Source organism: Mustelus asterias, chromosome 16 (assembly GCF_964213995.1).
Source record: "Mustelus asterias chromosome 16, sMusAst1.hap1.1, whole genome shotgun sequence".
NCBI classification, from domain to species: Eukaryota; Metazoa; Chordata; class Chondrichthyes; order Carcharhiniformes; family Triakidae; genus Mustelus; species Mustelus asterias.
The window spans coordinates 27,348,455-27,492,633 of NC_135816.1; the positions used below are offsets into that span (position 1 = coordinate 27,348,455).

General features: G+C 43.4%; 1 protein-coding gene across 1 annotated transcript; it reads left to right on the forward strand.

The window, feature by feature from the left end:
• Nucleotides 1–14,381: 14,381 nt before the first annotated feature.
• atp10b (ATPase phospholipid transporting 10B) lies at nt 14,382–119,621 on the forward strand. The gene is given in 23 exon segments (XM_078231726.1): nt 14,382–14,656; nt 18,208–18,402; nt 29,420–29,624; nt 29,961–30,046; nt 37,001–37,104; nt 43,589–43,720; nt 46,635–46,762; nt 48,835–49,128; nt 64,712–64,897; nt 67,865–68,465; nt 74,564–74,658; nt 75,797–75,923; nt 83,814–83,998; nt 102,101–102,404; nt 104,536–104,612; nt 105,357–105,482; nt 106,565–106,765; nt 109,982–110,062; nt 110,151–110,255; nt 112,162–112,349; nt 116,946–117,186; nt 117,189–117,224; nt 119,562–119,621. Coding segments are annotated over 23 exon segments (4,032 nt in total).
• Nucleotides 119,622–144,179: the final 24,558 nt, after the last annotated feature.

Here is a 144,179-nt window from a genome sequence, read left to right on the forward strand (position 1 = left end):
CTATCTCTCTCTCTCTCTCTCTCTTTCCCTCCTTTTCTCTCTCATTTAGAGAAAATACAAGCAGAACTGCTTAAAGTTCATAAATTAGAAGCCTGAAAAATAGCTGGGAAATGGAAATAACACATCCTTCTGAGGTTGAGATTACGACAGATTGTAGGAAGATACGACAGATTTACTCTGCATCTAATTCTTAATGTACAATAGAGGGACATATGCTCTATACCTATTCCATTTTAAAAAGTGTTGTATGAATGTAAGTTGTGTTAATGTGTGAGAAATGCTTAATGCTGACACTTATTTATTGATCAAAATATACAAGTAATCCATTGCCTCACTGATACCCCTTTTATTGAGTACATTTAGCCTTTAGGCGTTACTCCATTGTTCAAAAAAAGAATGCAAGGATAAGCCTAGCAACCATAGAGCTGTCAATTTAACCTTGGTGGTGGGGAAGCTTTTAGAAATGATAGCTAACAGTCACTTCAGCAAATGCAGGCTAATCAAGGAAAACCAGCATAGATTTGTCAAAGGAAAAGTGTTTAACACAAAAGGTCAAGCAAGTTAGTTGAGGTACAAAAGAGGGTGGATAAGGGTAATGCGATCGATATGGTGCACCTGGATTTGCAAAGGCATTTGATAAATTGCCACATAATGGGCTTGTGAGCAAATTGGAGCTCATCGATATAAAATTGGCAGAGTATTGGTGAACAGTTTTTTTTGGACTGGAGGAAGATTAAGAGTCTGGTTCTCCAGAGATCTGTGCTAGAACCACTGTTTTGCATCATAAATGTTAATGACTTCAGCTTGCAAGGCACAATTTTTAATTTTGTAGATGACATGAAACTTGGAAGTATTGTGAAGTGAGGGGGTCAGTATTAACCTTTCAAAGGGCAAAAACAGGATGGCAAAATGGGTGAATAAATGGCAGATGAAATTTAATGCAGAGAAGTGTGAAGTGATTCATCTTGGTATGAAAAATGAGGAAAGGCAATATCAAATAAATCGTACAATTCAAGGGCAATGGTACCAGGGGGCAAATGTGCACAAATCATTGAAAGTAACAGGGTAAATAGTGTGATAAAGTATACAGCAACCTGTATATTATTGATAGAGACATAGAGTACAAAAGCAAGGAAAATTATGATAAACATGTACAAAACTGATTTAGCCTTAACTGTGTATTGTGTCCAGTTCTGGGCACCACATTTTAGGAAGGAGAGGACAGCACTAGGGAAGATAAAGAAAAGATTCACAAGAATTATGCCAGGGATGAAGAACTTCACTTCTTTCAAAGAAGGGATTGAGGAAGCTGGGGCTGTTCTCCTTGGCAAAGGTTAAGAGGAGATTAGATAGAGGTATTCAAAATTACAAGAGCTCCAAACAGAGTTGATGTGGAAAAACTGTTCCCATTGTTGGAAGGATTGAGAACCAGAGGACACTGATTTAAGGTAAATGGTGACATGAAGAAAAAACTTAGGTTGTGGTCTGAAGTGCACTGCCTGAGCGTGCGGTGCAGGCAGATTCAGTCAGTCAGAGAACTGGGTAATTTTCCTGAACAGAGAAAATTTGCAGGCAAAAGGTGGGGGAAAGGGGACCAGATGAGGTGTTCTTGCAGTTAGCCAGCACAGATATAATGGGCAGAATGGCCTCCTTCTGCGTGATGACAATTCTCTGACACTATATCAAAGGATCCTGCGAAGGATTAGAAGGAAGATAAATATGAAGCATGTGCAACTATTATTAAAGATTTGAGTCATTGGAAAAGTTGCGCAGCTCTGAAAGGAAGCAAATATTTCGATCTGATTCAGGCAACAAATCCTTCATCTTTTATGGCATGTGAATGTCACTGGCAAGACCAACACTTGTTGCCCATCTCTAATTACCCTTGAGAAGGCAATGCTGCAACGCCGCCTTGAACTTCCACAGTCCATGTGGTGCATGTACACCTGCAATGCTGTTAGGGAGAGAGTCCTAGGTTTTTTGACCCAGCGATACACCCTAGCTATGGCTGTAACACTACATTCTGCACTTTCTCCTTTCCTTCTCTATGAATGGTATGCTTTGTCTCGTATAGTACACAAGAAACAATACTTTTCACTGTATACTGTTACGTGTGACAATAATAAATCAAATCAAACATTAACACAACTTACAATTATATAGCACTTTTTAAAGTGGAATAGCTGCAGAGCATATGTCTCTTTATTGTGCTACATTAGAGATTCAAGTCCAGATGGTGTGCAGCTTGGAGGAGAACGTTCAGATGGTGTGCTCCCCTCTGAGTTTCCCTTGTAGAAGTCGCCAGTTGAGGTGGTTTGACTTGTTGCAATGCACTTCTGCCACTGTGCATCAAGGTAGAGGGACTGATGTTTAAGGTGGTGGATCGGATGCTGATCAAGCAGGCTACTTTATCTTGGATGGTGTCGATCTCATTGAGTATTGGTGGAGCTGCACTCAACCAGGCAATGGAAGTTATTCCATCAGCCTCCTGACTTGTGTCTTGTAGATGGTAGACAGTCTCTGGGGAGTCAGGTGTTTAATTACTCATCACAGAATTCCCAGCCTCTGACTTGGTCTACTAATGACAGTATGAATATAACTGTTCTAGTTAAGTTTCTGGTCAATGGAGACCCCCCAGCAAATTGATGGGGGATTCAATGCTGTAGACGCCCTTGGTTCTATTCACAAGCATCAAGATTGATTTGATGAAAACAATTAGGTCATCCAGAAACTGCTGCAGGAGAACTGCTTCTGCAGAATTCACCTCGCTATGCAAACACTATGCCTACCAAGACATCCACAGGACTGTCCAATGCAACTCGGGAGAGATGCAAGACAGTTGGATGAATCAAAAATCAGATGAACTTGAGTCATATGCAGACCACAGACCGGAAGAGATTCTATGAGCTCTAAAATCTGACTACGGAACCTAGTCTACTGGTTCTTCACCAATCCTCAATGCTGATGAGTCAATACTATTCACAGAAAAGGCACAAAAGATGGGCAGGGCACTTGAACTACATCCTCAATCAGTGTTCACCCATCAATTAAGAAGCAATCAACAGCTGCCGCAGGTTTCCATCAGTTCCTCTCTTGATGACCCTTCCACGCTGGTAGAAGTGATGAATTCAATCAAAATCCTGTCTAGCATCCAAAGCTGCAGAAACTAAAGCAATCCCAGCTGAGCTCTGCAAGGATGACAATCAGTGCCTGACCACTAAATTATTCAGTCATTCTGGGAGCATCCTGCAAGAATACAAAGATGCCTCCATTGTCCACCTGTCTAAGCAGAAAGGAACTCTCCAATCTTGTGACAAATGTAGAGAAATCGCACTCCTCTCCATCATTGGCAAAATCTTCACCAAAATCCTTCTGGACTGCTTATTGCAACATCTCAACCAGGACCTTCTGCCAGGCAATCAGCGCCATTTCAGAAGAAGTGGAGGAACCACAAGTATGGCATTTGCAGTTGGACAGCTCCAGGAGAAATGCTGAGAGCAGAACATAGACCTCACCAACACATTTGTTGTCCTGACCAAGACCTTCTACGCAGGGCCATTGGAAGGAAATGGAGAAATGCGGCTGCCCTGGGAAATCTATCACAATGGTTTGACAGTTTCATGATGGCAGCCTTGCGCGTGTTCTGGATGATTAGTGAGTCTTCTGTCCCATTCTCAGTCACTAATGGAGTTGAACAGGACTACGTGCTAGTGTCAACCATCATATGCATGTTTTTTTTTTCTACCGTGGTCTCTGCTGCCTTCCAAGATGGTGACGCTGGCATCAAAATCAGATATCGTATGCATGGGAAGCTGTTCAATCTGAATGACTCTAGGAGAAGATTAAGATCTCCAAGGGATATGCTTCATAATTTCCTGCTTATTGAGGACTGGACAGTAGCTGCCAGCTCGGAGTTGGACATGCAAGGAACTTGTTCTCCAATGCATGCTTCAGATTTGTGCTTATGATCAGCATGAAAATCAGAATGATGTACTGGTCTGCTCCAGGAAAGTCCTGTCTCAAGCCCAAATTTTCAGCCCATGATCAGAACCTGTCAGTAGTGGATAAGTTCATTTTACCTTGGCAGTACTCTCTCTCTCTCTCTCTCTCTCTCGCTGTCTGTATTGTTGATGAGACAAGTGTAATCTTTGGCAAACTTCAAACATCAGTCTGGAAATGAAAGAGGAGTGAGTCTCCTTACTGAACTGAAAGTCTGCAGAACAATAGTCCTGCCCACTCTGCTCTATGCATGTGAGACTTGGACTGTGTATGAGTGTCATGCCAAGAAGCTCAGCTACTTTCACTGGAACTACCTCTGGAATTGTTTAAAGATAAGGTGGTTGGATAGATTACCAGATGCTGCTCACCCAAGCTGGTAGGCCAAGATTCCATACCATACTGAAACGGTCACAGCTGAGTTGGGCTGGTTATGTAGCCTGAATGCCTGACATTCGCATACCAAAGTGAACCTTATATGGAGATCTTGAGTTTGGTGTACACACTCATGGCTGTCAAAACAACTGCCATAAGGACACTCTGAAGGAGTTTTGATATTGACTTTGTGTCCTCGAGGGAAAAACTGCTCCAGGATTGCTGCACCCAGGACAGTCTCCTCAGAAAGCAAACACCTATTAGAAGCGGAGGGAAAATGCAAAGAGAAGAAACCTGAGCCAATGACCCATCCAAAACTCAATTGTCTTCAGTTCTGTCCTACTTTCAGCAGAGCCTTCTGGGCCCTGATCGGCCTCAGCAGTGACCTACGTGCCCATGAGAATCCTATCAAACACACCAGATCATGAACATGGTCATCTTTGCTTCAAGGATAAACAAATGAAGTGACCTGGTTAGCAGTTCTTGGGCCCTGTGCTTATAAAATGCATCAATGACCTGAAATTCAATGGAAAATATAAGCTTGCCAAATATTAATATTAATTGAGAATTGAAACAGATTGTGACTAAAGCTTAGTAGGATTTAGCCATTATGCGAGTGGCAAATAGCCACCAGTCTAATGTAATATCACTGATGTACATTACTGCACAATGATTTTCTAAAAAATTGGGCAAGAGTGGAAATGAGTTGTCATAAGAGATGTGTCTTGTCTTTACACCGCAACTGTTGTGTTATTTCATATCCGTATTGCTTCACACCACAACAAGGTTGACTATAAACACGATAAGTTGGAGAAGAGAAGCTAAAATATCTTGAGGTTGGACAATGTTGATTAGTTTAATTGGTTAATTTGTTTAGCTAAAATGCAAAGGTTGTAAATAGATAATAAGATCAGCATTTAGTAAGTTTAAGAATCGGATATGTACGAGTGGACAAATATTACGATTTCGAAAAACTAATATTGTAATGTTTTTTAAAAAAATCAATGTTCTCATGTTAGTTCTCATGCCCTGTTCCATATTGAGCTGGCAAAATATGTCAGCTATGATCATGATGTGAAAGGAAGAAAATCTATCTGAGGCTTAATTTTCAATCCAGAGTTGGGAAATTGGTGACCAGCCCCATATTGCATCTGCATCGTCAAATGTAAATGCCCTAATTGAGGTGGCATCATGCTCAGCACTCAATTAGTGGTGCCAAGCATTACCAGGAGGTGCGAGCAAAAGCAGGTGGCAGTCATGAGGAAAGCCTGGGGCTGCCTGGGTCAATGTAGACAAAAGTTACCAAAAGGCCAACTGGAATGTCATGGGCATGATCCGGAGCAAGACTGGTCAGGTCCCAAAGATTTACAACATTAGAAACTCCCTTGAAAACATGCCTGCAATGAACCTGACAGCTTTGCATTAACGGGCACCAGACTGTTGGCGTTCAGCAATCCACAAACTGAAATCACCACCTTATCCTTCCTGGCCCATTAATCAGCTCCTCAAAGACATTATCAGACCATTAATTGGAGAAAAGTAAATCCCAAAACCCCACCCTCACACCCCCCAAAATTTGAAAATTCCAGCACATACTGGAGGCAATCTGGGAGCTTTATTCTCGAAGTGTTCCCATTCCTGTTCTGTCCCCCATGGACGATTGAAAACTCTGGCCTTAGACGGAAGGTGGCATGGTGGCACAGTGGTTAGCACTGCTGTCTCACAGCACCAGGAACCTGGGTTCGATTCCTGGCTTGGGTCACTCTCTGTGCGGAGTCTGCACATTCTCCCTGTGTCTGCATGTGTTTCCTCCGGGTGCTCCGGTTTCCTCCCACTGTCCAAAAGACATGCTGATTAGGTGCATTGGACATGCTAAATTCTCCTTCGGTGTACCCGAACAGGCACTGGAGTGTGGCGACTCCGAGATTTTCACAGCAACTTCATTGCAATGTTAATGTAAGCCTACTTGTGACACTAATAAATAAACTTTAAAAAAAAGGCCTGTTTTCAGTTAAAAACTGACAAGTTAACTACTTAGGCCATGAAACACCATGTGCAAAGACTGAAACACTGATATACAAACATTTTCCTTAACAATGTTTAGTATACTGAAGTGTTGAATAGAATACATATTAAAACTCTACCTCTTTTCTTAAAATAAAGGTACCTCTCAGGATGAGTTTTTTTTTTCGTTGCTTTTCTCAAAATATAATTAGACGAGGAATAATTGCAACATAACTCTTCAGCTAAATTAAACTGAATTTCCTCCGAGTGCAGCAATAATAAAAAAAATCACTTCAGATTAAGCATTTCAAGTGAAATGTGTTAGCAGAGCACCTTTAGCGCAGGGAGAAAATTATTACAATACATTTATTGGAGCTCTGATTGATGAAATGATTAATGTGGACAGATGTGTTTTCTTTCAAACACTTGCACTTCTCTTGAAAAGGTCAAGTTAATTTATGCAGAATCTCGAGCTCTATTCTTCATTAGTGAATATCACATTCATTATCGGTGCTGCGTACATTTACCCTCCTTACAGTTAATCTTCCAACAGTACTGGTGCTGAATAAATCCCATTTTTGTAGTGACTTCAGAAGATGATACCTGGGAGATTATGTTTTGTTGTGTTTGAGACAAGTGTGTTATTGGGGTAAGGATCAGAAACCCCATGGTATATTGCAAAGTCAGACGAGACACCAGCAATTTAATATTTTGGCATTAATGTGAGGATATGGAGTTTTAATCCAGGCACACTTCTGCTGACATGCTGGGAAGCTTTTATCAAGATAAATCTTATTTAACAACACAGCTTAACTATAACAAATGCATTAGCTTAACATTTAACAATTTAAGAACACTTTAAACACGACAAGATACAATTCTTAACCTATCCCTATGTGTTCCAATTCAAGCAATATTCTTCTTATAGACTTAAACCCCGTCTTCACAATTACTTAGCAAAACACAGGCTTATGTGCTTGTACTTAGGTTGCCAGCCCAAGAGCTCCCAGACATCCTTCGGAGAAAGGGAGAAAACATATCTTGCTTCTTTCAGAAAAATGCAGGAACTGCTTCTTATTCAAAAAAAAAGAGAGAAACTAAGTTTTCCCCTGCAAGCTTAGCTCCTCGCATTAAACACATGATTCTGTCTCTGTCATCAACCTAATCAAAACTTTACTCTGAAACCCCAGGGAAAAAAAAATCAAGTAAACACAAATGCATTGGACAGGATTTTACACCCTCGCTCATCCTGAAACCATATAATCCTGCCCAACATCGACAGACCTTCCCATGCTCCGCCATTCGCCTGCTCCGATTCCCGTAGTGAGCGGGTCGGTAAATTTCCGGCCATTAATTCTGGTTAGACAAACGCACCATGAGCTAAAATGAGCTATTATTCTGTAATCTCAGCATGGAGCTGCATTTTTTTTCAAACAAATTGACTCTTTGCAACAAAACACTGCCTATTACAAAAAGGATGATATAAATATGTTTTTTAAAGGTACATTTCGTCATACCTCCCCCCTTAAAAAAAAAGAACCAACAATATGAAAAGATGGTTTCATTTTTCAAAACCTCTATTTTTCACACTATTAGTAGTCTATAAGATATATATATTATCATACATTTATTACATCTAAGCATGCAAACATAACAGTAATATAGTCCAGTTTAGTCCTCCTCTTCCAATATTGAACATTTCACTTCTTTCATTAAAATCGTGATAAAACATCTGCAATCATGCTCTCTTCCTACCTTTCTCGACACACTGCTGTTTTTTAGCTGCTTCCTCTTTCTTTTCAGAGGCCGCCTTCTGTTTTTTGACCCTGCTTTAATTCAAAGTCCGAGCATGATTTCATTGTCATGGTTATAAATTAGTCCTCAGAGAGCTGGCCAAGATCTGAAGGGTAAAACTTTACACTGAATGCAAACTGGCACCAACCACTTTGATTTGCTTTTTAATTTCCTTTACTGAGTCCAATCAGTTCTATTAATTTTCAGAGTCCTGAAATGTCAAACCGAAGTAATCTTTTCAGAAGGTTGAGTTGTTCACAACTTTGTCAAAGAGAACCTATCCTTTTGCAAGCTTTCTCAACTTCACCTGTGAGTTCAGGTACATTCAGAAGGGTCACTTTATCTCTGTCCCCTTTCTTGTTAACTGGCCTTAGTTTTTCTCTTAGGTCGCCCAACTTTACCTTCTGTTGTGAAATGGTAAGCTCAAATTATTTCCAGAGTCTCCAATTGCATCTACTTCTGTTCCAATGTAGATTATTAATTATTTTGTTGGTTCTGAATCTTCAACATCATTTTATGCATTTTCTTTGGCAAAGACATATAGCTGATTAGTTTCTTCGGTGTAAGGATTTGTTGTAATTATAGTTTTAGCGATCATTGTAGCAGTTTTGTTGTGAAAATCATCATCATTTAGTCAAACAATAGCTGTGAAACAGGACTGTTTCTCTGGGTATCCATGTCTGTGCAAACTGTATAGATACCTACTGCTTGCTGAAGTCCAGGTCTGAGGTGTTCAAGTCAGGCGACACTGACCTATACAAGAAAGCCAGATACATTCGAAGGAGATCCATTAAAGATGCCAAAAGACAATACCGGATCAAGCTAGAGTCCCAGACAAGCCACACCAACCCCCGCTGACTATGGCAAGGTCTGCAAGACATAACAGGCTACAAGATGAAGGCATGTAAAATCACCGGCTTCAATGCACTCCTCCCTGATGAGCTCAATTCTACGCCTATCTTGAGCAAGTCAGTGAGAGCATGCCCTCCACCCTGGAAACCCGAGATGAATCTGTATTTGGGGTCACCATTGCAGGTGTCAGAGCAGCTTTCTTAAAGATCAACTGACAGAAAGCAACTGGCCCCTGGATAGGGTACCCGGATGTGTACACAGCTCCTGCGTGGATCAGCTGGTGGGGGTATTCACAGACATCTTCAACTTCTCTTTACAACAATCTGAGGTCCCTATCTGCTTCAAGAAGACAACCATCATCCCAGTACCGAAGAAAAGCCAAGCAGCGTGCCTTAATGACTATCGGCCAGTGGCTCTGACAGCCATCATTATGAAGTTCTTCAAAAGGTTAGTCATGACATGAATCAATTCCAGCCTCCCGGACTACCTGGATCCATTACAGTTTGCCTACCACCACAACAGGTCGACAGCAGACGCCATTTCCCTGGCCCTGCACTCAACCCTGGAACACCTAGATAAGAAGGACACCCATGTCAGACTCCTATTTATTGACTACAGCTCAGCCTTCATTATTCCCGCAAAACTCATCTCCAAACTCCGTGGCGTGGGCCTCGGCACCTCCCTCTGCGACTGGATCCTGAACTTCCTAACTCGCAGACCACAATCAGTAAGGATAGGCAACAACACCTCCTCCACGATCATCCTCAACAGCGGTGCCCCACAAGGCTGTGTTCTCAGCCCCCTACTATACGCCTTATACACCTATAACTGTGTGACCAAATTCCACTCCAATTCGATTTTCAAGTTTGCTGACGACACCACCGCAGTGGGTCGGATCTCAAACAATGATGAGACAGTGTACAGGAATGAGATAGAGAATCTAGTGAACTGGTGCAGCAACAATAATCTCTCCCTCAATGTCAACAAAACAAAGGTGATTGTCATCGACTTCAGGAAGTGTAAAGGAGAACATGCCCCTGTCTACATCAATGGGGATGAAATAGAAAGGGTTGAGAGCTTCAAGTTTTTAGGTATCCAGATCACCAACAACCTTTCCTGGTCCCCCCCATGCCGACACTATAGTTAAGAAAGCCCACCAACGCCTTTACTTTCTCAGAAGACTAAGGAAATTTGGCATGTCAGCTACGACTCTCTCCAATTTTTACAGATGCACCATAGAAAGCATTCGTTCTGGTTGTATCACAGCTTGGTATGGCTCCTGCTCTGCCCAAGACTGCAAGGAACTACAAAAGGTCGTGAATGTAGCCCAATCCATCACGCAAACCAGCCTCCCATCCATTGACTCTGTCTACACTTCCTGCTGCCTCGACAAAGCAGCCAGCACAATTAAGGACCCCACGCACCCCGGACATTCTATCTCCCACCTTCTTCCTTTGGAAAAAAGATACAAAAGTCTGAGGTCAGGTGCCAACTGACTCGAGAACAGCTTCTTCCCTGCTGCTGTCAGACTTTTGAATGGACTTACCTTGCATTAAGTTGATCTTTCTACACCCTAGCTATGACTGTAACACTACATTCTGCACTCTCGTTTCTTTCTCTATGAATAGTATGTTTTGTCTGTGCAGCGCGCAAAAAACAATACTTTTCACTGTATGTTAATACATGTGACAATAATAAATCAAATTAAAAGATTCATTATCCCAGCAGTTCACTCAGAATGATATTGTTTCATCAAACAGTCTTACTTCAGATCATTATCCTTTTCTTCTGTCTGCAGTAGTAAAATGCTTCTGCTCCTCAATTTCTGACATGAGATCATGTAGGCCGGCTGATTTGATCTATATTATTCCACTCATAGATGGCAAGCTGTTGTTGACGCTCCTGCATTTTATTCTCCGATAATTTCAACAACTCGGGATCAGGTTCCAAATCAGTCACTTTTCTTGCAATTGGCTCTGATACTATTCACTTTCCTTATTCACATCATTGTCCAGTAACTAGTTCTCCTTTTCCACCTTCTTCAGTTTAATATTGCACTGATTTGCCTCCATTCATGTCTTCTTTAACTGAGATTTGTAACTATCCACCAGCCCTTCATAATGTTTGACTGAGACTTTTGGCTGCTGCATCTCAGACTAACATTAACTTCTCCTTCTTAATCTGTGCCAACTTTAGTGGGTTAAGTCTATATGGATATTGCTGATTTGGAACATCATTTCCTACATCTACATCATGCACAATCACTTCAGTACTTCCAGTTTGTTCCCACATATTGCTCTTTCAGTTCATTTTGATTTTCCTCCAGAAGGTATCTCAATAATTTGTCCCATTTTCTGATTACTTCCTCAATGTCCAATCTAATTTGAGGAGTGTCAAATTCAGAATCATCTGGATTGGTGTCCTATCCATAACTTCCCTGAATAACTTTGAGGTAAAATTTGATCTTTGATCTGATTGGATTTCTGTGGGTGGTCGTATCTGGTTTTTAAAAAAAAAGTCATTCCTCTTTAATCGTTTTAGCTGTAATATTACAGAATGGAATGGCCTTGGAAAATCTAGTAGACACATCCATTATGTCCAAGAAATACTGATTCCCACTTTTCATTTTAGGGAGGGGTCCCATGCAATCAATTAGGACCTTTGTAAAACATTCTTCAAATTAGCAGGCAACACAAAGTTGGCTTCGGTTGGCCTGCATCAGAAGGAAAGAGTGTATGATAATTCCAAATTACGATCCCCATAACCATTTTTGGGGACAGGTTGACTTTTAGCCACCATCCCAGTGGCGTTACTATTAGAACTACCTTACTGGTACAGAGTTTGGGGAACAGCAACAGCAGCTTTTTGTAGATGTACTGTAATTGACACTGAGTGCAAACCACAGAAACTGACCAATTCCTAATCATAGAATCCCTACAGTGCAGAAGGAGGCCATTTGGCCCACCGAGCCTGCACCAACAATAATCCCACCCAAGCCATTTTCCTGTAATCCCACATATATACCCTGCTAACCCCCCTGACACTAGGGGGTAATTTAGCATGACCAATCAACCTAACCCGTGCATCTTTGGACTGTGGGAGGAAACTGGAGCACCTGAAGGAAACCCACACAGACACGGGGAGTACATGCAAACTCCACACACAGTGACCCGAGTCCGGAATTGAACCCGGGTCCCTGGAGCTCTGAGGCAGCAGTGCTAACCACTGGGCCACCATGCCACTCACAATCATTAGGCCTTATCATTAGTCCTTGCCTAGAGAGGCACAAAAAGTCAATTTTTAAAAAATTCCTTTTTCATGGTTCTATTTGTAGATTCTTTGTGCAAGATCACAGTGTACTCTGTCCCATATCTAAATATTTAATTCTCCCTTCAATACAACTGTGCCCAAGCTATAGTGAAATGCTTGCAGGTAATGCATTTTTCAGCAGGTTACAATTCTGTAATTTTTGATATTGAGAAGAGTAGACTCTTAGATTATCACAACAGCCAATTACCAATCTTATTGAAAAACCTCAAGTTATTCATGCCTGCAAAGAGAAATTATCTTCACATCGTTAGTCAGAAAACAGTATTCAACACTTACTAGATTCTGAGGATTCAATTCAGGCTTGAAAATTGAATTTACTTCATTCTGATGTGAGCCTCTCTTGGTTCCATTCCACAGGCATTCATTTAATATATTTACATAAATTGAAACCTTTCACTGTGTTCTCCAATTACTTTTTATGTTAGTTGTTTAAAGGGGAACTGCAGACCAATTTTTGTTTTGCATCATGTCACCTTGCTTTCAAATAGGAAACCATGAGTCGGGTAAATAAATGTTCGTGATGAATAAATAGGGACTGTGATATGAAGACAGATCCTTTGTTTCCTGGACTATGCTTAGTTTGGACATTCCAAGTTTTCCTGCCTGATTTAAGTCCTGTCAAAAAAGTTACCATTGTCTCCGAAAGACTGAATGTCATGGAGAATGCCGCAAATAATGAAGAAAAGAGGGGTGATGATGAAAGAAGTGCTGATAAAGTTGCAGTATTGTTGCTACACCTGACCTCAGCATCTGTGAGTTGAAAAAAAAAGTAATCAGATGTGGGGCGGCACGGTAGCACAGTGGTTAGCACTGCTGCCTCGCAGCGCCAGAGACGCGGGATCAATTCCATCCTCGGGTCACTATCTGTGTGGAGTTTGCACCAGGTTTCCTCCGGGTGCTCCGGTTTCCTCCCACAGTCCAAAGATGTGCGTGTTAGGTTGATTGGCCATGCTAAATTGACCTGAGTGTCAGGGGGATTAGCAGGATAAACGAAGGTTATGGGAATAGGGCCGAGGTGGGATTGTGGTCGGTACAGACTCGATGGGCCGAATGACCTCCTTCTGCACTGTCGGGATTCTAAGATTCCAGTTCCTGTTCTCGATTCCCACCCATGAGTCTCTTCTGCAATTGTCTGTCCAGACTTCAACTGAGAATAAGGTTCAATCTCTCTTGTAATCACTTATTTCAAATTGCTTTTTGCGGCTCAGATGTGAATGGTTACTCTGGTCAGGTGACTGAATAACCTCATGATGTTGGCAAAGTGTTTTTTTAAATAAACTTATCTGTCCATGATCCCGAAGGGCATTGATCTTGGGCCAGTGTAAACTGCGTTCTAAACAGACACAGTCCCATCAGTGATCATTTTCAGTCTCACTCCAGGAAGCCACAAAGAATATAAAATGTCTCACTTTTGTCAAAATGCTCTCTGAAGTTAGATTACGATAGGGAGAAATTGATTCTGCATTGAATCCTGAGCTTAGAATTCTTCAGTACAAAACATGAAATCGGAAAAGCAAGAGAAGTATTATTATCAGTAATGGTTTTTCCAGTCACATCCACCCTGGGACCGAACATTCCTGCCCGAAGTCAATGGACCTTTCAGTGGCCCATCATATTTTCTGTCCCACCCGTGACAATTTCCATGGTGGATGCGACTGGAAAATTGACCCCTTCCATCTTGATTTAAGAGGCCTTGTATAAATACACTTCAAAAATAATAGTGGAATTGCCTTGAATACAACTTGAAGTACTGTATATTAAAATATGTTGGGCCTGCCCGCAGCTCCACTAGCACGTAATTGTATCAAGAATTGATTGCATTAACTGAAGTATTTTTGCAACTATAATCAGTTTAATAATCTGACTGTTCTTCAATCCGTGGCTATTATCGGTTACTGGACTCGCGTGTCAGTTATTGCCAAACTTATGTTGATTACCCGATGTATGGTTTTTGTTTTAACAAAAGGTTATGGTTCAACGTCCAATATTAGACCATACAACTGAAGATGGAAAGGAGATCCCGATGAATAATGGCACACTCTATAGAATGGATGCGATTCCGCTTCCAGCGGCAACGGACCGGTGGTACCTCTGAAACAACACCACTGTTATCATCTTCATCACTGAATTCCCCAGCCAAGGAGAAACCTGCTTCAAACAACCAAAGAATTATTTTTCCAAACAATGGAAAGCTTGCCAAAGACTCAGAAAGGTTAATGAAAGACTATGTCAGCAACAAAATAAGAACTACAAAATATACCTTCATCAACTTTCTTCCCAAAAACATTTTTGAACAGTTTTACAGGTAAGGTTTTAAAGTTTATTTATTAGTGTCACAAGTAGGCTTACATTAACACTGCAATGAAGTTACTGTGAAAATCCCCCCAGTCGCCACACTCCGGCGCCTGTTCGGATACACTGAGGGGGAATTTAGTGTGGCCAATGCACCCAAGCAGCACGTCTTTCAGACTGTGGGAGGAAACCGGAGCACCCAGAGGAAATCCACACAGACATGGGGAGAAAGTGCAGACGCCACACAGACAGTGACCCAAGCCGGGAATCAAACCTGCGTCCCTGGCACTGTGAGGCAACAGTGCTAACCATTGTGCCACTGTACTGCAGTAAGCACCATACCTTAGTTACTTTGGCATTTTTCGTGCAAACCCATGCTTCTGTAAGGAGTATTTAATTGGTTAAAATTCCATGGTTATGTTTTTTTGAATATTTAATTATGTTAAATAGCTTATTTTGGTGCATTACCCAGCTTGGCACCCACTCTGTCCTGTCTTGTCCAGCTTGGCATCTGCTTTCCTTGGCTGCCCCTCACTCCATCTGTTACTTGTGAATTCTTAGTTTTGATTCTGTCAGTGTAAAGAGTTTAGTTTTCAGTACTGGATGCTATTGGACAAACAATTCAAATAAACTGGGATTTCTGTTACCTAATATTCAAATTTGAAAAGGCCGGACAGAATTGAAATGAATTTTAAATGTATTTAACTCCAAGATATACATCTAATCGTGACATTGAACTTTAGTAGAACAAACCCCTCAGCATCACTTTTTACTATTCAAAGTACCAGCAGATCAAATTCTTTCATTGGATCAATATTTGATTAGAATTCTGATGAAAGGTCATTGACCTGAAATGCTAGCTCTGCTTTTCTCTCTCCACAGAGGCTGCCTGACCTACTGAGCAATTACAGCGTTTGCTATTTTTATTTCAGATTTGCAACATGCAGGTTATTTTGCTTTCGTTTTAGATCAAGTTCTTTGCCATCTGTGTGTCAGGGCGGCACAGTGGTTAGCGTTGCTGCCTCACAGCTCCAGGGGCCTGGGTTCGATTCCCGGCTTGGGTCACTGTCTGTGTGGAGTTTGCACTTTCTCCCCGTGTCTGCATGGGTTTCCTCCGGGTGCCCTGGTTTCCTCCCACACTCCAAAGATGTGCGGGTTAGGTTGATTAGCCATGCTAAATTGCCCCCGAGTGTCTCGGGATGCGTTGGTTAGAGGGGTTCGCGGGGTAAACATGTGGGGTGATGGGGATAGGGCCTGGGTGGGATTGTTGTCGGTGCAGACTCGATGGGCCAAATGGCCGCCTTCTGCACTGTAGGGATTCTATGATCTACTTATTGTTTGGAAAGGGATTTCTGATGGTGACGTATATATTTCAAATTATGCTGTTCCCCCAAACTTAAAGTCACAGATATCATGGAGTAGGGTTTCAAATACAAGCATAAAACTCGAGGCGGGCAATTTTATGCCTGTGTTTGTCATCAGTGAGAATGGCGATGTGGATACAAAATCTCACCTGAGTCAGGAAACGAGATTCCAAGGGATCTTGTTTCTGATTTTCCCCAGGCCTCACTGGCAATATAGTACTTTGTGATGGAAACCTCATTTAAATATATTTGAATGAATTTACATATTATTAAAGGGCCTACACGTCAGATGGTTCCCCCTCACTGAATAGTCAAACTTTGCTGAAGTGATGTCACATTGGCAAGCTTAACAACAACTTTACAAAGATGGGAAACAGTCGAGGGGTTCCCGCTAGGGGTGCCAAGGGTAGCCTCTGTGGGTAAGAGGGGGAGTTCATGTGATATGTGTGCGCGTGCGGGGGGGAGGTGGTTGATGGTTGGAGAACTACGAGGCCTCTGAAGTGAGGGGGATTGCTTGGCAGTGATGGTGGAGCAGCACTGAAGGGGGAACCTTGCAGGGACAGGGTGTAGAGGTGGGGGAAACTTGGGGGGTGGTGGAGGGAAAGGTCCCCGATAATTGTATGGTGCGGAGGCAGAGACAGCCCCAATGATTTTGTGGTGGGGGGAAGAGAGCTTCCAATACCTTCATGGTGGGTGGGTGGGGGGGTTGGGGTGTAATATCAGACCTCGCCCTGCCAGATGGACAGCATAAAACACACTCCCTAAATTATTTTTGTCAGAGTGGCTAAAGATTTGGCGGTCTGGAGGCAGGGGAAATTCTCCTGACCTACCAGCTGCCAGTGAGAATTGCAATAGTCCAGAGAATAGGGCATTGGGCAAAAAGCAGGGCTCCAAACCCATCGCGATGCACTCAGCCAGCATCTGATCACTGTGCAAACCCACTAATTGTAATACAGTTTGTGGTGGTGTATAGTTTTGTCTACAGGATCGGTCTAAGGGGCCACATGTGATGCCCAGTGCGAACAGTAACCAGCCCAATTATAGTATAACACTTATTAAAGACAATTTATTACAATAAAGAAAAGATACATTTGCACGAACAGGACTATAATAATCTAGGACAGTTATGTACAAGACTACTAAACACACCACACAGTTTAAGTAGGAATTAACTTTCTGGTCCAAAGCATGCTTACAAGATCTGATCTCTTTCAGGACTTCCCTCTTCTCAAACAGCATCCAATTCAATAAATCTATAAGTTGAGGCCAGCTTATAGTTGTTACCCTGTATACAACTGAGTAGTTATTCTGGGGAATGTCTCTTCTTGGTTCAGCAAAGATATGGGTTTTAACTGCCTCCTCAAGGGTACTCTGCACACTTATTTCTGGTCTGTTAACCAGCACCGGCTTACAGGCTGTTAGCTGAACTCTGTGCCTCTGCTTAGATGGATACTACCTCCTGCTTCACAAAATGGTTGCCAATTATATCATTGTTTCCCTCAGTATATTTGGCTGTCCTCTTCTGTTAGCGTAACAAGGATCAGTGCTATTATAGAGCATGGTGATGCTGCTGAAGAAGCGATGATTGTATCCGGGTGGCGGCTCTCTATCCCGATGTTTTATTTATATTGTATCTGAATGGTACCATTATCTAACCCAAAAGTATTTCCTATGAGCAGGGTGATATATTTCTTGTCGGTCTGCCTATAACTGCTAAGCTCGCTATTGGGATTGTGGAATACCTTTTGAAATGCTGGTGGCTTTGTACCTGCTGGCACATTGATCACAGGAAGCATGTGAGGGAAGCAAACCCATGAGGAATGAAAGTTGGATGCAGTGTGCCATGAGCTGTCTATTCTCTATAAATCCATTTTTGGCTATAGTTAACCAATTTCACCACCCGTCCTCTTTCCCTCCCTCCCTCCTTTGGTTCCTCAGACCTATGTTCAATATTCATGGGGAAGGATAGAGGGCGACAGGAGAGACGATACTGATGTAAATACCAAGGCAGAAGTATATGTAGTAAAAATCTGAGGAAGACTTATCCCTGTACAGGACATTCATTTGCTTATCTTTTTGTTGTCTCTCATTGATTGATTGGAAAAAAAGGTTACCTGCTTTCTCAGACATGTTGTGCAAAGATCCCCAATAAGGATGAAGCATAAAGATTTTTTTTCCCCCCTCTTCTTTTGCATCCTAGGTTTGCCAATATTTACTTCCTGCTGCTGGCCCTTCTGAACTGGGTCCCATCCATTGGAGTTTTCCATAAAGAGATAACCATGTTGCCCTTGATTATTGTGATGTCCATCACTGCTATTAAAGATGGAGTTGAAGACTACAAGCGATACAGATTTGACAAAAGAGTAAATCAAGCCAAGACACAGGTGTTTGATTGGTACGTCATTTGTGAATAAATGCAAGAGAAGTATCCGGTTCAGGCGAGGGTGTTTACATGACATAATCTGTTGGCACTTTGCACTACACATTGAAAAATGGTAGCATGTGATTTAATGGCTGGCTGTTATTTGAGAGAAAGGAGAAGCTGATTACCTCCAATAGAAAGGAGGAGGCTCCAAGATAATGAGACATGCCTGTGCCAGTCTGGAGTATCTAATATAAAATAGCCCAAGAGCAACATCGAGGTCTAGGGTAAACATTTCCCTAAATTTAAAAATTGAACATACAAACGTATATGTACTTGGAACAGGCCACTTGGCCCTTCAAGCCTGCTCTGCCATTCCATAAGTCATGGCTAATGTGATTGTAATATCAACTTCACATTCCCGCCTACCACCGCACCCCCCCCCCCCCCCCGCCCCCGGATAATCTTTCACCCCCTTACCAGTCAAGAATCTGTCTACTTCGGCCTTAAAAATATTCAAAGGCTCCGCTGCCCTTTGAGGAAGAGATTTGCAAAGACTCATGGTTTTTTGAATGAAAAAAAATCTTCAACTCTGTCTTGAGTGACACTGTTTAGTTTTCAACATTGGGCCTTAGTTCTAGATTCTCCCACAGGGAAACTAATAATTTCCAAATCCACCTGTCAGGTGCAAATGCAAATTGATGCTGCCATCGTGACTATAGCATGTGACTTCTATCAAACAAGAAATAAAGTTGTAAATCACATTTTTCAAAACAAAGTAGCCAATCTAACTTGCAGCATGAACAGCAAACACTGACCTGAACCAATGCAACTCTCTTCACAATATTTAATCAGATAATGTGTACTAAATTCACATGAATTCAGCTTATTAGAATGATAATATGTTGCGCCTTAATCCTGTCTTAATGAAACATAGTAGCCTCTGATTTACTGACAGCATCACCACTGGTAATCCACTGGGCATTGTCACCTGGGGGTGAAATTGGTCGATGCCAGTGAAAATAAAGCAGCCTCTTCTTTTTTTTTTCCATTTGATTTATTATTGTCACATGGATAGCATCTGCTTCATTGATGAAGAGAGAGGCAGAGTATTCATTTAACACCTTAGCCATGGTTTCTGCTGGTTTCTCTATTCTTGAGCTGGCTATAAAGTGATTTTCTAACTTTTAAACTGTAATAGTCTTTAGGAATACTGAGCCAGGCTAATGAAACATTTGACCATGTAGGTTGTGAAAAGATAGACAGCTATTTTTGATTTGATTTATTATTGTCACGTGTGTTTACATACAGTGAAAAGTATTGTTTCTTGCGCGCTATACAGACAAAACATTACCGTTCATAAAGAAGGAAAGGAGAGAGTGCAGAATGTACTGTTACAGTCATAGCTAGGGTGTAGAGAAAGATCAACTTAACGCAAGGCAAGTCCATTCAAAAGTCTGACAGCAGCAGGGAAGAAGCTGTTCTTGAGTCAGTTGGTATGTGACTTCTTCTACACTGTCAGTTTTTATTTTCCGTTGACTTGGAAAATATTGTCAAGGTTTTTAATTTCAAATCAAGTGACAGAGAGCCGAGGGAACAAACCTCCAGGAAAAATTCAAACCACAGTCTTGTGATGTTCAGCCGATGGAAGATCGGGCGAGATGAAATATCAGTCACCAGTTTGCGCTGCTTACAAAAACCAATTACCACCGCCCCCCCCCCCCCCGCAGCTTTGTGGGCCTGCACACATTCCTGAGCTATAAACAAAATGTATTCCTGATCCAGGTTTCATCCCAATGGCAACAAATCAGGAAGCAGCTACTAATCTACAGAACCTTACCAGAACAATTAGTCTCTAATTAATCTCGGGAAATGCCTATTTGGCCCACTTTCCGATAGGAACTAGTTTTAAAAGGACAGGCCAGGTTAAGCATAACTCCATTTTATCAGCTGCTTCTCACAAACATGTTTGAGATTCCAGATTAACAGTGAGTAATATGACAGCAAACCAGCTATTTTTATACAAAAGCATGTTAATCTAAATATATTTCCATTGGTTGAAATTTTATAACAAAACGGCCCATAATTCAGCACAAACCATATTATTTGGCAGTTGCACTCGGGCAGCACATGAGGATGGCTGATAGGGGAATTAAACTATCATACTGGGCGGCACGGTGGTTAGCACTGGGACCCAGGTTCGATTCCCAGCTTGGGTCACTGTCTGTGTGGTGAGTTTACACATTCTCCCCGTGTCTGCGTGGGTTTCCTCCGTGTGCTCCGGCACAGTTCAAAGATGTGTGGGTTAGGTGGATTGGCCATGGTAAATTGCACCTTAATGTCAGGGGGACTAGCTAGCTAAATGCATGGGGTTATGGGGTTACGGCCTGGGTGGGATTGTTGTCGGTGCAGGCTCGCTGGGTCGAATGGCCTCCTCCTGCACTGTAGGGATTCTATGAGTCTACCGATCAAGTGCAGCAGGTGTTTGCATCCGAGGCTGAAGTGCATAGCTGGGGCAGAGTAAAAGACCTGTGTGTGACCCCTGTAGACTCCCTGACCTGAGTCTGTTTGGCATCATTTGAGATCAGTTCTTTTATAAATTCTACTCTTGAGCATTGACGTTCCTCTTTCAACTCATTCTGAAGAACATGAAATCTTGAAAGAAATTTTAATTTTAAGATCTAAGTTGGAGAGGCTGCTGATGAGATATTTACAACCTTGTCTGTTGAAACAAATGAGTCTACCATGATAAGGATATTGATATGTTTAGTTCTTTTAAGTTTATTTATTGGTGTCACAAGTAAGCTTACGTTAACAGTACAATTAGGTTACTGTGAAAATCCCCTACTCGCCATACTCTGGCACCTGTTCGGGTACACTGAGGGAAAATTTAAGATGGCCAATTCACCCAACCAGCGTGTCCTTTGGACTGTGGGAGGAAACTGGAGCACCCGGACATGGGGAGAACATGCAGACTCCGCACAGACAGTGACCCAAGCCAGAAATCAAACCCAGGTCTCTGGTGCTGTGAGGCAGCAGTGCCACCCTTAATTTATAGGCTTCTTGGGGATCAGGGAAAAAAAGAAATGTATCTTCTATTAATAATATTTGAAACACAGCAAATTGAAAGAAAGCAATTGGCTTCAGATGACGTGTAAAGAATGTTTGCAAATGAAGTATTGACGTGGAACAATATTAGCTTTGGAATATACAAGGGGATAATTTTTAGAACAGCATTGTGTTTAGTTAGCAAGCTTATTGCAGTGAATGATGAATCGGCAGATTTGTTATGGCCTGACTCTCTGGTATGCAAAGGTGTGTGTGTATGCATTTTATCAGGTGCTACGTGTACATTATTGGCGCCTTCAGGAGTCTGAGATTCATTTTCCAGAATTCTTTTCTCTCTTCCTTTTTAGCCTACGACCTGTTTTAATCTCTCTCCCAGGGCTGTTAGTGGGTTCGGATGCATGGGAGTCAGATTGCTTAGTTGCAACAAAGCTGAATGGGACAGATTCAATGGGCCAGCTGATTTTTGTCTACCTTTTTTTCATGTTCGTATGCCACTGAATTGATTTTTAATGAATGTTATGTTGCGGAAATCATGAATACAAAAAATATTTCCTTAAATCACTAAAAGGAGACCAAGAAATATCACAAAAGCATCTCCTGTCCATCCTGTTTGTTCTTCATCCATCCTTCTGTTATGCCCCTAAATTTAAATTCATATAATTAAACTGATAGGATGTAGCAATAAATACCTTGTGCTATTTTACAATGTTTGGAACAACTTTCCTTTCTCTGGCACCTAAGCATTGCCTGCCTTGTTCACCATTCCAGGACCTTTAGCTACTCATCTGGAATTTGGTCTCCTCCTCCATTTTTGCAATAACTGAGAGGCATTTCACCATTGGAAAATCCAGGCTGGTGTGCAGTCCAACAAAATTGATTTTGTAGGAGTTTTGTTTGAACGCTTGTTTCAAGAAGGACATGGGGAGGACTGTTTGTTCGATGGTCCTCCCTCTGAAACTAGAGGGTGCAGCAGAGGCGAGACTGATGGAATTTCTGTGCCACTGTCATGTGTCACAAATACACAGTCCAAGTCTCACTGCAATACAGGAACATGGTGACAACAACTGCTTTATGTACTCAGCTGCTGGTTAACTCCGAGGTCATTTATTTCAGAAGAGTGCATAATCAATCCTAGGGTCTCGCTGGCAACATAGGTTGGACACCATCTCAAAAGCATCGGGTCTCATCATGGTGAGGCGAGCATTTACTTGATCCTCATCTCATATTTTGTTCACTTGCAGCCAAACCTGTAACTGTTGGTCATAATTACAGCAGTCCTCTTTGTTAGGGTTGAATTTGCCACTTCTTCCCAAATTAACCTTCAGTGCCATTTTTCAATGACATTGTGAAGACTCATTGACCGGAATTTTCCCGTCCTGTCTGCCACGGGGGGGATTGGTGATGGTGGAACAATGCAAAGGTCTGTTGACCTCGGGCGGGATTTTCCAGTTTTGGGGCGAGCATGGTCGGAAAACCCTACCCATTGCGTGCCTCAATTCGATGTGCACACAAATCTTTTCTGAGAATAACCAGAGTGCATTTGCAGATGAGGGGAACATTGAATGTTGTATATTTGGATTTCATAAACTGTTTGGGCATCGCATACAAGATATATTTGAAAGTTGAGGCAGATGATAAGGAAATGTAGTTGCTTGGAGACAAGAATGTCGAGGTGACAGGAATCAAACAGGAATATATTTAGTTCTTAATTGGCTAGGCGTGCTATGTGATCGCTATGGATCTTTGCTGGCTGGGACTTTTTTGTTTTCCTCTTGCATCAATTATTTGCATAAAGGCACAGGAGAAATAAAATTGAACTTTTCTGATACTAAAAATGGAAGCACAGTAAATTAGAGAAAGAATGCAAATTATTTCAGGAGGTCACTGGCAGATCAGCACACTCAGCAGAGAAATGTGAAACATTGGAGATGAATTTGCACAGCAATTTTTAAGCATAATTGGAGCATATATTCAAGGGAACTAATATCTTACGCTGCCTTCTTATCTCAAAATTAATCCTTTCGTTCCCTCTTCCCACAAATGATTATGTGCTTGTAGCCTCCTCCTGCAATTCTACCCCCATTGAGTCCAAATTAACATCATTTCAAGCTATAACAATGATGGTCAGGGATGCTAAAGCTCCTGTTTTTAATTCTGAAAACCCAAGGTAAGTTAGAACAAGAATTAGAAGATACTGCAGTTGTCTGAATTGGCTGAGTGAGGAGGAAGTGCAAAGTTTCTAGTCCTGAATAGTGAATGAGCAAATTTCTTTCTTTGCCATTCCGCCTGGATAGACTTTAACTTGCTTCCTGTCGCTTCTGATAAGTGTGAGATCACAGGAACGGTGGCACATTGGTTAGCACTGCTGCCTCACAGCGCCAGGGGCCTGGGTTCAACTCAGGCCTCCGGTGACTGTCTGTGTGGAGTTTGCACATTCTCCCTGTGTGGATTTCCTCCAGGTGCTCCGGTTTCCTTCCACACTTCAAAGATGTGTGGGTTAGATTGATTGGCCATGCTAAATTGCCACTTAGTGTCAGGGAGATTAGCAGGGTAAATACATGGGGTTACGGAGATGGGGCCTGGGTGAAGTTGTTGTCGCTGCAGGCTCGATGGGCTGAATGATCTGCTTCTGCACTGTGCAGATCCCATGATTCTAGGAAGGTGTTTATCCACTCCATCAACAGTGAGGGTTTTTTGGGAGGATATTCTTGTACTTTTATTATTAGGGACGGGGAAAAGGAGGAGGAGCAACGGCATAAATTGGAACAAGGAAGCATTTAGAAGGATGGAACCTACCAGTTTCTTGTCCATTCCACAGCCCTCCAAGGATATCAATGCACAACATGTCTTATGGTGATTCTGAGTACAATTCATCGGAGAGGCAATAGGGTTTCTCTGCCATTTGCTGCATCTGCCTGCTCTGTGCTCTCTTTGCCGAATAAGATGAGGTCCACACTGTGGCAGTGGTTCATTCCAGGCAGTCACAATGATCTCCTATTATTATTTGGGGTGCAAGTGTTGAAATGCATTTGACGAGTGACTGGAGCACTTTGTGGGAAAATCATCACAGTTGTCTTCAGAGCTAGGAAGCAGCAACATCGAGTCATTCAGTATTATAGAGTGGCTGGTTTTCCAGGATGCAGTCGATGATACCCATGTTCCTGTATGATCTCTTAGAGAAAACTCCTCGAGCCACCTCAACAATGCCAATAAAGGAATATGTTGCAAGTTATCCAAATTCACAACTTGCCCCTTTTGTTACGTCTTCAGGGAAGAAAATCATGTCAACTCATAGGTGACAAATACTGTCCTGATATAATCTATTGAACATAGAACATAGAACATAGAAAGCCACAGCACAAACAGGCCCTTCGGCCCACAAGTTGCGCCGATCATATCCCTACCTCTAGGCCTATCTATAGCCCTCAATCCCATTAAATCCCATGTACTCATCCAGAAGTCTCTTAAAAGACCCCAACGAGTTTGCCTCCACCACCACCGACGTCAGCCGATTCCACTCACCCACCACCCTCTGAGTGAAAAACTTACCCCTGACATCTCCTCTGTACCTACCCCCCAGCACCTTAAATCTGTGTCCTCTCGTAGCAACCATTTCAGCCCTTGGAAATAGCCTCTGAGAGTCTACCCTATCCAGACCTCTCAACATCTTGTAAACCTCTATCAGGTCACCTCTCATCCTTCGTCTCTCCAGGGAGAAGAGACCAAGCTCCCTCAACCTATCCTCATAAGGCATGCCCCCCAATCCAGGCAACATCCTTGTAAATCTCCTCTGCACCCTTTCAATGGCTTCAACACTATTGATTGGCCTGAAGTGCGGCAGACAAATTCTACAATGAAACATTTACCCACTCAAGTGTGGTCAATGAGACACCATTGGAATCTTAAAGGCTGATTCTGCTGCATATACTGGTCATGCAGGGTTCTGCACTATGCTGTAAATTGTGTGTCATATGTAGTCTGCTTTGAACATCTAGGAAAAGGTCAATTTCACAAATGTTTAAATTTGATGATTCCCCAGTGACTGTCCCTCAACTGAGAGTGAGAAGAACAGTTATAGGAAGTTTAAATATTTACTTATGCTATTGGAGCATGTGATGCTTTTTTGCAAGGAGTAATTGAGAAGGCACTGTGACATCTTAAGAGAAAATTGGATAAATATTTGAAGCAGAAAAAAATGCAAGGGCTAAAGGGAGATATGGGAGCAGTGGAATTAAATTAGAAAGACCTGAGCAAAAAACTTACATGGACTCACTGCATTAAACTGCTGGCTTGTGTCCTGTAAGTATATATGATCCAATAATAAGGAAAAGCTGTGGAAAGGACCTGAGAGTTGACGGCCCCAAATTGAAGATCAAGCTCTCTCCCAAACTCACTGCCCAACTAACTTCCTGTGCTGGTGATCCCATTCTTTTGTTGTAAAGCTGCTAGTCCCCAAACCTCCAGAACATCTTTGGAGAGAGATATTTATTTTCTAGCAGGTCCCAGACTTCAGAGAGAGAAGAGTTGCTGCTCCTTGCACATCCAAACTGAAACTGCCTGTTTTTCCCCTCTCTTAGCTTAGCTCCTCCCATTAGCACATGCCTCCATCTCTTGTTAATCAACTTAACTTATCCCTACTCTGAAACCCCGGGGGCCAAACCAAAAAATAAACATTAACTGCATTAGTTCAGATTAAAACAACCACCCCAATATCTAGGATCAATTATTCATTTGTATTCTCAGTAGGTGAGCTGCCAGGAGCAGACAAATCGGTACCAATTGAACAGAGCGAACTCTTAAACATACCCCATATGAACCATAAATTTCTTAAAAGCACTGTATTGTCACAGCTGAAAGATACTGGGTATATAATGGATTCATTAATGAGCCTAGCCAGTCCCTCCTGCTTTCTAACATAACTGGGGAAGATTCCCTGCTGCTGGGAGACTGACATGGTCTATGGAATTTTCTCATCCTGCTTGCCATGGGAATCGTAGCGGGTGGACAGGACCATGCAAAGGTCCATTGACCTCAGGTGGGATTTTCCAGTCTTGGGAAGAACACTGCCGGAAAATCCTGCCCGGTGCCTCTTCTACGATGAAATGGGTCCGATCGCTATGATCCTTGCTGCAATAAGTTGCATTCAATCCAGCCTCCTGTTGAATTGTCATGTTCTGTTTTATTTACCAAACTAACAAATTGAAATTACAGAGCAGCAAATGTTCTCCACGAATTTGATTTGCTGCATGCCAATCATCTCTCGTCGATGGAAGGATGCCGATGAAATGTGCCTTTAGTTTCTACAGCCGGGTTGTGCAGGTTTCATCAGGCAAGAAAATAACAAAGCAATATTGACTGACTGGCAGTCAGAGCTATATTGATAACATGATGCTAGTACGGCGTACGCACTTGGGCAACGAGAGCAGTCCTGACTCAATATTAACCCATTTCTTTCAGGGACAGTCAAATTTGTCTTTTTGTCATTAGCGCAACTTCGGAATAAAGCAATGTCGAATCAGTAAAAGATAATAAAAATATAATGGGACCTTCCATCAAAACAATTTCTTGTGACTGCAAACTGACAGCATAAGTGTTGCGAATCTCTTTGCAGACTCTGGCAACGTCTTGTCAATGAAAAATAATCTTGTTCTGTTATTACCTTTCTTTCTGTTCGAATGTGACCTGTAATCAAGCTTCAGTCTTTTGTGAAATTAATTCAATTAGTTACTATTCAATTATTAAATATTGTAGGCAAATGCAGGGAATATAGACACAATTAGTGTTCTGATGAAGCATCTCTTCATAACCTTAGTTGTTCCAAAGCTTCATCGCCAGTTTAATACCTTGGAAGTGGGCTCCCTGTGTAATATATGGAAATGTGGCAGCCAACCTGTGCCCAGCAAGATCCCCCCCAAACAGGAATTAAGTAAAGACCAGGTACACTCAATTTTGTTGATGTTGTTGGAGAGATACATGTGAGCCAAAACACCTCTGCTGTCCTTTGAACAGTGCTATTTATTTTTGCTCCCACCTAAGATGCAGACCGCCTCAGTTAGATGTCTTATCCAAAAGCTGGCACCTCTGGCAGCATTGTACTTCCGTAAATCAAAGGAAAAGAGACTTTGTCACTGTGCAAAGCAAGCTGACTCAGTATCTGCCTGCTGCAGTTGGCCAATACCTCCCACTCTCAATGGCTTTAACACAGTAGCTGTGTAACTTCAGTTAAGAGCGAGATTATAGGTTATAAGGATGAAAACTTTATCAAATTCTGAACACGGATACACTGGTTCTTGTGCTGCAAGAACTGTGTGGGCTTGTGGGTTGCAGCTTATTAGGGATGAAAAGTGTATAGCTGTGGAATTCATACAGGGAGGTTTTCTTGATTACCTCAGTGTTTTGAGAAGAGGCTTACTGAGCTCTTATGTTGGAGGTTTGCCTGTAGTTAGCTGATCTCTCTCCTGGGAATGTACCCAATTGAGCTCGCTGCTCAAAAAAGAATTCTGTACACTGAATAGCTGAAACTTTCCAAAGTTCTGAAGATGTTTTCTAACATCTTTACTTCCACTGGTATTGTGATACAATTCTGTATCTCGCCCTTAGATTAACGAGTCATTCATCCAATTATTTGTGGAATCATGCTGTGTGTACATTGTGGCTGCAGTTGCTGACATTAGAAGTGGTTTTTTCTTCAAAATGAAGAAAGCTTTAGTTGTAAACATACTGTGTTTTTCTGGTTTTGTTTGAGGGAAGAATATTGATCAGCATATCAGATGACCTTCTGGTTTCCTATGAATAGTGCCATGGGAGTTTTTTACAGTATCACAAACTATGCAATACTCTTTCATTACTGCATTAAAATGTTAGCCTGTGTTGCATGCATACATTACTAGCAGGGGTAGAATCCACAATCTATTTATTCCAAGGTGCAGCTGCGACTGACTGAGCTCATCTAACATTTTGGCTGCGATTCTCCCATCCCGCTGCACTAAAACATTAGTGCGGGACCACTGCTCATGTGGCGATCTCGGCACTGACAGATTGGTGCACGCGCAGTGGTTTGCTCAGTGCTATGCTGTCGGCCTCTCCAGCAGGGATAGGCCCTGCACACAGCTTTATAATGATATACACGCTGGTGACCTCTGCAGTGCACAGAGTGTGGGAGATTCTTCTCTGAACTCCCATTGGAAAAACCAATGTGAATTATCCCAGTTTTCACGCTAATTCGACACTTAGAATCTTTTTGGGAGAATTCCAGCCCGCGTATTTTCATGGGATGTAGGTGCCTCTGGCTTTGCCAACATTTATTGACCATCCCTGATTGCCCTTGAACAGGTTCTTTGCTTTCTTTCCTAATACGGTCATTTTATGACTCTTACTCAAGGTCAGGTTAATTATTCTCATAGTTCTAGTAGAATCTAATAGTCATGGTGTTTCATTCCAAAATTTGTAAATTCTTCAAGCAATATGGTGATATCATGAAAGAGGGGAACTTTTTAATCTGAAACCTCCAGGCAGGAAACTGATTGAATTGGATCTATCAGAAACTAATGTTGGTCGTTCAATCCCTTGATTGTGCCAAATGGGCTAAATTAAAAGTAACTCCCTAGTTTATCTGTCTTCTGTTGTTCCAAGTTTTCCCTTTGTGGCCACTCCACTGGCGAGAAGGAATAAAATTCAATACATATTTTCACATTTAAGCATCAATTTGCCAATAGTTTGTCAACTCATCTAAATGTGGAATTTAAATACTCTACTTTCCAGAGGTGATCTGTGTTGTATTTGAGCATTGCATGTGGACACAACATGCATTGGTAGTCACCAGTTGTCGTCTAATGTAAAAAAACATCCTTCATCACCTCAAGTTGCATTGCGCTGTGCAAAGTTTGAGTCAGTGCAGGTAAAAAGAAAACCGTAATGCGGGGGACGAGTTATTTTGTGTTAAAGCATGCATATGACTGTCTAAATATTTTGTGTTCTCCAGGAAAGAAAAGCAGTACATTGAGAAATGCTGGAAAGATGTTCGAGTGGGTGACTTTGTACGGTTAATATGCAATGAAATTATTCCAGCTGACATGCTCCTATTGAACTCATCAGAACCCAATGGAATCTGCCACATTGAGACTTTTAATCTCGATGGAGAAACGAACCTGAAGCAAAGGCTGGCGGTGAAAGGGTTTGCAAATAATGTAAGATGCGCCTTTCCTCTGTTTCATCGGTTTGTTGTTTGAAGGGCACATCAATAGGAGCATTTTGTGTGACATTGCTAGGAAGTGTCTAATGCTTGCATTTACAAATATGGGATTACAACATTCACTGTGTGGCAACATTACTTGTGGTACTAAAATCTCTTCAGTTAAAAACACCTTGGCGGAAATGTAAGTTGATTTCCACTCTTTCCAACAGTGTAATTTAGAAATGGATCTATTGCTTTACCTTTATACCATGTTGTTGCTGTTAGTGCATTGTGACTTTTTTCAGAAATTTGTACACTACGCATGATTACCACGATAATTATTTTCCAGAATTCTGAGTTTGAACCAAAGAACTTCAACGGCACTATCATCTGTGAAAATCCCAACAATGATCTCAACAAATTTGAGGGCATTGTGTAAGTCGGAAACTTCTTTTATTGAACCAGAGTGTTTTTTTTTCTCTGGTTTATGATTTGGCTTTGTTAACACCAATTAGCAGTGCTTGATCTTTTTAAAATTTAGTATCATATAAAACTTATCAATCTAACCAGGCTTGGTCATTTTTATTTATTGATTAGTGTCACAAGTATTCTCACATTAACACCGCAATGAAGTTACTGTGAAAATCCCCTAGTCGCCACACTCCAGCGCCTGTTTGGGTACTTTAGCATGGCCAATGCACCTATCCCGCACGTCTTTGGACTGTGGGAGGAAACCGGAGCACTAGGAGGAAACCCACGTAGACACGGGGAGAACGTGCAGACTCTGCACAGACAGTGATCCAAGCCGGGAATCAAACCCGGGGTCCCTGGCGCTGTGAGGCATCAGTGCTAACCACTCTGCCCACCCATGCCAGAGCCCATGGGATCCAGGGCAATTTGGCAAATTGGATCCAAAATTGGCTTATGGCAGGCAGAGGGTGAAGGTCGAAGGTTGTTTTTGTGACTAAAAGCCTGTCTCCAGTGGTGTAACACAGAGTTCAGTGCTGGATCCCTTGCTGTTTGTAGTGTACATTAATGATCTAGATGTGAAAGTGGGAGGTATGATCAGTAAATTCACAGATGACATGAAAATTGGTGGTGTAGTAAATAGTGAGGAGAAAAGCCTTTGTCTACAGGACAACATTGACAATCTGGTCAGGTGGGTAGAACAATGGCAAATGGAACTTAACCCTGAAAAGTATGATGTGATCAATCTTGAGAGGACTAACAATGCAAGCAAATAAGCAATGAATGGTAGGACACAGGAAAGTACGGAGGACCAGAGGGATCTTGGGGTGCATATCCATAGATCCCTGAAGGCAGCAGGACTAGTAGAAAAGTTAGTTAAAAAGGTGATGCACCTCAATGAGCACCCGGAAACAAGGCTTTAGAACTGAAGGCTTTAATACATTAACAATGAAACTACTAACACAAATTCACCCGTTCAGACTGAAGGGGTCCTGCCGGAGCAGGGGGTCTTATACCCTGCCACCGGAGGCGGGACCCCACTGGAGTGTGCCATGATAACACTTAGGACAGGTAAACACCCTAACCCAACAACATAGTACAACCCCCATAACAACAACAATAACAACCCCAGTGGTGAACCAACGATGGTTCACCACATTCACCCCTCCTTTAGGAACCAAAGGTGGCGGGGTGGATGAAAACAGACAATGACAAAAAAAAATAACAGGATTCACAAGTCCAGACGGTCTGGAGGACCACACCGACGCTGCGATCTTCTCAACACCGGTTGCGAAACCGGAGCAGGTGCTTGCGGTGGCTCTCTCAAAGCAACATCTGGCTGTCCCCTCAAAGACTCCCGGGCCGGCCGGCCCTGATGAGGCGATGGTGTAGGGGATCCTGGAACGTTTGGTGGTGGTGGTGGTGGTGATGATGGTGGCGCCGATCTCCGAGTCTCAGGCAAGCTGTACATGGGAGTAAAAGTGTTATGCACTGGTCCCGGTGCTGACCGCGCCACGTCTGGGGAAGTAATGAGGAGTAGTGGATCTGTGACTGGGGGAATAGGAGCGACAGGAGTTGCTACGTCCCCTGCGGGCGCCAGGTCTCTAATGGAGACAGTGTCCTCTCGCCCGTCAGGATATGCCACATAGGCATACTGAGGGTTGGCGTGGAGGAGTTGGACCGGTTCGACCAAGGGGTCGGACTTGCGAGCCCTCACATGGCGCCGCAGAAGGATGGGTCCTGGGTACGTCAACCAGGCTGGCAATGAGGTCCCCGAGGACGACTTCCGAGGGAATGAGAACATCCTCTCGTGGGGAGTAGCATTGGTTGCCGTACACAGGAGGGAGCGGATAGAATGGAGCGCAGTTGGAAGGACCTCCTGCCACCGGGAGACTGGAAGGCCCTTGGATTTCAGTGCCAGTAGGACAGCCTTCCAGACTGTAGCATTCTCCCTTTCCACCTGTCCGTTACCCCTAGGGTTGTAGCTCGTGGTTCTACTAGAGGCAATCCCGAATGAGAGCAGGAATTGCCTCAAGTCGTTGCTCATGAACGACGAGCCCCTGTCGCTATGAATATAGCAGGGGTACCCGAACAGGGTAAAAAGCTCACTGAATGCCTTGATGACGGTGGCAGTCGACGTGTCCGCACAGGGGAAAACAAACGGAAACCGGGAAAATTCGTCTATTATGTTAAGAAAATAGACATTCCGATCCGTTGAGGGAAGGGGGCCCTTAAAATCTACACTCAGCCTCTCAAAAGGGCGAGTGGCCTTGACCAAATGTGCCCGGTCTGGTCGATAAAAGTGTGGTTTGCATTCTGCGCAAATCCGACAACTTCTAGTAACTGACCTGACCTCCTCCACCGAGTAGGGTAGGTTGCGGGCTTTTATGAAGTGGTAGAGTCTGGTGACTCCAGGATGACACAGATCATTGTGGAGAGCCTTCAAGCGGTCCTCCTGCATGATGGCGCATGTTCCGCGCGAGAGGGCATCCGAGGGCTCATTGAGCTTCCCTGGACGATACATAATATCGTAATTATAGGTGGAGAGCTCAATTCTCCACCGCAAGATCTTATCGTTCTTGATCTTGCCCCTCTGCGTGTTACTGAACATAAACGCCACGGATCGTTGATCCGTGATCAGGGTGAACCGCTTACCTGCCAGGTAATGGCGCCAGTGTCTGACTGCCTCCACAATGGCCTGAGCCTCCTTTTCCACCGCTGAGTGCCGAATCTCTGGGCCTTGAAGGGTGCGGGAAAAAAACGCGACGGGCCTGCCTGCCTGGTTTAGTGTGGCGGCTAGGGCGAAGTCCGATGCATCACTCTCCACCTGGAAAGGGATGGATTCATCCACCGCGTGCATCGTGGCTTTCGAGATGTCGCTTTTCAAAACCTTGAAGGCCAATTGGGCCTCCGGCGTAAGTGGGAAGGTCGTGGACTTAATGAGCGGACGAGCTTTGTCCGCGTAGTTGGGGACCCACTGTGCATAATACGAAAAGAACCCGAGGCATCTCCTCAGTGCTTTCGTGCTAGCGGGCAAGGGAAGTTCAGTGAGTGGGCGCATACGGTCTGGATCAGGGCCAATGACCCCGTTTTCCACCACGTATCCGAGGATGGCTAACCTATGCGTACGGAATACGCACTTCTCCCTGTTATAGGTCAGATTCAGGCGAGATGCAGTGCGTAGAAAGTGTTGGAGATTCGTGTCGTGGTCCTGCTGGTCATGGCCGCAGATGGTGACGTTATCCAGGTACGGGAAGGTAGCCCGCAACCCGTTCTGGTCCACCATTCGGTCCATAGCACGCTGGAAGACCGAGACCCCATTGGTGACACCAAATGGAACCCTGAGGAATTGGTATAGACGACCATCCGCCTCAAAAGCCGTATATTGTCGGTCCTCTGGGCGGATGGGGAGTTGATGGTAGGCGGACTTAAGGTCTATGGTAGAAAACACTCGGTACTGCGCAATCTGATTGACCATATCAGAAATGCGCGGGAGAGGATACGCATCCAGCTGCGTGTATCTATTAATGGTCTGACTATAGTCGATGACCATCCGAGGTTTGTTCCCGCTTTTGACTACCACGACCTGCGCTCTCCACGGACTAGCACTGGCCTGTATGATCCCTTCCTTGAGGAGCCGCTGAACCTCAGATCTAATAAAGATCCGGTCCTCAGCGCTGTAACGCCTACTTTTAGTAGCGATGGGCTTGCAGCCAGGTACCAGATTTTTAAAAAGGGATGGTGTCGTGATCTTCAGGGTGGATAGATTGCACGCGGGGCGCTTTGGGCAATTTGGAGGCTGCGGCTGGTTCCCTACTGCCAGTGAAGGGAGTGGCCCACCGTACTGTAGGATCACACTCCTCATGTGGGCCATAAAGTTTAGTCCGAGGAGAATTGGCGCGCAAAGGTGAGGTAGCACAAGGAGCCTGTATTGCTCGTAAACTGTGCCCTGTACCTCAAGAGTTACCATACATCGTCCTTGGATCGGTACAGACCGGGACTGTGATGCCATGGAAATTGTCTGTTTGGCAGGGAGAACCCGGAGTCCACACCTTTTAGCAGTTTCAGGGTGTATGAAACTTTCGGTGCTCCCACTGTCAAACAGACAATTCACAGTTCTGCCACTAACCTTTACCTCCATCATGGAATGTTCCAGTCTGTAATGCCTGGTCTGATCCAGAGAGATCGACGCCACCGTTGGCCCCTGGGCGTCACTGCATGCTGCCGATGTGGATGCTGAGGACCCCTGCTGGTCGCTGCTGCATGCTGCCGATGTGGATGCTGAGGACCCCTGCTGGTCGCTCCTAGTCGTCGTGGACCATGATGGCCGCCCCCATGAATCGCATGTGGCCGAGGGCTCCAAGCGCAGCGACTCCTGGTGGTCTTCCTCCTCCTCTGTCTGCCACGATGGCGCCGTCCTGAGATCGCACGTGGTCGGACCTCGTGGGTACTGCAGCGCCGAAAGAGATGGTCTCCGTTCTGGAGGGTTACAAGCTGCACTGCCGTTTTTAGGTTTGGACCTGCAGACTTTGCCGTAGTGGCCTTTTTTACCGCACTGGCTGCAGCTTGCCGTTCTTGCCGGACACTGTTGCCGTGGATGCTTGGCCCCACCGCAAAAATAGCATCGCTGGCCACCTGGAGCTGCCGCCGTCGTCGAATCGATCTGGGAGCGCGGGTTCGCGGGGCGAGGAGGGAGCAGAGCTTGCTCCAACCACGTTGACTGCACGTGGTCCTCGGGGTACAGCGCCAAGCTCTTCGACGCCGCCTCCAACCTCACGGCCATCCCCATTGCCTGGGTCAAGTTGAGTTTCCCCTTTTCTAATAATTTAAGTCTGATGTACGAGGACCCTACCCCTGCTACGAACGCGTCTCGGGCGAGGTCTTGCATGTACTGCTCGGCGGAGACATCCTTACAGTCACAACCCCTGGCAAGCTGCAGGAGTTCATTGGCGTAGTCTTCTATGGTCTCGCCCGACTGCCGACGTCGTGTAGCGAGGAGATAACGAGCGTGAATCTCGTTGGGTGGCGTAATGTACCTATTCTTTAGGAGCTCGACGGCACCCTGGTAAGTGGAAGCTGCACGAATGGCTAGGTAAATCGTGTCGCTTACCCTTGCGTGGAGGACCTGGAGTCTATCACTGTCTGTAGTGATAGCTACCGAGGCTGCCAGGTAGTCCTCGAAGCACTTCCACCAATGTTCGAACGTGTTAGCTGCACCGACCGCACGTGGGTCCAGTGTCAGACGATCCGGTTTTAGGATCTGTTCCATATTCTCAGTTAATGTATTAAATTGATGCACCTCAATGAGCACCCGGAAACAAGGCTTTAGAACTGAAGGCTTTAATACATTAACAATGAAACTACTAACACAAATTCACCCGTTCAGACTGAAGGGGTCCTGCCGGAGCAGGGGGTCTTATACCCTGCCACCGGAGGCGGGACCCCACTGGAGTGTGCCATGATAACACTTAGGACAGGTAAACACCCTAACCCAACAACATAGTACAACCCCCATAACAACAACAATAACAACCCCAGTGGTGAACCAACGATGGTTCACCACAAAAGGCATATGGGATACTCACCTTTACTCACTGGGGCATAAATTATAAGAGCAGGGAGGTTATGAAATGCTCATTAGGCCACAGTTAAGAGTACTATGTGCAGTTCTGTTTGCCACACTATAGGAAGGATGTGATTGCGCTAGAAAGGGTTCAGATTCATTAGAAAGTTGTCTGGGCTGGAGCGTTTCAGCAGTGACGAGAGGCTGGTTAGGCTGGGGTTGTTTTCTTTAGAGCAGAGAAGGCTGAGAGGGAACCTCATCGAGGTGTGCTAAACTATGAGAGACATAAATAGAGACCTTTCCCCTTAGTAGAGGGGTCAATAACCAAAAGGCATAGATTTAAGATAAGGAGCAGGAGATTTCGAGGGGATTTGAGGGAAAACTATCTCAGCCAGAGGGCGGTTGGAATCTGAAATTCACTGTCTGAATGGGTGGTAGAGGTGGAAACCCTCACAGCACTTAAGCATTTATGAGCACTTGAAATGCCATAACATACATGGTTATGGACCAAGTGCTGTAAAATTGGATTAGAATAGGTAGGTACTTGATGACCAGCCCAGACACGATGGACTGAATGGTCTTTTTCTGTGCTGGAAAGCCCTATGACTGGAGTTGTGGGTCTGAGTGCATCTTCATGCTAATTTCTAGGTTTGGTGATATTATATTTCTGAATGTTGGTTTTAACTGGTCATTGACCAGTTAATACATTATCAATAGGGAGCAATGGGATTCAGTTTTGATTCTTAAAATTCTGGATGCAGATAGTTCCTGCTTCTCACTATTCTGCTGTGAGTTCTACGATGGCGGACAACCTCTCAAAGTGGGAGAGGAAGAATGTTTGAATTCTCTTACTATGTTCTGATAATCTCATTGACAGAACTTCTGAACAGCTCATTTCAGTATGCAGTGCCTTGAGACTTATGGTTAGATAATTAAAAGAAGTCAAGAATTGTCTAAAAATATATAATGCATGAATTTGTATACATGATGTATAGTAAAATGAAATACCAGTGGAAAGTTTATTCACACTTCTAATATCTTGTGTGTTTGCGATTTTTGAGCCAGTCGTATCATTGCCACTAAGCACTTGCCCACATGAAGGATAAGGATCTTGAGGGAGAAACAACCATATCATGGGGCACTGTGGCATAAAGTCTTATTAATTTTCAACACTGTGGGCATAAGTTAGGTGAAATATTAAAAAATAATAATAGCCCAAATCCAGGAGCTGGACCTCAGCAGAACATACTTTTCAAAACTGAGTCAGATTTTCTCTTAGTAAAAGCTTTACAGTCGATCTTTTTGCTGCGTTGAGTGTTTTAAGAAGGAGAAAACATGATATTTCTTTTGCTTTGCAGGGAAAACTCTGAAAATAAGATTGGCTTCAATAAAGACAGCCTCTTACTTCGAGGCTGCACCATCCGGAACACAAAAGCTATTGTGGGAATAGTTGTATATGCAGGTATACCGTTATTTATTATAAAAGCAAAATACTACGGATGCTGGATTCTGAAACACAAACAGAAAATGCTGGAAATTCTCAGCAGGTCTGACAGCATCTGTGGGGAGAGAATAGAGCCAACGTTTTGGAGTCTAGATGACCCTTCACAGAGCTCTGACGAAGGGTCATCCAGATTCGAAACATTGGCTCCATTCTCTCCCCACAGAGGCTGTCAGACCTACTGAGATTTTCCAGCATTTCTGTTTTTATGACTTGTTGTTTATTATGAAGTTGCTCCCTTGGGCTCTTAAGCATGAGGTGGGATCACCACTTACCAAAGAGAGTTGAAGTAGACTACTGTGGCACCTTAAAGGGCCTCTTCCAGCAATGTGAATTTGAATAAATGTTGGCTGGTTCTTCTTATAAAATTGCTGAATCAAAATAGAGAGATGAAAGTGCATTCATAAAGAACAAAGAACAAAGAACAGTACAGCACAGGAAACAGACCCTTCGGCCCTCCAAGCCTGTGCCGCTCCTTGGTCCAACTAGACCAATCGTTTGTATCCCTCCATTCCCAGGCTGCTCATGTGACTATCCAGGTAAGTCTTAAACGATGTCAGCGTGCCTGCCTCCACCACCCTACTTGGCAGCGCATTCCAGGCCCCCACCACCCTCTGTGTAAAAAACGTCCCTCTGATGTCTGAGTTATACTTCGCCCCTCTCAGCTTGAGCCCGTGACCCCTCGTGATCGTCACCTCCGACCTGGGAAAAAGCTTCCCACTGTTCACCCTATCTATACCCTTCATAATCTTGTATACCTCTATTAGATCTCCCCTCATTCTCCGTCTTTCCAAGGAGAACAACCCCAGTCTACCCAATCTCTCCTCATAGCTAAGACCCTCCATACCAGGCAACATCCTGGTAAACCTTCTCTGCACTCTCTCCAATGCCTCCACGTCCTTCTGGTAGTGCGGCGACCAGAACTGGACGCAGTACTCCAAATGCGGCCTAACCAGCGTTCTATACAGCTGCATCATCAGACTCCAGCTTTTATACTCTATACCCCGTCCTATAAAGGCAAGCATACCATATGCCTTCTTCACCACCTTCTCCACCTGTGTTGCCACCTTCAAAGATTTGTGGACTTGCACACCTAGGTCCCTCTGTGTTTCTATACTCCTGATGACTCTGCCATTTATTGCATAACTCCTCCCGACATTATTTCTTCCAAAATGCATCACTTCGCATTTATCCGGATTAAATTCCATCTGCCACCTCTCCGCCCAATTTTCCAGCCTATCTATATCCTGCTGTATTGCCCGACAATGCTCTTCGCTATCCGCAATTCCAGCCATCTTTGTGTCATCCGCAAACTTGCTGATTACACCAGTTACACCTTCTTCCAAATCATTTATATATATCACAAATAGCAGAGGTCCCAGTACAGAGCCCTGCGGAACACCACTGGTCACAGACCTCCAGCCGGAAAAAGACCCTTCGACCACTACCCTCTGTCTCCTATGGCCAAGCCAGTTCTCCACCCATCGAGCCACTTCTCCTTGTATCCCATGAGCCTTAACCTTCTTAACCAACCTGCCATGTGGGACTTTGTCAAATGCCTTACTGAAATCCATATAGACGACATCCACGGCCCTTCCTTCATCAACCGTTTTTGTCACTTCCTCAAAAAACTCCACCAAATTTGTAAGGCACGACCTCCCTCTTACAAAACCATGCTGTCTGTCACTAATGAGATTGTTCCGTTCTAAATGCACATACATCCTGTCTCTAAGAATCCTCTCCAACAACTTCCCTACCACGGACGTCAAGCTCACCGGCCTATAATTTCCTGGGTTATCCCTGCTACCCTTCTTAAACAACGGGACCACATTCGCTATCCTCCAATCCTCAGGGACCTCACCCGTGTCCAAAGAAGCGACAAAGATTTCCGTCAGAGGCCCAGCAATTTCCTCTCTCGTCTCCCTGAGCAGTCGAGGATAGATGCCATCAGGCCCTGGGGCTTTGTCAGTTTTAATGTTCCCTAAAAAACCTAACACTTCCTCTCTCGTAATGGAGATTTTCTCTAACGGGTCAACACCTCCCTCCGAGACACTCCCGGTTAACACGCCCCTCTCCTTCGTGAATACCGATGCAAAGTATTCATTTAGGATCTCCCCTATTCCCTTGGGTTCTAAGCATAATTCCCCTCCTTTGTCCCTGAGAGGTCCGATTTTCTCCCTGACAACTCTCTTGTTCCTAACGTATGAATAGAATGCCTTAGGATTCTCCTTAATCCTGCCTGCCAAGAACATCTTGTGCCCTCTTTTTGCCCTTCTAACTCCCCGTTTGAGATCTTTCCTACTCTCTCTGTATTCCTCCAGAGCTCCATCTGTTTTCAGTTGCCTGGACTTAACGTACGCCTCCCTTTTCATTTTAATCAGATCCTCAATTTCCCTGGTTATCCACGGCTCTCGAATCCTACCTTTCCTATCTTTCCTTTTTACAGGCACATGCCTATCCTGCAGCCTTATCAATAGTTCCTTAAAAGACTCCCACATGCCAGACGCGGACTTACCCTCGAACACCCTCTCCCAATCAACATCCACCAATTCCTGCCTAATCCGGCTATAGTCAGCCTTCCCCCAATTTAGCACCCTGCCCGTAGGACAGCACTCATCCTTGTCCATTACTATCCTAAAGTTAACAGAGTTGTGGTCACTATTTGCCACATGTTCCCCTACCGAAACTTTGACGACCTGACCGGGCTCATTTCCCAGAACTAGGTCCAGTATAGCCCCCTCTCTAGTCGGGCTATCTACATACTGTTCCAAAGAACCTTCCAGTACGCATTTTACAAATTCCTCCCCGTCCGGTCCCCCAGCTCTAAGCACTTTCCAGTCTGTGCCAGGGAAATTAAAGTCCCCCACTACAACAACCCTATGTTTTCTGCACCTATCCAGAATCTCCTGACATATCCTTTCCTCCACTTCCCGTGGGCTGTTGGGTGGTCTGTAGTACACCCCCAGCATAGTGACTGCACCCTTCCTGTTTCTGAGTTCCACCCACAGCGACTCAGTACATGACCCCTCTAAGTTGTCTACCCTCTGCACCGCGGTAATATGCTCCTTAACTAATATCGCTACTCCCCCACCTTTTTTAGCCCCTCCTCTGTCTCGCCTAAAACACTGATACCCCGGAATATTCAGCTGCCAGTCCTGTCCTTTTAACCAAGTTTCCGTCACCGCAACCACATCCAAATTCCGCACAAGCATTAAGGCCCTAAGTTCGTCTGTTTTACCCGTTACACTCCTCGCATTGAAGCAGATGCACTCCAGACCTCCAGGCCCAGTCAGGTCCTCCTCCTCCAGAGTGCTCCTCTTCTTAGCTAGCCTTGCCCTGGCCCCCAGCTCGACCCCAGCCTCAGTATTTACTGACCTCCTGTTTTGTTCCCCACCCCCCTGCCACACTAGTTTAAATCCTGCCGAAACACTCGAGCAAAACTCCCAGCCAGGATATTTGCTCCCTTCCAGTTAAGGTGTAACCCATCCTTTCTGTACAGTTGCCATCCTGACTTGAAGATTTCCCAGTTATCTATGAATTTAAAACCCTCCCTCTTGCACCAGTCCTTTAGCCACGCGTTCAACTGTAGAATCTCCCTGTTCCGAGCCTCACTTGCACTAGGCACCGGGAGCAGTCCAGAGATTGCTACACTGGAGGTCTTACTTTTTAGCCTAGCACCCAACTCCCTGAATTTCTCTCGTATGACCCCCCTGCTCTTCCTACCTACATCATTTCCCCCAATGTGTACAATCACATCCGTTTGACTACCTTCCTTTTTAAATATGCTTCCTACCCTCTCGGAGACATCCAGTACCCCGGCACCAGGGAGGCAGACTACCATCCTGGATTCTCGTTCAGTCCCACAGAAGCGCCTGTCCGTGCCTCTAACTATTGCGTCCCCCACAACTATCGCTCTCCTAAACCCCTTCTTTCCCTTCCGGACCCCTGAGCCTGTCTCCGTGGAGGCGATCTGGTCCTCGTGGCTTACCCCTGGAGGGTCATCCCCCTCCACAGAATCCAAAACAATATACCTATTGTGGAGGGGGACAACCACAGGGGATCCCTCCACAGACTGCTCACTCCCTTCCCTTCTCCCATCTGTTGCCCATCCCTTTCTCTTATGGGAGACTGCCACTGGGGTGCTTTCTGGCACATCACCCTTCTGACTATTACCCCTCCTAACCGTGACCCACGTGTCTTCCTTCCGAGACCCTGGTGTCACTACCTGACTATAACTTTTATCTATTACTCACTCATTTTCCCTAACTAAACTGAGTTCATCGAGCCTCAGCTCCAGCTCCCTTACACGATCCTTCAGGAGATGCAGTTCCACACATCTGGCACAGATATGGACTTCCGGGAGGCAAGTTGTCTCCAGGAACTCCCACATCCCACACCGAATGCAGTATACTGGCCTCCCACTCATACCAGCCATGTCCTTTTTAGTTTTGGGGATAAAACAAAAAGGGGGTGTAACCAAAGAAAAACAAACAAACAACCTTCCTCGCCGAAGCCCTGTGAGCCAAAGCCCTTTTAGCTCTCACTCTGTCCCCTGCTCACTCCGCTGCCTGCTAACGACGCTGCCCGCTCAAAGGTGCGGCCTACTTTTAAACCCTCCAAAATCTTCCCAGGCTGCTGCTGGGCCTATTTCCTGTTTAGAAAAAAAACCTCCGATTTTTTTCACTAATTTAACTGAAAAATAATTAAATAAATTAGTGCACAAACAAGCTCCCTTACCCTCAGCCTGCTCCTGTGGAACAATGAGGCTGAAACCTCCAAGTTAAGCACTTTTAAATCATGTTGGGCTTTTTATGACCTTAAGACCTACACGATAATAATCCAGAGAGCAGGATTTCAATTCCCACCAGCTTGAGAATTTTACTTCAAAATAATCACTTTAACCTAATTCTCTGAAAGCTTGTCAGGATTGAAGATTTTTTAAAAATCTGAAAATTAAAATCATCTGCAGAAATGACCATGAAGCTAAAACATGGCTGAAAAACCCCAATTGGGAAAGAAACCTGGGCTGGAATTCTCCATCCGTTCACGCCAGTGGGATTCTCTGGTCCCACTGCAGTGAACAGCGATTTGGCTGAGCACCAGATTCTCCATCCTCGCTGGCAGTGGTGGTGAGCGTGAACGGCCGGAGGATTGCGAACCTGATTTCCTTATCCAGGCTAAGCCTAGATGTGGCTCCAATTTTACACCAACCTGGTGATATCCGTCCTCTGAAATGGACCAGCAAGCCACTGTTGTATATTACAATATTCCAGAAGGGCAATTCTCTGGCATCACCGCACCGTTCGTAGATTGCGCTGGTCCCGAAGAATAGCATGCGAGCCTAAAAATCTGTTTCGCACCCAAGCCCCACAATTTACAATTCTCCTGGCCCCATTCAAATAACACATTAAAAAGAACATTGTTAGGTATATGTTATTTGAATGGGGCCAGAGGAATCTCAAAATGTTCGGCGTGGGTGGGAAACAGATTTTAGACCTGCATGCTATTCTCCAGTTTTGAAGGGCGGCATGGTGGCACAGTGGTTAGCACTGCTGCCTCACAGCGCCAGGGACCAGGATTCAATTCCAGCCTCTAGGTCACTGTCTGTGTGGAGTCTGCACGTTCTCCCTGTGTCTGCGTGGGTTTCCTCCCACAGTCCAAAGATGTGCGGGTTAGGTTGATTGGCCATGCTAAATTGACCTTGGTGTCTGGGGATTAGTAGGGTAAATATGTGGGGTTGCGGGAGTAGAGCCTGGGTGGGTACAGACACGAGGGGCTGAATGGCCTCCTTCTGCACTGTAGGGGTTCTGTGATGAACCCTGAAGGAACGTGAATCTTTATTTAGCATATTACCTGCTATGATGGAAGACATATTTCATCTGAGGCCAGTTATAGTCAATGCAAATCTGGGGATAATGAAAAAGACCTTCAAAGACCAAGAAAATGACACAACAGTGTTTAAGTAGTTTAATGATTGACAACAATTTTAAAGCAACTTTTGGATGGAATATGCTCTTTGACTGAAACAGTAACTAGCATTAACTAAAGGTTTATAGGTTTGGACCAATCTGAAGTAACAATGGGGGGAATTCTCCATTTCCTGCCCCCCCAACTGCGTGTTTCTTGGCGGCGGGCGGGACATGGCGCGCTGTTCGCTGGTGGCGGGATTCTCTGGTCCTGCTGCTGTCAATGGGAATTCTCATTGATGTCACTGCACTTTGCTGTGAAAACCATGGGAGGGAATGCACTGCCGGCGGGGGGGACCAGAGAACCCCGCCAGCATGAATGGCCAGAGAGTCTGATACAACAGTAATCCTGATTTAACAATAATCCCTACTATAATAATATAAAATAATATCCAATGCAGCATTTCAGCTAAATTACTGTTTGACATGTACTGAAATATATGATGATTAATAGCAATTTTAATCTGTATTTTCTTCAGGTCATGAGACCAAAGCAATGCTTAACAATAATGGGCCTCGCTACAAGCGGAGTAAATTGGAGAGGAGAATGAACACTAATGTTCTATGCTGTGTGAGCCTGATGGCAGTAATGTGTTTTATAGGAGCACTGGGTAAGATGTGCAAGGGGAGCAACCTTCAACTTAATTGCTGTAGCTGGAATGATGCATATGAGAATGGTCTGTTGAGACTGAAATGGGTAGCAATTGATGGGATTAACTAATTACTATAGTAAGTGGTGATCTTTTATAATGCTCTGTGTCCTTACTCACACAAACTCTCATTCATCAGTTATTTCTGTGCTCGCGGATCTACCTTGGCTTCTAGTTAAATAACATCTTGATTTAAAAATTCTCACCCTTGTTTTCAAATCCCTCCATTGTTTTTTCTTTCAACTGTTTTGGTCATAAGTTCTAGAATCTATCCTGAAACTCCTCTGGCCCTCTACCTCTTTTCCTTCTGTAGCGTAGCCAAACATCCAGTTCAAACCGGGCAGCACGGTGGCATAGTTCTGCGCTGTAATGTTCTATGTTCTATGTTCTATAGTGGTTAGCACTTCCCAGCTCCATCTGTGCGGAGTCTGCACGTTCTCCCCGTGGCTGCGTGGGTTTCCTCCCATAGTCCAAAAATGTGCAGGTTAGGTGCATTGGCCATGCTAAATTGCACCTTAGTGTCAGGGGGACTAGCTAGGGTAAGTGTATGGGGTTATAGGGATAGGGCCTGGATGGGATTACAGTCGGTGCAGACTTGATGGGCTGAGTGGCCTCCTTCTGCATTGTAGGATTCAATGGTCAGTCTGGTTTTTAGCCAGTCTTGTCACTCTGATACTGGATGGCTTCGTATCTGGTGTTTTGATCCATAATCCATTTACCTCGGTAAAGAGCTAGGACCTGTATTCATTCTTTGCCAATTGTGCAGCAGCTTTAATGCAACTGTGGGGCACCTTAGGATGAGAGGTCATAGTCTTAGGATAAAGGGTCGCAAATTTAAAACAGAATTGAGAAGAAACTACTTCTCCCAAAGGGTTGTGAATTTGTGGAATTCATTACCCGAACGTGCAGTGGATGCTGGGACAGTGAGTAAATTTAAGGAGGAGTCAGACAGCTTTTTAATTGGTAATGGGTTGAAGGATTATGGGGAGAAGACAGGAAATTAGGGATGAGGAGCATGTCAGGCATGATCGAATGGCGGAGCAGATATAATGGGCTGACCGGCCTAATTCTGCTCCTGTATCTTATGGACTTAAAAACTCATGAACTGGGTCCAAAATTCAGGTTTCTTTTTATATTTTTCAGATACTATTTTTCACCTCTGCCGACCACCCCCCACACACTTTCCCTCATCTCTCTAATAGCTTGGATGTCCAAACGTGATGTCACTCTGTACCCAGTGTCATCCTGTGTGTAAAAACACCACCTGACACACATCACAAAGGTTTGGGTGGCTTCCAGCACTTACTGTAATCCTTTTGATGACATTTCTTAAAGTCTACCTCTCTGGCCAAACTTTTGAAAATCTTCCCTATTATCTCCTATGGCTCGCTGTGCCATTTTGCTTTATAATCCATCTACGAAATCTTTTGGTATGTTTTATTCTATGAAAGGAACTGTGTCTAATCAACTAATCTAAATTGTTCCTGTTGAAAGTGTTACAGCAAAAACTCTTGTGACTATGCATAGCTCGTAATTATAGGTTGGAATTCTCCGGCCATTCATGAGCGCAGGATTCTCTGGTCCTGCCGGTGGCGCACCCTTGCCGCAAGTTTCCCGGTGACGTGGGGGTGGCTTCAGTGGGAATTCCCATTGACAGCGGTGGTACCAGAGAATCCCGCTGTCAACGAATGGTGTGCCGCCTCCCACCACCGAGAAAAACGGTGAGGAGAGGCCAGAAAATGTTGGCCATAGTTTTAACATAATGTGGAGATGCCGCCGTTGAACTGGGGTGGGCAACTAAGAAGTCTCACAACACCAGGTTAAAGTCCAACAAGCTAATTTGGAATCATGAGCTTTCGGTGAGTCACCTGATGAAGGAGTGGTGCTCTGAAAGCTTGTAGTTCTAACATAGGTGGATTCCACAGTTGTAATTAGAATCTTGAATTAAAATGTGGGGGGATAAAAACCTGCCGTATAATTCTTGTTTTAGCATGGCAAGGCATTCTCATTAGTCTGTATCTTTTACTGTTTACATTCTTTCATTACTTTTATTGCTTTCACGCAATTGCCACACCATTGACAATGGCGAGTTTTAATGAGAAAAGCCAGTGAGGTGAATTGCGAGACCTGTAGAATTGTTTCCAGTGGGGTAGATTCCATTCCCTGTGTTTATTTCTGAAAGCAGAATGTAAAGCCGCCTCCTCCATAGGTAATCTCTCCGGATCGAGGATGACTTGCTTCCTCTCCATTTCAATGAGTTCTAAGATGGCTGATCAGTCCAATGTACGATCTACAGACCCTACCACACGCAGGGCAGGTGATATTTGAAGCATTAGCTAGATGGGCTGCTGGGAGGAAAAGCTGACTGCAACGAGTAAAGTTTACCAGTTTATCCAGGGTGACTCAGAATACTTGTTGAACAGCGCGAATTGGGCATCAGATCCTCAGGAAATAGAGTTGAGTCTTTATTTAAAGGAAATTAAACCTGACACACTGTTCCCAGTGTCAGGATGATTTATTGTGCTCACCCTGACACTGAGGGTCTGATATGAGGGTGAATGCACATCATTCACTGTACTTATCCTGACACTGAAGGAGTTTGATTTGAAGTAGCACGATGCAAGAACATCACATTGACGGTGCAAAGGCACATTGTGGGTACTTCGATGATGTAGCAACAGAGAACATTTAAAGTGAAATGGGCAATGTTTGACAGCATGTGCTGTGACTTGTTTATGTTCGTTTTTCAAAATGGTCACGCCAAACTGTGCGTATCCATTATTTTTGAGTATTGTATTCCTTTTATGGAAAAAGCTATACTTTAACCTGTCAGCATACCATTTTATTTAGGGATGTTTTTAATATTTTACCTCAGGCCACAGTATTTGGGTTGGAACCCTCACTTCATGGACTCCATTTGAATTCCCAGACAGCACTGGCAACTTAATTTCAGCCACTGTGTCTGGACTCTACATGTTTCTGACGATGATGATACTGCTGCAGGTAAATCGGATCAATTGCTGGCTGTTATTTAGCCTGAATCTGTTTAAAGTTTATTTATTTTGTGTTAAAAGTAGGCTTACATTAACCCTTCAATGAAGTTACTGTGAAAATCCTCTAGTCGTCACACCCCGGCACCAGTTCGGGTACACTGAGGGAGAATTTAGCATGACCAATGCACCTAACCAGCATGTCTTTCAGACTATGGGAGGAAACTGGAGCACCTGGAGGAAACCCACGCAGACACGGGGAGAATGTGCACACTCCACACAGACAGGAACCCAGGTCCCAGGCGCTGTGAGGCAGCAGTGCTAACCACTGTGCCGCCTGTTTATGTGCTTGACCTGTTGTTCAGGGACTTTGAACTCCCGACTATGTTCAGACAAGCTGCAGTTACTTTCTTCAGATTCGAAGTACCTGCATATTTCGCTATCTTTTTGATTGTCTTAGTTAAATATTTGTAACGTGTGGATACAACATAGAGGAATTCAAGCTATGATATAAATTAGCGGTTAATATAAACTCAAGGTTAAATTTTTAGGGACACATCAAAATACAGTGTGTGGTGGACCTCAGTTGTGCCTTTATCCTATATGGACCACCGTTGTGTGTGCTTGTCATACCTGGACACATCCCCTTCCAGTTTGGTTCCTCCCCTCGGCACCTAGTATAAAGGTGGGTGTCTCCTCCCCCCTTGTTCAGTCCAGGTTGGTTATTTGTTGGGATCTGCTCCTGATTCTGTTGTGAATAAAAGCCTACACTTGTATTGGCACATCGGTAATCTTTCGCCTTATTGATAGCGCATCACAGTGATTTATGGGCACACTATATATTGAATGACTTGAGGACCCTTGGTTTAAATACGCAAAAGCAATGCAGAGTTAGGCCCCTGGTTATACAAAATTTACCGTACTTAAGTTATCACTTTCTCAGCTCAATATCACTTCAGCTTTAATTAGCAAGTCATTCAAAAGTGCTATATTCAGCCCCACTGGTGGATGTTACGAGTTAGTGTCGTAACCAACTTCTCCCTTGTTCATCTTGAAGGCACTGTTGAAAATACGACTCTGAATTCAAATTCTGGAGACATCCCGTGTTGTGTCAGACCAGCTAGTTACTTACTGTTGCAATACAAATGTATTCATTCTGAAAATATTATGAACAAATTATTTACAGTGTATTATGTGGTGAGTAATTAAAAGCAGTATGATAAACTGTCAGGTTCATGCCTCTTGTGGAAAACATGGAACAGAAGGTTAGCCACTTGTTTGCAGCAGTGCACAAAACCCACATCAGGCATTTCACAATGAGAAAGGTGGACTAGTTATTTCAGGGCCTTGCCTTTCTTCTCCAACCTAGAACCTGGAGCTTGTGAGGCTCTAGATGACTTCTAGAACAATAGAGTATTAAATAAAAACAGAAAATGCTGGGGAAAACACAGCAGGTCTGGCAACATCTGTGGAGAAGGAAACAGAGTTAATGTTTCCAGTCTGGATGACTTTGAAGAAGATATGCTGCCAGAGAGCAAGCATCCACTTTGCTTTTATTACATATTAAATGTGGATTAGGTGCAGGTCACCAGGTTGTTACCTCAACTGCAAATTCAGGAAATCTAATGAGAAAGAAAATAGTTTATTTATTAGTGTCACAAGTAGGCTTACATTAACACTGCAATGAAGTTACTGTGAAAATTCCCTAGTTGCCACACTCCGGCACCTGTTTGGGTACACTGAGGGAGAATTTAGCATGGCCAATGCACCTAACCCGCATGTCTTTTGGACTGTGGGAGGAAACCGGAGCACCTGGAGGAAACCCACGCAAACATGGGGAAAATGTGCAGACTCCACACAGTGACCCGAGCCAGGAATCGAACCCGGGTCCCTGGTGCTGTGAGGCAGCCGTGCTAACCACTATGCCACCATGCCACCCACAAGGTACAAATGGTTGAAAGTCACCTAAAATACAAGAATCCATGACCTTCATAAATAGGGGTATCCGCATGGGAATATTTAATCAGATTTATGTCAAATCTATGTGAAAATTCTGATCTCAGTTACTTTTGCTTCTGTTGGCAGGTCTTTATCCCTATTTCTTTATATGTTTCCATTGAGTTTGTAAAGTTGGGTCAGATATTCTTCATACACAACGATGCTGAGATGTACGATGAAAGTACCAACAACCGTCTACAGTGCCGGGCGCTGAATATCACGGAGGACCTCGGTCAGATCCAGTACATCTTCTCTGATAAGACAGGAACCCTCACTGAAAACAAAATGGTCTTCCGTCGCTGCACCATGATGGGCACAGAGTTCCGACATGATGAAAGTAGTGAGGATTACACCAATATGATTATCAGCATAATCAATGAAGTAGAACGAGCTTAAAAGTACTTGTTTTTATTTAATTTAATCTCTGTTCCTCAGGAGATTAAATGGGTTGCAAATAGTTTGTGATAGAGTAGATTGCACATGATTTGCTGATATAATTTGAAATGTTAAGCTAATTATTTAATGGCTGTGCCATAACGTCTGTAGGTTCTTGACAGTAGTTCAATGTCCAGAATAATTTGCTGATTTTTTTTCCCTTCAACCAAATTCTGACATTTGATCTACCTAATACTTCATTAGAGTTTGTGGCACATTTGAGTTTACACTTTAATCAACATTGTGATACATCCAACAAACATTGTCAATTCAGTGTCAACGTTGAGCATATTGTGACAAATCTGTGCTGTTCTCCTAATGTGGAGATGCCGGCGTTGGACTGGGGTAAACACAGTAAGAAGTTTAACAACACCAGGTTAAAGTCCAACAGGTTTATTTGGTAGCAAAAGCCACACAAGCTTTCGGAGCTCTTAGCCCCTTCTTCAGGTGAGTGGGAATTCTGTTCACAAACAGAGCTTATAAAGACACAGACTCAATTTACATGAATAATGGTTGGAATGCAAATACTTACAACTAATCAAGTCTTTAAGAGACGAAACAATGTGAGTGGAGAGAGCATCAAGACAGGCTAAAAAGATGTGTATTGTCTCCAGACAAGACAGCCAGTGAAACTCTGCAGGTCCACGCAACTGTGGGAGTTACAAATAGTGTGACATGAACCCAATATCCCGGTTGAGGCCGTCCTTTTTTTAAGGTATTTTCCATCTCTTCCTTTCCTTGGTACTTCATATCTTGTAGTATGATGGACAGTTCCATTTCATTGAAACTGCCTCTCCAAGAGGCATGACAAAGAGAATCTAGGGTAGCTTTACTTTGTCTTCCCTCCTCCCCCGGCCTTCTCCAACCCAACCTCAAAAATGTGAAGAACATGGCCTTTCCTTAGCAACTCTCTATTACAGAAATCAGTAACTAAACCCAGATTTTAACTGAAATATGAAAAGGAAGTGTTGGAAAGACTCATTAAGTCTGGCAGCATCTGTAGAGGGAGAAACATATTTCAAGTCAAAAATGGCTTCTTCAGAACATTAACTGAACCTGCTTGTGGTCTGACCAGGATGTGGAGATGCCGGCGTTGGACTGGGGTAAACACAGTAAGAAGTTTAACAACAGGTTAAAGTCCAACAGGTTTATTTGGTAGCAAAAGCCACACCACGTGTGGCTTTTGCTACCAAATAAACCTGTTGGACTTTAACCTGGTGTTGTTAAACTTCTTACTGTGTTCTGACCACACAGCCATTTTGCACCCCACCCAGTTTTGTGCTCCATTACAATTGCATCAGGTGTAAAATGGAAAACTGTTCCCACCAGGTGAGTTAGTTTAAACTTGACAGAAGATGTGCATTTGTCTTTAGCTGAATATAGATAGGTCGTGTTCGTCCAAGTCCTCATTGTTAGTCAATAGAAGTTTTAAAGTGTGGATAATGAATAGCAACAGTAAGTACACTGGATTCAAATGTGGGAAATCTTTAATAAGACTTTTTAAAAATCGTAACAGCAAGGTAGTTTAGTGATCATTTCACTGGGTGAGTGATGACCTGATTTCAAATCCCATCTCAGTAAATCAAATAATCATTGCACTTTTTCGAAAAAGATTGCATAAGTAATGGTGATCATGAAACAAATGGATTGTTGTTAAAAATCATCAGGTTTACTAATGCCCTTTAGGGAAGTAAATGTGTTGGCCTTACCCAGCCTGGCCTATGTGTGACTGCAGACCCACAGCCTTGTGATTGACCCTTATCTGCCCTGTGAAATGGCGTGGAAGTCATTCCGTTTTAACTCTAGGGCAATGAGGGATTGATAATAAATGCTGATCTTGCCAGTATCCTACAAATTAACAGTAAAAATGTGAATGTGAAATCTGTCGGATTGATCCTGACCTGTCATTAATCTGAATATTATAGAGAGAAAAATAGCATGAATATTTGTTAAAAATAAAATAGGTTATTTCAAAAGAAAAATTGCTTCAGTGCTTCAGAGAAAAACGAACGAGATGGAATAGACTATTTGTTTAAGAAACACAAATTTTATATCACATGCTCAGCTTATTAGTGGTTGCTTTACAACTCCACAATAATTAGATTCCAACTCTATTTAACAAGAAACGGGTTTCACATAGGCTTTTCATGCCTTTACTTTAAGTCTAAAATGCAACATGTTAAGTACTGTTGTGGAGCATTGATCAGGGCATGATGGAGGTTGAGGAAGGAAGAACAACTAACTGCAGTGCTATAATTTTGACAAGGTTGTGTTTGAAACTAGTGTTAAAGAAAGACAAACTCTGCTCTGTGAGGAGCACATTGCCGAAACTAGAATAATTATTTCTTTTCCTACCATGGTGTACTTATTCATTTTTCTTCTGTTGTGTACAAGCTATAGAATTTTTTTTTTGTTTTTGTTTAAATTTTAAATTTCTCTGAGAATTTCTCTCCTCTCTTGCAAACTGTAACACATTTGAGGTGTAGTTCTCAAGATGACAAAGTTTGTGGGAGAGCAGGAATCTTGGATGATTTGCCTCTCTCCTAATCCAGTGAGCCTGATGCCAATTGCCGTGAACCAATGTTTTACTGGTTATGATCAACTAACCCTAAAAGACCCGGATCAAACCAGAGACCAAGGAATGAGTTTAAGACCAGTTTGCATGGTTGCTGTCATGCCAAACAGAGCATAAATCCAGCTAGCCTATAAGGGCGTTTCTTTCTTTATATTTTTAGAATTCTCCATTCAGTAGAACTAGAGGGCACAGCCTCAAAATAGAGGGGGGTCAGTTTAGGACAGAGTTGAGGAGGAACTTCTTCTCTCAGAGGGTGATGAATCTCTGGAATTCTCTGCCCACTGAAGTGGTGGAGGCTACCTCGTTGAATATGTTTAAATCACGAATAGATGGATTCCTGATCGGTAAGGGAATTAGGGGTTATAGGGATCAGGCGGGTAAGTGGAACTGATCCACTTCAGATCAGCCATGATCTTATTGAATGGCGGGGCAGGCTCGAGGGGCTAGATGGCCTACTCCTGCTCGTATTTCTTATGTTCTTATGTTAACATCTTAAATTGCTTCTCAGTGACATTGTTAAAGATTGCATCCCAAAAATGATCTGTTCAAGGTTATTGAAAATAAAAGTGATAGCTATCTGGCTTGGGAATGATGTTGATGCCATTGATGGGGATATCTAAGGATGACATTTGTTAACTCCATTAGGATTGACAGCCTGATAATTTAGGAAGTGAATGCATCAGCTGGATTATCATAAAATCATTTAAACATAGGTTGATGTAGCATCCAAGGAGACCAGCTCTTTGCTAAAACTGTCCAGTTAATCCTACTTGCCTGTTCTTTCCCGATAGCCCAGAAATTTGTTTTCCTGACAAATACTTAACTAATATTAATTTGAATTATACCACTAATTTTGCTTCCACTGCCCTTTCAGACGGTGCATTCCAGATCACTGGACCTATCAGGAGGAGAAAGAAAGATATAAGAGAGCTTTTATGAGCAGTGATTGCCAATATACTCCATGTGTTATGATTCCAGTAGAGATCAATAATTTTAAAAAGGGGATGTGAATTTCCCAGTGGCCAACACACAGAATCACAGAACAAGGTTTTGTGTTTTAACAGTCTGCACATTCTCCCCATCCCTGCATGGGTTTTCTCCGGTTTCCTCCCACAGTCCAAAAGACATGCTGGTTAGGTGCATTGGGCGTGCTAAATTTTCCCTCAGTGTATCCGATAAGGCGCCGGAGTGTGGCAACTAGGGGATTTTCATGGTAACTTCATTGCAGTGTTAATGTAAGCCCGCTTGTGACACAAATAAATAAACTTAAACTTTAAACACTTACTCTAACTAACAATCTAAAATTAACATGGATTAAACATTAATGCATTTGATGTCTACTATGTGCACTACAGAAAACTTATTCCCTCTTAACTTCTTGAGTCCAAAAAACTCAATGCCACATTTATATTTTCCATCACACACTTAGTAGAAATGTCTTATATTTAAAGTCCCCAAGCTTTAACAAGAACTCTTCTCTCTGCTCCTCCACACATATTCTTTCAGTGTTCTTTTAACTTAATCTTCTGAACATATCTTAATGGATTTCCAGTGGCAAACCACCCACTGGCAACATTTGGCCCTTTACTCCCCACAAGCTTCATTGCTTCACACAGGGAATCTATCTAGTTGTTAATTAACACAGATATAGTTATTTTGCCCTGTTTAGCATAGGAGCACCTGTTATAAGTCATCTTCCTCAAATTTCTCTCGGTGATTCTGGAAATCTGTATGCAGCAAGTACAGTTGCCTCCTCTTCTGTGTCTGGGTGTTAAAACTTGCAATTTACTTTCAATATATTTTGACCTGAACCCCTGTCTCCATAGCAACCAGGTCACATGGGCTTGTCTCTGGGCCAATTTAGTTGGAAGTCACATCCCTCTCTCCAAATTATTTCACTTTACCTTGAATTAAAAGGGAACAGTTTAAAACACAACCATCTTATAAAGTCCACTGATCATAACACGCCACTGATGTGTGATGACTTCACACTGAAGGTTCAATGATTATAGTTAAAGTTTATTTATTCGTCACAAGTAGGCTTACATTAACACTGCAATGAAGTTATTGTGAAAATCCCCTCGTCGCCAAACTCTGGCGTCTGTTTGGGTACACTGAGGGAGAACTTAGCATGGACGATGCACCTAGCCAACGCGTCTTTCAGACTGTGGGAGGAAACCAGAGCACCCAGAGGAAACTCGCACAGATTGGGGGAGAATGTGCAAACTCCGCACAGGCAGTGACCCAAACTGGGAATCAAACCCAGGTCCTTGGCACCGTGAGGCAGCAGTACTGAACACTGTGCCACCATACCGCCCCGATTGTTTCAGGAATTGCACTATGTTGATTGCTATTAGCAGATGAAAACCAAGAAATAGTACAGTGTACTGCACTGCCAAACAATATTTGTGGATTGTGATAAAAATTCATGTCCTTGAGTACAAAATGCTAGGAGCAATTCATTAGTTCTGATGTATATGTTCAATAACCCAGCTCATTGTATGCCAGTTAACCTAATAGCCCAGTAATCTATAACATTAATTTGATGGATATTCTGCAGTTGATAGCTGTGCTTGCATGTTTCTAATATGCCAATTCCAACTATTTGACATTGTGCCTAAGGCAATAAGGGTGAAATTCCACAAAGAATTGACGCCTCGCAATTTGTACAGGATTCTAGTATTTCCTAATTGGGGAAATTGATTGAATCTACTTTCTCTTTCACATTCTTTTGGTCTCCCTCCGCTGCATATTTGGTGAAAAGAAAATTAGAATCAAAATTTCATCTTTCACAGTGATACATAAAATTATTTTGTAATAATGTTTTTTAATGAAAACATATAATTCAGATCACGTAGCAATAGATTTCAATTACAGTGGAGGGTAAAATCAATTTACAGTTCTAAATACTTCTGGCTGCAACTGCCTGATAAATCCACCCACTGTGTTTCAAATCCCGGGGTTGCAATAACTACCAAGGGTGCAGCAGCAGGTTTCTCTAATTAATATAATTATCCTGGCAGCGTCTGGGAGAATTGTTATTCCAGTACTACCTACTATTCTTCAAGAGCAAAATGTAATATTTTGGCATCAAATTGTTGAGCCTCGGTGACAGCTTTCCATGTTGATATTTGGCTATCTCTGGAAAATTGATTACCATTCAATTGAACATTTCCATTGGGCGGTACAGTGGTTAGCACTGCTGCCTCACAGCGCCAGGGACCCAGGTTTGATTCCCGGCTAGGGTCACTGTCTGTGCGGAATCTGCACGTTCTCCCCTTGTCTGTGTGGGTTTCCTCCGGGTGCTCCGGTTTCCTCCCACAGTCCGAAAGACATGTTAGATAGGTGCATTGGCCATGCTAAATTCTCCTTAGTGTACCCAAATAGGCGCCGGAGTGTGGCGACTGGGAAATTTTCACAGTAACTTCATTGCAGTGTTAATGTTAGCCTACTTGTGACACTAATAAATAAACTTTAATCACATCCCCTCTCTTTTTGGGTATTAAGCACTAATGATGTGATTGCACTAGAGGGGCTACAAAGGCGATTCCTCAGGGTGTTGCTTGGGATGGAGCAATTGGACTGTAAGGAGAGAATGGATAGACTTGGATTGTTTTCTCTCGAGCAGAGAAGTATGAAGAGGGACATGATTGGGTTTATAAGATTATAACGGGTATGGGCAGGATGAATAGGAGCAAAGAACAAAGAAAATTACAGCACAGGAACAGACCCTTCGGCCCTCCAAGCCTGCATCGACCATGCTGCCTGACTTAACTAAAACCCCTGACCCTTCCGGGCACCATATCCATCTATTCCCATCCTAGTCATGTATTTGTCAAGATGCCCCTTAAAAGTCACTACCATATCCACTTCCACTACCTCCCTTGGCAACGAGTTCCGGGCACCCACCACCCTCTGTGTAAAAAATCTTCCTCGTACATCTCCTTTAAACCTTGCCCCTCGCACCTTAAAGCTGTGCCCCCCAGTAATTGACTCTTCCAACCTAGGAAAAAGCTTCTGACTATCCACTCTCTCCATGCCTCTCATAATCTTGTAGACTTCTATCAGGTCGCCCTCAACCTCTGTCGTTCCAGTGAGAACAAACCAAGTTTCTCCAATCTCTCCTCATAGCTACTGCCCTCTACACCAGGCAACATCCTGGTATATCTTTTCTGTACCCTCTCTAAAGCCTCCACATCCTTCTGGTTGTGTGGCGACCAGAATTGAACACTATATTCCAAGTGCGGCCGAACTAAGGTTCTATAAAGCTGTAACATGACTTGCCAATTTTTAAACTCAATGCCTCGGCCGATGAAGGCAAGCATGCCGTATGCCTTCTTGACTACCTTCTCCACCTGCATTGCCACTTTCAGTGACCTGTGTACCTGTACGCCCAGATCCCTTTGCCTATTAATATTCTTAAGGGTTTTGCCATTTGCTGTATATTTCCTATCTGTATTTGACCTTCCAAAATGCATTACCTCACATTTGTCCGGATTAAACTCGATCTGCCATCTCTCCGTCCAAGTCTTCAACCGATCTGTATCCTCTGATGGTCCTCATTGCTATCCGCAAATCCTCCCACCTTTGTGTCGTCCACACAAGCAGCTGTTCCCCTTGGTTGAAGGGGTCAGTCATGAAGGGGCATAGCTTTAGAGTAAGGGGCAGACGATTCAGAGGTGATCGGAAAAAAATATTATTCCTTGAGTTTTCAAACTCCCCTCCCAAATACATCTTTTAAAATCTTCTCTCACTATGATGTTTTCCCTTTGGTTTACATTCCAAAATCTAATCCAGGTTTTCCAAAAGACTCTCTTAAACAAAGCTTCTGCTTCACCTTCAACGGCGAATCCAGTCTAGGTTTTATACCACCCCCTTTAGAATTTATTTTTCTTGACTGCTGTACAACCTGTTCACAATTGCTTTAACTCTCAATTCCCAGACTCTAGGGTATTTTCACAGTAACTTCATTGCAGTCTTGATGAAAGCCTACTTGTGACACAAATAAATAAAATAAATTATTAAAATGGTGTCAAACTTTTGATTTACCTCTGAAGTCTGCTTTCCCACTTTAACTCTGGTTGCTGTAATTGTCTCTTTAACTCAGAACATTTTTCATATTCTTCCTTGAATTCTTATGAGCAGTGCCTTGGTCTCTTAGCTTCAGTCTTTCTGCCCCAATTCTTTTGTTGTCTGGACAATAACTAGTTATTTAGGAAGCCTGCCTCTTAGCCAGAAGAAAGATTGGACAGGTTGGGAATGGCAGAGTTGATAGATGCTCAGTCCCTGGTGTCCTATCTCCAACTGCCAACAAATTCAACTAAAACTAAGAACAAAAAAGCATTTTTCCTTTAAAAGTACTTCCAGTTGTCAAGCAATGCCTGCATACTTCTGCTGGCTTATTTATTGTTCATGCCATAGCCCTCTCTAAGCACAATAGAATCATAGTTGAAATTGAAACCAACCCCCGCACATACAACACCTTTGTGCAGCATGGATCTAACTCTAGGTTTTACCCTTCAGGGCACAAAAACATTAAATTAAACTCGCTTGAAACTATAACCTTTTTCTAACATTTACTTATCTGAGTATAAATCCCATAAACTACATTTATTTTCTGAACAACTCACAGAAACAAAGTAACATTAAGACACACAGTAAACAAAAAGGCATATTTTTAAAAAATAAGATTGTAACAGTTCTTATGATTATACAGGTTAAAGGATGACTCATAAATTCTTAGAGAGAGAAAATAAAATAAGAGTAAATTAGCATGAAATATTAAGTAAAGATTGTAAGAACTTTTTAAAAAATGTAAGAAAACAGATGAACAAAAATAAATGTGGTTTTTTTAATGGTTGAAGTCTGAGAAATTGTAATATTATAAGGACATCCCCACAATGGTTAATAAATACATTGTGCCTGTCCTCATAGTGGAAGATACAAAGAGCATACCAGAAATAGTGGATGAGCAATTGTCTAATGAAAATGATGAACTTAAAGCAGTTAATATTAGTAGAGAAAAATCGCTGGAGAAATTAATGGGCCAAAAAACCAACTTATCCCCTGCAGTTGATGCCCTCATTCAGGAGTTTTTAAAGAGGAGCTGGAGAGTGAGTAAATACGTTGATTTTGATCTTTCAGAATTTTCTGGATTCTCAAATGATGCTTGGAAGGTAGCAAATGGAACCTTACTCTTTAAGAAAAGAGTGAGAGACACCAATGGGAAACTAAAGGCCAGTTGGCCTGACACCATAGAATCATAGACTCCTACAGTGCAGAAGGAGGCCATTCGGCCCATCAGGTCTGCACCGACCACAATTCCACCCAGGTCTTATCCCCATAACCCCATATATTTACCCTAGCTAGTTGCCTTGACACTAAGGGGCAATTTAGCATGGCCAATGCACCTAACCCGCACATCTTTGGACTGTGGTAGGAAACCGGAGCACCCGGAGCAGACACGAGGAGAGTGGTCTGAAAAATGTATTGACGATGTGGTAACAGAATAATATCATAAGAGAAAGTCCATATGAAAATCAAATCTAGTCAAGTTTTTTTTTGAGGGTATAACTAGCTGGGTAAGTAAAACATTATCCTGATTTAGGCCATATGATCATAAGATATAGGAGCAGAATTAGGCCATTTGGCCCTTCGCATCTGCTCTGTCATTCAATCATGGCTGAGAAGTTATTCAAACCCATTCTCCTGCCTTTTCCCTGTAACCTTTGATCCCCTTAGCAATTAAGAACCGATCTATCTCTGTCTTAAATGCATTCAATGACTGGGTCTCCACATCCTTTTGTGGCAATGAATTACATAGATTCGCCACCCTTTGGCTGAAGAAATTCCTCCTCATCTTGGTTTTAACGGTTCGTCCCATGGATCCTAGTCTCTCCTACTAATGGAAACATCTTCCCCATGATTTGGGCTTTAATGAATACTCGGCTGTCTCTGCTGTAGCAATGAGATAGATCCTGAGCTTTGGGAGAATCGTTTTACAGAGCACAAGTATTAAATTCAATGCTGTAGTCCTTGTGGGTGGAAGAAGATAACTGCAATTTCTGGATTTCATGAAAGTTTACCCAAAATATAAAATGAAAACTGCCCCTTACCTCAGATGTGGTTTTTTAAAAAAAAGTTTATTTATTAGTCACAAGTAAGGCTTACATTAATGCTACAATGAAGTTACTGTGAAATTCCCCTAGTCGCCACAGTCCAGTGCCTGTTCAGCTCAACGCACCTAATCAGCCCGTCTTTCAGAATGTGGGAGGAAACCGGAGCACCCAGAGGAAACCCACGCAGACACGGGGAGAATGTGCAAACTCCACACAGACCCAATCAAACCCGGGTCCCTGGCATTGTGAAGCAGCAGTGCTAACCACTGAGCTGCCGTGTCACCTGGTTACAGCTTAGGTTGGAGTTTCCAAACATCAATCAATTTTTTGTTGCTCTTCACTCTAGAGAATTGATTTCAAAATTTTCACCAGCAATTTATAATTCCTTCATAGACATTGCCACCAGCAGCAAAGATAAGTAGTTGGTACTGCCCACACCTTCTAGTTCCACCATTTTGGGTTTGACCTCTGAGGCCACCTGTACAGGAGAATACAAAAAAGAGGAGAGATTGAGCAGACTGGGCCTGTACTCTTTGGAGTTTAGAAGGTTGAGGGGAGATCTTATAGAGACATATAAGATAATGAAGGGGCTAGACAGGGTAGAAACATCGAGATTGTTTCCACTTACAATGGAAACAAGAACTAGGGGGCATAGCCTCAAAACACGGGGGAGTCAATTTAGAACAGTGTTGAGGAGGAACTTCTTCTCCCCGAGGGTAGTGAATCTTTGGAATTCTCTGCCCAATGAAGTGGTAGAAGCTATCTCATTAAACATGTTTAAGTCACAGATAGATAGGTTTTTAGCCAATAAGGGAATTAAGGGTTATGGGGAGTGGGTGGGTAAGTGGAACTGAACCCACTATCAGATCAGCCATGATCTTATTGAATGGCGGAGCAGGCTTGAGGGGCCAGATGGCCTACTCCTGCTTCTATTTCTTATGTTCTTATTACATGCTGAATAAAATATAGAAGTGGGAGTAGTCCATTTGGTCCTACGTGTCTGCTCTGTCATTCAGTCAGACCAAACCTCAGCCACATCTTCCTGCATTATCTCCATATCCTTCGATTTCAGTGATATCCAAAAATCTGTCAGTCTTTGACTGAAATATACTCAGCAACTCGCAGCTGACTGTGGCAGAGAATTACAAAACAAGAAATTTCTCCCCATCACAGTCCTAAATGACTAACCCTGACTAAAGTACTGTGACCCCTATTTCTAAACTGTCAAGGGGAACTGTAATGACTTCAATCAGGCCATTGAAGTTGGCCTATTGGAATATGAGCTCCCTGATTTAAGGAGTCAATTGGTGGGCCAATCAGGGAGACTTTTCCTTGTATTTAACCAGGAGTGTCAGTTCCTCTGGCATTCCCGAAGATAGACTGCTGATTGATGGCACTCTGCGCACTGCTATTGGAATTGTAAATAAAGGGATTTTGGTGAAGGGACTTCTGCCTCCGAAGACTTATTGCAGGAACATCGCTATCAAGACCCTTAATTTTATATGTTTCACTGAGATCACCTTCCATATTCTGAACTCTAGGGAACATAAGCCTAGTCTACTCAATTACTCCTCGTAGAATTATCCCTTTATTCCAGGAAGCAGTCGAGTGAATCGTTGTTGTACTCCCTCTGAGGTAAGTATATTTTGTCCCTGGGGAAGGAGACAAAAACTGTGCAGTGCTCCAGGCTTGGTTTCACCAAGACCCTAAACAATTGTAACATACAAAGTTCCAGATCCATCTAAATATCAAATTATCAATGAGCTTTCATTCCTGAGTGTTTGAATGGAATTTGCCCGAATATGTAATTTAGCTCCTGATCAGACTTGCAATCATGTTTGCAATCTTGTACTACCCTTGGAATTATAATTTTCACAAACGCTCAATTTTATCACTAATTTGGGGCTTTGTTCAAGCACAAATCTTGCACGTGTGCTTTTTATCTGTTGTGTCTGATTTAATCCAGGTCCTTCAATACAAGTAGGACAAATTTGTCCGTGAGTGGACCACATTATATTGCAGAATAACTTTCATTAGGTGTTCTATAAAGTCAATGGGATGTATGAAAGCTCTCTAATCCTTTAATACAACAATTTAAGTGGAAAATGCCAAAGCACTTTACCGTGTATTGTACTTTACATCGACACCTCAGGAACATTGCTGGAATCAATGGACGCCGCAAAATGATTTAAAATTATAGCATATTGCATGGTGTAATCAAATGGAATGGTTCAAGTGGTTCATCACACAAGATGTCTGCTTCTGAAAGAATTAGCTAAAACAATTGAATGTAAATCCATGACAAAAAGCCGCCTGATCTATTACTAAATACTATTTAAGATCCTTAAAACAGATGGAGTAACTGGAGGCATAATAAAACAACTAATGCAGTTAAAGTACTTGCACCTGACAGATTAATGGAGTGAAAAATAATAGCATATATTGTGGTGGAATGATGCTCGTCTGCTCCAGAAAAGAGCGAGGTATTTTAATGTTGCTAAGATGAATAGACCCATTTCTTATTCAGGAAGATAAATGAGGCACAATCTATGGTGTTTGAAATACTGCTCTCGCCAAACAGTCTTTACAATACACCCCTTGAAAAAGGTGATTGTCATTTGTTCTTTGTTTTTTACTATCGTGAAAGCTTTTAAGAGCAGAAAAAAACCAGTGCAAGAAGCCAGTTCCTTTTTGATCTGGTCAGCATAGTCTCTGTGTCTTCTTTCTGACTACACATCTCATTACTTTTTAAACCCGTTAACACTGACTGCCTGAATTGCCTTCACTGGCAATGTCCTTGTCAAGAAAGCCAACTGAGTGAAGAAGTTTGACTTTGTTTCTCAGTTTTAACTTTTAGTTAATTCTTAACGTTTAACGATTATGGCCTTTTAAAGAGACATAAAGGCAAGATTTTATCTACCGTTCGTTCACGCCACGCTCCAGCTGCAGCGAGGTTGGAGAATTTGATGGCCAGCCAAATCTCCATTCACTGCAATGGGATAGGAAAATCCTGCCGGCATGAACGGTGATAAGATTCTGGCTGATTACTTTTTAATGCACAACTTCCAGAATTCTCATGTGTGTCTCCCCATGAAAAACAATGCATCTTTGTGATGGTATGTTTGGAGATTTCTGAGATTCATATTGTACTGTTCCCGAGACTGCCTGGATCAGAGAGGGGAGAGTTGTGATCACTTCGCAAAATTGGCTTTTGTTTGCAAGATTGTTTGCTTGATTTCTATTACCAACTGTGATATCTGTTGAACAATTTGATGCATGTTGAACATGATGGCACAATGGTTAGCATTGCTGCCTCACAGCTCCAGGGACCCGGATTCAATTCTGGCCTGGGGTCACTGTCTGTCTGTGTGGAGTTTGCACGTTCTCCCCGTGTCTGCGTGGGTTTCCTCCAGGAGCTCCAGTTTCCTCCCACAGTATAAAGATGTGCGGGATTGACTATGTTAAATTGTCTCTAGTGTCGGGGGATTAGCAGGGTAAATGTGTGGGGTTATGGGAATAGGGACTGGGTGGATTGTGGTCAGGACAGCCTCGATGGGCTGAATGGCTTCCTTCTATACTGTAAGGATTCTATGATCTGTGGATAATAGTGGTACTACTCACTCGCACCTGTAGGATTTTTAGAAATTCATTCCTGAGACGTGAGCATTTATTGCCCACCCTATGAGCTGTTGTGAAGAGCTGGGTGCAATTTTTGGAAGGCAGATAATCATCAGCCACATTGATGTGGGTCTGGGGTCACATGTAGACTGAGTAACTCTGGTAGATTTCCTTCCCTTCATAGAAATCATAGAAACCCTACAGTGCAGAAGGAGGCCATTCGGCCCATCGAGTCTGCACCGACCACAATCCCACCCAGGCCCTACCCCCACATATTTACCCGCTAATCCCTCTAACCTACGCATCTCAGGGGCAATTTTAACCTGGCCAATCAACCTAACCCGCACATCTTTGGACTGTGGGAGGAAACCGGAGCACCCAGAGGAAACCCACGCAAACACGAGGAGAATGTGCAAACTCCACACAGACAGTGACCCGAGCCGGGAATCGAACCCGGGACCCTGGAGCTGTGAAGCAGCAGTGCTAACCACTGTGCTACCGTGCCGCCCTGGGAACCAGTCAGCAATCCAATAGTTTTATTGTTGTTGAGGCTAGTGATTTATTCCAGAGTTGTTAATTACATTTACATTCCTCCAGCTACCTTGGTGGGATTTGAACTCGTGTCCCAGAAGTATTAGTCCAAGCCTCTGGATTATAAATCCAGCAGCATTACCACTTTGTGGCTGCCACCTCCTCCACTAATTTAGAAGGGGAAGCGTATGGTATAAAGTGATGCTGCTAAAGAATAGCTCTTTGTCTATTCCTTGAAAGCCACAAAATTTCCATGTTGTGCCTTGCTTAAGTTAATTAGAAACTGTGGTGTCTGGCTGCTTTAAGGTGCGAGCTTCTGAAAGGGTCACATGATGCAGGCTGACCAATCAGGAACTGATTTGGGGCTTCGCTCCAACTTGTTTGGGCTTGTCCCAGCAATTAGATCCCAGCATCATCTCTGGAAGCATTGAATCTGCATCACACTGTAAATAGTTAACAAACACCTGTAGTTTGTTCTTAATTGGCGAAGCCAAGTTACTACAAAGGCCATTTAGTACTAGCAGATTCTCATGTAAATTATTGGTTAGACTGTCATTTTTTTGAAATCCGGAAGATAAGATGACCCTTACTTTGCTGTGTTGCCTTCAAAGGGTCAATAAACACACACTACACGTTTGAGCTGTCAATAAAGCAATATGCCTGGTGGGCACTGACAGGGTGCCTGGCTGGCAGTGCCAGGGTGTCAGGCTGGCACGCTGGCACTGACATGGTCCCAGGCTGATACTGCTCAAGGCCACCGCTCACCGACCTCCTTGAGGGGGCCTCAATGGTGCACGCTGAAGGTATATATTTCCTCCCAATGTTGGACTTTCTGCCCAATCAGCAAAATTCTGCCCAATGTGTACATGTGCGCTAGTCTTGTATTCAATATTTCACTTAGCGTTGGATTGCTGTAAAAAAAAGTGGACATTTTATTTTTTTAAACTACTTCTCAGCTATGAGAAATAGGAACTAGATGGCTAAAGCTGGAATGGGCAAGCGGTGAAATGAAAATGTCAAATGGGGTGGCAAAAAATCAAACGTAACAGTTGGTAACTATGAAATGTATTCTTCTGCTCATCAGTCTCTGCTATTATGAAGTGAAAATCTTCATTAAGTCACAGTCAAAAATGTCTATTCCACCTCCTCGCTGGTAAACTCTTTCCTAGCCCTAAGACAAACTTAATAACAGAGCGGTGGAATTTTGAAATAGTTTTATATAACACGGTGCCGTGGCCTAAGAGGAGGCAGCAGCAGTTGCTGATAATGTGCATGTCACAATGATCGCAATGATTGTTAGATGTTCAGCTTGTCAGCACCTGCTGGGGTAATGGAACTGTGCCAAGATAACAGTGTCACATGTAAGAAAGCATGAGTCTGAAACTGCAGTGGAATAAAATTACGAGGGGTGCGAGCAACGTCTCTGCGAGATTTAGAGAAACAAGCTTCACTTTGAATACAAATCACTTATCCATTTTCAGTGATCAAGCCTTTGCAAATGTGCCTGATGAAAAGTCTGCAATTTTGCAGCTATATTAGAATTAAACTGAACAGCAGAGTGAAGTTCAGCGATGAAGTTATACACTCAGTCAATGAATACAGAATCTAGCCTCGGGTCCCACTGATCCAATTCATAATTAAAGGGAGATGCTGTTTACGTTTCTTTTATTTTGTGTTTGCGCCTTAGGAGAAAGATATCATTCCTGATGAAGAATTGTTGAACAGAATTCAAGATGCGGTTGTGCATATGGACTCACTGACTCGACTAGAAGCTGGCACTGGATTGGAAAGTGCATGCATCATAGATTTCTTTCTAGCTTTGACATTATGTAACACAGTTGTGGTTTCCACAGCAACACAACCAAGGCAACGAGTAAGTCGATGCTATTTTGGTTAAATTGTTAAAATTTATTCTATGGACGCACGTATACCAGGAAGAAAAAGATGGCGAGGGTCATTAGTTTCTGTGGACTGTCTTGTGAAATGAGCTGAATATTCTGTTTAAAAATTGAAGATTGGATCAATTTTAATAGTACCTGGCCCGGTACAGCATGTTCCGCATACATTGTGCCTCGGGAAGGGGCGAACGACTGGTATTGCAGTACAACGCACGTGGTACAATCACACTCCATTTTTGGTCACTTGAATGTTGTGGGACCCTGCACTTATTGTTGTAAAACTTACTGCTGCAAAAAAAAAGAGGAAAATTAAGCACTTTTTGTTTTCAACTTTTAAGCTTATTTAAGAAGATTTACTGAAGTGCATTTCAAGGACATAACAGATCTTGATTCGGATTGTATCATTAATAGTGAAAGCTTTTTCCCCCTTGCAGTTTGACGTCTGAATTCTGTCCATCACCAGTTTGTGATGTACTCTGAATTTTGTAGTAGTTTAAAACTACTATCTAAATAATTGATCATTCTGAAATATAGGGTGAGTTTTCTGATTTGCACGAATCAGGAACTTCTGTACAATGCTGCTTCCTGTCTCTGAATTTCAATGCTCACATTTCATCGCCTCAGCCGGCTGCCTGTATCGTGTGTGGTTTAATTGACAGCTGCTAAAGGTAAAAATCATGTAAGTTGAGATGACGGCTTCCTCTTTTGTATTTTTCCCAAAAATGCAATGGCCGCCTTAAAGATCTGTATAAAACGGAACATATTTTTTAAACTACCAATCTGGCCTTTGAGAACAAATTTCTTAAAGGTTAACAGCTGATTTCTGGCTGAGTATGACCTATTATTTTTAGGTGTGGAGTTTTTGTTGTGTTAAGTTTGGTGCACATTTCTTAACTTTACACCTACATTTTTCAGAGTTTATTTCACCTTTTACCACAGGCTCTCAATCTAATCCTTAACGCAGGCTATTTTTTAAGGAATTTCCCTTAGCCAAGTGAGCTACTTAATGGCCGGGATTTTCCGGCCATTCACGCCAGTGGGATTTTCTGGTCCAAATTCTCCATCCTCACTTGCAGTGACGGCGGGACGTGGACAGTTGGAGAATTCTGACCAATAGCTTCGACAGCGACGCACTGAGGCAGCTGTGCTTGCGTTAGAAGGAATTTGACTCTGGTGTAGTTAGCCAGTGAGGCAGCTCTCTAAATTCAGTCAGAGTCATTGGCTGAAATTTTACCAAAAAAATACTAAGGGGGCGATACTCCTGAATTGGGACTAAGTGTCTATGCCAGCGGGAAATCTGGAGACATTTAAAGGGTGACCAAGTTTACTGGACTCGTTTACCGGATCCCTCTTCCCCCACCCCCTCAAAATGAAATGGTGTCCGCCTCCCCCCCACTGACCAAGGGAATACCACCAGCCCTTCGCCAAAGAGGGACATCCTCCCCACATCTCCCCTCCCATCTCCCACACCACGCAGGCATGAGGGTGACCTGACCAGAAACCCCCCCCCTCCACAACTCAGGTGCCCTCCCACCCCCCCCCCCCCACTCAAGCCCCACATAGCCGCCATCCCCCTCAGAGCCCCACTCAAACCCCCTTCTGCCTCAGAACTGCCCTCCCCCACTCAGGCCCCCTTTTCCCCTTTGACCCTCCCCTTCCCACTCAGACACCCACTCAGCCTCCATTTAGGCCATACAATTTGGCAGTGCCACCAGTGCACTGCCCCTTGTCACACTGGCACTGACACTTTGGCATGGCACCTTGGGCCCTGAGGGGGCTAGAGGAGGTAAGTAGGTCCAATGGCCATCTGTTCCTTTGCTGCTGCCACCAGGCTGCAAAAGAACGGTCCCTTAAAGGCCAGAGGGGTTGGATTGGCTCAGGTTGGGGCACGGGATTGACCTCTCCATTCTCTTCTGGGAAACCGGGGCGGGGCGGGGGGGGGGTGGGTGCCTCATAGTGATTCACCATTTCAAATGTAACTCTCCCCGGCGAGGTTTCCTGAGTCTTGGAAGGCAAAAACATCCTGGATGCAGGGAGTTAGTGCCTTTCCGTTTCTCTGTTGGATCCAGCAAATCTGTCTTGCCGACCCCCACAATCTGACAGATCCCTGACCCTTCTAATCCAGGCGATGAAGCTGATGTCTTCTGGATAGGGAACCTGTCTGTGATGAAATACACAAGGGTCAAGACATCATAACATTGGGGGAAACTGCAACTTCCGGGTTTCCTGTGCATGACTAGATCCCACTCCTTTCAACTGGTTAAAAAATTAAACTGCAAGCCCCCCTTCACCACTCCCCCAACCCACCCACTTACAACTTCCTAGACAGTGGCCGGAATTTTACCGTCCCGCCCACCACGGGAATCGGAGTGCGTGAGGAGCAGACAATGGGAAGGTCCGTTGACCTCGGGCATGAGTCAGGCCGTAAAACCCCCATGAGTGTTTTCTCCAGTGGCAGAGACTAGGAAAAAGGTCACCTATCTGTAGATTTCGCTACAATATAAGCCTGAGGGCAAAATATTAAAAACAAATTCTAGTAGATTACACAGTTACGCAGGGTGGTACAGTAGTTAGCACTACTGCCTCACAGTACCAGGGACCCAAGTTCGATTCCCAGTTTGGGTTACTGTCTGTGAGGAGTCTGCGCGTTCTCCCCATGGCTGTGTGTGTTTCCTTCCGGGTGCTCCGGTTTCCTCTCTCAGTCCAAAAGACGTGCTGGTTAGGTGCACTGGCCATGCTAAATTCTCCCTCAGTGTACCCAAACAGGTGCCGGAATGTGGCGACTAGTAACTTTTCACAGTAACTTCATTGCAGTGTTAATGTAAGCCTACATGTGACATTAATAACTAAACTAAAAGTTCTCCAGATTAGAGACGGGCAGTTATATTTTGTCAAAGTTCTGTCAGAGGGCAAGTTCTGATCAATTGTTTCAATAATTCTAGGTGTTGCCTTCATCTTTATCAAAAACATCAACAAATTCCCAGGAGAAGCTACAGCACCTATTTCAGAAGCTGAAGTTGAAAGGCGCGAGTTCCGTTTCCACACCAAGCCAATCGGGCTCCGATGGACCAGACAGTTTGCACAATAAAGCATCGCCAGCCTGTAAAATTAGTCCCACTTCTTCCAGTGCTGAGAGTGTAACAGATGATGCTGACTCTGGGCCTGATCTCATCAATAATGTGTGTGGAAGTGGAGAAGTTGTGAAAGGCATTGGTAGAGAAGACCATGATATTATTGCAGAAACTGATGAAAAAACAGGCACTTTGGAGTTCTGCTGTGAGGCTGAAAGCCCAGACGAGGCGGCTCTTGTGCGTGCTGCCCGGGCTTACAATTTCACCTTGTTGTCTCGGACCCCTGACCAAGTGACTGTGGAGCTACCTCAAGGAGATCTCCTCACCTTTGAACTGTTGCACACATTAGCATTTGATTCAACAAGGAAGAGGATGTCAGTAATAGTCAAGCATCCCCTCACTGAAGAGATTATCATGTACACAAAGGGAGCAGATTCCGTTATCATGGATTTATTAGAAGAACCAGCCAAAGGTAACCGCGTTTTCCTCCTCTCTCCTCTCCTAAAATACCTTTAGTCATTCTCAGGGCATTTCTGTTGATCTCATCTGAACCAAGGTGGGCACCTAATCTTCATGTGGGCTTTCAGTGCCTTCAAGCTTTTCCTAAAATGCAGATTGTTCATTCAGTAATTACTACTTCTCTGATGTTTCCAAAAGTTTGGGGAATAGATGGTCAGCGAGTGGCGCACCTTAATCACTCACTTCCAATCGTACTGGAAATAACATTTTTTAATACATCACTTTGGTTTTCACCTCTCTTTATCACTTTCAATCTCCCAGCCCATATTTATTTTGTACAATAAGAAGTCTCACAACACCTGGTTAAAGTCCAACAGGTTTATCTGGTTTCACGAGCTTTCGGAGCACTGCTCCTTGATCAGGTGACTCACCTTGAAGAAGGAGCAGCGCTCCGAAAGTTCGTGATAACAAATAAACCTGTTGGACTTTAATCTGTATTGTGAGACTTCTTATGTGCCCACCCCAGTCCAACTCGGGCATCTCCACATCATGGCTATTTTGTACGGATTAATGAGCTGAATTCTGCCGAATTTGAGAGAAATAAAATGCGACTTCCATCTTTCAATCAGGAAAACAAAAGAATGTTGTGGGCTCTTCTTCAAAGACATCTGGCTGCAATTATATGAGATCACACAGAGTATTGTGCAGCGTTTTTGACTCCTTGCTTAAAGAAGCCTTAAAAACATCGCAATGTGGAAAATCGGAGCAGAAAGAGGCCATTCGGCCCTTCAAGCCTGCTCCACCATTCAATATTACCATGGATGATCCTCTATCTCAACGCCATACTCCCATGCTCTCCCCATATCCCTTTAAAAATTTTAAAGTCTGGAAATCTAACAATTTCCTGCTTCAATATATTCAGTGACATGGGACATGATCTTACCTGCTGCTCCCGCTGCAGCGAAGTTGGAGAATTGGCCACCAAGCTAAACCTCCATTCACTTCAATGGGATGGGAAAATCCTGCTGGCATGAACATTCTGGCCATGGTTTCCACAGGTCCACCACCCTCTGAGTGAAAGAGTTTTTCCTCATCTCAGTTCTAAATGGCCTACCCCTTTTCTAGACCCCTCAGCCAGGGGAAATGACGTCCCTGCATTCATGTAGAGATTCCCTGCAGTGCAGAAGGAGGCCATTTGGCCTATTGAGTCTGCACCGACCACGATCCCACCCACAATTCAATCTGTCCAGCAAGCATGCAGGTATAGCAGAAAGGTTGTTCCTGCTGGTGGGGTGTCCAGAACCAGGGATCATAGTCAAAGGATAGAGGGTAAACCTTTCAGGACAGAGATAAGGAGACATTTCTTCTGAGTACAGGAGTAAAATGTCTTGCTACAACTGTACAGGGCCTTGGTGAGCCCATGCCTGGAGTATTGTGTGCAGCTTTGGTTCCCAAAGAGGGAGTTACATATTCAAATTAGATCCCCTCACATTCTTCTAAATTCCAATGAATACAGGCCCAATTGACCCAATTTCTCCTCATATATGGCAATCCTGCCATGCCAGGAATCAGTCTGTTGAACTTTCACTGCACTCCCTCTTTGGCAGGACAATTTTGTTTTGATAAGGAGCCCAAAACTGCACACAATACTCCAGGCATGGGCTCACCAAGGCCCTATACAGTTGCAGTAAGACATCTTTACTCCTGTACTTTACTCTGTCTTGAAAGGTTTACCCGCTATCCTTTGACTATGATCCCTGGTTCTGGACACACCACCAGCAGGAACAACCTTTCTGCTATACCTGCATGCTTGCTTTCAGTGCCTTGGAGGTAACAAAGTTCTCCAGATTGATCCTGGGATGAGAGGATTGCCATTGTGGAGAATTTGTGTAGATTGGGCCTAATATTACCTGAAGTTTAGAAGATGAGAGGTGATCCTTTTTGAAAAGGCTTGGCAGTGTGCATGCTGACAGCCTATATGCCCTGAACACAGGGTCATCATCTCAGGATAACATATTGGCCATTTTGGACTGAGAAGAAATATATTTACTGAGTGAGTTGTAAATCCTTGGATTTCTCTCCTCAAAGGATTGTGGCTACTCAGTTGTTCAGTGTATCCATGAATGAGATTGATAGATTTTTTGAACATTAAGAGAATCAAGGGATATGGTAATAAGGCAGGAAAGCAGAGTTAAATTAGATTGGCTGTTACTTTATTAAATAGCAGAGACAACTTGAGGAGGCTCATATGGACTACTCGCACTCCTATTTTTCACAGTTTGATTGTTTAGATCGCAAAATATCAATTTTACAGATCGTAGGTAACCTCGAATGATTTGAAACTGCTAGGGTGAGCTCAAATGAAGGGTCCAATTTGTACTGAGGTCAGTATGCTATTGTAATGATGTACAACACCTTTGCAGATTTGGGCATATGCAGACTTCGAGATTTCCATTTCTTTTATGTGAAAAAGAGCTTCCTGAATGGTCTAACTCTAATTTTAAGATCATCGCTTCGAGCTTTGCATATTTTACCAGAGTAGATAGAGACAAACTATCTAATCCATTAATCATCTTAAATGCTTCAGTTAGATCATAGAAACAAGGACGAGTAGGCCATTCGGCCTTTCAAGGCTGCTCCAACATTCAGTATAATCATAGCTCATCATCCAACTCAATAGCCTGATCTTGCCTCCCCCCCCCCCCCCCCCCCCCCACCCCCAATCCCCTTTGATCCCTTTCATCTCAAGCTATATCTAACTCCTTTTTGGAAACATACCGATGTTTTGGCCTCAACTGATTTCTGTGGTAGAAAATTCCACAGGTTCACCACTCTCTCTGGGTGAATGTATATCCTCACAACTCTGGCATAAAATGTTTACCCCATATCCTTAGACTATGACCCCTCGTTCTGGACACCCCACCATCGAAAACATCCTTCCTGCATCTACCCTCTCTCTAGTCCTGTAAGAAATTTATCGGTTTCTAAACTACAGTGAACATAATCCTAACTGACTCAATCTCTCCTCATACATCAGTCCTGCCATCCCAGTCTGGTAAATGTTTGCTGCACTCCTTCTATAGCAAGAACATCCTTCCTCAGATAAGGAGACCATAACTGCACACTATTCCAGGTGTGGCCTCAGCAAGGTCCTGTAGAATTGCAGCAAGACATCCCTGCTTCCGTATCTTAGTCTTCTGCATTCAAGGAAGTACAAGCCAAGCTTATGCGACCCAGTCTCATAATTTAACTCTTTTAGCCCCAAGTATTGTTCTGGCAACAATGTACTGCATCAATTCTAAGTCCTCAAAATGAGGTCTAGCCAGAGCTCGGTACAGCTGCAGATTAGCATTCATACCTTTGCATGCCAGTTCTCTTTATATAAAGGCTAAAATTCAATCAATTTCATTTTGTACCTATCCACCAGTTTTGAGTGAATTCTTTATTTTGAGTTCAAATTCTTCTCTGCGAAGCCACAGTTTCTTGCTTCTTGTCATTTAGGAAATACTTTGATAATTTATTTTTTGGGTCCACGAGGATGAATTCCCACTTTCCCGCATTGAACCTCATTAACCACAGTTTTACGTACTCACATAATGAATCAGTATTTCTTTGATTTGATTTGATTTTGTAACTTCCTGCTCCCATCTGTTCTATTTACTATGCCACCTAACTTAGTGTCATCTCTTAAAAATACAGCTCCCTATTTTATTTCACCCAGGCCCTTCTATAAATATGTTGAAAGGTAGTGGCCCCTGTACAAATCCCTGGGGGAACTTGCCAAACCCTGCCAATTTGAATACATAGCCACTAACTCTACTCTCACTCCTATCTTCTAACCTCTTTTGTCTCCAAGCCAATAGATTATATCCAATTCTATACTCTTTCTGTTGTGTTTAGCAGTCTCTAATGTGGAATTGTTTTAATGCTTTCTGAAAGTTTATATAAGTAACACCCACAGATATTCCCTTACCTATCATATTAATAACTTCCATTGAGTTGGAACTAGGGGGAGGTGAGTTGGAACTAGGGGGAGGAAGGGGGGCTCTCGGACCCAGGGGGTGGTGAGGGGAGGGTAGTTCAGGGTTGGGGAGTCCTGTGGTGGATCAGTGATTCATCTAGAGGTGGCAGTAGGGGGAGTCGCATAGCGGTCTGGGAGGTGAGGTGAGACTTGTGGGGGACAAATTGTGTTACCCAGGAGCTAGAATTGGTTTTAATTCTGTTTAGAATCCTAGAATCCTACAATGCAGAAGGAGGCTATTCGGCCGATCGAGTCTGCACCGACCACAATCCCACCCAGCCCCTATTCGCATAAGCCCATGCATTTACCCTAGCTAATCCCCCTGACACTTACGGGGCAATTTAGCATGGCCAATCCACCTAACCCACACATCTTTGGACTGTTTCTGGATAACCAACTGCTGGAGCACAATCAGAACCATCCAAAAATTATTGCATTTTTGGGTGGTTCCTAGTTCAGGGCAATTGCCCATCGGTAGTTTGAACTTGCCAAGCAATTACCATACAATCCTTATCTGGCAACTTCCGAGAGTTGTTCCCCAGCTCATCCTTGTGGTACCCTGCCCTGGAGCTCAGAAATTCCAGCCCATAATAATTAAATAAAGCTTTTTTTCTGCCTTAAACTCCTGCTTTGTTTTGCCCTCATTTTCTTTAACATTTCTGGGTTTTTTTCTTCAGTCTGAGCCTCTCCCATCCCTCCACAAGCCCATTTGGATTTTTTCTTTAATCCTTTCTACACTTGCTGGTTTTTCTCTTTAAAGTATCATGCTATGGGTAATCATTGCAAGATATGTGAAAGGAATTGAAGGCAGGTTTTTGATGAGATCAGCCTGTACAAGACCAATGTTGCATTACAGCAACACATGAGCCAGCCCTGCTACTTGGCTCTTTGTTAGTGTAAAACCTCTGACAATAGTTTCCCACAGTCAGCGCAGAATATTCTGAAGGAGTACTGATTTCCTTTCACTTAAACTTCCAGCTTAAGGATTGAACATGGGGATAGGTGTGGAGGCAAAATGAGAAAGTAGGGAGCAACTTGACCTCGGGATACAGAAATGTGGTACATGGATTGAACTGATTGGCATTAGAGTATGTCAGTAAAGGTTATAATCAAATCTATCAAAGATTGCAGCCGAAATTCTCTAACCGTTCATGCCCCACTGCCGCTGCCAGATAGGACAGAGAACTTGGCGCCCTGCCAAATCTCTGTTCACGGCAGCACGGCCAGAGAAACCCTCTGGCGTGAAAGGCCAGAAAATCCCACCCGTCATTTTTATTAATATTTTTTAAAAGATACTTCCCGTACTAGGTTGAAAGAGTAGAGTGAAAATCTGCTCCCACAACTGCGTCTCCCCAGTTGTTCTGAGTTACTGTCTGGCTCCAGTCAAACTAGCCGGAGTTATTACTTGTTTGTGGAAGTGCTCCGTATTCTTGCTAAGTATTTTCCAAAATAGCATTTATAAAATTGAGAAATCACCATGATGGGAATCACTGGAATGAACGCAGGTTTCCACCCCTACCTAGCAGTGCAGATTGGGACTCCCATCATAAGGGAATAGAGTAAAAATAGTACATTGTGCAGTAAAAGGTTATAGCCACTTCATTATAAGAGAAAACTATTGCCCTTGAGAGATAATTAGGTATTAGAAATGTAAGTTGTTAGGAAAGTTGGGCTTACTTTCACTGAAAAAAACAGATATGATCTAATTGAAATTTTCAAGATTATGAAAGGAACAAATTGTCCACTCAAAATCTTCAAATACTAGGTAGTCGAAGTCAATGGAGTTGAGAAAAAGCATTGGGTTTGAAGAAGTTAACTTTTAGAATTTGAGGACCCTTTCCTAGCCCTGAAAATTCTTAATTGCTTTTATGACAGTCTAACCTTTCCAATTTTCTGACATTGGCCAAACATGATACTGTTCCCAGCGTTATTGCTTACGTGAACATGTTAGTCTTTTGCAAAGAGTTGAAGCATTCTCTGGGGTTGCGCTATAAAAAGGGTTTGCTTTTTCTTCTGCGACTGTGGCTTCTGTTATGAAATTTGACGTGCCTGTCTGATTTTCTTTTCCAATTTCTCTGATAACCTAGAAGATGAAAAGCGGCAAAGAAAAATAATGAACGAAACGCAAAAATATCTGGACTTGTATGCAAGTCATGGTCTGCGAACACTATGTATTGCGAAAAAGGTAAGATATGAATTCTTAAAGACCACATTTTACCATCAATGCCACATTTTAAACATATGTGTTTCTAACTTCAACATTCACTTTTTTTCTTTTACCTAGTTCAGCTTGAATCCTTTTGTATCTTATTTTGATTTGATTTATTATTGTCATATGTATTAGCATACAGTATTGTTTCTTGTGCATTATACAGACAAAGCTTACCGTACATAGAGAAGGAAAGGAGAGAGTGCAGAATGTGGTGTTAGAGTCATAGTTAGGGTGTAGAGAAGGATCAACTTAATACAAGGTAGGTCCATTTAAAAGTCTGATGGCAGCAGGGAAGAAGCTGTTCTTGAGTCGGTTGGTACGTGTCCTCGAGTTGGAGGGGAATTTTGCCACACAGCCATAGGTGTATAAGGAGTATGGTAAGGGGCTGAACAGGCACAGTGTCAATAATTTGTATTTACATAGCACCTTAATATAGAAAAAATCCCAAAGTACTCCACAGAGACACAGGCCATGAACTGAAGCTTTGTATCACTATGTGTTGGCAAGGCTCTAACATGGTTATGATTTGCCTGCAGAGTGGGAAAATCATGATTCCGAGCAATCTCCAACAATGGTTTGATAAACATTCTGCGATTGTGAACTATGCAAGTCCAATTAGCACCCGCTGTTAAACACTCCCAACTGAAAATGCATTCAACTACATGAGGGAACCACCACTATCGTTAACCACCCAACTTCTGGATGAGGTGCTTAGCTTTGCCGCTGCAGAGCTATTCAAAGTGCAGCACGATTTGGAAATGGAGCAAAGGCAGCAGAGGGGGAAATAGTGTGCAGAGGGAGGAGGAGGAAGAAGAGACATTTTGGGCGCCTTTTTGTTCAAGATGAGCTAGCCGTAAGTTTTCACCTGCTTCTAAGCAATTCATACATGATCAAAAACAGGAAAGGAAATGTCCATCATGATATCTGGTGTAACCCTGTTCAGGCATGTAACTCCGCTAACTCTTAGGAAATTCCAAATAGCAAGAATTGTTTAAAATATTCCTGAGACTTTAGGCTCTGGTTAATATTTGTACTCTGATGTGCTAGATATTTTTATAATCAAAATTCTGAATTGAAGTTTATTTTGTGTGTGTTTCTTAATTTTGTTTAGGTCTTGAGTGATGATGAATATGAAAAATGGGCTAGTTTAAGGCATGAAGCAGAGACCAGTATTAACAACAGAGAAGCATTGATTCTGGAGACTGCACTCCGATTGGAAACAAATCTAAAATTGCTGGGTAAATTCCTTGATTTTCATGAAATGCATGGATGTATAAAGCCAGTGGTTTTGTGTGACAATTAAATTTAGCCAATTTCTCAAAGCTTGGTGAACTTGTGAATGGCCTGAGTGAGATCTGAGCATGGATTCTTTGCCCTCATTTTTGGCAGGCGAGAAAGCTGGTGGGGGAAGAGAATACAATAGGAGTCTCCAAATGGCTTTTACGCCAATGGGGTTTCCCATTGTTCCTGCCCCTTGCCTTGAAAGGTCAGGAATCCCATCACCATACATAGGGTATCCTTGAATGCAGTGTCGGGACATTGTGGGGGAGGGATGACTTCTATTGGGGAAGTCCATAAGAGGTGTTCCCCATGTTTGTGGGGAGTGGGAGGGAGAGTGTTCCCTGGGGGGGGGGGGACACTGTGTCCTTGGGGGATCATTTTTTAAAAATTTATAAAGGACACCCCAAACTCTTGAAAGCCAAGGTTCTCATTCAGATCTTGTCCTGCCAGCGTGGCATCGAAAGTATCAAAAAATATGGCTGGAAAAGCTGGCAGTGGAACAGGCAGGTTGCACACCGCTTTTCCTGCCTGAAGTGATACTTGCACAGAAAATGAGATACTTCCACCCACTATCTGGCGGCACGGTAGCACAGTGGCACTGTTGCTTCACAGCTCCAGGGACCTGGGTTCGATTCCCGGCTTGGGTCACTGTCTGTGTGGAGTTTGCACATTCTCCTCGTGTCTGCGTGGGTTTCCTCCAGGTGCTCCGGTTTCCTCCCACAGTCCAAAGATGTGCGGATTAGGTTGATTGGCCATGCTAAAAATTGCCCTTAGTGTCCTGAGATGTGTAGGTTAGAGGGATTAGTGGGTAAATATGTAGGGATATGGGGGTAGGGCCTGGGTGGGTTTGTGGTCGGTGCAGACTCGATGGGCCGAATGGCCTCTTTCTGTACTGTAGGGTTTCTATGTTTCTATCTTTTATCTTTTGTAACCGAGTTGTACCAGTGACATTCCTCAGAAAACCCGATCAAATTGCAATACTAATATAGGTGTGGATGCTTCAAAAGGCATCCAGAGTGTGGCGACTAGAGGATTTTCACAGTAACTTCATTGAAGTGTTAATTTAAGCCTACTTGTGACACAAATAACTAAAAAAACGGTATGAATAAATCCACTCTGGATACATTGTAGAATAATTTTGCCAAATGCTGCCAGGGAAAGGAACAATTCCCACTGCAAATGAATAAAAAATGGATAATCTTCAGTGGAATATACTCATTCCTCCATATGGAAATACATAAACCTAACAAAACTTAACCTGAGTGTATTGGATATTATTTTGATTTTTTGCAGCACATCATAGAATTTGCTACATTCTAGATTTTCAGTGGCCCTCTAGCAGGATGCATTCCTCACTTTCAATGAACTACAATTTATTCAATACAAATGAGTTAATCTCCTCCACATTGAAGAGTCTACAGTGGCACAGTGATTAGCTCTGCTACCTCACAATGCCAGGGACCCGGGTTCAATTCCAGCCTTGGGTGACTATTTGTGTGGAGTTTGCACATTCTCCCCGTGTCTGCATGGGTTTTCTCCGGGTGCTCCAATTTCCTTCCACACTCCAAAGATGCGCAGGTTAGGTGGCCTGCCCATGCTAAATTGCCCTTTAGTGTCCAAAATATTTGCAGGTTAGATGGATTAGCCATGGAAAGTGTGTGTGTTACGGGGATAGGGCGGGGGAGAGCGCCTCAGGAAGATACTCTGTCAGGGAGTGGCTGGAATCTCGATGGGCTGAATGGCCTTTTTCTGCACTGTCGGGATTCTATGCACCTAAACGCAGATTGGGCGAACGCTTTGCGTGAAGCCTCCAATCTGTCCGCAAGCATGACTGAGGGTTGTCATCATTAATTCTCCACTAGCTCCCACTCTGAGCTTCCTGTCCTTGGCTCCAGTGGTGATCCAATGAAACTCAATCCACATTCAAGGGGCAATACGTCAACTAGGCACTCCACAGCCTTCTGGATTCGACACTGAGTTAAACATTTTTATTCCACATTTTGTTTTCATTTTCTTTGTTGGTTTTAAATTTTCTGTCTCATCTCCATCTCCTTATTTTCTTTTCCTTTTTATATACTTTCATACAGCAGCTGTTCGTGATTCTGCCATTCACGCCTCCTCTTGTCACTTTTTATTTTCTTCGTTTGTCACATTATCACTTCCTTTGGCCTCGCACCATGAAACTTCTTGTCACGTAATCTATTCTGCTTTTCACCCTATTACAGACATTCCCACTTGTTATTTTCTGCCCCAGCACCTTTCCCTGCCCCCTGCTTCTATGCTTCTTCAAACCTGCTACATCTCTTACCTTTTCCGGTTCTGACGCAGGGTGATCAATCTGAAACATTAACTCAGTGGATGGAATTTTCCCAGAAAATGACTTTAGTGTCATTTTGGGTGAGAAGACCAGTGTGATTCACATGGTCATTTTTTTTGAAGAGGACTGAGTTTCAAATCGGTTCTTAGGGAGGTGTGACGTTATCACACCAGTAAGCCCAGCTTCACAGAGATTGGGCACCGTTTTTAAAGGGTGCTTCGATTTCAAATTGAAATCTCCCTCCTCCCATGGACACCGGGGATCCCCCTCCCCTCATTGAAGGGATCTTTACCCATCCCCCCCACCCCTCCAGCAATGATCACCAGCATCAAGGCATTTGGGCTCTCCCAATGGGCCCACTTTCAATGACCTCCTCATGCCTCAGTGCCCTCAGTCTCCATCCCCTCATGCCCCAGCCCCCTTTGGCACTGCCAAGGTGCTAGTTGGCACTGCCAGGCTGGCAGTGCCAGATGGGTGATGCACAGCCATGTCCCTGATCATTGGCGGTTTCAATGGCCTCCAAGCTACGCTGGCATGGTCACCGCGCCTGGTCTCTGTTTGTGTCGACCAGTAGTGATTCTCGCTGGGCGACCACTGCACCCGAGGGTCAGAAAATCCTGGGAGCAGCGATGATCCAGCCTGGAATGGACTCAGCATAAGGTTTTGCACCGGCACAGAATGAGCTCAACCATTCATCCACGATTCTTCGGCCCCATGCCGTTCTAACGCATTCTGTGCCAGGCGCAATGCGGCCACACATTTGTGACCAGTTTCTCTCTCTCTACAGATGCCACCAGACTTGCTGAGAATTTCAGTATTTTCTGTTTGTATTACAGATTTTCAGCATGCACCCTAATTTGCTTTTGCAATCCTCCCTCTGCTTGTTCCTGACCTGAATACCTGTAAGAAGTTTAACAACACCAGGTTAAAGTCCAACAGGTTTATTTGGTAGACAGGTCAAAGAGATATGTATTGTCTCCAGACAGGACAGCCAGTGAAATTCTGCAAGTCCAGGCAAGCTGTGGGGATTACAGATAGTGCGACATGAACCCAATATCCCGGTTGAGGCCGTCCTTTGACCTGTCTTGATGCTCTCTCCACTCGCATTGTTTGTACCTTTAAGACTTGATTAGCTGTAAGTATCCGCATCCCAACCATTATTCTGTAAATTGAGTTTGTGTCTTTATATGCCCTGTTTGTGAACAGAATTCCCACTTGCCTGAAGAAGGAGCTTAAGGCTCTGAAAGCTTGTGGCTTTTGCTACCAAATAAACCTGTTGGACTTTAACCTGGTGTTGTTAAACTTCTTACTGTGTTTACCCCAGTCCAAAGCCGGCATCTCCACATCCTGAATACCTGTAGCAGACTTATTTCTGATCACTTTACGTGACAATTGTAAAGTCAGACTTTTCATTCCTCAGTTTCGCTCAACAATAGTAAAGCAGCCAAACTTCTTTAGCTGTCATCTGAAATCTGAGTTAATCAGTGATCAAATGCCATTCACGTGTGTTTTTGAATTTCATACCTTAACAAAAATTATGTGAACTGGTTTTGTTTGGGAAGTGGGAATTTATTTTACTTGTGGCGCATGATATCAGTATTAATGACTGTCAGGCTGATAAAATTTCTTCTCTGTTGAACCAACAAGGGGGCTTAGTCCAATCTCAGCTGAATATGCATCAGTTTGTCTTCGTCAGTAATAGTCATCATTGGCTGATAGATGAAATTAATGTCCTTCTCAATGAGATTAGGCTCAATCTTTATCCCCTTTATCCTCCAGAAAAAGCACTTTATCTGCTGGTAATATTATATGACCATTTTGAACCAGAAGCTGAATCTTAGGTAATCTAACTCAGATAATGAAATGGCGATAGAATAACATAGGATATGCATTCAAAAATCGTGGCATTAAACAGAATTAACCCTTACATTGTAGGCTTTGTATTTCTGTTTCTGATTGATGAATTAATCTTTATACTGTTGTCAATATTTTGTCCTGGATTGTGACGTTTAGTCTGCAGGCTCTGTTGCCAACAGTGCTCATTCTGATCCCTCCCCATGAATACAGTATATGAGGATTAAGGAATTTTAATGAGATAGGTGCATGTAGCTAGACACAGCTGGCTGATGGCTCAGGAATGTGTATATTCAAACCAGATGAAAACTAAGTGCAGTAGTTGAACACATTGACTGGAATTACAAGGGAGGAAGTGTTAGGTGTTTTAGGAAGCATTAAGGTAGACAAGTCCCCAGGGCCAGATGGCATCTGTCCGAGATTACTGAGAGAGACAAGAGATGAAATTGCTGGGACTCTAACAGAAATCTTTGTTTCTTCATTGGACGCAAGTGAGGTCCCAGAGGATTGGAGGATAGCAAATGTGGTTCTGTTATTTAAGAAGGGTAGCAAGGATAACCCAGGTAATTATAGGCCAGTGAGCTTGACGTTCGTGGTAGGGAAATTGTTTGAGAAGATTCTTAGAGATAGGATCTATACACATTTAGAACTGAATAATCTCATTAGCGATAGACAACATGGTTTTGTACGAGGGAGGTCATGCCTCTCAAATTTGGTTGAGTTTTTTGAGGAGGTGACAAAAATGATTGACGAGGGAAGGGCCATGGATGTCATCTACATGGATTTTCGTAAAGCATTTGACAAGGTCCCTCCTGGCAGGCTGGTGCAAAAGGTTAAATCTCACGGGATCAAAGGTGAACTAGCTAGATGGGTACAGAACTGGCTTGGCCATAGAAGACAGAGGGTAGCAGTGGAGGGGTCTTTTTCTGATTGGAGGTCTGTGACTAGTGGTGTTCCGCAGGGCTCTGTACTGGGACCTCTGCTGTTTGTGATATATATAAATGATGTGGAAGAAGATGTAGCTGGTCTGATTAGTAAGTTTGCGGACGACACAAAGATTGCTGGAGTTGCGGATAGTGATGAACATTGTCAGTGAATACAGCAGGATATAGATAGGCTGGAAAATTGGGCGGAGAAATGGCAGATGGAATTCAATCCAGATAAATGCGAAGTGATGCATTTTGGTAGATCTAATGCAAGGGGGAGCTATACAATAGATGGCAGAACCATCAGGAGTGTAGACACAGAGGGATTTGGGTGTGCAAGTCCACAGATCCTTAAAGGTGGCAGCACAGGTGGAGAGGGTGGTGAAGAAGGCATATGGCATGCTTGTCTTTATTGGACGGGGCATAAAGTATAAAAGTTGGCATATGATGTTGCAGTTATATAGAACGTTGGTTAGGCCACATTTGGAGTACTGCGTCCAGTTCTGGTTGCCACACTACCAGAAGGACGTGGAGGCTTTGGAGAGAGTGCAGAAAAGGTTTACCAGGATGTTGCCTGGTATGGAGGGTATTAGCTATGAGGAGAGATTGAGTAAACTAGAGTTTTTCTCCCTGGAATGACGGAGGTTGAGGGGCGACCTAATAAAAGTTTATAAAATTATGAAGGGCATAGATAGGGTGAACAGTTGGAAGCTTTTTCCCAGGTCAGAAATGACAAACACAAAGGGTCACAAGTTCAAGGTTCAATACAGATATGCGGGGGATGTATTTTACATAGAGGGTGATGGGGGCCTGGAATGCACTACCAAGCAAGGTGCTTGAGGCAGACACGCTAGGATCACTTAAGACTTATCTAGATAGGCACATGAACAGACTGCGAATAGAGGGATGCAAACGGATGGTCTAGTTAGGAACACATGATTGGTGCAGGCTTGGAGGGCCGAAGGGCCTGTTCCTGTGCTGTATTGTTCTTACCACTGTTCACGCCAACGGGACTTTTCCATTGTTTTAATTTGATTTATTATTGTCACATGTATTAGTGTACAGTGAACAGTATTATTTCTTGTGTAATATACAGACAAAACATACCGTACATAGGGAAGAAAAGGAGTGCAGAATATAGGGGGGAATTTTACCATTTTGAGTCTAAGTGCTGAATCTGGGCGTCAAATAGATCCGCGCCTGGAATCCTCTTTCCAGCGCGCCCATACGCGTGTTGCCGGCTCCGGCCCGATCCGCGCTGTGGGTGGGGCTTAGCGCTGGCGGACCGATCGGAGCTCTGAACTGCGCATACGCAGTTCGAAAAAAATCTGAGCGCGCCCGGGCACAAAAACAAGAGCAGAAAGCGGAGAGAGCGGCTCTCTGACGTTCATCCTCTGATCGGGGGGGAGTGGGTGGGAGGGGAGGGGGTGTGACTGATCATCCCCAGGGGAGGGGAGGAGAGGGGGTGTGACGTCTCATCCCCTTGGGGGTGGGGGGGGAGGGGGGGTGTGACGTCTCATCCTCTGGGGGAGGTGGGAGGGCCGATCCCTCCTGGCACCATCACTGGTACACTACCAACCACAGATTACTCTTCACTGCAGCTGCGGGAGAGATGGCTGTGGCTGGTAGTGTACTAGTGATGGTGCCAGGAGGGATCGGCCGCAGACAGGCAGCGGAAACCCCCGACCAGAGGCTGAGACGTCACATCCCTTCCCCTCCCCCCCACCCCCACCCCCCCCCCCCCCTTAAGAGATGAGACGTCACACCCCCTCCCGCCCCGACCAGAGGATGACCTGGGTCAGGGAGCCGTTGCAGTCTCTGACCCCGCTCTTCGGAGGCTGCAGCGGCGACTTCAGACTTTTATTTTGCAGGTCGCTTACAGCGCGGACACGGATAGGGCCAGAAGACGGTAAAGTGGGATTTGGCAGTAGGGTTGGGCGCGCGGTTCATTAAGTCAATTTAAATGCATGCAACTTTACCGCGATTTTGCGACTGAAGTTTTGGTAAAATCAGGCCCATAGTCTTACAGTCATAGCTAGTGTGTAAAAGAGTTAGAATAAAATTTTAGAAGCATAGAACACGAGTAAAAGGTGGAATTAAAAGGTATGCTAGGCACAGCTTGCAAGAAGTCGCCACGTTCCGGCGCCATCTTGGTTCATGTTGTAGTGAACGGAGATTTGGCTGGCTGCCAAATTCTCCAAACTTACTGAAGCGAGAGCAATGGCAGGTAAGATCGCAGATGTTAACTTTTAGAGAGATAATGAGATGGATTGCAAACCACGGGATGCTCAGCAAATTGTCAACAATATTTCCTAAATCTAAATATTGTGGGGCAACCCAGAACAGAAGGTTGCAGGTATAGGTTGAGAGGTGGTAGATTTAAAACTGAGATGAGGAGGAATTACTTCTCGCAGAGTGTGGTGAATTTGTGGAACTCACAGCCCCATAGTGCGGTGGAATCTGAATCATTAAATGGTTTCAAGAAGGAGATAAATATATTCTGATTAAAAAAGATGGGTTAAAGAGATATTGGTAGAGTGGATTTGAGAGCAGGAAGAGATGATCTGATTGAATGGCGGAGCAAGCTCGTGGTCTGAGTTGCCTACTTCTGCTCTTAATTCTTAATTCCTATGTTTATTTCTTTAGTACAGAAAAAATATGATTGCAAGGGCTGGAATGTAATACTAAAAATTCAGCATTGTATTTTACTTCTGCAATATTTTGTTTATTCATTCATTTTGCAATGAAAGGTGCGACAGGTATTGAGGACCGTCTGCAGGATGGCGTGCCAGACACAATTGAAGCCCTTCGTGAAGCTGGCATATTGATTTGGGTCCTAACAGGAGATAAGCAGGAAACTGCTGTGAATATCGCCTATGCATGTAAGCTTCTGAATTCAAAGGACTCCATCTTCACTCTCAATAGTGGAAACCAGGTGAGTGTGGAGGACAATTACATTCTTGCCACAAAACTGAATTATCAAAATTCCTCATTGATTGAAGTGATGCAGAAAGTTTCATCTTCTGTCATTCTCTGTCCAACTTCCTTCCTTATTCCTTTGGGCATTTTCATACATAGAAATTAACTTCTTAAATTTGTTCCGTATAAGCAATATGTAAGGAGGCAAAAACATGGCCATCCCAATGATCCCATCATCATGATGAAGAACCTTGATGGAATATGTAAGTAAGTTTTCAAAATAGCAAGCATTTTCCAAAGCTGAAGTATCTGAAATGAATCAAATGTATCATAGAATCATAGAATAGAATCATGGAATCCCTACAGTACAGAAGGAGGCCATTCGGCCCATCGAGTCTGTACCGACCACAATCCCACCCAGGCCCGATTCACGTAACCCCACACATTTGCCCTGTTAATCCCCCTGACACTAAGGGTCAATTTTGCATGGCCAATCAACCCGCATATCTCTGGACTGTGGGAGAAAACCAGAGCACCTGGAGAAAACCCACGCAGACATGGGGAGAATGTGCAAATGAATGGTCATCATTATTGCAAGGGTTTTCATTATATGATGGGAATGTTTGATTTGATTTATTATTGTCACATGTATTAGCATACAGTGAAAAGTATTGCTTCTTGAGTGCTATACAGACAAATCATACTGTTCATAGAGACAGAAATGAGAGGGTGCAGAATGCAGTCATAGCTAGGGTATAGAGAAAGATCAACTTAATGCGAGGTAGGTCCATTCAAAAGTCTGACAGCAGCAGGGAAGAAGCTGTTCTTGAGTCAGTTGGTACTTGACCTCAGGCTTTTGTATCTTTTTCCCAACAGAAGAAAGTGGAAGAGAGGATATCCGGGTTGTGTGGGGTTCTTAATTATGCTGGCTGCTTTGCTGAGGCAGCAGGAAGTGTAGACAGAGTCAATGGATGGGAGGCTGGTTTGCGTGATGGATTGGGCTACATTCACGACCTTTTGTAGTTTGTTGCGGTCTTGGCAGAGCAGGAGCCATACCAAGCTGTGATACAACCAGAAAGAATGCTTTCTATGGTGCATCTGTAAAAGTTGGTGAGAGTCATAGCTGACATGCCAAATTTCCTTAGTCTTCTGAGAAAGTAGAGGCGTTGGTCGGCTTTCTTAACTACAGTGTCGACATGGGGGGACCAGGACAGGTTGTTGGTGATCTGGACATCTAAAAACTTGAAGCTCTCGACCCTTTCTACTTCGTCCCCATTGATGTAGATGGGCATGTTCTCCTCTACGCTTCCTGAAGTCGATGACAATCTCCTTCGTTTTGTTGACATTGAGGGAGAGATTATTGTTGCCCCACCAGTTCACCAGATTCTCTATCTCATTCCTGTACTCTGTCTCACCATTGTTTGAGATCTGTCCCACTACGGTGGAGTCGTCAGCAAATTTGAAAATCGAATTGGGGGGGAATTTGGCCACACAGTCATAGGTGTACAAGGAGGGCTGAGAATACAGCCTTGTGGGGCACCGGTGTTGAGGATGGTCATGGAGGTGGTGTTGTTGCCTATCCTTAGTGATTGTGGTCTGTGAGTTAGGAAGTTCAGGATCCAGTCAGAGAGGGAGGAGCCGAGACCCAGTCCATGGTTAATTCTGAACCATGCCCCTGGTTCTGGACTTGTCAGTCAGGGAGAATCAGTGTCATCATCGGGCCTTGTCCAGTCTTCTTAGAACTTTCTAGCACAGATCTTCCAGGGAGCAGCAATTATTAGGTTCCCACTCTGCTTCATGGGAATAATAGTGTTGAAGGCTGAGCTGTAGTCAATAAATAGGAGTCTGACATAGGTTTCTTTGTTATCTAGTGTTCCAGTGTTGAGTGAAGGGCCAAGGAAATGGCATCTGCTGTGGACCTGTTGCGGTGGTAGGCAAACGGTAGTGTATCCAGGTAGTCCGGGAGCCTGGAATTAATTCATGCCATGACGAGCCTTTCAAAGCACTTCATAATGATGGCTGTCAGAGCCACCGGATAATGGTCATTGAGGCACGCTGCTTGGTTTTTCTTAGGTACCGGGATGATGGTCATCTTCTTAAAGCAGATAGGGACCTCAGATTGTTGTAAAGAGAGATTGAAGATGTCTGTGAATACCGCTGATGTGGCGATGCCAGCGTTGGACTGGGGTAAACGCAGTAAGAAGCCTCACAACACCAGGTTAAAGTCCAACAATAAACCTGTTGGACTTTAACCTGGTGCTGTGAGGCTTCTGACTGTGAATACCCTGCCAGCTGATCCACGCAGGATCTGAGTGCCTGTCCGGATATCCCATCCGGGCCAGTTGCTTTCCGTGGACTGACCTTCGGGAAAGCTGCTCTGGCATCTGCAATTTGTGCCTGTGGCAGGATATGGTTAAAAAGAACAACAGTGAGGAAAGATGTTTCATTGACTTAAATCTGACAGTCTCTGCAAACACGGAGATTCAGAGAAAATTGTGCTGGGATACTGATGGGCAAGTCACAGCATGATGCAGTAATCAATGGTTAACTCATCTTTTAAAGCTGCTTTTAGTGCACAGATTATTGTTCCATCACGCCACCTCCCACTGCTTGGTTGGATTTGGTTCCATGGGCACTACTTATCTCCTAATAACTCACCGAACTGGAATTCTGTACATTTTATCCTGACTCATCAATTTTAGAAAACATAGTAATCATAAAAGTCATTGCAGTCAAGCTTGTTGCTGTCTTGACCTGAAAGCTTTAAATGAACGCTGCGCTCTCAGAAGCATGAAACCTGGCTACTTTTTCCAGTTATAATTCAGTCACTGATGTCAATGATAGCTCCCTATATTTTAACCAACCTGATAGTAGATACATTGGCCTGAACTAATTCATATTCTGTACTTTATGGGTCATAATGCGTGGCCATTGGCCTGAACATAAGCAGAGCCTAATTTTCACTCTCACATGTTTGTATAGAAGAGAGGCAACTAAACAACCTGAGAGCAAGTTTCATAGACAGGGAAAGCAGCACCTGGAGGTGATTTCCCCTTGACAACTGCATCTCAATGGTCCTATCCTCCACACAAACCCATGATAATGGAATGAGGTGTAGGTCTGAAATTGGATTTAGTGTAGGAATATCAGGGTGAAACATGACACGCTTGTAATCAATAAAGCAGAGATAAATATTAGCACAGATAAAACCTCGCAAGTCTCCAATCCCATCTAATTTTTGGAAGGCAAATACTACCACACAAGAAGGGAGAGTTCCTCATCATCAGCCCATGCATACCTCCCAGTGAACCGCTGCCCACCACCCTCACTCCCAGATGCTGACCATGATGAGAGAATCATCATAAGCAGATTTTCATTCTTGCACAGCACTGTATCATGTCAACATGATGTCCCAGAGTGTTAATGAATAACATTGGCATATTATCAACAGGACCTAAGAAGATGAACATTGATCAGGAAAGAATCTGGTGTTTTAATTATCAATTTTCTCATGACAGATCTGGCATGTTTGTTAAGCATGATATTGTCATTATGCTAAGATCAATTTCAAATCCAAGGTAGCCACAACAATAGTCACCTTCTCTGAGACTTCTAGGAACCAAATGTATAACCTAATGAGCTAATGGATAAGATTCTACATCCTCATCCTATATGTCATCAGCAACATGATTCTGATGTCTAACTTAATTTGTATGAATGGATCTTCTGGGAATCTGATTCAATGATTTGAGAAGAATGACTATATTTATAGAGAATACTAGCAGAGGAGGTGGCCAATCAACCCATCAGATGTCTGCCATCTGAAAGATAAACCATTTTGTCATTCATTAGTGGTACATGGACGTCGCTGGCTGGCCAGCATTTATTGCCCATCCCTAGTTGCCCGAGGGCAGTTAAGAGTCAAACACATTACTGTGGCTCTCGAGTCACATGTAGGCCAGACCAGGTAAGGATGGCAGATTTCTTGCCCTAAAACACATTGGAGGGGAAGGCGCTTGTATAAACAAGCCCTCAAGGAGCAAGTGAAACTGACTGCCTCCTCTCAATCAAAGAGGTTTCAGAGCAGCCGGGGTTTATGAGAGAAAGCGGGGATCTCCCTATTGAAACTGACAGGTATTTTCAATCAGAGCACTTTGAAGTCAGTTAACACCTGGGGCTTATGAAATAAACCAAATGTAATTCCTGCTGTAGAATAGAGTGCTGCTGTGATTTTGAAGGCTTCCAGGGGGTGTTAAGGGGGCATGGATTTCAATGTGACCAGGCCATTTCTAAGGTTTTGAAGAACACAGGCAATAAAGAATATCTTTATCAGAATGGTGTCTGAAATCACCATTCCAAGAGTGATTACCATGTTTTCTGGGGCAACAAGGAGAAGTCCTACCACAAGACGAGAGCCCCATCACGGGGGAGGCCCCTGAGGTCAAACCCTTCACCCCCCCGCCCCCCAACCTCACAACCGCCCCCCCCCCCCCCAACCTCACAACCCCTCCCCCCCCCAAATTCCATTCCGGAAAGCGGCAGAGAGCCCACGGGCTCCTCCTTGCCCTTCCTCAGCCTCCACGGCACCAGGTCCCCACACATCAGGAACTGTGGTGTTTGGTGCCAGTGACTTCCATTGGTGGGAGAGGAATCCTTCCTCCTGGAGTATGAAGGCAAGCCTGACAGTTTTTGCTTTTCGAGTGTGCTGCATGGTATGTCCCCTGTCCACTGGTCGGTGGAGTGGGAAGGTCATCCATGAGCTTTCCCTGCCCGGACTCGATCAAAGAAGAAATGAGAAGGTGGAGAGGCCCCAACTAATTAAATAACCTTCCCCCCCCCCCCCCCCCCCCCTCCCTCCAAACATGACTCTGGGAAGGACATTGCAATGTATAGAGTGGTGCCGCTGTGGTCAGTTTTAGGACCAATGTTCGTTTTGATGTACGTTAATGACGGCACTTGTTTCAAAGGTAACAGTTGATATTTGGAAATGTAATAAACAAAAAGGATGTTAGTGATAGACATAGACTGGTGAAGAGGGCAGACACATGGCAGATTAAATTTAATACAGAGGAATGTGAGATGATTTATTTTGATCGGGAGAATTAGGAGAGGCATTAGAACTAGAAGATGCAATTTAAAATGGTTTGCAGGGAATAAAAGGGACTCGGGGGTGTATGTCTACAAGTCTTTGAAGGTGGCAGAACTTGTTAGGAAGGCTTTCATATAAGCATTGAAAAATAAAGAAGTTATGCTGAACTTTAATGAACCACAGGTTCAATAATAACTTTCCAATGGAAGCTGGATAAATATTTCAAGAGGAAGCATATGCAAGACTAAGGACAAAGAGGGCGATTAATTTGATAGCTACTGTGAAGAGCTGGTACATACATGATAGGCCAAGTGATCTCCCTCTGTGCTTTATAGTTGTGTGATCCAATGAATAGCAACCCATTTATGCTTCTTGGGTAGTCATGGCGGGCCAGGCAATGTGGGTGTGAGAGATGGGCAGAGATTTGGCTTAAGTCCCAGAAACTCCTACATATTGCTTTTCCAAGTTTATGTACACCATGAGACAAGGTGCATATTACCAGTAAAAAGAAATTTCATTTTATTTACTAGTGTCTCAAGTAGGCTTACACTGCAATGAAGTTACTGTTAAAAATCCCCTAGTTGCCACACGCCGATGTCTCTTTGGGTACAGTGAGGGAGAATTTAGCATGGCCAGTGCACCTAACCAGCACAACTTTTGGACTGTGCGAGGAAACCCACGCAGGCACAGGGAGAACTGTGCAGACTCCGCACAGACAGTGACCCAAGCCAGGAATTGAACACGGGTCCCTGGCGCTGTGAGGCAGCAGTGCTAACCACTGTGTCACCGTGCCGCCCATGTTGAGACAAAACTGAGGTAGTTTGAATCCATTTCCCGAATGTTCCTCAGATGAACAGAATCAACATTATTTCAGAATGCTATTAAATCTAATTTAGTCATTTCCCACACAAAATATTGAACAAAATTGTTTTAATTAATACTTAATATGGTTTCATTTTGGTCTGTTTTTGTTCTCTTCTAACTTCCTGTCACTTCCAGATAACTTCATTATCCCAACCATCTGTGGCCCTTTATTTACACCACAGCTGTTTCACGCTATCACTCTTCACAATCTTTACAAGTTCAAATTGCTTAGAATATCCAGTTTAATTGAGTCTTGGCTCAATGTTAACAAACAAGATGATTTGTTCTCCCACTCTCTCAAAAAGTCAATGGCAAAGAACAGGATGCACTTAATACAGTCCAATAAAATCTAACCGCACAAATTTATTCCCAGTTTCTTCAAGTTTCAAAATTCAGAGTGCCAACAAGAAAATTTAAATCAGCCAGATTTTGCTCGATCATAAACTTTAGCTTAAGGCAGTGTACAATGGTTTTCCAGTTGACATGCTTTTGTGAGGCTCACATTTTTAGTGATCTACCATTTGCCAGCTTTTCTGGGTCCTGAGGTGATTACATAAATTAAATCTTGATTCCAAAACCTCTATCCTGAATCAAGCAGGAGTAATTTAATATCATATCATGAATGCCTGAGGCTGCCAAGCATATTGCGGGGGGATTTCAGTCCACTAAAGCAACAAACAAAGGGACCTAGATACAGTGGATTGGAAAGACCTATTTTGCTTAGCTGAGAAGTCAATAAGTGGACATAAATTTAAAATAATTAGCAGAAGGATTAGAGGGGAATTATAGAATTCTACAGTGCAGAAGCCTGCACCAACCACAACCGCACCCTATCCCTATAACTCCATGCATTTAACCAGCTAGTCCCCTTAACACTATGAGGCAATTTGGCATGACCAATCCACTTAACCCATGCACCTTTGGAGTGTGGGAGCACCTGGAGGAAACCCACACAGACATGGGGAGAATGTCTTTGTGGAGTTTGCACAATGACCCAAGCTGGGAATCTAACCTGGGTCCCTGGCACTATGAGGCAGCAGTGCTAACCACTGTGCCATCGTGCTGCCCAATTGAGAAATGTTTTTCAGTTGGAGGGTGGTGAGGGTCTGGAACTACTGCCCAAAAAGATATTAGAGGCAGAAACACTGATCACATTAAAAATATCTGGATAAGCACTTGGAAATATCAAAACCCACAGAGCTATGGACCACGATTTGATTGCTTTGACTGGCACAGACATCCTGGGCTGAAGGGTCTACTCCTGCACCGTAATTCTCTATGTTTCTAAATGATTGCGCGCACACAGTTTTTTGGAAGTTGTAGTTCACAGCTTTTGGGTTTTTTTTTCTCTCTGATATTGTAATTGCACCAGTTCCTGGGGCTATCTAAACACTCAGCCTTCCGACAGCCAGGAAAGAAATCAGTCTGAGGCTTAATAAAGAGCTTTTATATTTCTGCTGAGGTTCGAGGCACTACGGAAAGAAAATCCTCCTCGGGCCGTCAGAGCCACAGTGTCACATTTACCTTTAGCCGCAGTGACGACACTTCAAAAAGTACTTTGTTGATGGTAAAGCATTCGGGGACATCCTGACGTTGTGAAAGGTGCTACATAAATGCAAATTGTTTCTCTTTGAACTCTGCGGCTGAGCTGGGAGCCTGCTATCACCAACAGTGCTGCAAATTAAATTAGTCTAAAACTGCCAGCACGAACATTCTGATTCTAATGTATGCCCACTTGCGCATAGCTTGCAAAGGACCCAGGAAGCTTCGTAAGCTCCTTTTAATTGAAGCGCACCTTTGATGTTTTATACTGTATAATCTTTGATGTTTTGCCCTACATCAAAGAGTTTCAGTGAACATGTCGAATAAAAAGCTGAACAATGGGCCTTTGCATAACTGAACCTTTAATCAGACCAGGAGACTGACAACGCTGGATTGGCAGATTTATCACTTCCCCAGTGAATGATAATTTTTGTACTACAAAACTTCTATCAAGTGGATCTTTGAGCACCTACCTTCCTGATGCTTTAGATGACACACTAATTTAGAATGGTGATATAAAATGAATGTGAAGGCTGGAGTTTGGCTACCAAGGTGGGTATTCAAGTCGGGAAACTTCTGTACTCAGCAGAGGCACTTTGAGCTCTTGCTTGAAAAACGCAATTGTTTGCTCCGGGAGATAAAGTTGGAGCCACTGACCCCTGGAAGCAGTGATGTGGAGATGCTGGCGTTGGACTGGGGTAAACACAGTAAGAGTCTTAACAACACCAGGTTAAAGCACCAGGTCTTTAACCTGGTGTTGTTAAAACTCTTACCCTGGAAGCAGAACAGGCAGCCATGGATGCAGGCAGCCATGGGGGCAGACTAATACCAAGAGACAGGCTGGTTAGAAGGCCCAGTAAGAAGTCTCACAACACCAGGTTAAAGTCCAACAGGTTTATTTGGTAGCAAAAGCCACTAGCTTTCGGAGCGCTGTTCCTTCGTCAGGTAAGTGGGAGTTCTGTTCACAAACAGGGCATATAAAGACACAAACTCAATTTACAAAATAATGGTTGGAATGCGAGTCTTTACAGGTAATCAAGTCTTAAAGGTACAGACAATGTGAGTGGAGAGAGCATTAAGCACAGGTTAAAGAGATGTGTATTGTCTCCAGACAGGACAGTTAGAGAATTTGCAAGCCCAGGCAAGTCGTGGGGGTTACAGATAGTGTGACATGAACCCAAGATCCCGGTTGAGGCCGGGACTTGATTACTTGTAAAGACTCTCATTCCAACCATTATTTTATAAATTGAGTTTGTGTCTTTATATGCCCTGTTTGTGAGCAGAACTCCCACTTACCTGACGAAGGAGCAACACTCCGAAAGCTAATGGCTTTTGCTACCAAATAAACCTGTTGGACTTTAACCTGGTGTTGTGAGACTTCTTACTGTGTTTACCCCAGTCCAACGCCGGCATCTCCACATCATAGAAGGCCCAGCTCAGCTTGCTGGGTCTTTGTCCGAGTTGTTTTAGAAGTTGTTAGGCCCTCTAACCCTCATGTCTCACACCTCCTCTCCACCCCTCATGCCCCCTGCTGAGATAATTGGAGCTTTTGAAACTGAAGCCAAACATCCATAACGACATAATGATAGCCCTTCACAAAAACATCAGCAAAGAACTCCAATGAAATTTTTTCTAATCTATGCCTGCCAATCAAAGCAGTCCAGCAGTTTTTTTTAAACTCACTAACAGCTGCAACTTTCTAAGTTTAAAGAGCAAGCGCTAAAAGAAACTTACCGTGACAATTAGACGGACCTTACCCACCCTTCAAGACCGTTTACATCTACTCAATCACACCCCACCTCCTTCCCCCACTGGCAATTGTTGGAAATGGGGGTGGGACTTCTGCATCTGAGTCCTGAATTCAATTTTCAAAGGAGACTTTCCAACTCGGTGAAAATACTGCCCTGAATGCCGGCTGTGGCTCAACATTTAGCAGATTCTCCTCTGGTCGAGGATTCAAGCTCACCTGGGTTCAAGAGACTTGAGAACAAACCTGGGCTAGTGCAGTACAGAGGGAGTGCTGCATTGCTGGAGGTGCATTCATTTGGATGAGGTGTTAAACTGTAGCCCTCTAGGTGGCCATAGAAGCAGGGGACTTCCAGTGTCCTGGCTGATATTGATCCCTCAACAAACTTATTAAAATCAAATGATCTCATTGCTGTTTGTGGATACTCGCTGTGTGCAAGTTTGACTATCGTGTTTTACTGTATTATAACAGTAACTACACTTTTAGAAGTACTTTATTAGGAATAAAACACTTCACGTGTCATGAAACACATTATAATGATGCAAGTTCTTTATTTGTTTAACATCAAATAGGAAATGTTCTGAGCACTAATAAGTAATTATTCATATTTACAATTTTTAAGTTTTATTGAACACTTTGTCCGGTCAGCTTTTCAAAGCTCGCAATTTGTTCCTTTAGGTAATAGCTTGGAAAATTATTTCCTGCAAAATTCTACTTCTGTTCAAAAATTGAGGAACATATAAAATAAAAGAAAATAGGTGTTGATTCTTAGACTAAATATACCTGGAGGGTGATTTTCCGACCTCACAGTGCCTGGCGCAAATTGCGGCATTCCTGGTTAATAGCGTGCAGGCCTAATAATTGGTTTTGCACATGGCGCCAAACAGTTTGCGATCATCCCAGCCCCTTTCCAATGGCGCGAATCAGATTGCGCCGTGACTAGGCTGGTTTGCATGAAATTGACTGGATTTCAATCTCGTTAACGAGTTCGGCACATAATCGTTTCCCTCCCCCCCCTCCACGAATATCCCTCCCACAATCCCGGAATACTTCCACCTCTCTGGCGGGAAGTCACACCGGTACGAATCACTACTGGTCCACTGGTGGAGACCTTATGCAATGGCCACACCAGGAGACTCGGAGACCATGGAAGCAACTGAGTGGCCAGGGCTTGGTTGGGTGGTGCCTACCAGGCACAATGGCAGTGGCCACCAGGCACCGCGAGTTGGGCACCCCAGCAGTGCCAGTTTGACACCATCAGTATGCCAGGTAGGGGTTGGGTTCTGAGTGGGGGCTATGACGGGAGATCTTGAGGGTGGATCATGCAGGGATGGATCATATCAGAGGACCTGCTGGATGGGCATGTTGGGGGTCATAATGGGGGACCCGTCAGGAGGACTCCGATTTCCCCCCCCCCCCCCTCCCCACGATGCCGGCGACCTATGTTGGGGAGAGGGTGGGGGAACATGCCGATATCCATGGGGGAAGGGCGGGGAGGGGATCTCCCAGTGCACTAAGAGATCGGGGCAATGAAAACGGCGCCCGACCATTCTGAAGCCAGACTCCATGGTGTGTTTAGCCCTCCCACCCCCCAACACGGCACAGAACTCCCCATTCTCCAAAAAAGCACTGAGTGTGGAATGACTGCAGTGTGGTGCGCACCTGAGGGACCGTTACGGATCACTCCTGTTTTCTCGCCACTATTACACTTTGTCATTTTTTTGGGAGAATTCTTCGCCATGTTTTGCAGCACATGAATATTGCCACACTGTTCCTCGATGGCCGGACATGTCCCCGGACAAGAAGGAGAGACATTTCATATACAATACTTTGTCATCCCCTCTTTTCCCTTCCAATGCCTCTACCCTCATCAATTTTTATAACATTAAAAATATTCCAAACCTAACCCCACGTTGCTGAAAGAATTAATTTGCTGTCTTTGCGCACTCAGCAGGGAGCCGCTGAGCTGGTATCAGTCACACAACCTGCCAATAAGTAGCTCCATAGGAAATGTTGCACATCCATAATAATTGCGCACTTCAACGTGATAAATAGCGTGAAGCATGGCAAGTCATCTCAAAAGCCTGGCTAGAAACATTCAACATAGAAATGCAGTTTATTTTTTAAAAAATTAGTCCAAGCCATAAAAAAGATCAGTACAGTCGCTCACTTAAGACAGAGATGAGGAGGAATTTCTTCTCTGAGGGTAGTGAATCCGAGGAATTCTCTACTGCAGAGAGGCTGGCTCATTAACTATGTTTAAGGCTGAGACCGATTTTTAATCAGTACGGGAGTCGAGGGTTACGGAGATAAGGCAGGAAAGTGGAGTGATGGATTATCAGATCGGCCATGATCTCAAAGGACAAAGAAAATTACAGAACAGGAACAGGCCCTTCGGCCCTCCAAACCTGCACCGACCATGCTGCCTGACTGTACTGTCTCATTGAATGGTGGAGCAGACCAGATGGGCCAAATGGCCTGTCTGCTCCTGTGTCTTATGGTCAGTCAAACAGCTATGGATATGCACAGAGTTTGACATTGGATTGCCTATCCAGTTGTTTGATAAGAAATAAAAAAAAGATATTAGCCCAGGACACAGGGGGCACCATTACCCAGAGCCAGCTCCAATCATGCTCTCCATCCAACCAATTGATTGGTCAGAATATTTTTGTTAACACCCTGCCCTGGTTGAGACAGCTTCATTTTTAAAATCTAACCTTCCAGCTACTTAGGTTTTCAAATTTAATGAAATGCAGACTTGGATAAAACTTTTATTACTATGTCTTTTATAAAAGATTTATACCAAAGGCATTAATTTCACATTAAACTTGCATTAGATCCGTGTTGGAAATGTTTGTAAAATTCACGCATGATTTAGTAAATAAGAATACTTTCGACTCAGTTTTGCTTTTCATGGTTACATGGTACTATGAATTCTGAAATCAGAATAAAATGGTTCTTTTAGAACAAGTAATTGGTAGCAGTCTAATTTTAAAGTTTTTTTAAAAAGTTTATTTATTAGTGTCACAAGTAGGCTTACATTAACACTGCAATGAAGTTACTGTGAAAATCCCCCAGTTGCCACACTCTGGTGCCTGTTCGGGTACAATGAGGGACGGCACGGTGGCACAGTGGTCAGCACTGCTGCTTCACAGTGCCAGGGACCCAGGTTCAATTCCGGCCTCGGGTGACTGTCTGTGTGGAGTTTGCCGTGTCTGTGTGGGTATCCTCCAGGTGCTCCGGTTTCCTCCCACAGTCCAAAGATGTACAGGTTAGGTTGATTGGTCATGCTAAATTGACCCTCACTGTCAAGGGAATTAGCAGACTAAACATGTGGGGTTATGGAGGTTGGGCCTGGGTGGGATTGTTGTCAGTGCGGGCTCAATGGGCCGAATGGCCTCCTTCTGCACTGTAGGGATTCTATGATTTCTGTGATTTAGCATGGCCGGTGCACCTAACCAGCATGTCCAACCAGCACCAATATAATACACCACAGGTTCAGACTAGGGAGATCACTTGCTGTGTCAGAATTCTGGACCCATTTTGATTATTAGATGAACCCAATGATTCTTCCCTACTTCACTTTACTACAGTTTTAGTGGTGGGTGCTTTGATAAACTTTACCCCAGCCTTGTTGATATTAGCTTGCTTTGCATGTCCAATGTTACAGATATTGAGAATTCAAGTGTTTGAGGATACATTTTAGATGTAAACATTATGCCATCTCAGTAATCCAGCCGTATTTGCTTAAGATCTTTTGGGACGTGATAATTTAACAAAACAGGTGGAGCTTGCTGCCTTTGAAGATTTGCTCTATTTTATGTGCTTTTCCTTGTATTGAAAAAAAATGGCAAGTTATTAAACTTTTTCTACCTTGGTGAATTTAGTAGTTGTAAAGATGGGGCCAGATTTTACAGGGCACCAGTGATGGAAAAACAGGAGGGTGGATGTGACAACTGGGTTGTTATGCCATTGGCAGCATGCTCACTGCCAGCCTGCCAAACCCCACTGTAATGTTATGAATTGTAGGGGAAGCTTCAGGTGGGCCACCTGCCCATGGTCGATTTGACACCCTTAACTGGGCTGCCTGCTTCCATTCAGATTTAATGGGTGGTAGGAGAGGCCTGCGCCAACATAAAACCCAGCAGGTTTGATCCTGCAGGCTGCTGGTCATTGAAGGTAGGGGAAGGGGGGTGCAGTGGGCATATCCTTGCTGGGACCTTTATGCCAATCAGAGGCCCTGGCTCCACAGTTTTCTCGGGTCCGCACTCCTCCCACCTCCTCCAACATTCCCCCCACCTACAGCTCCTCTTATCCCTTAGGTGCCAGTCCATCGTTTGTAGCCTCTTCCTTGGCCTAGCTGCAGTACTGGTATTGATCACTGCTCCTGGTGGCACTGTAGAGCTGCTAGCTTCCGATTGGCCAGCAGTTCTATAAGGCGGGCCTTCCTCCTGCCTCATCATAATTTAAAGGTCCGTTGTCGATAAAATTAAAGTGAGACACAACAGCCAAGTAGAGTCGGGCTCACCCCTGACATTTCTGCTGGGGTGCAAGGAATCCGCTCAGCATATCATCCAGGTCCATGGAATCTGTGAGCCTTGCTCCAGATTTGTGAATTTTCTATAAGTAAAAACCTGCTTTTGGATATTCATTTAAACATAACGACGACCTTTTTGTGACTAAGGTATTTGTCACTTAGTTGTAATATAAATTATTTATTTTAAATTGAGGTCAATTGGAGGTACTTTGACTGAATTGTGTGGAGTGAAGAAGATTAAAGACCCACCTGAGATTGAGGCTCATCAATTAATTTCTCAGTTTGGAGCTTCTCTTTTTTTGCCAATGAGCTCAGCTAATGTTATTTCTAAAAGGTGCAAAGTGAGAAAGGTGACAGGAGTGAGTTTAGCTGCTCTCCTAAGGACAATGGAAGAGAAAGAGCTTGTGATGAAGAACAGTCTATAGTTCAATAGCCAACTGGGCAGTCTGTGGGAAACGAAGTCCCAAAAATCATTTAGGGATTAGTTGGTAGAAATGATAAGCCTGGGCCTGATTCTGGATGCGAGCATTTTCTCTAACCTTCCCTTTCTGCTTCTTATCAGAGATTCATTTGTGGCTCCTGTTTTCTTTTAAATGTCAAAGCAGGAGAGGAAAATGTACCAGGAAAATCTGTAGTTCGAACTTTGAATAACAGCAGCAGATTATGTATTTGTATTTGTCCAGTGTGTTTAACTATTACATTGCACCTCTTATCTATTCAAGATCGGCTTATGACCTGCAATGACTTCAATCAGGCCATTGAGGTTGGCCTATTGGAATATGAACCCCCTGATTAAGGAGTCAATTGAAGGACAATCGGGGAGTCTTTTCCTTGTATTTAACCGGGACTGTCAGGTCCTCTGGCACTCCCAAAGGTAGACTGCTGACTGATAGCACTCTGTGTACTGCTGTTGGAATTGTAAATAAAGGAATTTTGGTGAAGGGCCTTCTGTCTCTGAAGACTTATTACAGACCAACAGTATTACAGAAATAACTAAGGGGAGTTTCAAAGTCCAAGATGGGCAGGTGAAGAGTGGAGGGGACATTAGATTTTAAAATTTGACCAGTCCTGCCATGAACAAGCCCACATCCAGTTTAATTGGGGAAGGTTGCAGGGGGTTGGTATGGAGGGGGACGAGGCATGGCATGGGGTATACTTGGGAGCGTGGGAGAAGTTGGGGAAATGTGGTCAGTTAATCTCCAGAATAACTCATCTCTGAAGTCCACAACGCATCCCTGTGGTCTTCCTCTTTCTCTCTCTCTCACTCTCACACACACACACACACACACACACACACACACCTTGCTGTTGACCTCCTAGCATGGGTCTTCCTAGCCAACAGCCAGTGTCTTAGTCTCTCAATCTGGCTGGCAGCCAGCAGGGAAACAAAGAAAGAAAGATACAAATAAGGTCCTGCCATTAAATTTGGCAGGCTTTCACATTATCCAAAGCTCCAGGTTTCTCAGCTCACATCTCTCACAACTCCACCCCCGACACCTCTCCTTCCTTGAAAACGTACACCATTTGATGTTTCACATAAAAATGAGCTATGCTTAAGATGCATAAATGCCACCATGATAACAGGGAACAACTATTCTACTTGCATCATTGAAGTGAATCTAATATATTTCCATTCAACAAGTGCATCAACATGGCAATTGAAAGTATGTAGAAGGGAACTGTGCATTGCAATAATCTAACCTGTGGGAGCAGGAGCCAAACTTTCATCCCTCACCCCGCTGTGGTTTGTAGGAAACAGATTCTGACATTGGTAGGATGTAATATCAAGAGAAGACGTAACAAATCTTCGTTTGCATCAAATCTTTTCCTTTTCAAAGTAGTACATGGTGGCACGTTACCAGGCAATGCACAACTGGTAGGCTGCTCTTTTTTAAAAACAAAGTCATTTCTAACCTAAAAAAATGTTGACATTTGCAAGTAAGTGTTTGGCATTTCTCTAACCTTTCTTTCTGCTCCATATTACAGATTAATTTGTAGCTCCTGTTTTCTCGTAAATGTCAAATCAGTGGGTGAAACGTACTGGGAAACTTTGCATCTTGAACTTTGAATAGCAGCAGCAGATTATGTCCTTGTTTTCTGGAGTTAAATTGACTTTCATAATAGATTTTGCAGCTAGATGATTTGAAACCTGACTGCAGCAGGACAAGTATAAGGATTTAGGCTGCGCTTGTTGTGATTAGCCTCTAAAGGAATCAGTGTTGATACTCGTAAAAACGGGGAGGCGGTGGACTAGTGGTATTATCGCTAGACTATTAATCCAGAGACTCAGCTAATGTTCTGGGAACCCCAGGTTCGAATCCCGCCACAGCAGATGGTGGAATTTGAATTCAATAAAAAAATATCTGGAATTAAGAATCTACTGATGACCATGAAACGGTTGTCGGAAAAAACCCATCTGGTTCACTCATGTCCTGAGACTTTCCAGCATATTCTGCTTTGTTTTCATGGTAGCATTGATATAATTAGAAAAGGGCAGCAGCTAAACATGGAGCTTTTTGCTGTGCGTAGCTAGTTCCACAGGGATGCTGCACCTGTTTTGTTTACACCCTAACCTGGCACTGACACGAAGCCTCTGCCCTCACAGATCCATGTGTGTCACCTGGGGGTTTTCATCCAAGGGTACCCAGCACTAGATCTAACAAATGCTATTTGAATAGTTAACAACATATTACAGCCATGTGCTGTAGTGTTGGATGTGAACAGCTAGTTGGAAACATAGAAGGTCGGAGCAGGGCTAGAGTCATTCAGGCTTTTGAACCTGCTCTGCCTTTCAACGTGATCATGGCTGTTCCTCTATCTCAACGATGTGGAGATGCCGGCGTTGGACTGGGATGGGCACAGTAAGAAGTCTCACAACACCAGGCTAAAGTCCAACAGGTTTATTTGGAATCACGAGCTTTCAGAACACTGCTCCTTCATCACTCACCTGATGAAGGAGCAGTGATCCGAAAGCTTGTGATTCTAAATAAACCTATTGGACTTTAACCTGCTGTTGTGAGACTGCTTACTCTATCTCAATGCCATACTCCCACACTCTCCCCATCCCCTTGATGCCTTTGAGTCTAAAAATGTATCTATTTTCTTCTGAAATATGTTCAGTGACTTGGCATCCACAGCCTTCTGTGGTAGAGAATTCCACAGGTTCACCAACCTTTGAGTGAAGAAATTTCTCTTCATCTCAGTCCTAAATTGCCAAATCTGTATCCTAAAACAGCAGCCCCTTGTTCCAGACCGCATCCCTCTCCTTCACTCAGCCAGAGAAAGAATCATCCCTGCGTCCATTCCATCCAATCCTGTCAGAATTTTATATGTTCCTCTAAATTCTAGTGAACACAGTTAACCCAATCTCTCCTCACATGGCAATCCTGCCATCCCAGGAATCAGTCTGGTGAGCCTTTGCTGCAGCTCCTCTATGGCGGCTGTATCCTTTCTTAGATAAGGAGACCAAAGCTGCACACAATACTGCGGCTGTGCTCTCACCATGGTCCTATACAGCTACAGTAAGACATCCTTGCTCTTGTACTCAAGTCGTCTTGCAATAAGGTCAACATGCCAGTTGCCTTCTTAACTTCTTGCTGAACCTGTATGCTTGCTTTCAGTAATTGGCATACAAAGACACCCAGGTCCCTTTGTACTCAACATTTCCCAATCTATCACCTTTTGAATAATATCCTGCCATACTGTTTCTCTATTCAAAGTGGATAAATTCACACTTATCCACATTATACTGCATCTGCCATGTACCTGTCCTCTCACTCACCTTGAAGCCTCTTAATATCCTCCTCAAAGTTTTGAGTCATCACAGGTAAACTTGGAAATGCTACATTTGGTTCCCTCATCCAAATCATTGATACATATTGTGAATAGCTGGGGCCCAAGCACTGATCTCTGCGGTGCCCCTCTAGTCATTGCCTGCCACTCCAAAAAAGACCCATTTATTCCTACTCTCTGTTTCCTATTTGCAATCCATGCCACTATATTACCCCCAATTCCATGTGCATTAATTTTTCACACTAATCTCTTGTGGAACTTAATCAAAGGTTTTCTTAAAATCCTAATACCTGAACCACATCCACTCGTTCTCCCTGATCTATTCTGCTAGTTAGGGCCTCAAAAAAACATCAGTAGTTTTTCCAAACATAATTTCCCTTTGTCTACTCCCATTGATTCTTTCTAAGTTTTCTGTTATCGCATCCTTTATAATAGACTCTAGCATTTTTCCTACTACTGGAGTGACTCCTGGCACTACCTCATTGAATTAACTATTCTATTTTCTAAACTGTATTTTTTAAAAAGAAATTTTGTTTTCATTTAACAGGAGACCTGTGAATCTTTGCTGGACTGCATCTCGGAAGAAATTAGAATGGGTAGAGAAGTAAATTGCACTACGTCCAAATTAACAGCGAACTTTGCCCCCACTTCCTCTATATTCAAACCCAGCTTTGGTCTAGTGATTGATGGAAATACTTTGAGTGCGATCTTCCGTGGGAACCTGCAGAAGAAGTTCCTGGATTTGGCAAAGTGTTGCCAATCTGTACTGTGCTGCCGTTTCACTCCTCTGCAGAAAAGCATGGTACTCAAGCTAGTCCGAGATCATCTAAAGGTCATGACGCTAGCGATAGGTATACAACTTACTTAAATATCTGGTAAAGAATTTCCTACTCTAAACAGTTGTTTGTGACTTACGTTTCCTCAAATGCAATTAGACTCTATTTTGGATACCAGAAGTTGCTGTCCACTTTCATTGTTGACAGCCTCACCATTATTATAGAATCATACAGGTTTACAGCATGGAAACAGGCACTTCGGCCCAACTTGTCCATGCCACCACTTTTTTAACCACTAAGCAGGTCCCAATTGCTCGCATTTGGCCCATATCCCTCTATACCCATCTTACCCATGTAACTGTCTAAATGCTTTTTAAAGACAAAATTGTACCTGCCTTTACTATTACCACCTCTGACAGCTTGTTCCGGACACTCCACCCTCTGTGTGAAAATATTGCCCCTCCGGACCCTTTTGTATCTCTCCTCTCACCTTAAACCTTTATCCTCTAGTTTTAGACTCCCCTACCTTTGGGAAAAGATGTTGACTATCTAATTGATCTGTACCCCTCAAAATTTTATAGACCTCTATAAGATCACACCTAAGACTCCTATGCTCCCGAAAAAAACGTCCCAGTCTGTCCAACCTCTCTTTATAACTCGAACCATCAAGTCCCGGTAGCATCCAAGTAAATCTTTTCTGCACTTTTTCTAGTTTAATAATATCCTTTCTATAATAGTGTGACCAGAACTGTACACAGTATTCCGAGTGTGGCCTTAGCAATGTCCTATACAACTTCAACAAGACGTCCCAACACCTGTATTCAATATTCTGACCAATTGAAACCAAGCATGCTGACTACCTTCTTCAACACTCTGTCCACCTGTGACTCCACCTTCAAGGAGTGATGAACCTGTACCCCCAGATCTCTTTATTCTATAACTCTCTCCAACACCCTACCATTAACTAAGTGAGTCCTGTCCTGGTTCGATCTACCAAAATGCATCACCTCGCATTTATCTAAATTAAACTCCATCTGCCATTTATCAGCCCACTGGCCCAGTTGATCAAGATCCTGTTGCAATCCTAGATAACCTCCTTCACTGTCCACTATGCCACCAATCTTGGTGTCATTTGCAAACTTACTAACCATGCCTCCTAAATTTTCATCCAAATCATTAATATAAATGACACATGACAGTGGACCCCCAGCACTATAGCAAAATCTGGATCAGTGTGTTTTGAGAAGATATTAAACAGTCTGTCTATTAAGATGGAATGAAAAGATCCTTTGAATAGATGAGAGTTCCTCTGGTGTCCAGGTCCAATATCCTTATCTCAATCAGTGGTACTAAAAAACAGATTAACTAATTGTTCATCACATCTGCAGTTTGTAGGGCCTCAGTATGCAGAACCTGACCTAGAAAACAAAAATATTTTGTTCATATTATGTTGAAGTTCTTTGAGAAGGTGGTGATGAGTTGCCTTCTTGAAATGCTGCAATCCTTTGTTGTCAGAATACCCACAGTGCTGTTAGGGAAGGGGGTTCCAAGATTCTCAACCAGAGACAGTGAAGAAATAGCGATATATTTCCAAGTCAGGATGGTGAGTGACTTGGAGGGGAACTCCCAGGTTGTGTTCTTCCTAGGTATCTGCTGCTGTTGTCCTTCTAGATGATAGTGGTCGTGGGATTGACAGGTGCTGCCTCAGGATGCTTGCTGAGTTCCTGCAGTGCATCTTATAGGTGGTACACATTGCTGCCACTCTTCATCAGTGATGGAGGGAGTGAATGTTAAAGGTGGTAAAAGGGGTGCCAATCAAATGGGATGCTTTGTCCTGGATGTCGTTGAGCTTCTTGAGTGTTGTTGGAGCTGCATTCACCCGGACAAGTGGAGAGTATTCCATTACAGTCCTGACTTGTGCCTTGTAAATGGTGGACAGGCTATTGGGAGTCAGCAGAAGATGTACTTGCCTTAGGACATCTAGTCTCTGACCTGCTGTTATAGCCACAGTATTTCTATGGCTTGTCCAGTTCAGTTTCTGATCAATAGTAACCCCAGAATGTTGATATTGGGGAATCATCAGGGTGGCCATCAGTATTTGGCCCTCTTAGAACACGAGGCCACAGCAAAAATATGTTTGCAATCAATCTGTGTATAACTGATGAAGGATGTATTAAAATGTGCAACTATGTACTTCATCTTGCAGGTGATGGGGCCAATGATGTCAGCATGATCCAGGCTGCTGATGTGGGCATTGGAATCTTTGGTCAAGAAGGAATGCAGGTACAGGGTTTCCTTCCTGTGCTAATCTGATAAAAAAATGGATACTGCTGAAAGAGTGGTTCATACAGTGGACTAGCCTACCATCCTTCCACCTCCATAACATGGTAGGAAAACCTGCCAAAACCATTATATGCATTCATACTGAGTTGCCCTAATTTAATAACATATTGGAGTACTTTTCATCGGTCAATTAGATCTTTACAAAGTATATAGAGGCACTGGAGAAGGTTTAAAAAGATTTACAAGGATGATACCATTTAATGAGAGGTTATACCTATGAGGAAGGGATGAACAGGCTGTCTCTCTTCTCTTGAAAAGCGAAGGCTGAGGGATGACCAAATAGAGACCTTTAAAATTATGAAATGTTCTGATAGAGTAGACCAAGCTAAAAGGTTTCCCCTTGTGATGAAGATCAAAACTAGAGATGATCAATATAAGATAGTCACCAAGAAATCACATAGGAAGTTAACAATAAACTTCTTCACCTAGAGAATAGTGAGAATATGAAGCTCACTACACAAGGAGTGGCTGAGGTGAAGATATAATACATTTAAGGCATGAAGAAGAAGAGAATGCAAAGTTCTGTCGATAGAGTTCATAGAAGGATGGGAGGAGGCTCCAGTGGAGCACTTACGCTGGCAAGGACTGACAGTATTGAATGGCCTGTCTTGGCTGTGTGTGCTATGTAATTCTGCATTGTATCTAACAAATTCTGAAGTTTCCACTTGTATTCTCTGTTGGTAGGCTGTGATGGCCAGTGATTTTGCAATCTCTCACTTCAAACACCTAAAAAAGCTGCTTCTGGTACATGGTCACTGGTGCTACACTCGACTGGCCAACATGATCACTTACTTCTTTTATAAGAATGTGGTAAGTGGATAAAACTAATTTTTTGCTGTCGAGGTACTAGACTTATCTGGCTGAGGTCCACTCAGCTGTTTTGCATTCTGTGCACATCATTAGGCCATTGATATCATTAATCTAAGCATGCACCTTTTTGTCTTCAGCTCCTACCACAGCTGATAGACTCAATCTCAAACCCTGGACTCTCCGGCTGTGCTTTCTCCAAGGCCGGAAAATCCTGCCAGAGGTCAACGGACCTGTGCATGGTCCATGTCCCGCCCGCTACGATTCCCGTGGTGGGCGGGATGGGAAAATCCTGCCCTAAATGTTATAAATGCACCTGAGAATAAAACTTTGTTATAGTTTAAATTTAAAAACAAGTTAGTTGAATTTCAAAATCACCTTCAGACAGTCAAGGTAGTTAAAATGAGGCAGTGTGTGGGGCACTGGCCATTAGCAGATTGTTTGCATAACGGTTGCAGGACATTTAAACTCTCACTTTTATAAAATTGTGGCCTCACAACCAGTTTTACGACAGACAAGACAGCTTCAGGTACTTGTCCAAGCCATTATTCCATATCCCAATATTATCCAAAAAGTAAATCAAGTGAGTTCATACTCTGTGGCTGCTTTAAATATTTTTCCACAAAGGCCTTCTTCGTCTAAAAAAAAATTAAATTGGCATATGTAATACTGTGGCTGGCTACAATCCAAGACAACTCTGATGCAATTTAGAATAATACTCAGTCTGGGAACTGCTGGAACAATTTTACAAACCGGATGATGATGTTAGCAATGGAAATGGTAGAGTGATACACAAAGTGTATTGAGTTTGAATTGAAGGGAAACTGTTAGGACAGAATAATGAGGACTTCACTTTGCATCTATCGCATAGCATATCTTGAAAGAGTCCTTGATACTGGGATTCAATGCAATAAAACTAGGCAATATTCTATTACGAGCATTATTATCTCCCTCTGAGCATTAACATCATCATCTTTCACTTCCCCTATTTCCTATAAAATTATATTTTGAAACGGCAATAACTTTGAGCCGCTTTCTCAGGGATATTTGCATTCTGAACCTATTTTTTATTTCTTCACTCACAGGCCTATGTGAATCTACTGTTCTGGTATCAGTTTTTCTGTGGATTTACTGGGTCAACAATGATTGACTACTGGCTGATGATTTTCTTCAACCTTCTCTTCACCTCCCTTCCTCCACTAATGTGCGGAATATTGGACAAAGATGTTTCTGCGGAAATGCTTTTGGAGTTCCCTGAATTATATGGAAGCAGTCAGCAGTCTATGGTAAATTTAATGCTTGCAGTTTTATTGCCTAATACATGAGTAAACATTCGCCAGATCGGTCTGCCCCTGAGACTCGAGCAGTGACCCATTTCATCAGCTTTGAGTCCTGAATGTTGTTCAGCCATTTTCCAATTGTAAAAGAATAAAAGACTGACAGAATTATAGTGGAATTACTTTGCCAAATAAACTATCCCTACTGCTGAAGTGTGCACTGTTCATTTAAAAAATAAACAAGAGGTATTTTGGAAACAAAGTTTGAAAGAAAGTTTAGCATGCATATTTTTGCATGCATTTCAGAAGAGAAGGAAGCCAAGCTGCTAAAATGGTTACCAAAAGATTCTGATCCAGTTTTAACTCCAATTTTTCCTGCCCCGCCTGCCAGGGGAATCGTAGTGGGTGAGGGGTGGACCATGCAAAGATCCGTTGACCTCGGATGGGATTTTCCGGTTTTGAGACGAGCGTGGCCAGAAAATCCCGCCCTTGGTCCATTTTGAGTGAGTGAATTGTGATGTGAATTAGAAAGTCGCCAACTGCTCCAGAAATTAGCCCTGGGGTATTTTAACTCTTAGACCTCATTTAAATCTTTACTCTGATTTATTTTTTCATTCACGGGATGTGGGCGCCATTGGCTAAGCCAGTTTCCCATCCCTAAATGTCCTTGAGAAAGTGCTGATGAGTCAGCTTCTTGAACAACTGCAGTCCATATCTTGTAGGAATGTCTGCAGTGCCATTAGGAAGGGAGTTCCAGAATTTTGACCTGGTGCCAGTGAAGGAATGGTGGGTGGCACAGTGGTTAGCATTGCTGCCTCAGAGCGCCAGGGACGCGGATTCAATTCCGGCCTGGGGTGGCTGTATGGAATTTGTACATTCTCTCTGTGTCTGCATGTGTTTCCTCTGGGTGCTCCGGTTTCCTCCCACAGTCCAAAGATGTGTGGGTTAGGTTGATTGGCCATGCCAAATTGACGCTAGTGTCAGGGGGATTAGCAGGGTAAATATGTGGGGTTATGGCGATAGGGCTTGGGTAGGATTGTTGTTGGTGTAGGCGCGATGGGCCGAATGGCCGCCTTCTGCACTGTAGGGATTCTATGTTCTATTGTTCCAAGTCAGGATGGTGAGTGATTGGTGAATTTGCAGGGGGTGATGCTTCCACGCACCACCTGCCCTTGTCATTCTCGGTGATCGAGGTCATGGGTTTGGACTTTCCCCGAATCTCAGAATTGTTACAGTGCAGAAGAAAACCCTCCAGCCCATCGTATCTGCAGTTGCCCTCCAAATGAGTATTATGACTGTGTACCATTCTCTTGCCTTTTCCCCATTAATCCTAGACATTGTTTTTATTCAAGTAATCATCTAATGTGCTTTTGAGTGCCTCGATTGAATCTGCCTCCATCACATTTCTGGGCAGAGCAAACCATTTGCTCTGTGAAAATTCTTTTCTCCAATCGCATTTATTTCTTTTACAAATCACTTTAAATCTGTGCCCTCTCGTTCTCGATCCTTTTGTGAGTGGGAACAGTTTCTCCCTATCTACTCTGTCCAGCCCCCTCATGATTTTAAACACATCCATTAAAACTCTTCTTAACCTTTCCTCACCAAGGGGAACAATCCTAATCTCCCCAATCCATTTGTATAACTGAAGTTTCTCATCCCCCTTCTGCACTCCCACCAATGTATTCACACTCTTTCTAACATGTGACACCCAGAGCTGCACACAATATTCCAGCTGAGGCCTATCTAGTGTCTTATACAAGTTCTGCATAACCTCCTTGCTCTTGTACTCAATATTAATAAAGCCCAGAATACTGCATGCTCCTACTGTCCCTTTTGCATTATGAGCGATAACTTTTCTCGCAGGTCTATTGTGTGGCATCAAGTCAAATGCCTTCTGAAAGTCGAAGTACAGCACATCAACAGCATTAACCTCACGACCCTTTCTGTTACCTCTTCAAAAAAAACTCTAGCAAGTTAGTTACCACGCTTTTCCCTTAAGAAATCAACCCACATTTTTCCACATGATTATTCATTCTATTTCGAACAATTGTTTCCAGAAGCTTCCCCATTACAGACTGGTCTGTAATTGTTGGGCTTATCGTTACAACCTTTTTTTAAACAAAGGCGCACTGTTTGTAATTCTCCTCTGGCACCTCCCCTGAGTCCAGGGATTTCCACTCTCACTTCCTTCAATACCCTTGGAAGCATATCATTTGGTCCTGGTGTCTTGTCAACTGTTAAGTATCGATAGTTTATCCAATACTTTCTCATTATCAGTTATGAACAATTCTAGTGACTGTTTCCTCCTCTGTTGCCATGGTCGGCTTCCTTGGTAAAGAGAGAGGCAGAGTATTCATTTAACACCTTGGCCATGGTTTCTGCTGGTTTCTCTATTCTTGAGCTGGCTATAAAGTGATTTTTCTAACTTTTAAACTGCAATAGGCTTTAGGAATACTGAGCCAGGCTAATTAAACATTTGACCATGTAGGTTGTGATAAGATAGACAGCTATTGTTTAGGAAATGTACGAGGCAAGTTTTTTTACACTAGAGGATGGTGGGTGCCAAGAACTCGCTGCTGGGAGAGGTAGTGGAAGCAGAAACGACAGTGACTTTTAAGGGGCGTCTTGACAAATACATGAATAGGATGGGAATGGAGGGATATGGTCCCCGAAGGGTAGGGAGCTTTAGTTAAGTCAGGCAACATGGTCGGTGCAGGTTTGGAGGACCGAAGGGCCTGTTCCTGTGCCGTAATTTTCTTTGTTCTTTGTTCTAAATTCTTTCATCCCATAGTTCAACTTTTGAATGTTTAAAATTAATTTTCTTTATCTTGCTCACCAGGAGCTCCAATATTTATTCACCTGAATCTTCATTCAGTTCTTAATTGAAAACTTGTTCTAAATTAGGAAGTTAGATGATGATGAATTCGTAAATGCAATATGACATAAGAGCACCACACCGGTCTCTCTCAAATAGATTAAACATATCAGACAGAGATTTACCTCAGACAATTCTTATACATCTGTCAATTTTCTTTTGTGTTCTTTTCTGAGGTGTTTTGGGACATGTGATCATGTACTAACTTGGTGGAGATGTTGTGTTGAAAGAACAGCCAAAATAAATGGGGGAAGTTTTTGATGATTAAAAATTAGCAAGAGATGCTTGGAAAAAATGTACAAATCTTTCTGGCAACCAATCAGAATTTTGTTTTTGTAACTTCTCTTCAGGCCTCCAATCTCTGCACTTTTTCGATCACCATGCTGGATGCCTTTTATCAGAGCCTTGTCTGCTTCTTTGTTCCATACTTTGTAAGTACAGTGGCCATTTTACTCAATGTTAACCTTGATCATGTTTATATTTTCCCTTCATTCTATTTTTTCATACTTTATTTTAAAGACTTATCGAGATTCCAATATTGATGTCTTTACGTTTGGAACACCCATGAACACTCTGTCCCTGTTCACAATCCTAGCGCACCTAGCAATTGAAACCAAAACGTGGGTAAGTACATATCGTAGAAATACATATTATAAAGTTCATATAGTAAAAATCCTTCAGTAAGGTAACGACAGTGGTGAGCAGTTGTAATGTGGCAAGGTATGCACTTGACTGGGAAAGCTAAATGAAGATAGCACAGGGAGTTGGATTACTGACTACCTTGTACCTGGGTAAAATCTAAGTTTACAGATGAGATCCTTCCTGGTATTACTGTCTTTAAGGCAACAAAATAACATTGTCTGTCACATTAGCACAGAATAGATGTCAAATGAATGCTGAACGACATTAACTATTGTGATGCCTAAGCAGGTTTGGGTTCCAGGCTATATTTTTGGAAAATAATTAAAATTATTGTGAATCTGTGGAATTCCCTGCCCAGTGAAGCAGTTGAGGCTACCTCATTGAATGTTTTTAAGGCAAGGATAGATACATTTTTGAACAGTAAAGGAATTAAGGATTATGGTGAGCGGACGGGTAAGTGGAACTGAGACAATGAAAAGATCAGCCATGATCTTATTGAATGGCGGAGCAGACTCAAGGGGGCAGATGGCCTACTCCTAGTTCTTATGTTCCTAATAAAGATGATTAATTAATATTATACTTTCAATGACAACGTGGAGTTTGCATGTTCTTCCCGTGTCCGTGTGGGTTTCCTCCGGGTGCTTCTGTTTCCTCCCACAGTCCAAAGATGTGCAGGTTAGATTGATCAGCAATGTAAATTGCCCCTTAGTGTCAGGGCGATGAGCAGGGTAAATACATGGGATTTTGTGGGTGGGACCTGGGTGAGGTATTTATCAGTGCAGGCTTGATGGGCCGAACAGCCTCCTTCTGCACTATAGGGATTCTGTGGTTCTATAAAATGAAATGTGCAATGCTGTAGAATTTAAATCTTTGAATAAGCCAGTGTGCTGCATTAAAGTGCTATTAAAACTCAGGATTTTCTGTGGGCAGTTACCTGACGACGAGAGATTGGCGTTAGGACTTTTATTTGAAAAATTCACCTGAAGATGCATATTGCAGATCATCACACAGGTCAAAAAGGGTGAATGTCAGCAAATCTAGAGCTATTATTATTAAGGAATTCTGAGCTTAGATTTTATATCTGTAGATTCTAAGAGAAAGAGAAAACGCCCTTATTTTTCACTGTGATCTGGTGAAACATTTGGTGAGTCATGCAGATGTCATTGTGACCAGTTTCAAATTGAACTAAGCTGTTGGGAACTTGTCAGGATTGAATCAAGCATCCATTCTCCACCTGCCTGAGATTATTCTCTATTGACTTCACCCGGTCAGATCCTTTCAGCTTTCTGCCAGCCTCCCTTGATGTAAGGATGTTGCCTTCCATGCTAAGAAGAGTTTTCAAAGCGAGGAAGAATAGATAGGTGACAATTAAAAATGTGTGTGCGCGTATTCCAATTACTTGAGGAACAAATTATTTATTTTAATAGTTTTGTACAGTATGTGTTGTCCTGCCAAAGGACTTTGCAAAAGTGTATAAAATAAATGTTAATTCTGGATTTTTTTTTTTACAAAAGGACAAAACTAACTTGATGATGTGTGATTACTGAAACAATACTCTTTGTTAAGGGATAAATATGTATACCTCTTTTCCTGCTGTACCCTCTCCTAAATGAAACAGAGCACCACATGAGCAACTGCTCCTGCCCAGGTCCGGGTTTGCAAGTATTTCCTGTCCTGCGAATGTACAAAATAGGAGCAGAAATAGGAGCAGCGCTCTGAAAGCTAATGGTATTTGCTACCAAATAAACCTGTTGGACTTTAACCTGGTGTTGTTAAAACTCTTACTGTGAATATGGGCATTCCCCAGAAACAAAGGTCAGAAAATCAGTGGCTAGCTCAATCCTCTAACTTAGTCTGTGCCTTATCGTTTTTAATCTTTCTCTGACAGACTTGGTTACATTGGGTTTCAATGATTGGCAGCATAGCCTTCTACATTTTGGTTACACTCGTTTATTGTGCCAACTGTGTGACCTGCAACCATCCGTCAAATCCTTACTGGATAATGCAACGTCAGATGACTGATCCACTCTTCTACCTTGTCTGTCTCATCACACCAGTTCTAGCCCTGTTACCAAGGTAATTAATTATTTTAAATTTTAGAATTGCCGACGGGAATTTTTGTCATCGACGAATAAGCAACAGGGAATCAGTTACCCTTGCACACCTTGTCTGTTTTATCTGTTGGAGTTCCAATCCCATTGTTACTCAGAATTGATTCAAAAAGGTCAAAGTCTGATGAAAAATTGCAAACCATCTAAGGTACTGAATGGCCCCAATATTCAATGGGCAAAGGGGAAAGTAACAGCAAATGTCATGGAGATATTTTTTAATCAGGTTCTCTACCTGGCAACCTGACTGACAAGCTTGCTTTCTTGTCAGGCAAGGAAGTTCTGCAGAACGGACTGATCGCAGTCAAGGTTCATGATAGTTTTGTGGATGTAACTACAAAAGTAGGGAGATTATGCTTCAGTTGTTCAGGGCATTGGTGTGACCAATCTGGAGTGTTGTGTGCAGTATTGGTCTCCTTATTTGAAGAAGAATGTAAATGCATTAGAAGCAGATCAGTTACTGGATATTATTGGTTTATTAGACTAATGCCAATAATGGTGGTTTGCCTGATGAGAAAAGGTTGGAGGTTAGGTTTGTATCCACTGGAGTTTAGATGAGTAAGAGGTGATTTGATCAAACTTTTAAGATTCTGAGGGATATTGATAGAGTGGATGTGGAGAACATGAGTGGGAATTTCCTTCCCCTCCATGGTGTGTTTCATGGCAGCTGGAAGAATTGCGCTGCTTGCTGGTGACGGGATCTTACGGTCCAGCCATTGTCAATGGGGTTTCCCATTGAACGCACCCCTCAATGCCAGGAAACCTGCGACAGAGATGTGCCATCGGCGGAATGGTAAGATCCCGCCAGTGTTAATGCCAGCAAGATTTCAGCATCTAAAGAACAAAAAAACAGGAGCAGTCCCTTCGGCCCTCCAAGCCTGTGCCGATCACGGTGCCCTAACTAAACTAAAAAAAAAACCTTTGTCCTTACTCGGTCCATATCCCTCTATTCCCTCCCTATTCATGAACCCATTCAAATGCCTCTTAAATGTTGCTAACGCACCTGCTTCCACCACCACTCTGGCAGCGCATTTTAGGTACCCACCATTCTCTGTGTGAAAAACTTCCCCTGTACGTTTCCCTTAAACTTCCTACCTCTCACCGTGAGCCTGTGCCCACTTGTAATTGACACTTCCACCCTGGGAAAAAGCCTCTGACTATCCACCCTGTCTGTGCCTCTCATAAGTTTGTAGATATCTTTTAGGTCTCCCCTCAGCCTCTGTCTTTCAAGTGAAAGCATTCCTGGTTTATTCAACCTCTCCTCATAGCCAACATCCTGGTGAACCTTCTTTGCACTCTCTCCAAAGCTTCCATGTCCTTCTGATAATGTGGCAACCAGAACTGCATGCGATACTCCAAATGTGGTCTAACAAAGGTTTTATATAGCTGCAACATAATTTTCCAACTCTTGTACTCAATGTCCTGGCCGATGAAGGCAAGCATGACATATGCCTTCTTATTCACCTTGGCCAACTGTGTTGCCACTTTTACGAAACTGGACCTGCACGCCCAGATCCCTCTACGTCAATGTTCCGAAGGGTTCGACCATTTACAGTATAATTCACACCTAAATTTGATCCTCCAAAATGCATCACCTGGCATTTGTCCGGATTAAACTCCATCTGCCATTTCTGTGCCCAAGTCTCCAATCTATCTATATCCTGTTGTATCCTCTGACAATCTCTGGCACTAAGAGCAACAGTAAGAAGTTTAACAACACCAGGTTAAAGTCCAACAGGTTTATTTGGTAGCAAAAGCCACACAAGCTTTTGGAGCTGCAAGCCCCTTCTTCAGGTGAGTGGGAATTCTGTTCACAAACAGAGCATATAAAGACACAGACTCAATTTACATGAATAATGGTTGGAATGCGAATACTTACAACTAATCAAGTCTTTAAGAAACAAAACAATGTGAGTGGAGAGAGCATCAAGACAGGCTAAAAAGATGTGTATTGTCTCCAGACAAGACAGCCAGTTTTCACATTGTTTTGTTTCTTAAAGACTTGATTAGTTGTAAGTATTCGCATTCCAACCATTATTCATGTAAATTGAGTCTGTGTCTTTATATGCTCTGTTTGTGAACAGAATTCCCACTCACCTGAAGAAGGGGCTTGCAGCTCCGAAAGCTTGTGTGGCTTTTGCTACCAAATAAACCTGTTGGACTTTAACCTGGTGTTGTTAAACTTCTTACTGTGTTTACCCCAGTCCAACGCCGGCATCTCCACATCATGATTAAGAGCAACTCCAGGGAGCGTGACTGTCGCTGGCTGGGTTAGCATTTATTGCTCGCCCCTAACTGCCCTTATGTTCCCTTTTGTTGGAGAATCGAGAACTAGGTTTAAAAATGTGTCGCTCGTTTAAGACAGAGATGAGGAGAAATTTCTTCTCTGAGGATCCTGAGTCTCTGGAACTCTCTTCCTCAAAAGGCAGTGGAAGCAGAGTAGTTGAATATTTTTAAGGCGGAGCTAAATAGATTCTTGATTAACAAGGGTGTGAAAGGTTATCAAAAATATGCAGGAATATGGGGTTGAGGTTACAACCAGATCAGCCAGTCTCGAGGATCTGAGTGTTTTACCTCTGCTCCTAATTTGTATGTTTGCAAGTTCAAGGGGCAGATCATGGGGGAGTGAGAGATTGGGAGGAAAGATGCGGTGGAGAAGGGTTGGAATTTGGTGTTCAAGGTGGGAGATGGGGAGATTATAAGGAGAGCCAGCAATTGTAGGGGATCAGAGGGATGTTGTATACATGGACATTAGTAAAGTCTTTGATGAGGTTCCTCATGGCAGGCTGATACAGAAGGTGAAGTCAGATGGGATCCAAGATGAGCTGGTAAGATGGATACACAACTGGCTTGGGCAGAGAATAGCAGTGGAAGGGTACTTTTCCAACTGGAGGTCTGTGACAAGCAGTGCTCCACAAGAATTAGTGCTAGGACCTCTGTTTGTAATATATATAAATGATTTGGAAGAAAATGTAGGTGGTCTGATTAGTAAATTTGCAGATGACACAAAAATTGGGAGAGTAGCGGATAGTGAGGAGGATTGTCAGAGGATACAGCAGGATACAAATCGGCTGGGCTTAAAGATGGCAGATGGAATTTAACCCAGACAAAAGTGAGGTCATGCAATTTGGAAGGTCTACTGCAGAAGGAAAGTATACAGTAAATGGTAGAGCCCTTAGAAATATTAGCATACAGAGCGATCTAGACGTGCAGATCCACAGTTCCCTGAATGTGGCAATTCAGGTGGACAAGGTGGTCAAGAAGGCATATGGCATGCTGGCTTTCATCGGTTGGGGCTTTGAGTATAGGAATTGGAAAATCATGCTGCAGCTGTATAAGACTTAGGTTAGACCGCATTTGGAGTATTGTGTACAATTCTGGTCGCCACACCACTGGAAGGATGTTAATGCATTGGAAAGGGTGCAGAAGAGATTTACCAGGATGTTGCCTGGTTTGGAGGATATGGACCATGAAGAAAGGTTGAACAAACTTGGATTGTTTTCATTGGAGCGTCGGAGGATGAAGGGGGAACCTGATAGATGTTTACAGGATTATGACAGGCTTGGATAGAGTGGACAGTCAGAGTCTTTTACCCAGGGTCGAAGGGTCAATTATTCGGGGGCATAGGTTGAAAGTGAGAGTTGGAAAGTTTAAAAGAGATGTAAAGGGCAAGTTTTTCACATATAGGGTTGTGAATGTTTGGAACGCGCTTCTGGAGGAGGTGGTGGCAGCAGATTCTATAATAATGTTCAAGAGGCATCTAGATAAATACATGAATAGGCAGGGAATAGAGGGATATGGACCATGTCGAGGCTTGAAAATATTAGATTGAAGAGGCATCTGTGTCGGCACAGACTTGGTGGGCCGAAGAGCCTGTCCCAGTGCTATCCTGTTCTTTGTTCTTTGAAATGGGGAAAATCAATGATCTCAGCAGCGATTGGTGATCATGGGGACATGGTGATGGGTTGGGGTTTATTACAGAGAGATCACGGCACTAGTTTATGAGCAAGCTCGTTGGACCTGTGGGAAACCCCTTGAACTTTCCTCTGACCCACAATCAGTGCTGTAAAGGCACTTGCCTAATGGATCTAGTCTTTCTTTGAATTTGCCCTGTTTCCTGAGGCCTGGGATGCGTGGCTGACACAGGTTTAAAATAGAAACATCATAAAATGAGACGCAGATAGCCTGCTTAAAAGGTGTTAATGACCGACTAGTTTCCTGCGAGTGAATTGATTAATACCACAGTTGATTGTAGGAAGGTTGGGTTCCTGTTTCAGATTGTTAATGTTTTTAACCTCCCACTCGATCCAAACCCACCCATTTTTGAGGGCTAATATTACCACTTAATTATCTTCTGTTCTGCTGGGCTTTCTCACCTATCCCAAGAAATTCTCCAGTTTAATATTAGAAAAAAGAACTTCCTTTGACAATGGGAGTTTGTGGTACTCTGCTGGTATAAACTTCATAGATTTACAGCATTGGGGTTAAACCTGAATCATGTTTTGATAGTATTTGTTTTAACACATTGCAAGCACAGTTAGCATGCCTTTATTTATATTCTCAGGTATTTATTTCGTAGTCTTCAAGGCACAGTCTTTGCATCTCATGTCCTCAAAGCGCGACAACTGGACAAATTGGACAGAGAACAACGCATTCAAACAATCAAACATTGGAAAGGCCTTGACATCCCAGCAGACGATACTTCGTCTTTAATGGATTCTGAGGATCAATCACCAGTTGAAAATGTTAACCACCCTTGTACAATGGCAAGTAATTACGAACCTCAACTTATTTCTTCCAACCCAGTGGGAATAGCAAAAGTACAGAATTCCATCAATACTGTGTGAGAATCAGGAGTCACTTTCACAGGAGACAAAATGATGCAAAGTGGAATCGATAAGGATTCTCGTGAAGCTATCCATTCCTGGTCAGCTGCAAGAACAACAGAAACTCGACCTCCTTCCTATCAGTCAATGCTAAATCCTGACTGGAAACCACACTCCCAAAAGGACTTACAAGCACCAAGTCTACTGCGGAATATAGACATTGGTGTCAACTGAACTAAAAACTGCAGTACATGCGCAAAGTTTCAAATGATCTAGCCTGAAAGCCTAAGCGCAGGATTTTCCGGCCGTGCTCGCCCAAGGGACGGAAAATCCCCACCCGAGGTCAACGGACCTTTGTATGGTTCGTGTCCCGCCTGCCACAATTCCCGTGGCGGGCGGGATGGGAAAATTCCACCCCCAGGCTTTCTCTATCTCCTTGCGTAACCAAGACAACATGAGCTTAACTGCCAAACTACCAACTTTTGTGCCATTGACGTTTATTTGACTTCACGACAGCCCATTAGTTATGAAGTATATACATTTGCACGATTTTCTGAGATGTTTTTATTTAACCCTCTGCACATTAAGTATGTGTTTATTGACTTAGTACATGATGTGGATTTTATCGTAAAACCCAATAACCAGAATCACTCCAAAGCAAAACACTGTGGATGCTGGAAATCTGAAGCAAAAGCAGCAAATGTGGGAAACACTCAGCAGCTGTGACAGCATCTGTGGTGTGACAACCAGAGTTAATGTTTCAGGTTCTGGTTCTGATGAAAGATCACAGACATGAAACATTGGCCCAAATCTTCCGATCAGAATCGGAACCACTTTGTCCAACGCTGATCAGACAGAAAGCTACCTACTTACTTGGATTCGATCTTTCTGGCCAAACTTCTGATCCACCATGCAGAAGAACACCCACAGAGCAGGGATCCACGCAGGGGGCAGTGAGAAGAATCTGTGCTCGCTGCCATATTCTGACAACTGCTTACAGGTCCCAAAGCATTTAGTTGGGCAAACGTCAGGTCTGGTCATGAGGGATGGTCAGGTTGAGGGTAGGTAGTTGGGGTGTCAGGGAGGTAGTTGGAGGTTGAGGGCGATGTCAGGAGGTCAGTTTGAGTGTTTGGTGGAGTCAGTTTCATAGTTACCCAGGAGTTAGACTAGACCTTTTCTGTATAACATTTCCTGGATAATAGATAATTCAATTGGAACTGTCTGAAGTCTTCGACTCTAACCCAGAGTTGGTGACCTTTTTGGAGGGTCCTGGGAAACAGGAGAGTTGCACATTGAAAGTTCAAACTTCCTGGGCAATTCCCACGGAGTCAGTGCATTGGGATTTCCCATGTGTTGCATATCTGGTCTCCAACAATCCATAGACCAGAAGGTCTGGGTCATTGAGTCAGTTTTCTTTCTCTCTCTCTGTATAGATGCTGTCAGTCCTGTTGAGTATTTCCTGCATTTGCTGCTTGTATTAATCAGAATCTTTCAGTCAGAAAATAAGACTTTTCATACATTTGTTTATTGAGAATTAAATCTTTATAACTAAACCCAGTGAACAACCTTTGATATTTAAGACTCTCCTCTCCATAAGTGTACTTGTGTCCTCTTTCTCTTCAACTAATTGCTCTTTGGTTCTCACCAAATTAGTCAATGTTACAAATTCTCTTCCAAGTCTTGGGGCGACACGGTGGCACAGTGCTGCCTCACAGCGCCAGGGACCCAGGTTCAATTCCCGGCTTGGGCCACTGTCTGTGCGGAGTCTGCACGTTCTCCCCATGTCTGCGTGGGTTTCCTCCCACAGTCCGAAAGACATGTTAGTTTGATGCATTGGCCATGCTAAATTCTCCCTCGATGTACCTGTACAGGCGCCAGAGTATGGCGACTAGGGGATTTCCACAGTAGCTTCATTGCAGTGTTAATGTAAGCCTACTTGTGACACTATTAAATAAACTTTAAGTTCAGTAACATTGCTGTGGTGGTCATGGACACTGTTAGCATCATACAATATCGACAGTGACCCAGCATCATAGCTGCCCTGGAGCTATTCTCCATCAATATTTCTGTTACTATCACCCTTTATTTAACCTTTTCTAAAAAGAGGAAGACAGGTAAACTTATGGAGAAACAATTTTGCATCAGATTCCCGCACATTACTTCTGGAAAATAAGACTGCTTCCAAATCAAATTTGGAGCAAATTCAATAATAAAATCATGCATTCATGATCAATGTGTGCAGTAAAGTGATGGACAATGTGGTTCCGATACAAAGGTAAATGAAGAAATACAACTCTCAGGGAAGCAAACTTCTGGTTTTTGTGTGAACTTAAATTTTGTAATGTATTTTGCAGGTATTAAAACAGGCTGTTTACAGTAATGAATATGCTGGTTTTAATAGAAACTTAATGTAAATCTGCTCTGCATTCATCAAATTCTGATAACTAGAACAACAACAGGGCATGTTGGCAAGTTATTAACTTCAGGGCAGCTGGCATTAACAGTCAGAATTTAAAGTTTATTTATTATTGTCACAAGTAGGCTTACATTAACCCTGCATTGAAGCTCCTGTGAAAATTCCCTAATTAGCCACACTCCGGTGCCTGTTCGGGTACACTGAGGGAGAATTTAGCATGGCCGATGCGCCTAACCAACACGTCTTTTGGACTGTGGAAGGAAACTGGAACACCTGGAGGAAACCCACACAGACATGGGGAGAGCGTGCAGATTCCACAAAGACAGTGACCCAAGCTGGGAATCGAACCTGAGTCCAAGGCACTCTGAGGCAGCAGTGCTACCCCCTATGCCACCTTGGCAGCTTGTCCACAGAACAATTTCAGCCACTTAAGAAAAGCAAAAGGTAAGGTGTCCTCATTTGCAGGAGACATTGGACAGTCCTTCTGAAAGTACAGTAAATGTTCCTGTACAAGCCTACGGGGTGTGTCAGTTCTAAAGCGGTAGATCAGTGGATCCTGTTCCTTTTTGCATGAATGGAAGTGTTAGGCCAAGTGTTGTGACCCAGTGGGAATTAAATTAGTCAATCAAAATGGGCAATTGTGAATTGGCTGCCTCGTTTCCACTCCAAATGTCTTATCATTGAATTCAGGGTTGATTTACTTTCTCCCATTTTGTGCTACTGCTCAAGACCAATTCCCCTTCTCAGTTGTAGGTTTAATCTGCCTGTTCGTTAACTGTTCGGGATCTGATTGTTACTTTCTCAAATGGAGGTCAGAAGCCACGCTGTGTGGGAAACAGTCACTCATCTGTGACTTTCCCTCAACTGGCTAATTAGGAGCCAAAGGATGGGCTACCCATCTAATTAAGGATGATGGGTGCCAATAGGGAAGCATCCAGCTCAGAAGGAGCAACAAGATGCCTTTCAAGCTAAATGAGAGAGAGAGGGGACACCACAATTTTGAGGTGCCTCTCTCTAACCTTTTTAACTTTAAAATGAAACAAGCTCTTTGGGCTGCTATTGCAGGGTCAGAACCCTTCTACAGCAAGGCAGCCTGCAGCTGTAACCAAGGTAGCCATTGAGGGCTTTTAAGCCAGCTGAGAGCACTAACATTCCCAGTCCGCTGCTGGGAGGCTGCCTTTAGGTAGCTGCCTTGTTTCACGATGTTTCTGGGAACCAAGAAGCTGCGTGGAGAATTTCAGTCAACCTCCAACAAAACGCCACACCACCTCCTTAATTAGATGAATCTACTACCCTCTACAGTGGCACAGTGGTTAGCACTGCTGCCTCACAGTGCCAGGTACCCAGGTTTGATTCCAGCTTTGGGTTACAGTCTGTGTGGAGTTTATACGTTCTCCCCGTCTGTGTGGGTTTCCACTGGGTGCTTTGGTTTCCTCCCACAGTCCAAAGACATGCAGGTTAGGTGACTTGGCCATGTTAAATTGCCCCTTAGTGTCCAGGGATGTGTAGGTTAGGTGGATTAGCTATGATAAATGTGCAGGGTTACAGGAGTAGTGTGGAAGGGAGGGCCTGAGTGGGATGCTCTTTCAGAGGGTCAGTGTAGACTCAATGGGCTGAATGGCCTCTTTCTGCACTCTAGGGATTCTATGGTTCTACGTGCGGGTGGGTAGCTCAGCTATCCCCATCCTGCTGATGGGAAAGTGACCTGGGAACAGAGTGGGGGTGAAGAACACACATGGTGGCCTGCCCCATACCTGAATCTGGCCTAAAAGCTCAGCCTCTGGCTTCAAATCAAGACCAGATTAATTGGATAAGCATCTCCATGGTGAGGGAACTGTAAGGTTTCATATTTGAAACCATTTTGGGCAATTTTTAACCTGTTCTTAGTAGGCATAAGTTGGGATCACTAAATTGCAGGTATTTCAGTCTTAATGAACATTTTGAATCTGTCCATTAATAGCTGGTATAGTGAACAGGAAAATATTGTAGGGACATTGCTCCACTGCTCAAACGTTAAAGCTGAGACTTTCCTGAACCAAAGCTTAGAGAGCTTAATCCTGCAACTAAGAGTATCTAACGTGAAAGTGCCTGACACAGCTGGATATATAAAATGGGGAAATAGTTCCATTTCATCTGTCCTCTGTGAGCAAAATTAATAAGAACACTTCAACTCCTGATGCTGACTGACCAAGTGCCAGGAACAAGTGCACATGTGCATTTGGCATGCACTGCGCTCGCTGTTTCTCCCGTGCTGGCCTCACAAGTGTGTGCCCATCAGCTGATGCCAATACTGGTTTGCACCTGTGCCATCCAGTCCACCACTAGCCTGAGACCTCGCTGTCCCTCTTCCTCATGTCTCTCAATTGTTCCTCTCCCAAGACCTCACTGCCGCTCTCTTGTGCTTACAGAATCAGTTAGACACAACGGAAACTGCCCTGTACGTTTTCTATCTCATATTCCCCAGGAAAGATGCAACAATGAGTAGATACAAAGTAAAGAAGCATACTGTCTATTTAAATTGCCAAAGTATCTGTTAGTCTCTCATTACAATCAGAAAAGAACTGCTTTCTACAACATCACTCACATTTTAAATGGTTATCTCATGCATTAATAATCAATCTCCTTATTCATTTATGGGACATGGGCGTCGTTGGCTGGCCAGCATTTATTGCCCATTCTTAGTTGCCTGAGGGCAGTTCGGAGTCAACCACATTGCTGTGGCTCTGGAGTCACATGTAGGCCAGACTGAGTAAGGATGGCAGATTTCCTTCCTTAATGGGCATTAGTGAACCAGATGAGTTTTTCCGACAATCGACAATGGTTTCATGGTCATCAGTAGATTCTTAGTTCCAGATTTTTTTATTGAATTCAAGTTCCACCATCTGCCATGGTGGGATTTGAACCCAGGTCCCAGAACATTAGCCGAGTTTGTGGATTAACAGTCTAGCGATAATACCACTAGGCCATTGTCTCTCCTATCTGATACTCAATCTGCTTAAGTATTACAATTTTAATTAAAAAATAGCAATTTCTTTTATTATAAGAGGAGGATTATAGCATTGTTTGCAGCTTTCTGTTCAAGGAAATTGTTTCTGGTTGAATTTGGTCTGCGCCATCTTTAATGTAACCTTCCTGGCAGTGATATTATTGGCACAGAAATTGCGTATGTGGGGAGTGCACCATCTGCAGTTGTAACATCAGCAAACTCAGTCCATTAGACATTGTTCTTAGTACTTTAGAACCTTGCATATTTTGCAGCAGACTTTTCCATTCATTAAACATTTCCAATTTCATATGCAGCCTACCTGCAATTATTTAACAACCCATCGCCTTGCTTCCGAGTATTGGATCCAACATTAAAATTCTAGTAGCCTACAGGATACCAGAATATCTTAGATCGCAAGCTAATTGCAAGGTCATGCGGTAAATGTACACCCACAACACTCCTTCAAGTAAATCACAGTTAGGCAAATTGCAATTAAGTGCAGTGTAAGAATAGGAAAAAAAGAACCATCTGTTTACATTATTTTGCCCGGAAAACGCTGTAGATGTACGTAAATTGTAATTTTTCTATTTAATTGGATAAAGGATATGTTATATTGTCGTCTTTAATGATGAGATATGATTTTATCTTCAGTTTCAACATAGAGATACAACAATCCTTTTTGGATTGCAAGTAGTGTTTCTTATCTCCAATGGAATGTGGGCCTCAGTGAGTTGTATAATGAGATCCCAATTTGGTTTTGCCCTACCATATCCAAATTTCCATCCTCCAAAACAATTCTCAGTAGCTGGGAATGGGTTGAAGCACTGGGATGATCAAGCTTGTATTTTTCTCCATGTCTGTATATACCCTGAGAACTCGAAGAGCAAGCATAATGTTTAAAATTTTGTTTCTTTGTTCCTATCAGTACTTAGGGGATCTATGTTGTTGTTGTTAAGTTTTAAAAGAAAAGGAAATTGTGTTTATTGTCCGTAATATCCGATAGATAAAAAATAATATAAACGCTCCTATTCTCAAACCCAGGTACAGCACAAAGATTTCCACACAAATAGGTTATGAGAATCATAGAATCCCTACAATGCAGAAGGCAGCCATTCGGCCCTTCGAGTCTGCACCGGCCACAATCCCACCCAGGCCCTATTTCCGCAACCCCACACATATTTACCCTGCTAATCCCCCTGACACTAGGGTCAATTTAGCATGGCCAATCAACCTAACCCACACATCTTTGGGAAGAGAAGAGAAGATAGGAGAGGATACATTGTTTAAGGATGTCCAAAAGAAAGTCAATCATTTATATGTCCTGTAGGTTGATGCATTGGATGGTTTGAGGCTGTGTTGAGTGTTTTTCCAGATTCTGCACAGAGGCAATTTGAAATTGTAGTGGATGATCTGTGTCATTTCCTCTGGAGTCAGCAGCTGTTTGGTTTAGGTTGAAGATGCTGGCATTTGGCCAGTCAAATACAGACAGAGCACTTGCTTGCATAATGGCTGGAGAAAGAAAGAGGGACCATGAGTTCTCTTCTCGCTGTTACCAACACATGGCCTGTCTGTCTCTGGAAAAGCAGTGTCTTTTTCACACAAAGGGTTAGCTTGCTATCATATTATCTCTATTCACATAAAAGGTAGTTGCTAAATATGGTCATAGCAAGGTGGGGAATCCTCTTTCCAGGTCCACTGCTCAAAGTGATATAATTAAAATGGTCATGTGGAGCCCCCTTCTCAGTTTGGGCCCACTGTTCAATGTGCATGAGTTTAATGGCTTGATCCACACCCACCCACCTAAACAGATTATATCTGGATGTCTGAGTAGTTCAGAGGATGGGCCATTCACCCTCATTTAAACTGATTGTCTTGGTGGATTACTTTCAGACAGGACAACTGCTTTCTGATAGCTTTGTAATTTGCAAGATGAAGTTATGTAAATGTTGAGCCATTTTGGGAACTGCTAATTGGGTCACTTAAAAATACTGTTGTCAGTCTTTTTAAAACTTATCCTGTGGGTTCAGCCCACTCAGTAAATTAAGTCATTTTGATTTTTTTAAAAAACATGATTTTATCACAATAGTCACAGCAACTCCACATTGTCCTTAGGCTCCAAAAATGTTGTTTTGCATATCTTTCCTCCTTGGGAAAACATCACTTTGTACAAATTCACTCATTGCTTCATCCATTCTATCAAATTCATAGAATCCGTACAGTGCAGAAGGAGGCCGTTCGGTCCATCGAGTCTGCGCCGACCACAATCCCGCCCTGGTCTTATCCCCATCACCCCATGCATTTACCCTAGCTAGTCTTCCTGATACTAAGGGGCAAATTTACCATGGTCAATCCATCTAACCTGCACATCTTTGGACTGTGGGAGGAAACCAGAGCACTCAGAGGAAGCTCACGCAGACACGGGAAGAATGTGCAAACTCCACACAGACAGTGATCCAAGCTGGGAATCGAACCCGGGTCCCTGGCGCTGTGAGGCAGCAGTGCTTGCCACTATGCCACCCTGGTTCTTCGCCAAGAGCTCAAAACTGTAAATCCCTTAAATGTTTCCTCATCCCCTTTTAAAGACTTTTAAAATCCTAGAATGGCATCAACTAATTGTTGCTAAACTTTGATTCATCTGATCTCTTATAACTTCAAAGAAGTAAATTGGTATCATGTTGCCCGAGGTGGTTTTACTGGGACATTGGGCCAGATTCCCTGACCTCACCCATAGCTGGGATTCTCCAATCCCGCTGTAGTGAGCACCAAATTCTCCCTTCTCGCTGGCAGCGGTGGTGAATGGCCGGAGAGTTCCAGCCTCCACTTCAGGACATCAGTCTTTCCGCACCATTCCCCTTTAAATGAAATACCAATTTATGCTGAATTGTGCAAGGTTTTTTTAAAATCCCACAAGAAACATGATTAGATCATCAAAACGCATTTCACATAATGCTGAGTAAAGCTTTTTGATTCCTTCTGGATTCACAATAATGTACCAACTGTGTAAGAAGGGTGCGATAAACCTCGTGCATTGTTCAGCCCCCTTTCCCTCTATCAGCAATTAGTCCCTGTGAACGCAGCGAGTCACAGTAATTCATTCTGAAGCCACGGCTTCTTTTTTTCTTAATATTTTGTGACTGGGAGAGGGTCTTCATCATGTTTTCACAATTTTGTGTGGCATTCAGAATGTTGTACTGACAAATGCACAAACTATTTTGTGTAGATCTCACTTTTTCGGGTGGATGGGGGTCTTCTCTCATCGCTTGGCGAACTGACAGAGAAGCCCCCTTAGTTTACTGTGGGAGCCCAATGGAATCAAGAACTTTTCAGTCATTTAAGTGACCAAGGTCGGGTCTCCTTGCACTTGGACACCCCGGTGGTGGAAGTCCCGAGAGCTGCCAGCCAATCAGGAAAGCTTTACTTAATCCCTGAGCCACTATTGAACTGTGATGGGCTCAGGTATATTGGGTGTCAATTGGCTCAATAATGAACCGATTGACATCCTGCCAGTGGTGACCAGAAACCCTGCATCAGCCCCTCCTGCCCGCTGACTTTGTTGGGAGAGGATTTTGCCACTACCTGACATGGGGCCTTTCTTGCAGTTAGGTGGGCCTGGCTGCCATGTTTAGGAGGCAGACAGGAAAGTGTCGCTGAGGCCACAATCAGCTCAGGCCTTGTTGAATGACAGAGCAGGCCTGGAGGCCGAATTACCTACTTCTCCTAATTTGTATGTTTGTATGTTCCCACATGAATGGGCTGAGAAAGAAATTTGGAGCCCCACGTGATAATTTGCACCAGAGGATATGAAATAAGTTGTTCAGAATTTTAGTTATATTGATTCTGAAGATTGGAAGCAGAGGTTTGATTCCATGACTGACAAGACCATAAGGCCACAAGAAATAAGAAATGGAATAGACCGTTCAGCCCCTCGAGCCTGTTCTGCCGTTCAATAGGATCATGGCTGATCCAGCATAGCTCACATCCACTTTCCTACCCTTTCCCTGTAGCCCTTGGTCCCTTTACTGATCAAAAATCTATCTATCTCTGCCTTAAATATACACAAGGGCAGGATTTTCTGGCCACACTCGCCCCAAGACCGGAAAAACCCACCCAAGTCAATGGACCTTTGCTTGGTCTCTGTCCCGCTCACTACGATTCCCATGGTGGGTGGGACAGGAAAATTCCACCCAAGGACTCTGTCCCCACAGCTCTCTGACTCAAGGAGTTCCAAAGATACTCAACCCTCTGAGAGAAGAAATTCCTCCTCATCTGAGTCTTAAATTGGTGCTCCTTTATTCAGAGATTAGGCCCTCTGATCTAAACATTCTCTCAGCATTTACCTTGTCAAGTCCCTTAAGAATCCTATACATTTCAATGAGATAATCTCTCATTCTTCTGAATTCCAATGGGTAGAGTAAGAAACTGTTTAACCTTTCCCTATAAGACAATCCCTCCATACTGGGGCTCATCTGAATGAACCTTCTCTGAACTATCTCCAATGAAATGATGGGGATGAATCTCTGGCCTGCTAGCTCTAGACGGTGATCATATTGGCCCAGAGAATTGGGTGTTGGGCAAAAAATGGCTTTGGCACCGGGTGCCAAACCTATCACAATGCTCCCAGCGTGCCAGGCTGGCCCCCATTGGGTTCCCAGCCAGAACGGCCAGGAACCCAATAATTATTCAAATTACCTCTTTTAAATGTAATCAGTAGGTTTGAAGCCCGATTCAATTCCTTCACACTATTCATCCACCTCGCCAGTGAAGTTGGCACAAGGTAAGCTTTGGTACAGGTCCTGACAATCATGGAGCTCGTGTGTAAGACCCCAAAAAGGGGACAAGGAGGTGTAAAACCAGTTTGCATGTGTCTTCTGCAGCTGCCAGGCTGCAAAGGAAGGGTCCCCTAGGGTCCTGGGGATTGGGTGGGCTGGAGCTAGGTGCAAGAGGTTCATCTCACCATTCTCCCCAGGATGAGGGTCTCATGGACGGACTTCCCCTTCTCGCCCTGGGAATGTTGGTCACAGCTGCAGGCAACTTCATAAGAGCTAAGTGCTTCTCAGTTCCTCTTTTATATAAACATTGCAGTTAGGAATAATGAGGTACTTGAGAAGCAGCCAACTGTGAAAGGAAAGACAGATAAACACAGCTGACTGCATGCTGAATGAAAAACCATTAACCTGTCAATCAAATGAGAGTTTAAAAGGACTGGCATGAAATTGAATTGGAAACAAAGGTTTTCAAAGGGTCAGAAGATGTTTCAAAGACTCTGAGCTTTCTATGAAGGCTCAGAGACATAAGATAAATGCAATATTAAAGCAATGGGGCTGAGTGAACAGCTGTGGAGATAGATGGGAAACCCCCCTCCCCACTGAAAGTGAGTATCTCTGCCAGTCAGATGATTCAAAATGGATATTCTCACAGCTGCAGCTTCTGCCAAAGAGAAAAGGAAATCTCTGATGCAGAATGGAGTGCTGTGGATTTGAAAGCCTGCCAGGTGGCCGGGGAATATGGAGATTAAAGTGACCAGGCCACTTCAAAGTCTTCACAGCTGACAGGCAGGAATGAGGATGTTGATCGCAGAGCTGCCTGAAATCACTATGCCAGGGGTGATCTTCAGTCTGCCAGTGCTAGAAAGGGCAGTCCAGCCACGGGAGCCCCATCCCGGGGGACAATGCCGAGATCAACCCCTTGTACCCAGCCCGAGTCACCCAACCTCTAGGACCCTTGGAAAACCCTTCCTCTGCACTCTGGCAGTAGCAGAGGGCACATGGGCACTGGACCTACCTCCTTTGCTCCCCTCCAGGGTCTAAGGTGACAAACCAGAGTGTCAGTGCCAGGGGGCAGTGCACCATTGGCATTGCCAAGGCATGGGACCTGAAAGGGGGCCTGAGTGGGGCTATGAATGAGGACCAGGGCTGAGTGAGGGTCTGGGGGGGGGGGCGGAAGCAGAACTTGGTTGGGGGGCCTGAGGGGTGAGGGAATTTGGGTCACCTTCATGCCTGTGTGGTGGGTAGGGGTTGTGACCCATTATTTGAGTGATGGAGGCGATGATGCCCTTTGTTGAGGGATCGGTGGTGCTGCCCTGGCCAGTGGAAGGAGGAATTTCACCATTTGTACCTGTACCACGTGCCAGTGAGGGCAGGAGTAGGATGCTTGGGCGGATAAACACATGGCTGAGGAACTGGTGCAGGGGGCAGGGTTTCCAATTCTTGGATCATTGGGACCTCTTTTGGGGCAGGTGGGACCTGTACAAGAGAGACGGGTTACACCTAAACTACAAGGGGACCAATATACTTGCAGGGAGATTTGCTAGTATTATTGGGGAGCGTTTAAACTAGATTTGCAGGGGGGTGGGAACCAGAGTGCCAGGGCAGATAGTGGAGCAGGGGTAAAAAGACAGGTTAGTTCAAGCAAAATCACAAATGGAAGGGTAGAGTGTGGTGGAAATAATTTTTTGAGGTGTGTCTATTTCAATGCCAGGAGTATTGTGGGGAAGGCAGATGAGCTGAAGGCGTGGATAGACACGTGGAAATATGACATTATAGCCATTAGTGAAACTTGGCTACAGGAGGGGCAGGACTGGCAGCTCAATGTTCCAGGGTTCCAATGTTTCAGGCGGGATAGAGGCAGAGGGATAAAAGGTGGGGGGGGTGGCATTGTTGGTCAGGGAAAATGTTACAGCGGTACTCAGGCAGGATAGATTAGGGAGCTTGTCTACAGAGGCCCTATGGGTGGAGCTGAGAAACAGGAAAGGTATGACCACATTAATGGGCTTGTATTATAGACCACCCAATAGTCAGCGAGAATTGGAGGAGCAAATCAGCGGAGAGATAGCTGACAACTGCAAGAAACACAAAGTTGTGAGAGTAGGGGATTTTAATTTTCCACATATAGATTGGGACTCGCATACTGTTTAAGGTTTAGACGGGGTAGAGTTTGTAAAATGTGTTCAGGAGAATTTTCTACATCAGTATATAGAGGTGCCAACTAGAGAGGATGCGATATTGGATCTCCTATTGGGAAATGAGTTAGGGCAGGTGATGGATGTGAGTGTGAGGGAACACTTTGGATCCAGTGATCATAATGCCATTAGTTTCAACCTGATCTTGGATAAGGATAGATCTGGTCCTCGGGTTGAAGTTCTGAACTGGAAAAAGGCCAAATTTGATGAAATGAGAAGGGATCTGGGAAGTGTGGATTGGCACAGGCTGTTCTCTGGTAAGGATGTAAATGGAAAGTGGGAGGCCTTCAAAGGAGAAATTTTGAGAGTGCAGAGTTTGTACGTTCCTGTCAGGATTAAAGACAAAGTAAATAGGAATAAGGAACCTTGGTTCTCGAGGGAGATTGTAACACTGATTAAGAGGAAGAGAGAGTTGTATGAAATGTACAGGCAGCAAGGAACACATCAGATGCTCGAGGAGTATAAAAAGTGCAAGAAGCTACTTAAGAAGGAAATCAGGAGGGCTAAAAGAAGACATAAGGTTGCTTTGGCAGACAGAGTGAAGGAAAATCCAAAGAGCTTCTATAGGTATGTTAGGAGCAAAAGGATAGTGAGGGATAAAATTGGTCCTCTTGAAGACCACAGTGGTAGACTGTGTATGGAACCAAAAGAGATGGGGGAGATACTAAATGGTTTTTTTGCATCCGTATTTACTGAGGAAACGGGCATGGAGTCTACGGAAATAGGGCAAACTGGTAGGGAGGCCATGGAACCTTTACAGATTAAAGGGGAGGAGGTGCTCGCTGTCTTGAGGCAAATCAGAGTGGATAAATCCCCAGGACCGGACAGGGTATTCCCACGGACCTTGAGGGAAGTTAGTGTTGAACTTGCAGGGGCCCTGGCAGACATATTTAAAATGTCAGTATTCACGGGGGAGGTGCCGGATGATTGGAGGGTGGCTCATGTTGTTCCGTTGTTTAAAAAAGGTTCCAAAAGAAATCCGGGAAATTATCGGCCAGTAAGTTTGACGTCGGTGGTAAGCAAGTTATTGGAAGGTGTGATACGGGATAGGATCTACAAATATTTGGATAGACAGGGACTTATTAGGGAGAGTCAACATGGCTTTGTGCGTGGTTGCTCTATTAGAGTTTTTCGAGGAGGTTACCAGGAAAGTGGATGAAGGGAAGGCGGTGGATGTTGTCTACCTGGATTTCAGCAAGGCCTTTGACAAGATCCCTCATGGGAGGTTAGTTAGGAAGGTTCAGTCGCTAGGTATACATGGGGAGGTAGTAAATTGGATAAGACACTGGCTCAATGGAAGAAGCCAGAGAGTGGTTGTGGAGGATTGCTTCTCTGAGTGGAGGCCTGTGACTAGTTGTGTGCTGCAGGGATCGGTGTTGGGTCCATTGTTGTTTGTCATCTATATCAATGATCTGGATGATAATGTGGTCAATTGGATCAGCAAGTTTGCTGATGATACAAAGATTGGAGGTGTAGTGGACAGTGAGGAAGGTTTTCAAAGCTTGCAGAGGGATTTGGACCAACTAGAAAAATGGGCTGAAAAATGGCAAATGGAATTTAACGCAGACAAGTGTGAGGTATTGCACATTGGAAGGACAAACCAAAGTAGAACGTACAGGGTAAATGGTAGGACTCTGAAGAGTGCAGTTGAACAGAGGGATCTGGGAATACAGGTACAGAATTCCCTAAAAGTGACGTCACAGGTGGATAGGGTCGTAAAGAGTGCCTTTGGTACATTGGCCTTTATAAATCGGAGTATCGAGTATAAAAGTTGGAGTGTTATGGTAAGGTTGTATAAGGCATTGGTGAGGCCGAATTTGGAGTATTGTGTACAGTTTTGGTCACCTAGTTACAGGAAGGATGTAAATAAGATTGGAAGAGTGCAGAGAAGGTTTACAAGGATGTTGCCGGGACTTGAGAAGCTGAGTTACAGAGAAAGATTCAATAGGTTGGGACTTTATTCCCTGGAGCGTAGAAGATTGAGGGGAGATTTGATAGAGGTGTATAAGATTTTGATGGGTACAGATAGAGTGAATGCAAGCAGGCTTTTTCCGCTGAGGCTAGGGGAGAAAAAAACCAGAGGGCATGGGTTAAGGGTGAAAGGAGAAAAGTTTAAAGGGAATATTAGGGGGGGGCTTCTTCACGCAGAGAGTGGTGGGGGTGTGGAATGAGCTGCCGGATAAAGTGGTAAATGCGGGGTCACTTTTAACATTTAAGAAAAACTTGGACGGGTTCATGGATGAGAGGGGTGTGGAGGGATATGATCCAAGTGCAGGTCAGTGGGACTAGGCATAAAATGGTTTGGCACAGACAAGAAGGGCCAAAAGGCCTGTTTCTGAGCTGTAATTTTCTATGGTTCTATGGTTCTATTTCCATTTTTGGGTGGGGGGTGGGTGGAACGGGCCTGTATGTGACCACGGGGCACCCTTTTCAAAGGAAATGAATTGGAGAGTGCATGATTTTCTCTCGGGCTACAGAATGCCCCAAGACTAATGATGAATTTAAATATTTATATGTATTTATAAATGTAAGCAGACGGAAATGACCTTTTATTCAGTAAGTGCACAAATACAACACTTAAAAAACTTTTTTTAAAAAATCACTAAAACTATACAAAAGCAATTTTTAATGAAAATGCATTCCTTTTAAGAATGTAATGTTTAATTCGCCAGTTCATATCATCAGAAAGGTGATCAACATAGTCCAATGATCGTTAGTCAGGGTGTATTTCTTTTCCACAAATGAACTACAGGCAATCCTCGATATTACGACATTCGAGTTATGACAAATGGCACCTGGAAGTTTATAAATGGACACCCAGCTTCACTATGCCATGCCAGCAAACAAGTTCAAATGCTCATGCACCCTTCTACATATTGTGCTGCCCCATCTTAAATATTTTTCTTGCTGTCTATATTGGGTCGCTGACCCTGAACAAGCCGGGGAATTAGAGAAATCACCCTTTGATAGGTCTGTGTACATGTGTTCACGGAGAAGGAGCACATGATCTCTACTGATAGGGTCACGGAAGGCCTCATGCATGTGTGTGCTGGAGTGCATCATCTCTCCTCAAAACATTTTAGTCTAAATTAGGTATGTTTCCTTTAAAGATTTGGTTTTGTTAAAGTAGCTCTTTAAGGGGCTGTCAATTTGTTAACTTGATTTTTGCTCAAATGAGTATACTCCCAGCTAGGTTTCTTTGTCCCTGCACCCCTTTCGAATTTCACTCTTTAGTTTATGTTCCCTCTCCTCAGTCTTCCTCCCAAAATGTATCACTTCCATTTCTCTGCGTTAAATTTCATCTGACGCATTATCTGCCTATCCCACCAGCCTGTCTATGTTCTTTTTAAATCTATCCCTATCCTCACAATACTTCAAAGTTTCATGTCATCTGCACATACAAGTCAAAGTCAATAATGTAGATCAGAAAGGGCAGTGGTCCTTAAACTGACCCTTGGGGAATACTACCATTTACATTGATGTGGAGATGTCGGCGTTGGACTGGGGTGGGACAGTAAGGAATCTCACAATACCAGGTTAAAGTCCAACAAGTTTATTTGATTGCATGAGTTTTCAGAGCGCTGCCCCTTCATCAGGTGAGATTTGATCTTTTTGATTAGTTGGTTGAAGCCTGTTTTCACAGCTCATTTGCAGGTGTAGCCAGCTGTGGATATGGCCAATTTAAATGGACACTGTCATTCTAAACACTTGGGGTGATCTTATCATTGCATCCTGTCGGCTGATGGGCAAGGCAAGCTGGTAAAATCACGTTGCCTTCATCAGGTGATGAAAGGGCAGCGCTCCGAAAGCTCGTGTACCAAATAAACCTGTTGGACTTTAAACTGGTGTTATGAGACTTCTTACTGTACCGTTTACATTCTACCAGTCTGAATAATAACTGTTTACTACAGTTCCCCCTTCTGCCACTCCATCAACTTTATTATTTTATGGCAGTGGTTCCCAAACATTTTTCACTGGGCCGCACTTTCGGAATAAAAATTTGCTCGTGCCACACCAAATTGTTTATTGATAAGAAATACATTCAAAAACAAAAAAAAACAACTCCTCGCAGTGCTTGATTCATAACATAGAACACCACTACTTTATAATATGATCATGGGGCATCCAGAAAGTATAAAACAATGCAGCTACATGAAAACATCTATCCATTATTAAATGTTTCTTTGATTGTCCTTGAATCTTCCCGCCACACTTGCCATTCTCTCTCGCCGCACCAGTCTGGCGCGCCGTACCCTTTTGCAACCATTGTTTTATGGGATGTGAGCATTACTGGCAAGGATAACATTTGTTAACCTGCCACACCGAAATCTCCCCCTAATGAACTGTATTAACAATTATGATTAATGCCAGCTCTGTCTAGCTTCTGTTGGACTGCATTGAGGACCAGAATATATCTGCAATTCAATGTGTTAAAAGGAAAACGATGCAGAGAGAGATGCTCCTGCATCGCAGCTAGGTCAAGAGAGACATGTGCTTTGAAAGAAGAAAAATTAAATTAAAAATTGGACCCAAAGTAAGGTCAGCCCCACAGGAAAAATATTAACACAAGTTTTGTCTGAAATTTTTCACTGGGTGCTTCCATTATACAGAGCAGAAATAACCCATGTTGGACTTCCAATCCATATTGACTTAACTGATCTCGTACAGTAGCAGGATGGGCATTACTAGCAAGGTCATTGCTCCTGAATATATTTATCCATGGCTCTGTGCTTACTATGACCTGATTGTAGAAAATTAAACAACTGCTGCTGAAGCTCCACACCTCCAACTGGTGAGACTCCAAAGATGTGCTGTTTAGATTGATTGGCCATGATCAATTGCCCCTTCGTGTCAGGGGGACTAGGAGGGTAAATATGTGGGGTTACGGGGATAGGACCTGGGTGGGATTGTTGTCGGTGTCGGCTCGATCGGCCAAATGGCCTCTTCTGCACTGTAGATTCTATGATTCTATGACAGAAATGCCATAGGTTGCAGTGTGTGTTCATGTCCTGGTCAGGAGGATGATAGCAATGCACTCACACACTTTCAGATAACTGTGGTGCTGAGCCTGGTAGTCATGAGTTGCTGATATCTAGTATCCAACTAGCAAAGGGTCAAACATGCACTTGTAATTTGCCAGTGACTTGCTAGTGATTGTAGGCCTTGGTTGTAAATGAAGTAAAATGGGATCAAGGTGACCGCAGGATGGAAATTCAGAACAAAATGAGGTCGCAGATATAATATTTTTATATGATACGGGCAAGTGCCAACTGGCATCATTAATTCAGCAAAGTATTCACAAGATCAGGAGACAACCAATTGTCAATAATAAAAGATTTGCAAATGTCTGATCATGTATCTTGCAAATATATTTTGAAGATACATCTTTTAATTCACAGCCAATACTTTCTTGATCTTGATTAATTAACCAAAGAGATTTGATCTTTCTGATTAGTTGGTTGTAGCCTGTTTCCACAGCTCATTTGCAGGTGTAGCCAGCTGTGGAATAGCCAATTTAAATGGACACTGTCATTCTAAACACTTTGGGGGTGATCTTACCATTGCGTCCCATCGGTTGATGGGCAAGGCAAGCTGGTAAAATCACGCAAGAACCGAGAAATCAGGTTCACGTCCAAACTCTTGCCTATTGCGATCCTGTTGGCACCAGATATCCGGCACGTTCAGCCTTGTGCCTGCACCAGGCAGTCGTTCTGGGCAGGGGGGGGGGTTGAATGGCCGCTGAGCTCTGCAGTAGTGTGGAGGTGGTGAGGATGCTGGGCCAACAGAGGCCGGCCGGTTATAGCAGCAGAGGCACCCGACTGGTCTCTGCAGCTCTCAGAGCTCAGAGGCTTGCACATGTGCAATGGTTCCCTCTGCTGCTATCAGCCGGCTTTGAGGTGATTTCAGTCCCGCCCACTCCCCTTACAGGTGGAAATCAGATCAAGGGTTTTTTTATTGCACAAAGTGCATAAGATTTGACTGGTGGCCTCACCAAAAAAAACAGATCTGAAACTCTCCCATTTTCACGCTTGTTCTGGACTTGAATTTTGTTGGCAAGATTGCCCCCTTCTGTTTAAAAAAAAGTTGACTTGAATAAAAAATGCAAAATACTGCAAAGTGGAAATACATCTTGCAAGTGACAAGAAGGCCCAAAACCCTTTCTGAAAATCCAAGGACATTTCATGCAGCTGGCACTGGAACAGGGAAACAGATGTCCCCCACAGCTAATCTCAGTCAAGAGTTTTTTATATCCAATGAATAAAGCCACATTGTGTTTAAATTCATATACTGTGTATCCTGTATTCATTCCTTAAACGAGACCCTAGGGAAATGCCACGTTGCAAATTCATTTTCTGAAAAGCCAACTGTGATACTCTAAACTTGTTTATAAAATTAAATACATTTCCTTGTATAGAGAAACAGTTCCTTTTGTTATAATGTGTAAGCTACATTTTCAGAGGCTTTATTTATGCTCCCACAGTTGTGAAATTTGAAATACTGCTGCAGAAATTTTCAGCACGGATTATCTCTACTGTTTCAGCACTTGAAAAATAAATGATGAGCTTGCAGCCACTCAATCAGAAGGAAGGTCTAAATTAAGCTGAAGTTAATAATTTAGCACCAAATATGCAATCTACTCTATTAAAACTGTGCCAAACTTTTTGAAGTTTTGCAATAACAGCCTTCGTGAGCAAGAAAATTCTGAGGTGAGACTGGCAGTTGCTATTTCGAGAACAATCCATTTTCTAATCATTAGGAAAATGCCAACGCAAGAACTTCCAATGAAAGCTGTGAGGCTGCAAACACTGTATCTAGTTTAATTTACAGCCTAAGATAAAATTATGCCTTCCATTCTCCACCATCTGCAATCTTGGTAACGTGGGCGGGAATTTCCAGCCGTGCTCGCCCCGAAACCGGAAAATCCCACCCGAAGTCAATGGACCTTTGCAATGGTCCGTGTCCCGCCCTCTACAGTTCCCGTGGTGGGCGGGACTGGAAAATTCCACCCCATATCTCAGAATAGGCATTGGAAAGAGAATAAAATGGCATTTAAATAAGTTGTGTTATTTTGATGAAAAGTTGGCAAAGCTTTACTTGTATATATTTGAATTTTACCTACATAATGGTTCACGCTCTTTCATAATCATCGTGCTACCTTGATGATTCTTCTAATTATCAATCTAAGTAAAATGATTAACCGAAATGTAATAGGGGTAGGAGGGAGTGTCATCAACAATATCCTCTATGACAACAAGTGCAGAAGACTTGCAAAAATTAATGAATACTCTGGTTAAAGAAAGTGGCTGGCACCAGCTTACACTTAATTGCAAGAAAATTTACACTGTTGTAATGACAAAGGCAAAGGACATTCACTTTGCAACATCAGAGTCGGAAAGAAGTTAGGAGACACCTAGTTACAGGAAGGATGTAAATAAGATTGAAAGAGTGCAGAGAAGGTTCACAAGGATGTTGCCGGGACTTGAGAAGCTGAGTTACAGAGAGAGATTGAATCGGTTGGGACTTTATTCCCTGGAGCGTAGAAGATTGAGGGGAGATTTGATAGAGGTGTATAAGATTTTGATGGGTATAGATAGAGTGAATGCAAGCAGGCTTTTTCCGCTGAGGCTAGGGGAGAAAAAAACCAGAGGGCATGGGTTAAAGGTGAAAGGAGAAAAGTTTAAAGGGAATATTAGGGGGGGCTTCTTCACGCAGAGAGTGGTGGGAGTGTGGAATGAGCTGCCGGATAAAGTGGTAAATGCTTTTAACATTTAAGAAAAACTTGGACGGGTTCATGGATGAGAGGGGTGTGGAGGGATATGGTCCAAGTGCAGGTCAGTGGGACTAGGCATAAAATGGTTCGGCACAGACAAGAAGGGCCAAAAGGCCTGTTTCTGAGCTGTAATTTTCTATGGTTCTATGGTTCTACATCAGTTAATTCAACTATCTAGGAAGCACAGCAAAAAGACACAAAAAGAGTTTGTGTCTTTGTGCCCTGTTTGTGATCAGAACTCCCACCCACCTGATGAAGGAACAGCCTGTTCCGAAAGCTAGTGGCTTTTGCTACCAAATAAACCTGTTGGACTTTAACCTGGTGTTGTTAGACTTCTTACTGTGTTTACCCCAGTCCAACGCCGGCATCTCCACATCATGACTGGGAAATTGCCAGTCTTACCACTTGCTGTAGGCGTATTGGAAGGATTTACAGAGAGGCAGTCAACTTGTGTAACCATGCCATAAATATACCTTTCATGGCCATCAAGTCCTGGGGTGGGACTCAAACCCAGAGTTTCTGACTCAATGGTAGATATACTCTAGTTTTCTCATGGCCTAATTTTTACTAGTAAGGTTTCCCTCATGTGTGACTCAGATAGGCTATTTCAAAATGACTTTATTTTTACCATTTACATGCTAAACTACTAAGTAAATACCTCTCTCTTGTGCGCAGACTGCTCTACAGAGTCCCTAGCACATGACTACTGATGTCACTGTTACATGATGAAATATTATCATAACTATATTATTACCATAACTATTAACCTATTATACCACAATAGGGACACTACCCACTTATCAAAAGCAATACAAAAATCTAAAGAATGATATTGAATACGCCAAAATAATTTTACAAAATTAAGTAGCATTCTAAGAAATGTCAGTTTGAGTCTTGAAACAAGAATCCATGTGGTAAAACTTTCTGTCTGTTCAATAATGAATTATGGATATGAAGCTTAGAGACTTGGGAAAGAGGAAGAAAAGAAGATCAACAGCTTTGAAATGTGGTGATTAAGAATGACCCCAAGGGTAAACTGGGCAGAGAAAAGAACTAACGAAGAATGAGGCCAGAAGAAGAAGATAACTCTTATATAATATCAAAAGAAAATAAGTGGAGTACGTTAGACATATTATCCATGCAGAAGGGTTGGAATGATAATCACAACTAGAGGGATTGACGGAAAAGGAGGCTGACTGCGAAGGAAGCACTCTGACAGTATTAAAGGCTGGCTTAGCCAGAATTCCAACAACAAGGCCATCCACTGTTGCTGTGATGAAAATGTTTGAAAGACCATAGTGACACTCATCACTGGGAATGAGTTAGATACGAACACTGCAAAATTTTAATGCAGATGCTACAGCATTGCGAATTTACACAGTACGAATCTGAAAGAAATCTACTTCATTACACTAGGTATGATTTAGAGTGAAGATTAACTTTCTCACCATGTTTCAGTTGTTTGTCCTTTCAACCACTTGAAAGCCTGGAGTGCAGACCTGAGTTTCACTTGCCTATATTTTTAAAAAGCTTTCATGGGTTGTGGGTGGCACGGTGGCACAGTGGTTAGCACTGCTGCCTCACAGCTCCAGCGACCTGGGTTGGATTTCCAGCTTGGGTCACTATCTGTGTGGAGTTTGCTCATTCTCCCCATGTCTGCGTGAGCTTCCTCCGGGTGCTCCAGTTTCCTCCCACTGTCCAAAGATGTGTGGGATAGGTTGAATAGCCATGTTAAATTGCCCCTTAGTATCCCGGGATGTGTAGGTTAGAGGGATTAGGAGGGTAAATATGTGGGGTGATGGGGTTAAATCCAAGGTGGGATTGTTGTTGGTGCAGATGCGATGGGCTGAATGGCCTCCTTCTACATTGTAGGGTTTCTAAGTGCTTTCTAAGTGTGTCGCTGGTAAGGCCACCATTTATCGCCCATCACTAATTGTCCTCGAGAAGGTAGTGGTGAACCACCTTGTTGAACTGTTGCAGTCCAACTGATGTAACTACACCCATAGTGCTGTTAAGAAGGAGATTACAGGTTTTGACCCAGTGAAGGAATGGAGATATAAGGCAGAATTCTCTCAGCCATCCCATCGCAGGTTTGGTAACAGGTGGGCGCAGAGAATCCAGTGAGAGCCAAAAAATCATAAACCCGTGATGTAAAATCAGATTGCATTTCTCCCAATGGCCGTTGGTCTTCCCATTGGCAGATGGCACCGGTTCCATTTGCATTCATTTGCATCTCATGAATGTTCATCAAAACAGCTGCTGCTGGCACCCCATCAGGCCTTGCAATCTTGTGTCACCCTAGTGGGAAATTATGTTGGCATCAAACCAAATTGATAAAGGCTGGGATGGCATGCACAAGATGGTTGCCAACATTTCAAGTCTGGATGACCCTTCGTCATGGGTCATCCAAAGACAAGATGTTGGCTCTATTCTCTCTCCACAGATGCTGTCAGACCTGCTGAGTTTCTCTTGCATTTTCTGTTTTTGTTTCAGATTTCAGCATCCGCAGTATTTTGCTATTATCTTATGCACAAGATGGTCTTCAGTTCACCAGAGACTTTGAGGTGAGTGCAAAATGCAAAGCCTATCTGCCATGGTGCTGCGCTGCTTCAGATGCCGGGACAGTCTGGTTTCTGCCCTCAGTCTCCATGCCAAGCTGGTCTTCAAGGACAGTGCCATGCTTTTGGACCCAGGGGCCCAGCTGTGTCACTGGGTTGGATCAGTACAGTGCGTGGGGTTGTGGTCAGTGCAGACTCGATGGGCCAAATGGCCTCCTTTGGCACTGTAAGATTCTATAAAACAAAATTCATGCTGGATGCAAATAACTTGCCCATTAAAGTCAGGCAGGTATATGAACACCTATATAAAGACTTTCACTGCCACTGGGTCAAAACCTGTAATCTCCTTCTTAACAGCACTGGGGGTGTAGTTACACCAGATGGACTGCAGCAGTTCAACAAGGTGGTTCACCACCGCCTTCTCGAGGGCAATTAATGATGGGTGACAAATAGTGGCCTTACCAGTGACACCCACAACCCATGAAAGCTTTTTAAAAATACAGGTAAGTGAAACACAGGTCTGCACTCCAGGCGTTCAAGTGGTTGAAAGGCCAAACAACTGAAACATAGTGAGAAAGTTAATCTTCACTCTAAATCATACTTAGCATAACTTGGTCTACTTTCCCCCAGTGCCACACACCAGTATCTATCTGGACAGCACTGTGCTGCTGGACACATACAACCACCGCAACAAAGGTCCGAAGTTTGACTAGGATTGGGGTGCGAGGTGAGGGTGAAGGGCGGACGTGGGCAGATGAGACATCCCACAAGTCGCATTGATGAGGATTAATAGAAAATAGTTTGCATTGAAGAAAGGAGAGTTGCCAACATTTCTCCCAGATTCTAGCTTTTTATTGATCATTTCAGGAACTAGAGACATTTGCAAAACCACCAGTACGATCATTCGTACTAAGTTTGGATATTATATTAGAAACCTTATGGAAGGTATTTTAAAAGAACAGAGATGGGGCTGGGTGTGTAGCCAAATTCAGATAAAAGATCATTGATACTGTCACCCAGCTTCAGTGAGACAACTTTCATCTTCCACAGTGGCACAGTGGTCAGCACTGCTGCCTCACAGCACCAGGGACCTGGGTTCGATTCCCGGCTTGGTTCACTGTCTGTGTGGAGTTTGCACATTCTCCTCGTGTCGGCGTGAGTTTCCTCTGGGTACTCTTGTTTCCTCCCATAGTCCAAAGGTGTGCGGGTTAGGTGGATTGGCCATGCTAAATTGCCCCTTAGTGTCGGGGGACTAGCTGGGGTAAGTGCAAAAGGTTATGGGGATAGGGCCTGGGTGGAATTGTGGTCGGTGCAGACTCGATGGGCCGAATGGCCTCCTTCTGCATTGTAAGATTCTATAAAACAGAATTAATGCTGGATGCGAATAACTTGCTCACTAAGGTCAGTGTCGCTCAGGCAGGTATATGAAGACCTATATAAAGACTTTGTTGTAGTTTAATAAACTGATTGGTGAGCTGCAGGCCTAGATAGCTATTTGAGAATATGGCATTACTGCAATAATAGAGACCTAAAAAAAAAACTGAACTGGGTACTAAATATTCCTGGTAAGTAGGAAGGAAGGAGGATTTTTTTTATTCATTCATGGGATGTGGCCATCAATATCTGGGCCAGTATTTATTGCCCATTCTTAATTGCTCTTGAACTGAGTGGGCTGTTTCAGAGATCATTTAAGAGTAAATCATATTGGTGTGGATCTCGAGTGACATGTAAGCCAAACCAGGTAAGGATGGCTGATTTCCTTCCCTAAAGGATATTAGTGAACCAGATGGGTTTTTATGATAATTGACAATGGTCATCATTAGTTTTTTTAATTCCAGATTTTTATTGAACTCACATTTCACCATCTGCCATGGTGGGATTCAAACCATTGTCCCCAACACATTACCTTGGGTCTCTAGATTACTAGTCAAGCGACAATATCACTGCACCACTGCCTCTCCAAGCACAATCAGTTGGGCAGTGCCTTCCATTCTTCAGGCTCTGGTGTTCATGAACAGGGTTAGAGTTAACATCTTGAAGTTTGTCAGCACGTTTAACAACAATGGTTTATTGGTTCCCATTAGACTTTCAATTCCAGATTTATTTTTTTTATTGAAGTGAAATCTCACCATCTGCCATGGTGGGATTCAAATCCAGGTCCTCAGAGCATTACCCTGAGACTCAGGATTATGGTCCACCGAGAATAGAACAAAGAACAATACAGCACAGGAACAGGCCCTTCGGCCCTCCAAGCCCGCGCCGCTCCCTGGTCCAAACTAGACCATTCTTTTGTATCCCTCCATTCCCACTCCGTTCATGTGGCTATCTAGAAAAGTCTTAAACGTTCCCAGTGTGCCCGCCTCCACCACCTTGCCTGGCAGCGCATTCCAGGCCCCCACCACCCTTTGTGTAAAATATGTCCTTCTGATATCCATGTTAAACCTCCCCCCCCCCCCCCCCCCCACCACCCCCCGGCCCCACCTTGAACCTATGACCCCTCGTGAATGTCACCACCGACCTGGAAAAAGCTTCCCACCGTTCACCCTATCTATGCCTTTCATAATTTTATACACCTCTATTAGGTCTCCCCTCATCCTCCGTCTTTCCAGTGAGAACAACCCCAGTTTACCCAATCTCTCCTCATAACTAAGCCCCTCCATACCAGGCAACATCCTGGTAAACCTCCTCTGCACTCTCTCTAAAGCCTCCATGTCCTTCTGGTAGTGTGGCGACCAGAACTGGACGCAGTATTCCAAATGCGGCCGAACCAACGTTCTATACATCTGCAACATCAGACCCCAACTTTTATACTCTATGCCCCGTCCTATAAAGGCAAGCATGCCATATGCCTTCTTCACCACCTTCTCCACCTGTGACGTCACCTTCAAGGATCTGTGGACTTGCACATCCAGGTCCCTCTGCGTATCTACACCCTTTATGGTTCTGCCATTTATCGTATAGCTCCCCCCTACGTTAGTTCTACCAAATGCATCACTTCGCATTTATCTGAACTGAATTGAGGTAGATGTGCATAAATTATTGAAGGTGGCAGGGCAGATTGAAAAAAATGGTTAAACGGGTTTTAAATATAGAGAAACAGAGTACAAAAGCAAGGAAAGTATGATTAATCTTTATAAAACACTGGTTTAGCCTCATCAAGAATGTTATGTTCAATTCTGGACATCACACTTTTGGAAGAATAGGAAGGCTTTCGAGATGGTGCAGAAAATCCTTACGAGAATAGATCAAAGGATGAAAGACTTCAGTTATGTAGAAAAATTGGAGAAGCTGGGTTTCTTTTTCTTAAACAAGAGAAGATTGAGATGGGATTTGAGAGAGATGTTCAAAATAATGAGGGGTATGAGCAAAGTGGATAGAGTAAAACTGTTCCCATTGGCAGAAGGGTGAGAACTGGAGGACTCATAAGAATAAACTTATTCTAAAGAACCAAAGGTAATATGAGAAAATACATTTTTTAATGCTGTGAGTGACTATAATCTGTTGTGTTTTCATAACAGCTACTATCAGAAGCATCAACACTGCAATTTTCTGATATGCAGCTTTGAAATGTCCTTACAAAATTCCTCCATTAAAAGTGTTAAATTCTAGATTTGCAGGTGCAAAGCTTTTCTCGAAGCTCAATACCAAGCTACAGGTCAGTGTCACATGACACACTTCCCTTCTCATGATGACATGCTGCCATCTCTTAAAGCATATTACAACACAATCTGGGTGTTGGAAGCAAATTCAATCTGGGAATTGGAGATGCAGCTAAAGGGAAACCATTTTGGGTCATGGGGAAATTGACAGAGTGGGACTAGCTAAATTGCTCTTGCAGAGACCCGACACAGACCTGAGGTGGCCAAATGGCCTCATTCTGTGCTGCAACCATTCTACGATTCTATGATCAGTTTAAAAAGCAGATGCACCAACAACATCAAATAGCCCAAACTTAACAAATGCTCAGTTCTTACAGCTGCTTTGTGAGTTCTCTCTCGCAAACATTCAGAGACTGTAATGATGCACGCTGCAGACTTCATCAGGAATACAAAGGGTTTTATTAACAAGTAAAAAACTGTATAGAAGCCAGAAGAAGCCATATGATGTATGGTTGAAAGCACAGTTTCTGATATCATGGGAGTATAAATAGTAGCTTTATACACTTACGTAAATGATTCTTTGAAACTAAAGCAAAATGGTAAATTGAATTGTGTATTTTCTTATGGGTTTTTGAGAATTACTTGATCATTGCCATGAAGGAGGATGTAATTGTAAATATATAT